Source organism: Macaca fascicularis, chromosome 1 (genome assembly GCF_037993035.2).
Source record: "Macaca fascicularis isolate 582-1 chromosome 1, T2T-MFA8v1.1".
Taxonomy (NCBI): Eukaryota; Metazoa; Chordata; class Mammalia; order Primates; family Cercopithecidae; genus Macaca; species Macaca fascicularis.
Window position 1 is genome coordinate 149,908,930 of NC_088375.1, and position 121,896 is coordinate 150,030,825.

Below are 121,896 nucleotides of genomic sequence, written 5' to 3' on the forward strand. Positions count from 1 at the left end.
GAATACTTTTAAGAGATGTCTTTGAACATGAGCCACAAAACTATAGAAATGAAAAGAACTACTAATTCATCAAAGCCCTTTTTACCGCTGAAATCACTTTGTGTATTGTAATGATGCACGAGTAATTATAGTGCTCCTGTTTAATTAATAATACCCTGACCATTGAAAGGTGTGCTTAGAGAACCACCAGGCCCTAAACATTCATTTCGAGCCCTCACAGAGCTTGTCAGTTTGTGGTTCTCCCAGTTTCCTGGAAGTGAGGTCAGGAGGAAGTTAATATATTGGGCTGTATGTGTTTCTTCTGGGATCATTGGCAGAAGCCTGAGTCCAGGTCTCTGCTTCCTGCTCTATCATTTCATTCATTTTCTTGCTTTGTTAACCCAAGACTGGACCCTCCCTCGAAAGCATTCCCTGCATCTTGTAGTGTGTCCTCTTTGGGATCTGCTAATATGATTCTCCTTCATGCTAGAGCTCTAAAGTGTCAAGTTCCTTCCATCTATAGATCACTGGACTTGAGAAGGGGTCAGTGTAGTGTTTCTCATCAGTACCTGCTGGCCTCAGGATGAAGCACTGGTGCTCTTGGGTCCATTGGCTCTCCCAGGCATGTTGATTCATGGGACTTGTCCTTCCTATGTAGGCCCTTCCTTTCCTGCTCAAAGATTCCATAGTCCAGGAATTAATACCTGATCATCTAACAGATGGCCTGATTTATTCCCCCTTCCAGTCCCCCTGGCCCTCCACCAGAAGAGTCCAGGACTGGGAGTCAGGATTCCTAGGGAGTAAGTCCCTGTCCTCTCACCTTATAGCTGGGTGAGCTGGAACAAGACACTGAACTTCTCTGTGCACCGAGTTGTGCTCATTTGTTGTTTTCATTTTATCTTAAATACAAAATACCTTATTCAAATGAAACCTGAAGTGGAAGCCCAGAACACGAAACAGGTAACAAGGCCGGGGTCCTGGGGAAGTGAGGATGAGAGTCCCAGGGCCTGTTTACTTGCCCTGACTCAGCCACATCTGCGGGGTCCATGGGAGAATGTGTTTCCTTGCTTTTTCCAGAGCTGGAGTTGGCCCCCTTTCTCCGTCTTCAAAGCCAGAATGTTGCATCTCTCTGTGCCTTTCTTCTGTGGTCACATCTCCCTCAAATGCTTTTTTTGACCCCCTCTTTCACTTTTAAGGACCCTTATGATGACATCAGTCCCACTCAGGTAACCCAAGCTAATCTCCTCACTTCAACATCCTTAATTCAATCATGTCTGCAAAGTCATCTAACACAATCACAGATTTCAGGGCTTAGGACAACTTTGGGGGCCATTACTCTGTCTCCCCAGGCAGCCATAGGCATCCTTACAGAGAGCGCCCCTGGTCTTCCTTTCTGAAATTCTGTTTCTTATGTGACTCCACCCTTGAACCTTTCAGTGGCTTTCCATGGCTCAAAGATAGCGATTCAACTCATTCATCTCTCATGTAAGGCTCCCCACAGTCTGACTCAAACTGATCTTCCCGACTTTAAATTCCATTATGCCCGCCGCAGCAACCCTCTGGCCTAATGACTGTCCCTAAATCATACTTAGATTTTCCTGTCTTTGGACTCAGCTCTTCTCTCCCTGATTTACACCCTGTATTAGTTTTCCACTGCTGCTGTAACAAATTACCATAAACGTAGTGGCTTTTAAACACAGATTTATTAGTTACAGTTCTGGAGGTCAAAAGTCCAACGGGAGCCTCTCAGGGCTAAAATTTAGGTGTCACAGGGCTGGTTTCCCTTCTGCGGGGTCCATGGGAGAATCTGTTTCCTTGCCTTTTCTAGGGCTGAAGTTGGCCCCCCTTCCTCCATCCCCAAAGCCAGCAATGTTGCATCTCTCTGTGCCTTTCTTCTGAAGTCACATCTCCCTCAAATGCTTTTTTTCGGCTTCCCCTTCCACTTTCAGGGACCCTTATGATGACATGGGGCCCACCCAGGTAATCCAGGGTAATCTCTCCACTTCAAGAGCCTTAATTTAATCACACCTGTAAAGCCATCTAACATAATCACCGGTTCCAGGGCTTAGGACAAATTTGGGAGCTATCATTCTGTCTACCACACACTCCAATACCCATTCACCCAAGTCATGGGTATGAGTAGCAGACTTTACTGCAGGGCGGGGAAGATTTCGGGAAGAAGGGGTGCTTCTTTGCACCACACAGCTACTTCAAGCAGACTCTCAGACAGCAACCTTTTGGCCATTCCACCACTGAGGGTGGTTTCCTGGCCATTTCACCCTGTGTAGCATCCGAGCCTCTTTTTACTTCTCTTCTCTATCCTCCAACTCCTTCCGCCTTGGCCTCTCTACTTGCCTCTTCGTCTCATCCCCCACAATTTTGCACAGAGAATTCCTAATTCTTCTCAGTCTGTTATGCAGATTAATTAAGCTTACTGCAGTTCCTGTGTCTAAACTCAGCTCCCAGGAAAGAGCTCTGCTGCAAAGACTTTTCACGTAACAAGTACCATCCTCCTTAGAAAGTGATTATGGCTGTAAATCACAATGCTTTCCTTCATTGTCAAATGGCCACATGCAGACTTGCCCACGAACGTGGGGCCACTACCGAGTGGGTGCCACGTTTCTGCATTTGCTCTTTTTCAGACAAACATACCTCAGGAAAATGTTTCATGGATATAGCTGGCTGGAGCAAGAGGATGGAAATTTAAGTTCATGCTTTCACTTCTCATAATCTTAAAGAAGAGACTGATGCTCACATGAGTGATGGGTCTAGATACAAATGTGGAATTTGAAAAGATCAGTAAAAAGTTCTATATTGCATCACTTCACAGTGGTCAAGTACTCACCCTCACCAGAAAATGTAGAACTTTGAAGTTGGGGACCACATTTTGTTCATGTCTCCAACACCCTAGCATGGTATCTATACTAAACAGATTCTTAATTCATTTTGATTGATAAAATTAATACAGTGTAGGCCAGGCATGATGGCTCACACCTATAATCCCAGCACTTTGGGAGCCTGAGGGGGGAGAATCACTTGAGACCAGGAGTTCAAGAGTTCAAGACCAGCCTGGGCAACAAAGTAAGATCCCGTTTCCACAAAAAATCAAAAGATTAGCAGGTTGCGCTATTGCACACCTGTGGTCCCAGCTATGTGGGAGGCTGAGGCAGGAGGATCACTTAAGCCCAGGAGGTTGAGACTGCAGTGAGTCACTATGACACCACTGCATTCCAGCCTGAGTGACAGAGTGAGACTTCGTCTCAAAAAAAAAATACAGTGTAAAAATCAATTATTTATAAATATAGATACATATACGTTTTCCCCTTCACAAGTGTAGCCTTCTTTTTCTAACTCAGAAGAGAGACTGCTTTCTTCTTGCATTCTAGCACATTCAAAGGTGGACTGTGTTTCTTGCTGTCAGGTAAGGCTTTGTATTAAGGGGGTGAGTAATATAATGGACAATGCCCTCCCTGGGGGATATTGGACTGGAACATTGGTGTAGTGGAGGAAGTGTTTTAAAGCCACAAATTAGTATTAACATCTGCACAAAACAAGCTTTCAAACTGTGAGCCAACAGGATTTACAGCAGACTATTCATTCTGTTTCTGAGTTAGAGAGATGCTTATTCCCAATAGTGAATCACACATAGACATGAGCTACAAAAAGCAGCAATCTGCAACCCTCAGAGAAACACAGAGGAGACAACTGAAAGTTAATTCTCACTTTTGTAATTAAATATAACATTTTGCATTTTATTTCATATAGTTGCCAAATAGAATCTTCTTCCCACATACAGTTTTTAAGCAAAATTTGAAGCTTTTCCTTCTATAGTGGGTCCCAGCAGGAGAGGCTTTCGGTGGGAATGTGAGTTCTATGCCTCTTACAGTAAGATATGTAGTGATTCTGAGAGCAGGAAAGCAGTAACTGTGTGAATGACAAAAGCTTTCATTTCTGAGCTAGCTTAGCTAACTCTTCATTATTTGTGCTGATAGAGAAGGGTGAAACACGGGTAAATTTCCCAACTTTACAAATTAGTCTCATACTGCTATAGACTGAGTATTTATGTTGCCCAGATTCACATGCTGCACCCTAATCCCCAGTGCACTGGCATTAGGACATGGCACCTTTGGGAAGTGATGTTGGGCACATGATCTGCTTCTGCCAATCCTATTGTCCCAGGGCCTTAGGTTCCTGCAGCTCCACTCTGCGTAGCCCCTTGAGAATTCTAACAGCAGGAAGACTTTTTGTCTCATCCACTCCCAGTCCTATCAGTGTCAGTGCAAGAACTCCAGCAGAGGGGTCTGGTGGTTTTAGTTCTGGTCTTAACCTCTGATTTTCATGCCATACAATCTAAGTCAGAATCTGAAATATCCCCCCGGCCCCGGACTTCATCGGTGACTTCACCATGCACCTCCTCTTCATAACACCTCAGCTCCAAGATGAAGCTGAGTCTCTGAACAGGAACATTCCAGCAGCAAGATATATCTGAATTTATAAACCAGTCTGTGCACTGAAACATCCTGCTGCTTCTCTGGTAGAACCATGATGAATTCCTATGACAACTGAGTATGCGTGGGAGGTTCATCTGTGTTGTCATGCAAAGCTGTTCGTTTTCACTCTTGTTTAGTGTTCCATGTTGTGAACATACTACAGTTCATTCATTCTTCAGGTGATAGTACATTTGAATTGTTTCAATCTGGAGCTCTTAAAAATAATGCTGCTCTGAGAATTTGTGCACCTGCCATTTGGCTTACCATGTCAAATACCTGTGGCATGTCCTGGAGTGGAGTAGATGGCTCATAAGGCATCGGTATATTAAGCTTTCGTAGATGCATATGTCAGAGGGTTTTCTAAAGTGATTTTTTTCACTGATTTAAAAACTATTAGGAGCAATGTATGAGAGCTTCTGTGCCCTCAACCAACATTCGGAATTGGTAGGCTTAAATTTTTGCTAATCTGATGAGTGAGGTTTTTCACTGGGGTTTTAATTTTTACTCCCTTGAATTAAACTCTTTCAAGTGCTCATTGACCATTGGGACTTCTCTTATGTGCAGTGACCATTCGAGGTATTTTTTGCCATTTTTAAATTAATTTGATTGAATTCTTCATGTATTTTATGTACCAGTCCTTTGTGTTGCAAATATTTTCTCCCATTTTGTGGCTTCCTTTTTCATTCTTTAAGGTGACTTTTAATGAATACAATCTTTTAATTTTAATGTAGTCTAGTTCAGTGCTTCTCAAACTATCTTCAATAAACACTTGTTTTTTATTTTTTTGTTTTAAGAATTTCAGTCACTGACTGATATGTATGTAAAATACAATAAAAATTAAAATAAAAATTAAATTTAAAATGTCTTTCCTCCTTTAAACATGAATATATCTTAAACATATTTTAACATATTATCTTAAACATATATCTTAAACATATTTTAACATATTAAAAATAAATATATTTTAAAAATATATTAAATACATTTTAATATATTAAGAGTAGATTTTAATATATTAAAAATAAAAAATTAAAATAAAATATAATTTAAAATATATTTTAATGTATTAAAATATTATGGTTAAGAAAGCCATAAAATATTATAATAAATAATAAAGAGACTAAAATTTTATATATGAGAGGAATGAGTATGTATTTAAAAGAAGAAGAAAGAGAAATAAGGGATATAAATGTTCCAAAACCAAGTGAGTGGTTTCAAGCTCCCTCATAATTCCCTTTGTAATTTCTTTTGTCCATATTCTAACCTACAACCTAGGGGCACAGTGGACTATCATCAGCCAAGGCCAAGCCAGTCTACTGTGGCTCTCCAGCCTCCTGTGCTGCCCTGGCCCTTCTGCTGAGCTTCCCGCATCCACAATGGCTCTGCCATCAGTGGGCCTGGACCTTGCCATGTAGCATCACTCAAGCCTCCTCGCCACAGCACTCCTTTATTTGGGTTGAAAGTATTGTCCAACCTTGAATCCCATGAGAGTTCTCAGCAGATTTTGGTTGTGTGACGATTTCAGCCTTAAGCAGGATAGTGTGATTAGTGATTGTAAACATACATCCTCCTGGGAGAAAGGAAGAGGTGGAGCAAGGATGTTTTACGGCCTCAGAGAAGCCTGCCTTTATACCTTCCACCTCTTTCTTGATGGGCTTCTGGTGAGAGAGTGTGTTTCTTAGACAGTTGTAAAGATAAAAGGAAAGCATAGAGGCAATTATTGTCAAAATTAAGCCTGTCCTCTCTATTGCCTCCACTCCCTAAACACGATTTAAGCACTGGCCTGGAGAACTGAAATGCACGCAGTCATTTCCCATAACCAGGACAAATCACTACTAGATGAACAACATTATTTGAATTGTAAAGTAAAGTTCCAGAGTGAACATGAGAAGCTATTTCTTCACGGCCCACGCAAAGAAACGAAGGCCCAGAAGGTTTCAATCATGTGATTCCATCAACAGTAACTTTTAATAACTTTTTATTGTGAAATAAAACAAAAACACAGAAGACCACATAAAATAACTATATAGGTTAGTGAAGTATTATCAGCCAAACACCCTTGTAATCACCACCCAGATGTAGGGAAAAGAACTTTGTCAACCACTCTAGAAATCCCTCCACGTGCTGTGACTTAAAAATAGTAAGAACTTCCTTCTTCTCCCATTGCAGTTATCATCATCACTAAAGGTCGCACTATCTTTGTTTTTGACTAGTGGGAACCTTTGCAAGTTGGCTCCGAGTCTTTCTGACATGGTCCTACAGGCTTTGACAGCTTTCTTGCCATCTGCAATCATGACATGTTTCAGGCTCATTTTGGACATTTCCTGCTCCATACCTGAAAATCCAGTTCTACAAAAACAAGAAGCCCTAGGTTTTTTTTAAATAGGTAATAATATTTCAAGATCACAATCTGGGCATTAGGGGTGTTCGTGGGTACTTCGGTAGTTCATTGTGCCTGAAACTTTTCAGTGTTTAGATACACACACACATTTGTTTCTTAAAAATAAAATACTTTAGTATTCATACTGATATTTTACATTCAAATATCAAGACTACAGATTTCAAACCTCCTTTCTTCCCTGGCAAGATATGTGGTTCTCAAACATGATAGAATTAGAAAATGCCATGCTTATTCATTTGCTTTATCCCACATTACATACACAGCAGCCTCAGAATGACAGTACTAACACTATCACTACTCATTATGATTACTGAAAACAGTTAAACTTTTTTTATATCTGTTATCCCTATTCTTCTTTCTTTCTTTATATTATATAAAGTTGTTCTGTATCTACACTATCAGAGAATACAGCCATGATATACGATGCTCTCTCCCTCTTAGCTCTCCTTTAGTCTTAATTCTACACCTTCAGTGCTCACCACAAGTCATGTGTTGATACTTCTCAGATCATTTAGACTGTCTAACACACATCGAGTTAATTCCTCAGTAAGAGTTCAGGGGAACAGTATTCTGTGGGATTTTTGTATGTTCGTAACAGCTTGTGCCTTTTATACTGAAATTTGTTTTGCTGAATATTAAATTCTTGACTTACATGTCTTTCTTTTTTTACCTTAAATATGTTACTCAATTTTCTTATGGCATGAAATGTTGATATTGAAAGGTCTGAAAATAATCAAATTTCCTTTACTTTATAAGGCACTTCCTCTTTTTTGCTTGGATGTCCAAAGGATTTTTTCTTTTACTTTAAAACCCAGTAATTTTACTGGGGCATGCCATGCTGGTCATCTTGGATTGATATTCTCAGGTAAATGGTGTGTTTTTTCATTATATACTTTTAAATCATTTCTTATTTCAAGATTTTTTTTTCTTGAATTACAGTTTTTGTTAATTGTTCTCTTCTCTTGCATTGGTTCTCTTCTTCAGTGGCCCCCATTATATGTACAGACCTGTTTCTGCTTCTCATCAGTAGTATTTGTACTTTCCTTTATAGCTTTTGATTTTTAACATTTTTCTCTTTCTCACCTTCTGCTTCTTTTAAGACATTATTTATTGTGTTTATTTGCTGATGTCCTTCCTATAAACTTCATATCTAAAATATTTTTTTCTTGCATTCCTTGTATTGATTTCTTGAGTTCTGTCATCTCATTTCTGTGTTTTGCTAATTCTGATTTATCCTGTTCTCTCATGTCTTATATTATTTTCTTAATGTATTTTAGCTTGTTTTGAAATAACGGCTTTGATTTATTTTAAAGGCACTGTCTTTCTTGTCTGCTTTATTTACTGCAGGTGTAATTCTGTTACTTACTGTCTTTGTATTTATAATAACTTTGTATGGTATTTGATCTTGATTCTTTTCTATTGCTCATTTTTATTTGAAATAAGTTAAAGAGAGCTTTTCTAACATCACAGAGATGCTTCTTCTGTTTGTGCGTTCATTTTTTCATGTAGAGTTTAGAAAACATGATGGATTGCTTCTTGAGACTTCTTAGCTCTGTTTCCTGCCACTGCTTTTATTTGTAGCTAACTTTCCTTTATCTGTGTTGTTCCTGTCTTGCTCCACTTTGATTCCACTCCCCACAATTTCTCCTCAGTATGAGTCCCTGTCCATTTACTCTGAGTAATCTGAGAAACCACTGAAGAGTTTTAAGCAAAGAAGTGATACAATCTAACTTATGCCTTAAAAGTATCACTCTGGCCTCCCTGTTGAGCAAAGAATGCAGGAGAGAAGACAGAAGGAAACAGGGAGATGGGTTAGGAAACAATTGTAGTATTGGTACTGATAGATCCTATACATGAGAGAACTGAGGCAGATGGTTAAATCACCTTCTCTAGCCACCCAACTGGTAAGTGATGGAGACAGCATTCAAATCTAGGCATTCAACTTCAGAATCTGGAGTAAATATCCACCATTTGAGGATGTTCAACACATTTTATTTATTTATTTATTTATTTATTTATTTATTTATTTATTTTCAGAGACAAGGTCTTATTCTGTGGCACAGGTTGGAGTGCAGTGACACCACCATAGCTCACTGCAGCTTCCAACTCCTGGGCACAAGTGAGTCTCCTGCTTCGTGCTCCCTGGTAATTAGGTCTACAGACACATACCACCACACCCAGCTAATTTTTGTTTGTTTTTTGTAGAGATGGGGTCTCACTTTGTTGCCCAGACTGGTCTTGAACTCTTGGCTTCAAGTGATCCACCTCAGCCTCCCAAAGTGCTGGGATTACAGGCTGAACGCATTTTATACAGTCTCTCCACATTTCAAAATTTTACCACACTGGGATTCCAGCAGCAACATTTCCCAGAGTCCCTTGCAGCTAGAATGTGGAGATATGTAATGACTTTCACCAATCAGATGCATCCAGGTTTCAATAATAACACAGGAAGAAAAATGTTTTATTCATACATATTTTTAATTAATATATAATTCACATACTATAAAATTCACCAATTTAAAGTGTACCATGCAGTGGTTTTCAGTATACTTACAAAGTTGTGCAGCCATCACCATTATCTAATTCCAGAATACTTTATCACCCCAAAAAGAAACCCTATACCCCTACACTCTATACCTCATTCTCTCCTTCCTCCAGCCCCTGACCACACTAAGATGTTTTCTGTCTTCATGAATTTGCCTATTCTGGACATTTCATATAAATGAAATCATTCTATATGTGACCTTTTAGGTCTGGCTTATTTCACTTAGTATAACCTTTTTAAGTTTCACTCATGTTACCGTATGAATCAGTACTTCATTATTTCCTATGGCTGATAATATTCCATTTTATCATAAGACAATTTTTATATGTCAATGTGACTAGATTAGAGAGTGGCCAGATATTTCTGGGTATGTCTGTGGGGATTTTCCAAATGAGTTTAGCATTTGGGTCAGTGGACTCAGTAAAGGAGATGGCCCTCCCCAGTGTGAGTGGTCATCATCTAATCCCTTGAGGCCTGAATAGAACAAAAAGGTGGAGGAAGGAGGAATTTCCTCCTTTTTTCTGCCTTATTGCTTGAGCTGGGACATCTCATCTCAACTTCTCCTGCCCTTGGACTAAAAGATACATGACTGGCTCCCCTAGTTTTCAGGCCTTTGGACTTGGACTGAATTGTATGCCCAGCTTTCCTGGGCTCCAGCTTGCAGATGGCAGATCATGGGATCTTGCAACCTCCTTAATTGCATGAGTCAACTATTCTTCATAATAAGTCTGCATATGCATATACATTTTATGTCTATTGGTTCTGTTGTTCTGGAAAACCCTGATTAATATATATGAGTAGAACACATTTTGCTTATCCATTCATCAGTTGACAGACATTTGGATTGTTTCCACCTTTTGGCTATTATGCTTAACACTACTATGAACACTCATGTACAAGTTTTTGTGTGAACACGTGCTTTTTATTCTCGTGGGTAAGTTAAATTTTAATTTCAGATAAACAATGAATAATATTTCATTCATAATATTAATAACAAGATGTACTTATTAGTATGTCTAAACTACTGCATAGGACAATTATATTTTAAACTATTTGTTGCTTATCTAAAATTCAATTTTAACTGGAAATTCTTTATTTTATCTGGCAACACTATCCAGGTGAGACTTGGATGTAAAAGGGAGAAATATGAGGCATTCTATCAAATATTTAAGGAAGAAATAATATTCACTTCACACAATCTTGTCCAGAAAATGCAGGAGGAAGGAACATTTCCCAACTCATTGTATAAAGTCAGCATCATCCAGGCAAAGACATTCCATAGACACCATGGACCAATATCCCTGATAAGGCCAGGTGTGGTGGCTCATACCTGTAATCCTAGCACTTTGGGAGGCCGAGGTGGGCTGATCACTTGAGTCCACCAGTTTGAGACTAGCCTGGCCAACATGGCAAAACCCTATCTGTACTAAAAATACAAAAATCATCCAGGTGTAGTGGTCCATGCCTGTACTCCCAGCTCCTTGGGAGGCTGAGGTGGGAGAATCTCTTGAACCCAGGAGGTGGAGGTTGCAGTGAGCTAAGATTGTGCCACTGCACTCCAGCCTGGGCAACAGAGTGAGACTCCATCAAAAAAAAAAAAAAAATCCCTGATAAGTATAGATGAAAAAAATCCTCAACAAAAAATATTAGCAAATTGAATCTAGAAATGTATTAATGAGATAACAGATGATAACAACAGCCTAGATTCTTCAGGCTGAGCCTTGCTCCCAAAACCAGGGCAGCCCTAGAAGCATCCTCTGAAATTCAAGAGTCTCTAAGATGTACAATTTTAAAAGAAAAACAATTCTAGAGTCAAATTTTGCCCCTAGATTAAACTTTAGAGAGTAATATACATTTTGCTGCCTTGAAGAATATTTTTCTGCAGAATTGACCCACTTTAAGATACCCTATCATAAGCAGTGGTGTGAAAATCATGAATGTGCATATTTCAGTAGGAATATTATGATGTATATTATCCATAACATTTCATATCTTTAGGAAACTCAAAATCAAGTAAAACTGTTCTTCTATAGAACACTTCTTTTCCCTTTTACTTAATCTTATGGAAAATTCTGAATCCTGTAACTGATTGGGTTTCTCACTTTCCTTTGACCACTAGAAATATTGGAACCAAAGCCAAAACAAAAAACAAGCAGAAATACTGGAGCCAAAATTGTGGTCACCTCTAGCAAATGTATAAAAATATGTGGGTTTCATTTTGTTTGCTAATCTTACCTCTGATTTTATTTTCCCCCTACCCTTAAGAGTGTCCTTTTTTTTTGTAGGGAACCCCTGTGAAATACTATACAAAAAGACCATCCCCAAGACACATAGTTATCAGATTCTCTAAGGTTGAAATGAAAGAAAAATGTTAAAGGCAGCTAGAGAGGAGGAGTAAGTTACCTACAAAGGGAACCCCATTAGGCTAACAGCAGATATTTCAGCAGAAACCTAATAATCCAGAAGAGATTGGGGAAAAATATTCGGCATTCTTAAAAAAAAAAAGAATTTCCAGCTGGGTGCGGTGGCTCATGCCTGTAATCCCAGCACTTTGGGAGGCTGAGGCGGGAGGATCCTGAGGTCAGAAGATCAAGACAATCCTGGCTAACATGGTAAAACCCCGTCTCTACTAAAAATACAAGAAAATTAGCCAGGCGTGATGGTGGGCACCTGTAGTCCCACCTACTCGGGAGGCTGAGGCAGGAGAATGGTGTGAACCCAGCAAGTGGAGCTTGCAGTGAGCTGAGATCATGCCACTGCACTCCAGCCTGGGCGACAGAGCAAGACTCTGTCTCAAAAAAGGAAAAAAAAAAAAAGAATTTCAGCAAAGATTTCATATCCAGCTAAACTAAGCTTCATTATAAAAGAGAAATAAGATCCTTTTCAGACAAGCAAATGCTAGAAGATTGTGTTACCACTAGACTTGCCTTACAGGAGGTCCTAAAGGGAATGCTAAATACCAGCCACTACAAAAACACATATAAGTACATAGACCAGTGGACTATAAAGCAACCACACAAACATGTCTTCATAATAATCAGCTAGCAACATATGACAAGAACAAATCCACACATATCAATACCAACCTCACAAGTAAATGGGCTAAATATCCCCAAATAAGAGGCACAGAGAAGCAGGTTGGATAAAGAAGCAAGACCAAATGTTATGCTGTCTTTAAGAGACCCATCTCACTTGCAGTGAGATAGGCTTGAAGTAAAGGGATGGAGAAACACTTACCAAGCAAATGAAAAACAGGAAAAAGTAGGAGTTGTTATTCTAATTTTAGACAGAACATACTTTAAACCAACAAAGATAAAAAAAAGACAAAGAAGAGCATTACATAATGGTAAAGGACTCACTTCAACAAGAAGAACTAACTACCCTAAATATACATGCACCCAACACAGGAGCACCCAGATTCATAAAGCAAGTTCTTAGAGACCTACAAAGAGACTTAGATAACCACACAATAATAGTGGGAGACTCTAATACCCCACTGACAGATCATCAAGACAGAAAACTAACAAAGATATTCAGGATCTGAACTTGACACATGACCAAATGGACCTAATGCATATCTACAGAACACTCCACCTAAAGACAACAGAATATACATTCTTCTTATCTGCACATGGCACATGCTCTAAAATTGACCACACAATCAGACATAAAACAATCCTCAGCAAATTAAAACAAAACAAAACAAAATCACACCAACCACAATCTCAGACCATCATTCAATAAAAATGGAAATCAATACTAAGAAAACCACTCAAAACCATATTCCATGGAAATTAAACAACCTGCTCCTGAATGGCTTTTGGGTAAATAATGAAGTTAAGGCAGGAATCAAGAAATTCTTTGAAACTAATGAGTACAAAGATACAACATACCAGAATCTCTGGGACACAGCTAAGGCAGTGTTAAGAGGGAAGTCTGTAGCACAAATGCCCACATCAAAAAGATAGAAATATATCAAATTAACAGCCTAATATCACTAGATGAACTAGAGAGGACTAGAGGAACTAGAGAAACAAGAACAAACCAACCCAAAGCTAGAAGAAGAAAAGAAATAACCAAAATCAAAGCTGAACTAAAAGAAATTGAGATGTGAAAAAACATTCAAAACATCAACAAATCCGGGAGGTCTTTTTTTAAATTTAATAAAATATATAGACTACCAGCTAGACTAATAAAGAAAAAAAGGAGAGACAATCCAAATAAAAACAATCAGCAATGACAAAGACGATGTTACCACTGACCCAACGGAAATACAAAAAACCTTCAGAGACTACTATGGACACTTCTGTGCACACAAGCTAGAAAACCTAGAAGAAATGAATAAATTCCTGGACACATAAAACCTCCCAAGACTGAACCAGGAAGAAATTGAATCCCTCAACAGATCAATAATGGGTTCCAAAATTGAATCAGTAATACAAAGCCTGCCAACCAAAGAAAGCACAGGACCAGACAGATTCACAACCAAACACTACCAGATGTATAAAGAAGAGCTGGTACCAATCCTACTGAAACTATTTTAAAAAATTGAAAAAGAAAGACTCCTCCCTAACTAATTTCATGAGGCCAGCATCATCCTGATACCAAAACCTGGCAGAGACACAATAAAACAAAATACTAGAAAACCAAATCCAGGCAGGGAGTGGGTGGCTCATGCCTGTAATCCTAGCACTTTGGGAGGCTGAGGCAGGTGGATCAGCTGAGGTCAGGAGGTTGAGACCAGCCTGGCCAACACAGCAAACCGTGTCTCTACTAAAAATACAAAAATTAGCTGGGTGTGGTGGCAGGTGTCTATAATCCCAGCTACTCGGGAGGCTGAGGCAGGAGAATTGCTTGAACCCAGGGGACAGAGGTTGCAAACACTGACTCCAGAAGCACACTAAAAAGCTAATCCACTGCAATCAAGTAGGCTTTATCCCTGCAATGCAAGGTTGGTTCAACATATACAAATAAATAAATGTGAAGCATCACATAAATAGAACTAAAAACAAAAATTACATGATTATCTCAATACATGCAGAAAAGACTTTTGAGAAAATTCATCATCCCTTCATGTTAAAAATGCTCAACAAGCTAGGCATTGAAGGAGCATACCTCATAATAATAACCATGTGTGACAAACCTATAGTCAACATCATATTGAATGGGCAAAAGCTGGAAGCATTCCCCTTGAAAGCCAAAACAAGACAAGGATGCCCTCTCTCACCAGTCCTATTCAGTATAGTACTGGAAGTCCTGGCCAGAGAATTCAGGTAAGAGAAAGAATAAAAGCCATTTGAATAGGAAGAGAGTAAATCAAACTATTCCTGTTTGCAGATGATACGATTCTATACCTAGAAAACCCCATAGTCTCTGCCCCAAAGCTCCTTGATCTGATAAACAACTTCAGCAAAATTTCAAGATATAAAATCAATGTACAAAAATCATAGCACTCCTATACAACAACATCCAAGCTGAGAACCAAATAAAGAAAGCAATCTCATTCACAATAGCCACAAAAAGAATAAAATACCTAGGAATACAGCTAACCAGGTAGGTAAAAGACCTCTACAGTGAGAATTACAAAATACTGCTCAAAGAAACAAGAGATACAAAACAAATGAAAAAACATTCCATGCTCCTGAATAATATTGTTAAAATCAATACTGCCAAAAGCAACTTATAGATTCAATGCTATTCCTATCAAACTACCAATGGCATTCTTCACAGCATTAGAAAAAACTATTTTAAACTCTGTATGGAACCAAAAAAAGAGCCGGAATAGATGGGGCAATGCTAAGCAAAAAGAACAGAGCTGGAGGCATCACATTACCTGACCTAAAACTATACTACAAGGCTAGTAACCCAAACAGTGTGGTACTGGTACAAAAACAGATGCATAGGCCAATTGAACATGAAAGCACAGAAATAATGCTGCACACCTCCAACCATCTAATCTTCAGCAAAGCTTATAAAAACAAACAATAAGGAAAGGACTTCCTATTCAATAAACGGTTCTGGGAAAACTGGCTAGCCATATGCAGAAGATTGAAACTGGACCTGTTCCTTACACCATATACAAAAATTAAGTCAAGATGGATTAAAGACTTAAATATGAAACCCCAAACTGTAAAGACCCTGGAAAGCAGCCCAGGCAATATCATTCTGGTCATAGAAACGGGCAAAGATTTCACAATGAAGATGCCAAAAGCAACTGCAACAAAAGCAAAAATTGACAAATGGGGCCCAATTAAAAGTAAGAGTTTCTGGACAGTAAAAGAAATTATCAGCAAAGTAAACAGACAACCTACAGAATGAGAGATAATGTTTACAAACTATGTTGCAAACTTAAATTTACAAGAAAAACAAGACCCCATTAAAAGTGGACAAAGGACACAAACAGACACTTTTCAAAAGAAAACATACATGCAGCCAGCAAGCATATGAAAAAAATGCTCACCATCACTAACCATTAGAGAAATGCAAATCAAAACCACAAGGAGATGCCATCTCACACCAATAAGAATGGCTGCTATTAAAAAGTCAAAAAATAATGGATGCTGGCAAGGTTGTGGAGAAAAGTGGGTGCTTATACACTGCTGGTGGGAATGTAAATTCGTTCAGCCATTGTGGAAAACAGTTTGGTGATTTCTGTCAGAACAGAACTTAAAACAGAGTTACTATTTGACCCAGCAATCCCATTATTGAATATATACATAAAAGAATATAAATAATTCTACCATAAAGACACATGTAAACCAATGTTCATTGTAGCACTATTCACAATAGCAAAGACATGGAATCAGCCTAAATGCCCATCAACAGTAGACTGGATAAAGAAAATGTGGTCCAAATACATTATGGAATACTTCATCGCCACAAAAAAGAATGAGATCATCTTTGTAGCAACATGGATGAAGCTGGAGGCTATTATCCTAAGCAAACTAACACAGAAACAGAAAACCAAATACCACATGTTCTTACTTATAAGTGGGAGCTAAACATCAAGTATCTATGTACACAAAGAAGGGAATAATAGACACTGGGGCCTACTTGAGAGTGAAGAGTGGAAGGAGGATGAGGATTGGAAAATTACCTATTATGTATCATGCTTATTACCTGGTTGACGAAATAGTCTACACACCAAACCCCTGCGACGCACAATTTACCTATATAATAAATCTGCATGTGTACCCCGAACCAAAACAGAAGTTTAAAAAAAAGAGTGTCCTATTTAAATTTTTTTTCATATCATAAATATTTTTGTAAGATGTCCCAAATCCTTTGTAGAATAGGTGGGATTTGAAAGATGTTTGAATACATGATTATGCTTCTTTGGGTAAACTAGCCAGATCATATACTAATGACAAAAACTCCCAGGATACTTGAGAGCTCAGATGCAGAAAACTGTATGATAATTTAAGGTATTATTTTGACAGGGAAAATGGAGGTGTGGTACTGAATTTCTCAATTAGAATGTCAGGCCTCTGGCACAGAATTAAATCTTGGAGCACCCTGCTGTATTGCATAGTGAATATTCTTACTCTTAGTTTGTAACAATTTAAAACTCTGGTCTTTCTGGAATTTTAGGGAAATTTTGGCAAGGTTTGAGGTGAGCAGGGAATTTCAATAAATGCAGTTTTTACTGGCACTTTCAGGAATCTCTGTTAACTTTCCTTAAAGTGAGGAGTGACATAATTATTATTAAGAGGTAGCTATGAGTTTTAGATATTGTTTTCATTCTTAAGGAGAGAAAATGAATAATTCCAGGGATTTGGCAAGGCTGCAAATGTACATTCCATTTGTCCCTGAGTCAGTCTGCCCTAAAAAATAAACAAAGATAGTTCATTTTATGTGTCAGCTCAGAAGGTGTTTTTGGAGAAGATTAACATTTAAATCAGTGAACTCTGAATAAGCAGAGCACCCTCCATATGTGGGTGGGCCTCATCTGGTCAGATGAGGGCCTGAGTAGAATAAAAAGACCAGCCACCCCAACCAAGAGGAAATTCTCAAGGTTCCTGGAACTGCAACATTGGCTCTTCTGGGTCTCCACCTTGCTGGCCCACAGTGTAGATTTTAGACTTGCCAGACTCCATGATTGCATGAGCCAATTCTTTATAATAAATCTCCTATATACATCCATGTTCTATTTGTTCTGTTTCTCTGGAGAATCCTGACTAATCCAAACCCATAAACAAAAACAAAGCAGTATGATCCACTTTAGATATATTAGACTATCAATTCTACTTAATGTCAACAAAACTGTGAGATACAGGAAATATGGATCTGTTTTTCATTTTGATAGAGAAGAAAAATAACAAATTTGCCCCAAATACTTGTAAGTCTCAAAGGAGGGAAAACTCAACATGCTTCAGAATCATCTCACAGAAATATTACTTGAAATACCACTGTGAGGATAACATGCAAGTTTTGTTGAAATAGCTTATTCCAACTGGGGCCAGAACAAAGGATCCATATAGCCATCAGGGACTCGGGCTCAGTGCCCTACCAGCCTCAGCATGTGGCTTTCAGGCTCACAGCCACACCCTGGTAAGTGACAGCAGTTCCACTTCTACCATAGTGTTATTAGGCAGTTTTCGCATTGCTATAAAGAACTACCTGAGACTGGGCCATTTATAAAGAAAATAAGTTTAATTGACTTACAGTTATGCAGATTGTACAGGAAGCGCGACTGAGGAGGCCTCAGGAAACTTACAATCATGGCAGAAGGTGAAGGGGAAGCAGGCACGGCCTACATGGCTGGAGAAGGAGGAAGAGAGACAGAAGGGAAAGGTGAACGTGCTACACACTTTTACACAACCAGATCTCATGAGAACTCACTCACTATCACAAGAACAGCAAGGGGGAAGTCCACCCCCATGATCCAATCACCTGCCACCAGGCCCCGCCTCCAACATTGGGAATTACAATTCAATGTGAGATTTGGGCAGGGACATAAATCCAAACCATATCATATGGCCTCCACATGCCAAAGAAGGTGTAGGGCGAAGGGCAAAAACTTCCTAAACCTAAGCCCTTTAAAGAGCTTTCCAGAAGCCCTGATCATAATAAAGCTTGTAATAAATGATGATTACAAGCAGCACTGCTTGTAACCCTAGACTAAGGCTAAAACCCTGTACTATAGTCAGCGTTAGCTACAAGGGAAATATAGTTGAGTACATTGTTATCTTGAACAAAATGGAGAATCTCTTAGTAATGAAGAATAGATACTACTAGGTAGGCTGCTAGCAGTGTCTGCCACTCATAAGCTGGAGAACGATGAGATAGTTTCTTGGACTTGATTTGTCTGGTGTCTTTGTGCCCTCTGAGGATAGGGGAAGGGAATTAGCAAAAAGAAAAGCTCCACTTTTGCCAATTCTCTGGTTACCTACCTTTGCACACATCAGTCCTGAGAGGACTCCTTTGGGGTATGAAAGTTCACTCTAAACCAGAGGTGTCCAGTTTTTTGGCTTCCCTGTTCTACATTTGTAGAATACATAAAATAACACTAACAATAGCTGATTAGCTTTTTTAAAGTCACAAAAAAAGTTTCATAATGTTTTTTGGCTTCCCTGTTCTACATTTGTAGAACACATAAAATAACACTAACAATAGCTGATTAGCTTTTTTAAAGTCACAAAAAAAGTTTCATAATGTTTTTAGAAAGTTTATGATTTGTGTTGGGCCACATTCAAAGCCGTCCTGGGCCTCCTGCGGCTCACGGGCAGTGAGTTGGACAAGCTTGCTCTAAACCATGGTTGTATGAGTTCTCCACCTCTTGCTTCAGGAGTGCCCAGCAGGAGATGGCTGGGAGTCAAATGCTGTGGGGTGGAGTGAGGTTCACCTCCTCGAATACAGGGTCAATCTTGGGGCCATGGGTATATTCTGGGTGACCCCTGAATTCTCCACATTTTTTTCCATCTTCATTTTAATAGTAATGTAAAAGGAAATTATTTTATGTACTGTATGTAAATAAAACTTCTCTTTTCCCATAATAGCTACTTGATGCATACTTTAACTGATTTAGGGGTTAAATATTTCTCTCTTGGAGTTTGCAGGCACGCTCCTGGGGATTGTAGGGGATGCACCGTACTGAAGTTGAGCAACCTGCTCCAGTGTCTTTGAGCAAGGACCTTTGGAAAGGGTCTGATCTGCGTTGCTGTTGCCTTTTGGCAGCACATACTGTGAGCAGTGTCCTAGGAGGTGATGCTGAAACTCCCAGCCCTGACCCTAAAGAGTAATCGATTTGTCAAAGTGCAGAGTCAACAGGTGCCTTAAGAGAACTGCTGACAAGAACAGGCCCTGGGACCAGGGGTTTGGGAAGCTGCTACCATTAACAGAGCGCTGCTGGGAGCGTCGTCTGCTCCCAGTGTCCGCTGTTGCAAAAGGGAACAGCCAGAGGGCGCAATTCTGCCAGTCTGAGCTAAACACCCCAAGCGCAGTAGGTGCAGCCAGGCTGGGTGGAAGGGAACCCACAGGGAGGTTAATGAGGGTGTGGACTGTGCTCTTAATTTATTCCTGAATTCCCAATACCTAGGCCACTGCCTTGCAACACGACAGCATCTTAATTTTTTTTTTTAAGAAAGCAAAAAGAATGAACAAATGAATGAATTGGGACCAGACAAAATTGCTTACTATTTGAATTTTCGCACTATCTACTAGCCCATACCCCAGGTTTTTGCATGCTTAACTTCTCTTCTTCCTGCTATAGTGAATTTGATTTCTGCCTTTTCTTTCTCCGCTCTCTCCACCCACTGAGGGAATTTCTGTTGTTGATGAACTTGTTCTTTGGACTTTTGTGGTGGAAAATAGGAAGAGAGGGATGGAATTGAAAGATTAGCTAGTGGGTGAGAAGGGGAGGGAATTTGATTTATTGGTACTTCACTGGTACTTGTCTTAAGTGCAATTCCCTTCCTCTTCATGGACCTTCCCCGCCTCCCCATCAGCATCCTCTGGGAGCTCAATGTTGATTCCTTGGCCAAGCCTAGATCTCTTTGGGAGTTGCCCCACCTCTTGTCATATATTTGCATAGTAATAAATAATGAGTGCTGCAGTAAGAGCTTAAAAGCATAGAGATAATATTGTGCTACAGGATAGAGGCATTTTAAGGGTTAGTTTGAGGAAAGAGCCACTGGAGCCATAGTGGGGTGGGGGTAGTGAGAAGTGGCTTGAAGAGGTGTTAATGTCTGTTAGGGTTCATTTAAGGTTCTCAGAGAAATTCCAAAAACAGTGGAATTCCCCCTGGCTGTGCTTCTTGAACACGCGGCTGTTAGGATACTGAGCCATATTAACCTCTGGGTTTACAAGCCTTACACTTCTTACATTTCTTCTTTACGTTTCTTACACAGTAAGAAATGAAGGAACAAAAAGAATAAATGAATGATAATGTATCTGGTCCTCTCTTACATTCTAGTGAGTCACCCTCGACATAAGGAGAAAAGTGGAGACTGTTAGATCTATTTCCTGAGAGAGAGAATAATTTTCTACTAGGTCACTAAACCCAGAGGAAGCCTAGAGCCCAAGAAACTTTGGGAGAGATTCAAGCCAGTGGTTACAATCTTGAATTACAACCCAGCCCTTCTCTCCAACAAAGGGTATGCATGGGGAAAGAGATATATCAAACTTTTTAGCCAAACTTTTAAAGAAAACCTGGGACAATGGAATGGCTAAGGTGAAAACATACAAAAGGACACTTAAAATATGTATTTTTAAATTATACTTCCATGCCAGGAACTTATTAATATCTCCGTCAACCTCCCTTCTCCCTTATATTAGGGTTCTCCAGAGAAACAGAACCAATGGGCTGAAAAGAGAGAGACATTTATTTTAAGGAATTGCCTCACACAATCGTGGGAGTTGGCTAGTCTGAAATCTATAGGATGTAGGCCATACAGATTTCATCCTGTATGTCAGTAGGATGAAGACCCAGGGAAGAGTTGATGCTGCAAGCTTGAGTCCGAAGGCAATCTGGAAGCAGAATTCCTTCTTCCTCGGACTTCTGTCATTTCTCTTCAAAGCCTTCAAGTGATTGGATGAGGCTCACCACATTATGGAGTAAGCTGCTTTACTCAAAGTCTACTGGTTTAAATGTTAACCACATCTAAAAAAAAATACTTTCATAACAACATCTAGATTGGTATTTGACCAGAAAATTGGCCACCATATCTTATCCAAGTTGATAAAATTAACCATCACACCCCATCCCTCCCAAAGCTTAATATAGTAACAATCAAAACGATAAATAACCACTATTTCAATGAGGAATTATCAACCCCACAAAAACAGAGAGCCATGTGGTTATTTAATGGTGGCAAAAGAAGAGGGGATAATTGAGTATGAATTGGGGGAAGTAGTTGTGATCAAATCCTGACTCTTGTTAGGAAAAGGGTATGACATGAAGAAGAGGAGCATGTTCTTGGCTCTTAAAATGAAGAGTTTGGAAATGCTGGTACAGAAGGAGAGCTGAATATTACCTTTGAACAGTCAAGGGGTAGACTAAAGTCAGCATTATTTGGGTTTGTGATCACCTAGCATCCTTTCACCCACTGTTCGTAGAATTTCCATACTGATTTCCTCTTCCTCAAATTATTCTTCCTTGCAGCTAAGGTATAGGCATGTGACCCTGATTCAGCCCTATCTGCTATGAAAGGAAAATAAATCTTGGTACCCCAAAACCACTAAGCCAAAGGGAACAGTGAAGCTGGAGCTACTTAGGGCAAACCTGCCTTCCATTCTATCCCTAATAAAGATAGCTACTAAGATAAAAAAAGCTACAGACCTCCCTCACAATTCGTCCACAAGGAACTTCCTTGTTGACAAAAGACAGACAGAACTCAAAGTCATCCCTTCTGCTCACTGAGATAAATACATATCTGATTGCTTCCTTTGGAGAAGCTAATCAGAAACTCAGAAGAATGCAACCATTTGTCTCTCATCTACCTATGACCTGGAAGCCCCCTCCCCACTTCGAGTTTTCCCACCTTTCTGGTCTGAACCAATGTACATCCTACATATGTTGATTGATGTCTCATGTCTCCCCGAAATGTATAAAACCAAGCTGTGCCCTGACCTTGGGCACATGTTGTCAGGATCTCCTGGGGCTGTGTCATGGGTGCATTCTGAACCTTGGTAAATAAACTTCCTAACATTGACTGAGACTTATCTCAGATATTTGGGGTTCACATTGTGCACACCTCTTATTTAGAAGTGAATAAAATGAAATCTAGGTACAGCGAAGAAAGGATCTATTGGTGAAGGTAGGGTTGGAAACATCCCATGTTTAAAGAGCAGTCATGGCAGAGCTCTTGGCATCCAGTCCTATCCCTGTTAGTATGAGCTATGGGGTCTTCTCCAGAGTAGCCCCTATCGTGTGGTTTGAGCTTTGCTTCTGACTCTACAAGGATAGCCTCCACTACTGACCCTCTGCACTACCTACTATCCTTCAATATCCTTTGTCAAATAACGTGCATTGGATTTGAGGCTATAATTAGCTCACCTTTTATTATTAACCCTTTGTACAGTGTTACCTAAGAATTACTGAGTTTGATCTGTAGATGAGGCCCTGGGACTTTGAGGCAGAGGGCCTGATTTGAGGGAGACAAGAAGACTCTGAGTCAGCAAACCTCTCTTCTATCAGAAAGTCTGGTTTCTATTGGTGCAGACTGAATCATGGTTCCTGATGACTTACAAATACCACAGTGAGGTATTTTGTGGCTCGTAGTTGAAGAAATTGTTTCTTTCTTCATTTTTACCACTTCTCATGTAGATTTGCACAGACATAGCTTTTATCACAAAAATGTGGTTTAAATAGAAGTGTAGTGTGTAAAATAGGGTTCATCCTTATACTGTAACTGCTGGTTAAGTATTTGAGAAAGGGTATTTCTTCTTATTTCTCTTTTATATATACCTTTTTTAAAGTCACCAATCTCCACATGGGAGCTCATCTGAATACCCACTTTATTTAGATTTCATATGGAAATAGCTTTGACCCCTTAACTGTTCTGTAAATAATAAAATTATGCCATAGGAAAAGAACAGAAAACAACCCAGCAACTTCTGTAAGTGAACCTTTCTTTTTAGCCAATGATCTGATTCAGCTGGCAGTGGGCCCTGTACTTATTACTAATCAATAAAAATTTAACAAAGAGAGTTTCAGCTTTTGATTTTGGATGAAAAAATACAGGATATGTGAGGGAAAAAATGTAACATCGAATAGTTACTTTCAGTGAACTAGAAATTGTGGATGTGCATGACACTGTGAACTAAGGAGAACACCTGGCCTTTTGGTCCCGAACTGTTAGATTACAATTAGTGCTTTTTTTTTAGTCTTTAACTTGGGTTAAGAACTGCAAGTTCAAAGAGATGTTTGTTTTGAGGAGGGAGTTTCCAATGGGTGTAAAGTGTAATCCATTCTGAGCATATGCTAGTTTAGAAAGTGCCTTGGTGGTGGCAATGTTTTCAGCTGTGGCAGCAGAATTTCCTTATCTTTGTTGCTCACTAGATTTGCGTTAGAATGATACTTTTAAAATTCATTAGACCAGTAATAATGCAGTGGCATTTAACCTGATACTCAGATGGCACAAAGCACTCTCACCACCGTGCTTCATTTGCACAGTTACACATTAATAAAAGGCCTTTTCATTCCACTCTCTGCCTGTTCAGCTGAAAGCCACTATTAATGCTTTTTTTTCTTAATCACATGTTTTCTGATGACACATTTCTTAGCCCATAATAACTAATGTTTCTGGCCAGAATATTTAATAGTTTAATGGTTTTTCAAATTCGTTTCCATAGACTGGTCAAGTTGGATTGGGAAACAAGCCCAAAATATATTTAAGAAGAACCAAACTGCTGCATGCTCAGTTGTGACTATGAGTTCTCAGCACAGTCCTAACACATACTCACTAAATATTTACTGAATGCATGAATGGAAAAATGAATGCAACTGCTAGCATGGCATGAGATCCAAATGTGCAGCAGGATGGGACAATCCAGAACTAAACGCATTAAAATTTACTTTCACTAGCTTCTATTTCGTGTTTTAAAAAGGCACGAATGGAGGGATGGGGGACTTTCCTGAAAACTCGAACACTTAAACTAAAACTCAAAGTGCAGCAACTGGTGAATGTTATCTGGCTACATTTTTCTTGATCTGAGCTTGCTACCTTTTATTAGTTCTACTGGAATCGAATTTGTGTGTTTTTGGAAAAATTTGAAGTAGAAATCTTTGTAGCTGTAAACCTACAATGGAGATTTTATCTGTTCTTTCAGGGGCTGAGTGAGGGGAGATATTCAATATGCTCTTCATTCCGGACGTTCTGAAACATAGCCAGGCTGTCTAAACTAATTATGGGAGTTTGAATAAGGTTAAGTAACTCAGCTGTGTACTTTTTTCCACTCATGCATTGTTGGAATGGAAGGAGGAATAACTGAAATATTTTAAGGACATACTCCCCCATCATTTCCTTTCCCCTTGTAGTCAGCTGCTCTTTTTCTAATCATTGCCTTGAAGAAGGGATGTGATAAGAGAAAGTAGAGAAAAAGGCACCTTTTTCCTGGTGTTTGGGTTTTTAAAGGGCTGAGAAAAATAGGTGAGGGAAAACAGCTGAATAAGAACAAGGGCTTCCCAGGTTGGAAGAGAAGGTAGTGTTGAGGGGAAATGGAAGGCTCGTGAGAAATCATTGTTGGTGGGTCTGAAAGAAAGGAGGCCCTGCTCCAGTTCTCTGAGCTCAGCCTGGACTGGAAGCAGGGGAGGGAAATGAAAGTGCAAAATCTAGCCTATGTTTATGAGGTTCAAAAGAAGAAGAAATCAGTGTGTTGTCTCCCAGATGGAGCCTCAGAGAGTGGGGAAAACGCAGAGAAGAAATGACCTTGGAGTGTCTCATGGAAACATCACTGACAGGAGCAGAAGACTCCCCAGGACCAGAGATTGGCCTAGAAGTAGATTAGAGACCCATCCAACCCAAAGATAGGGAAAAGGGAGAACACGCAGGTGAGTGAGTCATATGGGACAACGGATGTCTCAGCAGATGGCAAATGCGAACAGAAAACTTTGAGGATCAGATAGACCTCCCCGCATACCTCCAAGTCCAAGTGGAGCTTTAGAAGCTAGAAGCCTTTTGCAATTTAGATACAATTACAGGTAAAAGTTCAGGAAAATCCTGGAATTTGACTGAGGTTTTTTTCTATCACCCTAGGACAAAGTGGGATTGAAAAAGGGATTATGTCCAACTGTAGAAAAATAAAGCTCCGTTTCTTATATATTTGTGTTTGTAGATCAAGGTTTAGACGCATTACATTGAAGAAAATAATAACAATGGTTAACCTTCCTGAGCACTCAGCATGTAGTGTACCCAGCATCTTAAGTGCTCTATGTGTATTAACTCATTTAGAAAAGAGCTTCTCTGTTCATAAACTTTGATTTGACCTTCGTAGTATCCTTATACAAAAATACTTAAAAATACTGTAAAGTATTTCTAATTTCTGTTTTATTATTCAAAGACTGCTCATTTAAAAAAATTTATTATGTATAATTGTAACCATATACAAATGTAAGGAGGGTAATATAAAGAATCCCCACGTATCCATCTCCCAGCCTTAATAATGATCAACTATGGACAATAATGTTTCATATTTTAAACCAAATCCTGAACATTATATCACTGTATCTATAAATATTCAATATATGTCTCTAAGAAATATGGCTTAATTTTATCAAATATCCAGTGTTCAAACCTTCCCAAAGGTCTCATGAATTTATTTCCCCAGATTTATTAGAGTATAATTTACAAACATTGGATATATTTAAGGTGTATAATGTGATGATTTGATATATGTATGTATCATGAGGTGATTACTACAGTTGATTTAATTAACACATCCATCATCTCACATAGTTACCATTTTGTGGGGAATAGGAGGAATAGTAAAAACATTGCAAACCTATTTTCTTTCTTTTTCTTTTTTTTTTTGAGACGGAGTCTCCCTCTGTCGCCCAGGCTGGAGTGCAGTGGCACTATCTCGGCTCAGTGCAAGCTCCGCCTCCCGGGTTCACGCCATTCTCCCCTGCCTCAGCCTCCTGAGTAGCTGGGACTACAGGCGCCTGCAACCACACTTGGCTAATTTTTCGTATTTTTATTAGAAACGGGGTTTCACTGTGGTCTCCATCTCCTGACCTCGTGATCTTCCCTGCTCTGCCTCCCAAAGTGCTGGGATTACAGGCATGAGCCACTGCGGCCCGCCATCTTTTGCCCATTTTTTAATTGGTCTATTTGTTTTTTTGCCATTGAGTTGTACACATTCCTTATGTTTTCAATATTAACCACTTGTCAGGTATAGAGTTTACAAATATTTTATCCCATTCTGTAGGTTGCTTTTTCATTTTGTTTATTGTTTCTTTTGCTGTGCAGAAGCTTTTTAGTTTGATGTAGTTACTCTTGTTTATTTTTGTTTTTGTTGCCTGTACTTTTGGTATCATATCCAAAAAATCATTGCTCAGACTAATATCAAGCAGTTTTTCCCTATTTTTTTTCTAGGAGTTTTATAATTCAGGCCTTACATTTCTAAATCTTTAATTCATTTGAGTTGTCTCATGGATTTTTTAACACTTGTTTTTTCAAGTCAGGATCCAGACTTGGTCCACATACTGCATTTGATTGATATGTCTCTTATTCTATAGGTTTCCTTTCCTCTTTTAATTTTTCTTGCATTTTATTTATTGAAAAATGTAGGTCATCTGTTCTGCAAAATTGTCTACATTTTGAGTTTTGTTGATCATGTATCATTTAGCATCCTCCCCTGGCCACTGTTGATTCCTGTAGTTACTGCTAATCTTTAGTCTCTCTTTTTTTTTTGTCTGTTTTCTTCATCCTTTCAGCTGTACATATGCCTGCAATATAATGGAGCCCTGCCTAAAAACAAGGCCAGTTGTACAGCACAGGTTTGGTGGTAGGAGGAAGTCTGCTTTATTTTAATGATTCTAGAGCTTTCACCTATGAAATCTAAATTTCACAGGTTCTGTTGAGCAAGCATTCTCCTCTTCCATCCCACACTGTAGTCTAACCAGACGTTTATTCACAGGTACTCACCATTTGTCTCAAAAACTTTCATTTAAACAAAGATAAACATTAACATACATAAAGCATTAATTTGTCTTGGCTTTTGTGTCCTACCCCTCTGTTTCTAATTTCTTTTTGTTTACCAGACAATGCCTGGTGCCCTGGGATCCATGATATGCTGATCCGTTCTTCATTCACTGCGGGATTGAGGTCATCCCTCAGGGAATAGACTTTCATCTGATTAGATGTATTGAATGGCTGACTTAGTTCCATTCAGGCCTCCATAGAGAAGACAGACCAGTGGACCCTCCCCTGGGAGAAACAAGGTGGGCCTAATCCTAGACAGCATTTGATATACTCACAACTGTGAACTCTTGAAAACAAACAGGTGGAGGAGGGAGAGTGCCATGTTGTATTCAGAGCAGGTAGTTGCAGTTTACTAATCAGATCAGCCATCCACAAGCTGGCATTATTGTAGCTCATGTGTGTGAACAGTGAAAGGCAATATTACTATTTTAGCTTTGGCCTTTCGGGTGACAGCAGCACTGGCTTATATCCATTTATTTGGCCTGAAAACTCTGTCATCTCTAATGCTCTCCAAACTGTATTGTGTAAGACATAGATATGCTAGTTAGCTAAATACATCCTTAAACTGACTTTGCTATAAATAATTCCCAGTTGCATATAGCTTCAAATCTATTCTATCTTTTGGAAGAGTACAGTTATTTTTATTGCCTCTGAGTTCCATTATAATAAATGAATTTGCAAGCAAAAAAAAAAAAAAAACCTTGGAGAAATGAAAACCCAGAACCATATTACTGGAGAAAGCGTATTTTGCATTTGGATGTCAACTTTTGAGGGGAAATAGTGATGTACTCAGAAGTAGAAACTGGTGAGCGCAGCTGGAACCATTATCTAGACAGGAGCATCAGAAGGCTGTTACTCAGGAAAAAATCCTGTGAAAAAAGGAGATTTGCTACACAACTGAAAAAAGAAGCATGTCCCCATGCCTTTAAAGGTTTGAGGGAATGGAAAGTAGGCTACTGGGAGGAGAGGCATAATAAACTTCATAGCCTTGGCAGTTTACGAAATGCTCTATCTTACATTTTCTCATTTTAACTTCATGACAACCTGGGGAGTGTGCTGTCGTGCCCATTTTTAAGAGAAATTAATGAGGTAAAGGGCGATTAAATGACTTGTTCCAAATCACATATCCAATAAGTAATAGGATTTAAAACTAGGTCTTTGGGTGCCATCTGTACATCTCTCCCTACCACAAGCCTTTTGCTTAATGGCCACATGGTATCAGCCTCCCCAAGTCCCTACCTGCTGAGCTCTGAATTTCTTTTCCTGGTTACTGTAAGGACAGTAACTTACTTGTCTTCTGTGATGCTCTGTTTGATAGCTGTCTGCTAACTACGAGGTATCCTTAGGCAAGTTGCTTTTCCTCGCTGGGTTACATTTTCTTAATTCTGAAGATTTCTTCTACTTCTGAAATGCTCAAATTCTTTATTAGAACTTAACTTTTAAAGCATAATAAAAATAATAGCTATCATTTCTTAAGCACTATTTGGAATTACGTACTACTCTGAATCTTTTACATGGATTGTTGCTAACTCAATACTGCCCTGCAATATTAACTTATTTTATGATAAGACTTCTGAGCCACAGAGAAGCCAAGCAGATCTCCCAAAGGGTAGGCCCCCATCATCTCTCCCTTGAACCACAGCAAGAGTCTCCTAATTGGTCTCCTTGCTCCCTCATTGGCATCACTACTTCCATTATCCACACGACATTCAGAATGATCGTGTTAAAAATGTATAGCATATCCTAATGGCTTCCCCTCTCACTTAGCCGACTAAAGCTCAAACTGCCCACCACTTTTTCTCCTTCATACTCTGTGGTAGTTAGAATAATAGCCTCCCCAAAATGTCCACATTCTAATCCCCAGAACCTGTTACTTTACATGGCAAAAGGAACAGATTTGTTTAAATTAAGGAACTTGAGGTGGGAAGATTATCCTGGATTATCTGGATGGGCCCAATGTAGCCACAGGGGTCCTTCTGAGGAAAAGAAGAAGGCAGAGAGGGGGCAGTAACAGAAATTTGAAGCTGCAACACTGCAAAAAATCCCCAATTTTGTTTTTGAGATGGAGTGTCACTCTGTCGCCCAGGCTGGAGTGCAGTGTCACGATCTCAGCTCACTGCAACCTCTGCCTCCTGGGTTCAAGCAATTCTCTGCCTCAGCCTCCTGAATAGCTGGGATTACAGGCACCCTCCACCACGCCCAGCTAATTTTTGTATTTTTAGTAGAGACGGGGTTTCACCATGTTGACCAGGCTGGTCTTGAACTCCTGACCTCATGACCCACCCACCTCGGCTTCCCAAAGTGCTGGGATTACAGGTGTGAGCCACCATGCCCTGCCCAAATGTGTGTTATCTTAAGCTACTAAGTTTCTAATGATTTGAGTAGCAATGGGAAACCACTACATCCTCCCTCACTGATCTTCTCCCATGCCCTGAACACACCAAGTTTGTTCCGGCTTCTGGGCCTTTGCACTTGCTGTTCCCTCTGCCTGGAGTGCTCTGCCCTGAAATTGTATAACGACCACCCTACCTGAAGTATCACACATGGTCATCATTCTTTATCACACGCCTTATTTTACTTTCTTCATACTACGATCACCACCTGAAGTTGCCTTGTTGGTTGATTTATTTGTTTTCTCCCTGTAGCATTCAACAGAAAGTATAAGTTCCACCAGAGAAGAATTTTATCTGTCTTTTTTATTGCTATATCCATGATGCCTAGGAAACTGTCACACAGTATCCTCTATCTCAATGGAGGTGTACAGTAAGTGATTTGGAGGAAGGTAGGAACGGAAGTAGCAAAACATATGTACAAACTCATGTCATTCTACTCCTGAACATTTATAAGATGGGCCCACTGTTAAGCCACCTCCCCTCACACTGTAGATGATTTCTTCTAGAACCTTGCCAGATTTGGAAATGAGGGAGAAGAGACACATATTCAGAGAAATAATCTTACCATGCCTTTCTTCCCACTGTTGGCTTTGTCAGTCACCACGGAAGATTTCCAAGAGTGGAACAAAATGGATTTGTTTCAAAGGTCCTTGTTGACTACAATACTCTGAGACCTTTACAATATACAGAACTTCTTTACTGTATATACAGTAAATTCAATATTTATATTCTACTTTCATAATGGGAAAATATGAATGTCCATTTAGCTTCTTTCCAAGACGACTGATACAAATAAGGAAATTCCAGTGATTCCTTACAAATGGATATCTCTTTTTCCCTCTTGTGTGAGGATTAGCAGCAATATTAATACCACACATTTACATAGGGTAACATGGTTCTCCTGAAACATGTATTTTAGGATTTCTTTGGAAAACATGGAAGTTAGTACTTTATAGACGTCAATGAATCATCCTAAGTTATCTAAGAGGGCTAGAAAAATGTCACTGGGGAGCCATGATGGTTGACTCTAAGGCCTAGGCAGAAGCCTACAGAGGCATTCCCTAATCCCATCACCACAGTGGTTCATCTAAGTGAGTGGCTGGGGAGAAGGGAGAGCAGCCCGGGCAAACCAAGCTTATATCACTCTTGCTGCTAGCTTTCCCAGGGAAGGAGTACTATCTCTTTCTCAGTCCCTCCGTCGATAATCCCACAGCAGGAGCTCATCAGGTTATGTGACTGTCCATTAACCATTTGCTGAGGCCAGAAAGATGCAGTTCTCTGATTGGTCAAGACTACCTCTCATGATGCCCACCTCCAAATTTAGCATCAGAATTAACTACACTTAATTGTTTCAAGAAAAGCTGGAAGGGCCAAATGCAGTGACTTAGGCCTGTAATCCCAGCAGTTTGGGAGACCAAGGTGAGAGAATGCTTTGAGGCCAGGAGTTTAAGACCAGCCTAGGCAACATAGTTTCTTAAAAAAGAGAGAGAGAGAGAGAGAGAGAGAGAGAGAGAGAGAGAGAGAGAAGAGCTGGAGAAAGGAGTTTTCCTAAGGAAAAACAAAACTGGGTTTGTTACCAGTAGGAGGAATAGATGCTGGGCAGGCAAAAAGCAACATATGTCCTTTGCCTTCCCATTTGCTAAAGGTGGAGTTTCAGGCACCAAGACTCTTGAATAAGAGAGATATTTTTGAAGTGTGCGTTTTTTTCCCCCAATCCTTAGATAACACTTCATTACCACCAGCCTACTTCACTTGCATTAAAGAGCCATCTGGTCTGGGTTTGACTATTCTATCCATGTTGCTTGCAATTCTAGCTTAAATCCCTTGGCTTGTAAAGTCAGTTAGCAGCATTTAAATATGCTGAATTCTGGAAATGTTGGGATTATAAATAGTTCATCATATTTTAGAAATGCAAACAGCAGTTCTGAAAACTTAGCTTCTCAAAACCTTCAGCAGGGTTTATAGAGTTTCCTGTTTTATTTATTTTGTTTGTTTTGCTTTTTTGCATAGTTTTAAAAAAAGACATTTATTATCAACAATTAGTCTTACACTAAATAAATGATATAGCAAAACTTTCTGTATAAATCAAAACTTCAAATACTTACTTTTGCTTCTAAAGGCCATGCTTGTTTGAATAACTTTGAACTCATTTGTGTGTTTGATTTTCTAAACTAGGTTTTCAGGAAAGTGAAGGTGAATTTAAAGGTATATTTCTTATAAAAACGAAAAGCGAAGAGTATTAATCATATTGTTCTGATTTGGGTAGGTGTCTCATGTGTTGCCGATTTGGAACATAAAACTTAAGACTCCTTTGATCATTTCCTAAGTTTTACTTTATAGAGCCTTTGCTTAATACTATTTTATGAACTTTATAGGTGATTGGACAGGGCATTTTAATTTATTTCACCAACTCCACTTTGGTTATGAAATACATTGTAATCTAAATGTACTACAATCATGTCTTCTGGGATTCGTTTGCCACTCACTTTTCCAGGTTCCTATTCCACGTTAGGAACTTTAGTAGGTGCATCTGCTGTTTTCCTTTGTCCTGCATCCCTTTTACTTCAGACACAGCACTAGTCCTTCAACTGCTCCTCCTTTACTCCATGTGGTTCTGGTGGGACTGTCAAGTATGTTAATGCTGCCTCTGGCAGAGGATTTTAGTCGGTGATCCAAGCTAGGTTAGTTTTGACCACATTCCTCTGGACACAATACTTGATTCAAGGAGTGAGCACATCCCCCGCACTGAAACAGTGTCTTCCAGAATTTTCTGGAATAGATATCATTCTTATCTCTCGTTAAGATATAACCCAAGAGCCACACTTGCATCCACACTCCCTGCCTTATGCAGAAATCTTGTCTGCAGGATAGAATGAGGCCAAATGTACCAAACGAGGCACATGTAAGAGATGGAGACAGAGAATTCAGGCAAAGAATTTTTGCAGGACCCCTGTTTATATAAATAACTGAATCTCAACATGTTTTACAAAATTCTTGGGCCCATGTAAGGTATAGAAGTTTATTGCTGAAGATCTAGAATACTGGGTAGAGAAGAGGTACTTTTGTATTTGTTTATGGTCCAATCTGTTTACATGAAGAGTCTTTGTAGCGTCCAGATACCATCTTTTCTGCTCAGGTTCAGGAATCCTGGCTTCATTTTTGTTATTGCTGAATGCACTGTTTCTCACTAATAGTACATCTTCTACCATGAGAAAAAGGTGACAGTGCTCTCATTACTCACGCTGTCATGGCTCTTTAGAACCTCATTCGTACTGGAAGAATATAGATATTCTGGCCCCTGCAAGTTTCCCAATACAATTTACTTAAAGCTAATTGCATTATTGCTCATTAAGCTGCATCATCCATGGTGCCACAAATAAAGAGTGACTTCCAATGATTCTCTCAGAGGTGATTACTCTGCTTCATGCATCATGGCCACAAACACAAGTCTTATCCAGTGGATGCAGGAAAATATGAATGATCACTTGTTTTTCTTCTCATGTTAAACTTACCATTTGTAACTTTAAAGCATAAACATAACAGCACATATTTCAACTACATTTTCTCTTGAGTTCTTTTGGCCATAATCACTCCATTTGTAGAATGTGACCTCTTTCTATCTTGACCACACCCATGTCCTCCATATACTTCTGACAACAGGGGATAGGCAATGAACTCATGAGGTAGGAGATAAGTGTGGCCTCATTTTCACAAGGAATGCATGTCCTTAGTCTAGCACAGCTTAGGACTGAGTTAGAAGAGCACAGCCCTTATCAACTTGGGGCAAGTGTGGACATTGATCCGAATGATCCAATGGCTTTGCATGGTAATGATCTCAAAAGTACTCAGAGAAGAGGCATGGCCACCCCAGAGGATACCCAAAGTATGGAGTCAACAGAGAGGGTGGGATGACTGCCCTGGGTGCCAGTGGTGGGGGCACAAGGTAAAGGATGTCTGCCATCACCAAGCCACCCTCAAGTACTATAACCTGAAAGCAGCACTGTGGCTGAAACTTGGATGGACAATAGGTAAGGGCCCACATGTGCAGTTCAAGCTAAGGGTTAACTTGAGTTGTTAGTACCCCCAAAGACCTGAATTCATCTTGTCTGAAGTGGCTGAGTGTCATCCAAAATCAGTGTGTCAGCATCATTCTGGCAGCCCAATCTCACACAATCCCACAAAAGAATTAACACTCTGGCCAGTGGGAATGGTTCTTATCAGGCTGCCTTCCTGGAACTGGGGCCCAGCCTCAGAACCTGAGGATGACCCTAGGAGTATGAGTCCTGGAGCTTCTTGGGGCATCTGTTTGACTCCACACACAGGATAGCAGGTTTGAGACCACCCCAAAAGCACAAAGCAGGGAAAGGGGCCCTCTTGGGTTCTGATCCAGGTTCAGGTAACTCTACTGGCCCTGGTCAATCCCAGTCACAGAGAGGACTTAAAATATTTTGATGAAGATGCTCCCAGCAGCTGGGATGCATGTGGTATCTGGTCCTAGCCCGGGGTACTCTGCCCAATTGGCACTGCTAGTTCAAAGGAAGACTTGAAAATGTCAAAGGAGGTCCAAATGACAGGACTCCCTGAGGCTCAGGGCCCAGCAGAGGGGCCTTACTTGCCAGAGTGTAAGGGCAGTCCTACTGCAGGGAGTCCCAGTGACACTGTTTGAAATCCTAGATAAAATCATGCCTAAGGCCAGATCCATCTCTAGTACTCCCAGTTTCGAAATCCATTTTCAATTTTTGCTTAAGTTGGTTTAAGTTGAATTCCTGACACCTGCAACAGAAGGAATTCTGACTAATGCAAGCAGAGCTGTCGCTACTAGCCTTTATTCATTATCCTCTCACTGTTCCGAGTTCCTTTTTCCTCTGCCTTCAGTATCCAAGCCTTGTTTGCCTTCAAGCCCAAGCTTGAAGGATAGGTAGTTTGGATGCCATCAGGGCTAGAAGGATCACAGTGAAAAATAAACTGCAATAGAAAGGTTTATGTTATAAAAATAAATTGTATATAAGGGTTTAGTTTATTTGCCAAGTTAAAGGACATAACCTACAACCTTTAAAATGGTTCAAGATGAGGAATTTGATATCATGTATTTAATTAAGCCACCGTTTATTACTTTCTTTACTGTATATCCTTTATTCAGTAAAAGACTAGGAATTTTAACTATTTAGAGGATGCCAGATATTCCACGTAGACCACTGCTATAAGAACTTGGCATTCTTGTGAAACTCATTCTTTACAACAGCTATTCTAAACCCTTATCACTTCTTCAAACTCTTTATCCCAGCTTACCCTCACCCATCTCCCATCCCACCATAAAAATAACCCCTGAGCTTATGCCTAAAAAGAATTTAGGCTACCATTCTTAGAAAAGAATTACGGTCAGGCCCCACTCAGGATAATCTCCTTCTAGTCAACTCAAATTCAACTGATTTGGGACCTTAATTATATCTGCAAAGCCCTTCCCCTGTTGCCATATTTTATTGGCTAGAAGCAAGACACAAGTTCTACTTACACTCAAGGGGTGTGTATTATACAAGACATGATTCATTGAGACTCACCTTAGAGTGTGTCTACTGTATACTCCAAACTTTAGTAGTCAAAGAAGAAGAATGAGCAAGAGAAATAGAAGAATGGCCACTGAGAAAAGAGGAAAACAGGAGATTGATGGCATATGTAAATCAAGTGAAAAAATTGTTTCAATGGTGTCACTTACTGAGTAAGATGAGAAGATGAGGACCTATGACTGACCATTGGATTTGGTAACATGAACTTGACAAAAGAGGTTTCCATGGTGGAATGTAAGCCTAATTAGTAAAGAACTGGAGTCACTGAGCATTGACAACTCTTTTAAGGAGTTTTCCTATAAAGAGAAGTAGAAAAATGATGTGGTAGTTGGAGGAGTTATGGAGTTAAGGTAGGAGTTTTTTTTAAATGATGTTCATTTGCTAGTGGAAATGATTCAACTGAGAGAGAAAAATTTGCACATATAATATAGGAAAGCAATGGGTGACAATGGGAGTGAGATAAAGAGGTGGCATCCTGTGCACAAGTGAAGTTGATGGTTTTAGGCAGAAAGGTGAGCAGATCATCCATTGCAACAGAAGGAAAAGCAGAGTGTGCACACAGGAAGAGAGGAAAGAAAGGATAGATGTGTTGCTAAGAGCCTCTTCTGTTGCTTATATATTTCTGAGAGAAATAAGATTCATGATTGATGAGGAGGAGGGTGATGGAATTTGGAGGAGGAATGAAATAGTCTGGGAGAGTCAAAGAATAAATTGACTAGGAAAATGCTGAAGGATCACCAAGCAGCATTGAGGGCCAACTTAATGTTTGAGGTCAGTGTAACCATGTTTCTCCTGAGACACATTTAGATTCTCAGGAGAAGGAGCACAGAAGGTAGAGATGGGACTATTACCAGAGTTGGGACTCTTTTCAGAATAATATAATGGGATATTACAGGGCCAAGAAAGGTAAGAGCATATTTAAAGGAGTGATTGCATAAAGGACCATGGAATCTAAGCCAGCCATGGAGGGAATGGGTTTTGAGGGATGAAGATAAACAATGAAAATCATTTTTGAATCAGTTGGATTCCAATGAATTTAATTTCTGTTCTCTCCTTACCTAAAAATTGCCTAAGAAACAAGTGCCAAGAATAATCAGAATTAATTGTTCCCTTCCCTTTAAGCAGCCACCAGGGCACCCAGTCTTGTCTTAAATGTTTATCTCAGTGACTTTAAGATATCTAAGCCTCCAGGTCAAATTTCATCACTTAAACCCCTATCTCCATCAGGGTCAGGAGTCACATGAACAAGGTATCTAGTGGAGTAAAAGAATTTTTTGAGCTGGGGTACAAGCATGAGCTGAAAATACACAAATGAGATGTTTGAAACTAATATAAGTGAGGGAATGCAATTGTTGTAAATGACAAGGTCTGCAGCTAACCATGGAGGATGGTGGCTGAAGGGGAATGGTAGAAGGCCAGATACACTGGAATAAAGAGATAGAGGAATGGAGAAGCCGTGGGATTGGATCATCTGTGTAGATACTGAAATCACCAGGAATAACAACAAAAGAACGCAAGAAAGACAATAAACCTGGTGTTGACATCTCCAAGAAATGTGTGGTAGTGACCAGGAGGACAGGGGAGGGCTACAGCCAAGGAGGCCTGTAGGGAGCAGCAGGCTGATGGCATGAGTGTCAAAGGACCCAATGGGGGAGGGCAAGGAAGGGACAGCAGTTTAGAAGTGACAGTGAAGAGTAGTGAGGACTTCTGCATCACCTCTGGCCCAGTGGGAAGTGACAGGTGAGAGAAAACTGGCCACCACTGTAGGGAATTCCGAGTGCTCAGGGGAAAGTTTCCTTTCAAGCTGCAAGGTGAAGGGACTGTTCAGAGAGGAGTGTGGTTGGAAGAGTTTTTCTGATGACAGAGGGGAATAGAGATTTGAGTGATGAAATTTGACCTGGGAGGCTTAGACATCTTAAGGTCACTGAGATAAATATTTAAGACAAGACTGGGTGCCTTGGTGGCTGCTTAAAGGGAGAGGGCAATTAATTCTGATTATTCTTGGCACGTGACTCTCAGGCAATTCTTAGATAAGGAGAGAACAGGAATTAAATTCATTGGAAGCCAATTGATCCAAAAATGCTGTTCATCCTTCTTCCTTAACAACTGGAGTTGGCCCTCCTTCCAGTCCACACTGATTCTGTCTTGATTTAGGTCCTCATTAGTTCTTCCTTGGACTGTTACAATCGCCTCCTAACTGGTCTCTCTCACTGATCATGCCTGTCTCCAATCCATTCTCCACATTTCTGCCAGAGTGTTCTTTGTAAATCATTAATTTCATCAGGCAGCTCCTCTGCCCTAAATCCACTAATGGCTTTCCTAATGCTTCAGGATCAGACCCAAATTCCTTAGCATGGTAAGGCCCCTCCTGGAAAGGGCTCTTTCACTGCCTTCGGCCTCATGGGTCCCACTTCCCAACAGTCTCATGCTGTTCTCTTTGTCTGCAATGCTTAACTTCCTCTTTTTTGAGTACCTTGTATACATTCTTTTAAGAAATAATTCAAGTCTCTGAAAGAATATACAAGAAACAGACACTCCTGGTTGTTCCTGAGAAGAGAAACTGGGCGGCTTGGTGAGAGGTAGAAGAGAAGCTTCTCACAGCATGTCCTTTTGTACATTTTGAATTTTGTATTCTATGAATGTATTACTTCATTTTTTAAGCAATGGAATTGAAAAAAAATTTTAAGCATTAAATAGACCCCCAGAAAGATAGAGTCAAGTGTTTCCTCCTCTGAAAGTCTCTACCTTGATGCTCATCTCCACTGAACTACCACCGTGCCCTCCACACAGCTCCGTGGCAGTGTTTACCACATTAGATTGTTAAGTATCTGCAAACAAGCAAGCAGTCCTACCATCCTCACAGCCCAGAGGCTCCCTGAGGTAAGAGACTTTGTCTAACTCAATTTGGTATCTCCAGCCCCTTGCACGGTGCCAATACAGAGGAAGGGCTCATAGAGATTTGTTGAATTTGTGAACAAATAGAGTTTCTGTGCAGAAGAAAAGCAAAAGAAATGTAAGCATTCACATTTATTTCACAGAAAAAGAAAATGAAGCCCAGAAAAGTTATTTACTAATGATTTCACAACTAGTCAGCAGCATTAAATGAGAACCCAAACTTTCCAGAGTCCAATTTTGGTACTAGGGTAAGTTATAAGATGGTCACTCTAAGATAGTAGACATGATGCTTATTATATCTACTTATTTTGTCCCAGGGCTCTGGATTGTCAGGAAATTTCCAATTCCAGTCAACTGCCAGTTTAACCTCCAAGGAACAATTTCATGTATCAGGTCTTGGGTCCTAAATTGGAGTTAGGAAAACATGTATCTCAAATAGCTTATAGGCCAGGCTTATACTGACAGGGAATTCACATGGAAATCTTGTGGCACTTTTCTTTATCTTAAAGGCTGTGTTTGTGTTATCGTGTTCTTGAAACACACAATGTGGCAGACATAGCTATACACGGTGACTCTAGAGATAAAAGGATAGCACAGGAAAAAGTGATTGCCACGACTCAAAGCCCAGTCCTCATTTGTAAGCATTTGGCTGAATTCCTCGGGCATTCAAAGCAGAAACCAATGGCATTTTATTTCACGTGGGATCTATGTTTTTCTGTGTAAAATGTTTGTGTTAACAATTACTTGGACTAGATTTTAAGCATCCTGTGGAGATATTCTGTGGTCTTCAAGATCAGTGTTCTTCAAACATTTTTGCCCACATGCTGCTCTGAGAAACCTTGGAAAACCTTGCATCCCTTCCACATTTTTTGTTGCCACCTACACTATAACTTTTCATCACAAGTTTGCAAAGGGTGTTATTTCCAGCATATTGCAATTCAGGATATTTTAAAATAAAGCTGTTAGCTCACTCTTTTAAATTTATCCTGAAGAATCTAAATCCCACGGTGATTTGTTACCCAACATTATTCATTTTAAATATACATGAACCAGCTCTTCTTTCACAGTCAGAAAATTTGCATTGTTCCCTTTTCTTCTTGAACTCATATTTTCACTGCATTTTCCCCACAGAATGTTATCATGTTGCATATTTTCATGCTTGAAAAACTTCTATTGATCAGTATGTCATTCTTTACAACGGGCATTATAACTACATATTTATATAATTTTACTTTCTTGTGACTCTAAAGACTAAGGTGTTAAAAAATCTCTGGGTGGAGTTATCCTAATAATTATTAGTAATATACAATTGATCTAACAGCAACTATATTATAAATAATAAGTATATTTAAACAAAAAATAAAAGTGTATGCATAGATTATATGGAAGGAACTTTTTCTTTTCTAAGGTAGTGATGGATGAATATTATTTATAGCTAGAAGGAAACAGAACTCCTCCCGAATTGTATTCATGTGTTTGACTCTGTCTTTGTAGATATAAATGCTAAGGTACCTTGTTCACAGAAATTGAGTAGATGGGAATGGGAGAAATGTGTTGTAGCAGTGTTGCTCAATTCTGTGAATTCCTTTCAATTATATGCCAAATATCATGTAATGATAGATTATTTACATTCTTTCTAATGCTCTATCAGGTGACAATTTTGCTCCCCAGTTATCATAGGCATTCTCTTTCTCAATGCCTGCACAGGCTTCTACTTTGCCATATTGTGTGCACCTGGGACAATACACCATAGTAAGATATGGGATGTGTGAGAAGAATGACTTTTTGCCAAGTGAGATATGGACATTGTGAAAGGGGAATGGAATGGAGGCCACACACACGTTCTCAGGCGGATGGGTTTTAGGAAAACGTAGAAAAGGATCAAGGACATAGAATTGATTCTCTTGAAACTATCCTGCTCTGCACCACTGGAGGAGAGTCTTCATGTATCCTGGGGGAGGTACTTGGGGTTGGGAGCTGCAGGGAAGTGCAGGTTTATCCCAGTTTAAAGATGTCCATTTCTTTTTTTTTTTTTTTTTTTTTGAGACAGAGTCTCACTCTGTCATCCAGGCTGGAGTGCACTGGCGCCATCTTGGCTCACTGCAAGCTCCACCTCCCGTGTTCTGGCCATTCTCCTGCCTCAGCCTCCTGAGTAGCTGGGACTACGGGCGCCCGCCACCATGCTCAGCCAATTTTTTTTGTATTTTTAGTAGAGACAGGTTTCACCCTGTTAGCCAGGATGGTCTCAATCTCCTGCCCTCGTGATCTGCCTGCCTTGGCCTCCCAAAGTGCTGGGATTACAGGCGTAAGCCACCATGCCCAACCGAAGATGTCCATTTATTAATCATCATCTTTTGAATAAAAATGACAGAGAGCAAAAGAGATTAAGCAGTCCTAAACAGATTGGTAATGACATGGTGGGTAAGAGGAGAGCTCTGTAAATCCTAGCTCTGAAATTAACTAACTATATATATGTAATCTTGTGCAAATTATTTAACCTTTTAAATTCCTCATCCAGAAATCAAGGCAATAATGATACCTACCTCATAAGGTTGTTGCGAGGATTAAATGAGCTAATATGTAAAGCACTTAGAGCAGTGCTTGACAAGTAGTAGTCATGCAATAAATCATCACATTCGTACAAGGAAATGACTATATATGACATAAAAATTAGGACAATAACCCCCACATAAGTTTGATATGTACTTTGCTGTTACCTAAGCTAACTGCTTTAATTTGTAAACTAAACAAAAAGGTATAAGGTTCCACCGTAAGCATGTGGCAGAGCCAATATTCTTACCCAGAGTTTCCACTGTTAAGGACTGTGTTATCCTGCCTCTTGAAAAATAAATGAAACAAAAAGATATAAGAGGCATATACGTTGTAAATTTATTACAACGTAAAATTATTCTTTCTAGATCAAAGTAGCATATGTTAAGCAAAATTTATAGTATGCTTATTTCCAGAGTAGCAAAAGTGTTCTTTCCTTACCTTTTATAACCACAGAAATTTCCATTATTTCATTCCAGATACTTCTCTCCAACCCGCCCCCCACCACGCACACACTTATTACTAAATATATCATCCAACTTTTGGTGCTTAGAAGTTCAGGGGTTTTGCCTTGCAGCTTTTACTGGGGCTTCAAGCAGATCATGATCAACAGTTTTATTAAATAAAAATGAGAGGTCCTTTTCCCAGTATTATTTTATTTTTCCAGTATTTCTAGCTGTCCCCCTCCTCACCTCATTTAAATCTGGGTTTTATGTTTGATAGCGTATACAGTAAGTTGAAAAACACAACAAAGAGCTTAAAAACCCACATCTGAATAACATCGACTTCGGGAACAGCTGCTAAGATAAAATAAATCCAAGAGAGCCCAGCAAGCAGGATGTGATTTCGTTTCTTAAAGGGACAGGCAGATTCATATATGATTTAAGTCTTAAGCTGTTATTCAAAACACAATTGACATCAAAATTTTTCAAATCTAAAATTTTATGGGGGTGTTTTACTCAGTACATAGAGAATTCTATTCCACTATACCTCAATTTGAGCAATTATTTGATAACATTATTGATAAAGGTTTACAAAGCAGAAAGTGTAATCCATCAGGAATCAAGCCTCCAGATTTCTTCTTCACTGAGAATGCAGAAAAAGAAACTTTGCCTAGTGAATAATGAAAGCAAATGGGAATTTGTAAATAAGATAAAAATTAAATTGAGAATTACAGAATAAAAACATATGAACTGTTTGCAACATCTTAGCCTTCTGTAGTGTGATTCACATTACGGAAAACTCTGTATTAAAATAATTGCACAAAAGTCTGATTTGAAGTAATAGGTAAGGAAAGAAAGGAAATTCAGCATATTAAAATATGATCTTATAGAATAGATAAATGATAAAGAGACTATGTGTTCTACAAAGGTGTTATTCATCATGCAAAAAGACTTACCATAGTTTTCTTTTAAACATCTAGCTTCGCTAGTACATTTAGAATATGATTTGATTTATAAGTACATTATTTACACATGACTTTTCCTGGAAAATATCTATTACATAAAGAAAGTACTAGCAAGAAAACATAGTGCTGTGGCCTGAAAAGTTCAGAAAGAAAAAAATCATTTTGTGAAAAGTTGTTTTTATCAATATATTTTAATTTGTCTGGCCTAATTAAATTAGTAAAGAAAGAAAATATTATTCAGAAAAATGTTCATATCTTAGATATATGCTGATAATATAAAGCATAAAGAGCCCCACATATTTCCTGTTTCTTATTTAATTTTTCCATTCATGCAGCGCTCTGTAATAACTTGTATACTTCATTTCTCACTTTTTTTGCTCACTTGACTGTTTCCATCTGTGACACTTAAGCATATTTTTACCAATGAAATGAAATATCATAGCCTCAGGTCACTTCATGAATGTCCTTTTTTCAGTGTACTATCAGGGATGTTTTTGGCTGCAAGTAACAAAAACCCAGTAGTGTTTGAGAACTCAAAGCGTTTATTGTTCACTAAACCGAATGCCCAGAGGAAGGTGGTCCCAGGTTGGTTTGGGAGCTCAGTGCTATCAACATGGACCCAGGTGGCTGAGCTGATTTCAGTCTAGGCAGTCTGACTTACGTGCACATGGCACACTCTACTTCTCTGCAATACTTACATTTTCAATACTCTGTCCTAGGAGACTGAGTTCCTGTTTTGGGCAGAGATCTTTTCTTTCCTTATATTCCTCAGTGCTTGACACACAGTAATCAATAAATATTCATTAAACCAGTGAGATCAATTTTAAACAGGAAGAGGGAAACTAGAACTATGTGAAATAAAAAGGTGCTTAGGTACAGAACTAAATCAATTAAGATTATTCAAATTAATGCTGGATCTTTGTGTTCTGCAGTTTTTAAAGAGATTTCAGTATAAACGGAAGACATTTTGGGTCACTTATAGTCCCCCACTTTTTTCTTGAAGCTTTGTTGACTGAATGACCCTGGGTTTAAATTTGCAACTTTAGAAGAGTACACTGTGCTAAATTGCTCTGCGTGAGAAAGGTTTAGAGGCTGACTCTGGAGTCAGCAAGGTTAGCTCTGTGTGTGTGTGTGTGTGTGTGTGTGTGTGTGTGTGTGTGTGTGTGTGTGTACTGGAAAGGAAGAGGGAATTGAGCAAAAACAAAATAGTTGGAGGAGAGACCCGAGAAGTGATATGTTTGCTGGTGATTTTTTAAAAAGTGAAATGTTATAGGTTGTGTGATGAGACCCCACAAGTTTCCAGTAAGTCTATGAAAGTTATATGATACTTGGTATTGTTGGATACTGATGAAGATGAGTTTGTGTCAAGGACTTGCGTTAACATGGCTGAAATGTTATATCAGAATTTAGGACAGTCCATCTAAATCCTTAAAACGATTACCTATTATGTGTGCGTGCATGTGTATGTGTGTGTGTGTGTGTGTGTGTGTGTGTGCGCGCACCCACGTTTTTCATATGTGCACACTGCATTTACTAAAGGTGATATATTTCTCTCTTGGAAATATAGTTTGAAAACTACTCTCTTTGGTACCTGACCACCTTTCTATGATAATACCTTATCAACTCTTTAATTTATGCATAATCAAGTTTCACATGTCATATTTAAAACTAGTAAATCACTTTTGGGACACTTGGAGAGTTGGGAACCAATGTGTTAGCGCTTGATAAAATTCATTAGGTGTTCTTACTCAGAAAGAGTCCTTTCAGAAGAAATCATAAGGCAAAACACTCAGCAGATCAGACAAAAATCTAAAGTACTAAGAACGGAACAGCCAGCAGAATGGAACACCTAGGCATTTGTCTGCTGATCTGTGTGTGTGTGTATGACAGGGTTGGTTGGCAGTGGGGTGGGGAAATGGCAGGACGGAGGAGGGACAGTTTCCTTTTCTGGAGATTTTCACCTGGCTGGAGGTGGGAGGAAGAGTGAATAGCAGTGGTCTGTTTTTCCTGCAAACTCAGTCAGCACTTTGTAAGTAGCACATACTGTCATTGCAACTACTACTACTACTGGCCAAAATCCAAAGGGATTAGCTAGAAATGAATCATCTTTGGAAATGCAGCATGATGCAGAAATTCACTAAGATAGTCAGAGGAGTCAATCCCAGCTAAGTGTAAGGCCATGTTTTAGAAGTCAGAAAGCAGAGCTGGCAGTCTGGTCTCGAAGTTTTTTTAACTCACAGAACTATTGTGAAGCTTGCAGAGTCAAGATTGCCCCAAGGCCCTGGCCTAGATTTTTCTCTTCCATGGAGTACTCCCTGATAATTCTAGCACACTGAGAAGACTCTGAAGTCTCTTGGCCCTTGGACTCTGCCCCGTACTGTTTTGCAGTAAATTACAAACAGCCTTAAGTTGGTCTTGCTAATAAAATGAAGCCATGGATATGAAAGTGCCTAGCACAGTATTCAGCAAGACTTTATTTATCCATTCTGTTATTTCTGGAAAAGTAGTCCTGGCCAGAACACGGAATTAATGAAAACGCGGCCGTTAAGCAGAGGTGACTCAGCCCATATTCTCATCTGCTACAGCACAAGGCCCTAACAGGAAATGTTCTCTACCAGATCCAGAAATTGTTGCTCCTATTGAAATAACCCAGATGGTATGCATTACAGAAGAAAGCCTTTATAAGTTGGCCCATTATTATCCAAATCTGAATATGCATGTTAGTAGAAGCACTGTGGCCTGAATACTGGCTGGGGTATTTGAAACACTTGTTCCTGAGGAAAACATATGAGTAGAATAAAGGGTGGGTCATTAGCTTAATGCATATTAAAATTAGAGCCTATTTTTTACAGCGAAATTAAAATATTTTAAGATCACAATACTACATACTTATAAAAATTCATATAACAAGTTAATAAAATGTAAGGCAAATGTTCCTTTGCTCCTTTCTGCCTTCCTCCCAATCTCACTATTATTATTGTTGTTGTTATTTTGATACAGGGCCTTGCTCTGTTGCCCACGCTGGAATGCAGTGCAAAATCATAGCTCACTGTAGCCTCAAACTCCTGGGCTCAAGCAAGCCTCCTGCCTCAGCCTCTCAAAGTGCTTGGATTACAGGCATGAGCTGTCATGCCCAGACTTTTTTATATTTACCTGTGTAGTTATCTTTACCTGTGAGCTTTATTTCTTTGTATGGGTTTAAGTTACTGCTTACTGTCCTTTCATTTCAGCCTGATTGACTCCCATTAGAACATCTTGTAGGGCAGGTCTGTTACCAACAAATTCTGTTTTCATTTATCTGGGGATGTGTTAATATCTACTTTGTTCTTGAGGTATGGTTTTGCTAGAAGGTCTTGGTTAACTTTTTTTTTTTCAGCATCTTGAATATGTCATTCCACAGGCTCTGGCCTCCATGGTTTCTGATGAGGTGTCAGCTCTTCATCTTTTTGGCCCTCAATCTCATCACTATCTCGGGCACTGAGGAGCTGGGGCTTCAGAGGTGAACATGACCAACAAGGACCCTCCCTTCAGAGGGCTTATGTTTTAGGTGAAGGAGAAAGATCACAGCAAGAAAATAAATAAAACAAATAAAACCCAGCCTCAGAAGGTTTCTTTACATATGGAGGTGGGATCTGAATGATTAACAAAAGAATCAGTCTTGAATCTTTATGGGAAGAGCCTTCTAGGCAGACTGAATGGCAAGTACAAAGAGCCAAGGGAACTGAAAAGGTAGCCTCTATGGTTGGCACTTTGTGGCCAAAGTGAGAGTTCTGAAAGGAGAATGGGGAACAGGGACCAGGTCATACCAGGGAGGGCTAGGTGGGAAGTTACTAAATACAACGAGAGGCCATTGAAGGTTCTTAAATGGGAAGGGGAATCAGAATTTGATTTTCACTTTTGAAAGATGCCTCTAATGTAATGGGGGCAAAAATGAAGTCTTCAGACAGGTTGCAAGAAATTCATTCACACATACACGCAGACATGCAGAAATAAATATTTCTATTTTTAAAAACAAAAATGGTGATATATAGTACTTATTTTGCAACTAGTTATTGGTGTACATTTTTAGAACTCTTTGAAATTATGCTCAAAATCAGTTTGCTGCATCTTAGAAAAATCACACACATTTTGTTTTTTGACCTTTCCTTACCCACTCAAATGCAGTAACTTAGTAGGAAAACAGGTTTGGGATTTTAACATTTTGCTCCAGAATGTGTTCATCAGATTTGGCTCTTGAATGACTTTTGGATTGTCCCAGATATCAGATTTATTCTTAAAAAATAATTATTTTCTTTCTTTTTTTTTTTTTACCTTGCAACTCCAGCTCAAAGGGAATAATTATTTTCAACAAATTACAGTAAATACTGATGTGATACTTTTAGAATATGTATACACTGGAATGTGTATACAGCCTGCTAAAGAGCTTACTTTGAAATGAAAAACATTTATTTGAATTTATAAAAATTCAATTTTTATAAATTGAAAAAAAACAACAACAAAAAATTTACCAAATAATTATTGAGTGCCAGCCACAAAGCATCAGGCACTGTTTCAGGCACTGGGGATACGTTAATGAAACAAGTAGAGAAAATTTCTTTTCCTGCTGAGTTTATATTCTAGTGGAGGGAGACAGACCAAATGAGCAATCAAAATAAGTAAATGATCTATTATGGTTTAAGATTGTTTAGGAACAAAGTCAGATAAATTTGGAAAGCTGGAAGGGAGTTCCAATTTTAAACAATGTTGTCAGGTTGGGCCTTACCAAGATGGCGACATTTGAGCAGACTCTAAAGGGAAGACGTAAGTAATACAGATGCTAAGGGGATGAATATTCAAACAGAGACCCTGAGGCAGGAATGTGCTTGGCAAAGCTGAGGAACAGTGAGGTGGCTAGTGGTTGGTTGAGTGCTTAGTTGAATGGTTGACAGATTGTAGGACATGGAGTCAGAGAGGTAAGGTTGTGAAGATGAGGTTGTAAGGGCTTTGCAGCCATGGTTAGCACTTCAGCTTTAACACTGAGTTAGGGGAGCCAAAGAAGAGACGTGACAGGATCTCACGTTTTAAGGGAATTACTCTGCCCACCGTGATATAAACAGACTATAGAGGAGCAAGGGTAGAAGTTTTGATATGTTTTGGAAAACAACAACAGCAGCATTTCATAGTCACATCCTCTTAATTTTGCTAAAAAAAAGTGGAAAGCAGCCAAAGTAAGCATTTTTAAAATAAAATTTTTAGATCTTATCTTTCCTTCTGATATAGTTCGGATGTGTGTCCCTGCCCAAGTATTATGTTGAATTGTAATTCCCAGTATTGGAGGTAGGGCCTGGTGGGAGGTGACTGGATCATGGGGGTGGTTTCTTATGAATGGTTTAACATCATCCCTTTAGTGCTGTCCTCCACGAGAATAGTGACTCTTCATGAGATCTGGCTGCTTAAAAGTGTGTGGCATCTTGCTGTCTCTCTTTCTTGCTTCTACTTTTGCCATATGATGTGCTTGCTCCCACTTCATCTTCCGCCATGACTAAAGATTCCTGAGGCCTCCCAAGAAGCAAATGCCAGTGTCATGCTCCCTGCACAGCCTGCAGAACTGTGAGCCAATTCAAATTCTTTCTTTCATAAACTACCCAGTCTCAGGTATTTCTTTACAGCAATGCAAGAATGGCCTAATACACTTACCACAGTAAAGTTCTATCAAGCCCAATTTCTTTTAGCCCTGGGCTAAAAATGTTCTTAGGCTTAAGCCTACAGTGGCTTAAGCAATAGGCCATTTACTGTCTTACATGATATTCAGTATAGAGATACACAGAGCCAAGGTAGACTAATGTAGTCACTCAGTAACATCTGGGCTTGGGGTTGCCTTTTCTGTACAGGCACACCTTAGAGGTAGTGCAGGTTCGGTTCAAGACCACAGCAATGAAGCAAATACCACAATAAAGTGTGTCACACAATATTTGGCTTCCTAGTCCATATAAAAGTTATGTTTATACTATATTATTATATATTAGTATGTAATAGCATTATGTCTTTAAAAACGATGTACATATTTTAATTGAAAAATACTTCATTGCTAAAAAATGCTAACAATCTAAAAAAATCTGAAGCCTTCAGCAAGTTATTATCTTTTTGCTGGTGGAGGGTTTTGCCTTGATGCTGACGGCTGCTGACTGATCAGGATGGTAGTTGCTGAGGGTTGGGGTGGCTGTGGCAAGTTCTTAAAATAATGCAATGATGTTTGCCACATGGATTGACTCTTTCACAAAATATTTTTGTATCATGCAATGTTGTCTGATAGCATTTTACCCACAGTAGAGCTTCTTTCAAAATTGGAGTCAATCCTTTTAAACGCTTCTGCTTCTTGATCAGTTTAAGTTTATAGAATATTCTAAATCCTTTGTTGTCATTTGAACAACGTTCACAGCGTCTTCACCAGGAGTCGATTCCCTCTCAAGATACCACTTTCTTTGTTCATCCATAAGAAATAACTCCTCATCTGTTCAAGTTTTATCATGAGATTGAAGCAATTCAGTCACATCTTCAGGCTCCACTTCTAGTTCTAGTTTTCCTGCTATTTCTACCACATCTCTGGTTATTTCTTCCACTGAAGTCTTGAACTCCTCAAAGTCATATATGATGGTTTTAATCAGCTTCTTCCAAACTCCTCTTAATGTTGATCTATTTTGACCTCCTTCAATGCCCATGAATGTTCTTAATGGCATCTAGAATGGTGAATCCTTTCCAGGTTTTCAATTTACTTTGCCCAGTTCCATCAGAGGAATCAGTATCTATGGAAGCTACAGTCTTATGAAATGTATTTCTCAAATTAAGACTTGAAAGCCCAAATTACTCATTGATCCATGGGCTGCAGAATGGATCTTGTGTTAGCAGGCAAAGCTCTTGGGTAACCAGGTGCATTATCAACGAGCAGTGAGATTTTGAAAGTAATCTTTTTTTCTGAGCCATAGGTCTCAACAGTGGACTTAAAATATTCACTAACCATGCTGTGAACAGATGTGCTGTCAGTCAGAGTTTGTTGTTCCATTCACAGAACACAGGCAAAGTCAATTTAGATAGTTCTTAAGGGCCCTAAGATTTTTGGAATGGCAAATGAGCATTACCTCCAACTTAAAGTCAGCAGCCGGGGCCGGGCACAGTGGCTTAGAGCACTTTGGGAGGCTGAGGCAGGTGGAGCATTTGAGCTCAGGAATTTGAGACCAGCTTGGGCAACATGGTAAAACCCTGTCTCTACAAAAAATACAGAAATTAGCTGGGCACGGTGGTGTGTGCCTGTAGTTCCAGCTACTCGGGAGGCTAAGGTGGGAGGATTGCTTGAGGATCACTCAAGGCTGCAGCGAGCCATGATCGCACCACTGCACTCCAGCCTGGGTGACACAGTGAGACCCTTTGTCAAAAAATTAAAAATAAAAATAAAAAGTCAGCAGTTGCATTAGCCCCTAACAAGAGAGTCAGTCAGCCTGTCCTTTGAAGCCAGGCATGGACTTCTCCTCCTTAGCTAGAAAAGTTCTATGTGGCATACTCTTCTAATAGAAGGCTTTCTTTTGGTCTACACTGAAAATCTGTTTAGTGTAGCCACCTTCATCAATTATCTGAGATCTTCTAGATAACTTGCTGCAGCTTCTACATCGGCACTTGCTGCTTCACTTTGCACTTTCATGTGACGGAGATGGCTTCTTTCCTTAAACCTCATGAACCAAACTCTGCTAGCCTCAAACTTTTTAAATGAAGCTTCCTCATTTCTCTCGGCCTTCACGAATTGAAGAATTAGGGCCTTGCTCTGGATAGGCTTTTGCTTAAAGGAATGCTGTGGCTGGTTTGATCTTTTATCCAGACCACTTAAACTTTCTACCTATCAGCAATAAGGCAGTTTCACTTTCTTTTCATGCCTGTGTTCAAGGGAGGAGGACTTTTAAATTCCTTCAAGAACTTTTCCTGTGCATTTACAACTTGGCTAACTGGAACGATAGGTCTAGCTTTCTGCTTATCTCAGCTTTCAAGATGTCTTCCTCACTAAGCTCAATCATTTCTAGCCTTTGGTTTAAAGTAAGAGATATGTGACTCTTCCCTTCACTTGAATACTTAGAGACCATTGTAGGGTTATTTATTGGCCTAATTTTAATATTGCTGTGTCTTAGGGAATAGGGAGGCCCAAGGAGAGAGAGAGAGAGATGATCAGCCAGTCAGTGGAGCAGTCAACACACACATTGAATTGGCTGTCTTATAAGGGTACAGTTTGTGGCACCCCAAAATGATACAATAGTGACATCATAGATCACCATAGCATATGTAACGGAAAAGTCTGAAATATTTCAAAAATTACCAAAATGTGACAGAGACACCAAGTGAGCACACGCTCTTAGACAAAATGGTGCCACTAAACTTGCTCAATGCAGGGTTGAGAAACAAACCTTTAATTTATTTAAAAAAACACAGTACCTGTGAAGTGCAATAAATTGAAGTATAAAACAAGGTACGCACGTATTTTTCTTGCTTTTCTCTTGTGGTTGCAGAATACGTTGCCATAGCTCCAAACATGTCTGGCTCACTGGAGGATGTCCAAGGCAAGAAGTAAGGAAAAAACTTGTCCTTAGGTTGTCAGGATAAAATCCTTCCCCTGAAGCTCCTCATCCCCCACTCCCCTTTATGGACTGAACAGAATTAGGTCATATTTTTAGCCCCTCAACCAGTTATTGGTTGACAAAGAGGGACAGAGTACCAAGAGGTTTAGACAAGTGGTTCTTAAAGGTCTGCTGAACCTTGGGGAGGCAAGTTTCCAAGAACCTTCCATGGAGTCTGCAAAGTCAAAACTATTTTTATTATAATACTAAGCCATTATTTGCCTTTTTCACTCTCATTATGAGTGCACAGTCGAGTTTTCCAGAGGCTACCTGAAATAGCACAACAGATTGAATGCACAAACAGATATGAAAATCCAAATGCCTTCTATTAAGCAAGACATTAAAGATATGGGCAAAATTTTAAAGTGACACCATTCTTTTTACTAATTTTTTGAAAATATCGTTTTTTTAATGAAAATGTGCTATTTGACATTTTTATTTTTAAAAATAACTTTTTAAAAATTTGTTTTAATATCAATAGCTGTAGCCCACATAAACAAAAGTTCTTGGGGCCTCAATAATTTTACAAGTGGAAAGCGGTCTTGGGACCAAAAGATTGAGACCACTGGTTTACTCAGGCATATCTTATTCCTCCCTGGGGTTGCTGAAGTCGGAGCTAAACTTTCCGGAGCTCAACTAAGCTTGGCTCAAACCTTTTAAAAATATAACTGTTAATGGTAAGGCCACCTGGGCTCAACAGCAGGTAGTCGGGCCTCTGATTGCTTAGGCCAAAGGAAAAGAGGAGGATTTCGTTGGGCCCTGAAGTTGTCACCGTGGCGTGCTTCTTCTGCTTTTTCTGGCCTTGATCTTTCATCCAGGATTGGGGATACGTGCATGCAAACTGGCAGGCGGACATTCCTCCCGCTCTTGTTTTTCAGTGTTAGTATCTTCTTCACTCATACTGTTTTGGTTTCAAAGTGCTCTCAGGAGCCTCCTTAAAATATCAAACCTGTTTTTCGCCTTTTGAATAAATCCCTTGGCTTCACCAAAACTAAACAAAACAAAAATCAAAGTACATCTTTGTGGGTAACCCATATGCCTGTGATTTCTCCATCTGATCTCCTTCCTTTCTCTGGCCTCTTTTCTTCCCCAGTGAATTTTAGGCTGCCATGAAACCAGGGAGGAGACGGCCTGACCCTGACCACGGGTGCAGCAGGCATACATTTTCATTGCACATATTTTGTCGAGTGGGTGTAAGACATTTTTGCATAAACTGAGAGTTCACGAATGCCATTTCTTAGTCTTTCCTTTGCCCGCGGTCTTCTGCCCAGATCCATTTCTTTGCCCTAATTTTACAAGTAACTTTCTCCCGGCTGGATTGTTTGCATCCACGACTCCCAACGCTTGAACCTCCCGTCCCTTGGGCCTGACCTAATTCTAGGTGCCGGCTGTTTATTTCTCCACTTTGGCAAACGCACATGGCTCTTCTGGAAGCTTCACTTTTGCTGCTAGGCTGGGTGTTGGGGTTCAGTGGGGCTCGGAAAACGTGCTCTAAAGTAGCCACGACCCCTGTCCCCGCAGAGCCCCCGCCCCGGACGCTGCAGGCGTCAGGAGGGGGCGGGGAGTAGGGAACGGCCGGGTGAATCACAGGGCGTAACAGGTGCCGCAGCCGCAGCTGCGCCAGCAGCGCGCGCGGACTCCAGGGATAAGGTCTTCTTTTTCTCCGGGTTTTTTTGGAGGTGAGGAGGAGACTCCCGAGGCCCCCACCCGACCAATGCAGGCCGCGGTTGTTCATCGCCTAGCAACTGGCGGAGCCAATGGTAGGCGGCGGGGCCTGGGGCGCCGGCGCGCGGGGGCGGGGTGGGAACCTCGGGAACCTGGGGAGGCCGGGAGGCTGCTGCAAGGGGCGGGGAAGGCGGGAGCCCGCGGCAGAGGAGGGGCCGCCGGCTGGAGGCGCTGCTGGCCCTCGGGGCTGCGGGAGCCGGGCTAGGACGCCGAGCGGTGACTCCCCGCCGCTCCCGGGGGCCGTGACGGTGAGCGGCCGTGCCTCGCGGCGGGGATTGTGACGCGCCCCGCCAGGGAGGGGCGGGCGGGGGTGGGCGCCGGCCAGGGGCGGGCGCCCGAGGTGAGAGCCTGCACCTGGCTCAGAGCCCTGCTGCTGGGCGCGAGGCTCCGCGCGGCTGTTGGGGCCGTTGCAGGGTGCGGGCGAGCGTCGACCCGGGCCGCGTCTGGAGGAGGTAGTGAGAGGTAGGTGCTGGACCCGGGACCGCTCTCGCTGGCGTTCGCGGAGCTGCGCCCGCGGAGTGCTCTGACCCGGGGAGCCCCAAACCCTGCCTGGGATGGAGCGAGGGTGGCGCCCGGCGTCGGGCGACGAGCAGCGCGGAGACGTCGGGGAGGAGGGGATGGCCGATTTGGGGCTGCAGAGTCTCAGCAGCGGCCGTGGAGCATGCGGGGTTTGGCGATTTGCTAGTGCAGCTGCAAGAGGCAGTCTTCAAAACCAGTTGTTGGGTGGCCGGTGGCCGCTGCAGTGGAGGAGAGCCCCGATAGTGGTCCAGTAAAAAGTCGAGGGGAAGAATTTACATCATCCAAGAGGCAGGCATGTGTGAAAATACTTTGGTTTAGAATTTTATCATGAAAACACTTTGGTTCAGAATTTTGTAGTTAACGACAGTAAACTGAATTGTGAGCTCCCTGCACATTTTTTGAGCCTATGTTATATGTTAATTGCCCAGTTAGGCAAATCGCTTGGGCCCAGGACATAGAATGTATTAAATAATTTGATGTCTGCACGTATAATAAGGGAATCTTTAGATTATTTCCCAGTTTCAGGACCTATCGTTGTAAATGCCAAACTGCCATTTCTAGCAACACTGATAAAGTTCTTGAATCTGAGAGAATTGAGATTTCTCTTTTCTGGACGCTGTAATAGGTTGATGATTAGAAAAGAGGGTGATTTAGAAGTGTAAGGGTGGAGGCTTCTTGAACTTCCTGGGCTCCCTAACAATTCAGATTATAGTCAAGGTGTAGAGTTGGCTGTGGGTGATGGATGTCATGGAGCCTTTCATGGTTCATGGGGGTTTGGCTTACTGTGGGGTAGAAGAAAATTCTGGTACTCCTACAGTTTGATCCTGAACTAGAAAGGTTGGTATGAGTTCACTCATTTAGGAGACTGAATAAAATTTGTAAAGAATTAGAAATTTGGAGAGAAAAATGCCTTTAAAGTTTGCGTCAAGCTATCTTGAAATTTAGAGGTTAGAGGTAGATTTATGAATTTGGATCCAGTCGGCAAAACGTGATCCATCATATCTCTTTTCCTAAAACTATCAACCTACAGGCCTAGGAAGCTTAGGTTATTCATTCACACTAAACAAGTAAGGAAAGCTAATAGCTAATTTAACACTGTTTTGCCTGCTGTCAATGAAAGTTTCTCAAACAAAACGGTTCTTTGAGAAGAGGGTTAGGAACTGATAGTTAAAACGAAAGCTCTTTTAGTGACTGGCTGAGCCTCTTAGACCAAGTCATTTTGTACCTTTCCTTCCCTTCTCGTTCCCCAGCTGTACAGGGAAGATAATAAAGCTCATGGATTACGTAACGTGGGTGAGACAGCTTGAAGATAACTGTGAAGACTTAGTTATTCTAGGATGAAATGTGGAGATCTCCTCATAACACATTGTGCCTTGTGACAAGACTTGTTAAAGCACATTATGTTCTAAACATAATGAGGCAGATATATGAGAAAACTAAATGTTATGCTGAAATTGTTTGCTAAAGACCTCAAGTCTGGCACAATGTCCGATTATATACTTGGGATCTCCTAGTACTTGACAGTCTGCTCTTTGGCCAAAGCAGGCCGTGACACCGGTTTCATAAAGTAGGCGTTTGAGTGCCTTCTGTGTAATATGCACCTAGAGAAATTAGGTGCATGAAAAGACACCGCCCCAAAATTGTGTGATTTTAATTCATTTCACATGCTTAAGTTGGATCGATTTCAAAGATTTTAAAGTTTTTTTTCCATGTCTTTTACAATAGCTGTGAACATGCCTTATTGGTTTCCCCATTTGCTCATGACACAAAGAAGTTTTGATACGATGTGGGTTTGTTTTGTGGCTTTGGTAATGGCGATATGGTTAGCTAGTAGTGAAGGTACAAGTTATCTTGAATTCATGAGTTTATGGGATGAGATAGAATAGAGAAACGCACCATTCATTATTAGTAATGAAAAACATCCTAGAATCGTGCCTTTTGATTGTGGGCCAATGTTATATGTAGAACCAACAGATTTACTAAATTACGCTTTAATAATTCTTTCAATAAACATTCATTAAATGCTTAGTAAGTGGCTACTTGCCTGACCTGAGGTTAAAAAGATGAGTGTTGCCTTGAGGAATTTGTATTTTGGAAATTATCAGCATAGTGAAGGAGAGAGCAAAAAAACCTCACAAAAAGCAAATATAGGAAGGCTTTCGAAAAGAAAGAATTTCAGCTGTGTCTGGCAGAGGAAGTGGAGTTCATCAAGCAGCTGGTGCATTCTGCGGCAGTGTACAGTTAAGGAGTTACAGGTGGCTTGGTAGAGTTGGACCAGGGTGGGGTTGCCATATTAATAAGGCTGTAGAACAGTGCTGTGAACATTGACCAGTAGGTTACAGGGAACCTTCAGAGGGTTTTATGAAGGGGAATTATATTTGATTTTTACTTTAGAAGGATATTTCCACCAAAACCAGCATTTTGAGTGATCCAAAATGTATTGAGCATAATCCAAATAATATCTGAAAGACAGGGGTCTCACACAGCAATTAGACTTGAGGTATATTTTGCTGAAACCCTCAGAAACTGTAGAAAAGCAGAAATAATTATACAACAGACCTTTCTTGAGTATCTTCTACTTTTAAGACTGGAAGAATAGGGATACAAATTAAATAAGATACTTCCCCATTTTCAAGCAACCTGCATTCAGTAGGAGAAATAACACAATTATGCAGTACAGAATCTGGGTGTCAGACATAAAAATGTCAGATTCTAGCAATGTAGGATTCTGAGATGAGAGAAGAAATAGTCTTTCAAATTAGCAAAAATAAGTTTTTAAATAGAAATTAAACTACAAGCAGTTAAACATCCAGAGCAATCGTAACTACGGTTCTCGTCTTTTAACTCTTGCTTCACACATACCCTTTTCTCATATTCTCTTGAGTCACATTTGATCTACCATACTACTAGCTATGTGATCTTGTGTTTGATCTACCATACTACTAGCTATGTGATCTTGTGTTTGATCTACCATACTACTAGCTATGTGATCTTGTGCCCTGGTTATCGCATTTGTGAAGGATGATAACAATACCTACTTCGGAGGGGTGTGATTAGAAAAATAGGTTAGTATCCAGAACAATGCCTAGACAAATAGCTCATACTTATTGAGCACTTAATATTTCTACTTGATATAAAAATGCTGTAATTGAATAAGAACTGACTTTAAAGGCAGGATTATTTTTTGTCATGTTAAATCTATCCATGAGCATCTAATAAAACCTGTACATTCAGAGAAACTAACATTCTTTTAAACTCAGATTCTTGAACAAGTGATTTTCCTTTTATTTGGTGATCATCTTTCTGAAGTCTGATTTTCATTTTTAGCCTTCAGCTTTGTCATTAAGTCACTAATCACCAAATCCAACACGTTTTTAAAATTCAAAACCTGCCCATTCTATGGCATTTGCTGCTGTGTATCACCCTTCCTCTTTAAATCTCTTCTCCCTTGGCTTTCCTGAAGTCCGTTCCCCCATCTCTTTGTATCTCTTGCGTCCAGGTCTCCTTCACTTACTCATGTTGATGTTCTTCGGAGTTCGTTCTTCTGCCCCTTTTTTCTTTATGAATTTCGTCTATCTAAACGTGCTCTGATGTCTTGTGAGTTCTAGGCCTAGAGTTTAGCCCCGTGTGAATGTCTCATGAGGGCATCTCCAAACCCAGTAAGCTGCACAAAGCTCATTCTCTCCACACATTTGCCCAAACCCAGTTTTACTAACCTTACTCCTCTGTTCCCTTTATCTAAATGACACTATTATCTGTCAGGAGCCAAAGACAGGTTTTTTACATGGGAGAGTAAATGCCTCCCTTTTGTATACTTGTCACCATGTCCTGTCAGTCCAACTTCTGAATCATTTCTTACCTGTTCTTCGCTATCCTCAGTCACTGACTGAGTCAGCCATCTGGTTCCTGACCATTAATTGCCCAGTTTACTATAATATCTGTCTCAAAGATTTTTTTTCAGATTATAAAAGTATTGTATGCTTTTTGTAAAAAAAAAAAATAAGATAAAAAGCAAAAAAATATTTAAATTATGTATAGTTCTTGGCATACAGTGAGCACTGAGAATATATTTTTGTGCCACGGTGCTAAAAAATATAACTTATTTTGCAGGCATTAAGTTTGGAGGAGATTTGTAGAGAAATATTGTTCTAAAAGAATTGTAGGACTAAATATGATTTTAAAATCGTATATAGAGCCTAAATAGTGTTCAGTAGATACTTAAAATTCAAGATGGGTTCCAGCCACTGCATATACTTTTCATTTGCCTGTTAATTGTAGTCTGGTTGTGGTTTCCTGTCTGAAAGATGTCTCCTTCGATTTGATTCTCTATTCTATAGCCAAATTTTAGGAATATCTCCCTGCATAGGATCTAGACTATAAAAGCAAGCCATCATCATAGAAATAATCTGTAAGTACAACCCATCATTAGCCATGTTGTTTTGTAATGAGGCGATAGGCTCAGAGAATTGATATCATTTGCTCAGCATATTTGTTGAGTGTCAGGAGGAAACCAGGCCTGTGAGGCTTTGGAATCATAAATAGCTAGTTTTTAGTCTTTCCAGGTTGAATAGCTGGATTTTATTTCTGTCTTCCAGGTTTGTAACTGTAAGTTACCTAATCTGTTGCCTCAGTTTCTTCCATCAATAAACCAGTGCTATCTTTACTTCTTCCTTGGGCTAGTGTGAGGGTTAAGTGGTGCAGCTGATGGAGCCCCATCTGGCATGCATTAGGTGCTCTTGAATTCATCATTAGCTTCTCTCCTACCAGTTTCACATAATTAGCTAGTACAGGAGTTATTAACCTGCCACCCGTGGATCCTTTGCAAATGGATGGCTTCATAGATCCTCTGAAACTCGAGCCCAAATTGCCTGTTCTTGTACTTTTAAAGGAAGAGGGTCATTGGCTTGGGGTTTTGGGGCCCAAAACATTTTAACCCCTGAGTTGACAGTAAGGCCAAGAACCCAGGGCTCTTGGTGCCTCCACAGTCAAACTGGGTAGAATTTAGAATTGTTTGAAATATTTGAGGAACATTATATATATATATTTAAAGCATTTTAAAGGACTTCAGGTGTAAAGAATTAGTTTCCTTGGCTCATGACACATTTGTTTAACTGGTGCATTTATAGTTTTAATAATACAATAAGCACCACTTAACCCTCTGCATAACCCTATGGGCCCCTCCATTTCTTTTTCCTCTTTCCCTCACCTGAGGCAACTATTTACTGAATCCTATAGCCATCATTCCCTTGGTGTCTTTTAAATTATAGTTTTATTGCATCACGTAATTTAAAACTGTATATGTTACATGCCCTGTCTTCTGAACATTTTTATTATGTGTCACTGAAGTTTTCTGATTACTGCATAATATTCCATTTTGTGAATATGGCATAATTTATCCATTCTCCTGTTGGTGGTATATGGGTTGTTTCCAGGGTGATACTCTTGTGCTGCTCGCTGTTGTGAAGAATGCTGCTGTTTATGTGCACACCTCCTGGCACACATAGGCAAGAGTTTCTCTTGGGTTTCACTAGGAGTGGACTTGCTGGGTTGTAGAGTATGTTAATAGGATAAATGAATGTTCAGCTGATGAACTATTGGTTTTTCAGAGTTTCCGCCATCTTCCAAGGTTTAATAAGCTGCTTAGCCAGGCATTCCCTAGGCCTGTTATTCTCAACCTCCATTTACTGCTTTAGAACACTTTTATATCATTCTTGGAACCCATTTTGTGGGACCCATAGATAAGAATTCCTTTTCGATTTTCTCTAATTGAAAGTGCATATAAATAGAATGCTAATTTATATTGAACAACATTCTATAGAACACAGCAGTGATTCTCAAACTTCGTGTCAGAATTACGTGGAGGTTCTGCTAAAACACTGATTTTTCGGTCCTTCCACTAAAGCTTCTGAACTGTAGGTCTGGAGCAGAACTTGATAATTTGCATTTTTAACAAGTTCCCAGGTGATATTGATGCTGCTGGTCCCAGGGTCATACATTGAGAACTATAACCAATGATTGAATTTGGGCTAAATCATTGAAAAAAATGATGAGTAGATTTATTAATTATGTTTGGTTTCTTTGTTATTTCCAATGCCTTTAGTAGATGTTATTACTATTTCATTATTTGAGGAGTGAAATACCAATAAATAGTAATTTAAGAATTTGATTTGGACTTCTTAGCTGACTTTAAACCTTAAAAGTTGATAGACTTCTAAAAAGTGACTCTTTTTTTCTTTTTTCTTAATAATCTTCTTCTAAGAATATGATTGCTGCTATTGCTGTGTGTACATTGGAAGAATTTGAAACTGATACACAGTTTCTAAATTGCCATGCTCTTGATTCATACCCTGAATCACCTTGCTCCTTCTCTGAGCTGTTACCAATCAAGATTAGATTGTAAGCCCTTCTAAATTGCATCATGGCCAAAGTGTTGACTTGTCTATCATATTAAGACAGCAGCAAACCTTACACTAATACGTCCTTGGACTTGGACATTTGTTCGGCAATCTCGACTGGGCTCCAACCTTGAATGAGTGATGATGCCTAATACCGAAATGGAGTACAAAGAATATGCTGACAAGCTTGCCAACCAAGAACTCAGTTGAGGTGGTGGGAGAGAAATTGTATTCCTGTTAGATCTGTGCTGTAGTAGAGTTCATATTAAGTGTTCTAGAAGCACAAAGAGAAGGGATGGCAGTGCAGGGAAAGCCTGGCAATATATTTGCTAGATTTTTCAAAAATTTTTTTGAATTGTTACGTACAGAATTTAATATTTTGTCTGCTTTTGTATAGTTCCCATTCTAGTTATTCAGTTGGCATAATTATTTGATTGTAATTTAGTTTCAGGTGAGGTGGTCAAGAAGAGAATACTTGTTCAGTTTGAAAAAGCAGCTTGAGGGGAGGAAGAGCATTAGGACAAATACCTAATGCATGCGGGGCTTAAAACCTAGATGACGGGTTGATAGATGCAGCAAACCACCATGGCACATGTATACCTATGTAACAAACCTGCACGTTCTGCACATGTATCCCAGAACTTAAGAAAAAGCAGCTTGAATATTGTATACTCCCCCCTCTCCTGTACAAAAGATAGTAGGGTGAAATGTGAAATGTGCTAGACTACCAGGGTTTGAATTTTGGCTTTGTCATGTTCTAGCTCTGTGTCCTAGGTCAAGAAAACTCCAGGCTTCAGTTTCCTTATCTGTAATGGGGGAAAGTATTTGGATCATTGTAAGATTGAATAAGTTCGTACACATAAAATGCTTAAAAGTGTTCCAAGTAAGTGCCGCGTGCTTAATAAATTATTGTTATTAAAATTAGGTAGAATCTCATTTGCTAAACATTGGGTTATAAAGACAATGTGTGCACATTGTTATAAAAATGTGAAGAAAAGGCAGGAAGTGATGGCTCACGCCTAATCCTAGCACTTTGGAGGCTGAGGTGGGCGGATCATGAGGTCAGGAATTTAAGACCAGTCTGGCCAACATGGTGAAATCCTGTCTCTACTAAAAATACAAAAATTAGCAGGTATGGTGGCATGTGCCTGTAGTCCCAGCTACTCGGGAGGTCGAGGCAGGAGAATAGCTCGAACCCAGGAGGCAGAGGTTGCAGTGAGCCAGATCACACCACTGCACTCCAGCCTGGGTGACAGAGCGAGACTCCGTCTCAAAAAAAAAAAAAAAGTGAAGAAAAAATAATTTTAATATACATAGCTGTAGTCAATTCCATATTGGGTCCCATGAGAAATGTAAAAATCAAAAGATAATAGAACTGGAAATTCTTTAAAGGTCATCTAGCTTGACTTCATAATTTTACAGATGTGGAAACTGAAACTCAAAGAAATGATGACCGGTTCAAGGTTGCTCAGTACATAATAGAAATGTTGCTGAGAACCGTGGCCTCTGATGCTGCTCAGTCCAGTGCTCTCTCAGTACCCTGTGCAGCTTCCCTGAAGTGACAGCACCCTGGAAAACGAACAGTTTAATTGGCAGCCAACTCCAAAACAGATGAAAACATTAGCAATAAAAAGTCAGTGTGTAATGGAATATCAAATGGTATACATAGATTAAGTCCCTACTGTCTTTAACTTTGTGAGCTGCTCTCTTGAAGCGGAAATGCACCTTCTTAGTTATATTCATCGAAGGTTGAAAGATTAAGAGCATTTGTTTTTGAAGAGAGTGTTAATAGTTAAAATTTCCCTCTTTCCTCCTACCAAGGTTGGATTGTTCATTAAGCCAGGGGGAGAGTCCACGTTTGCCAGGTCTGCCAGTACTCCAAGGGCTTTGCCCTTGACGATACCTGGGGGAAAGTCTGGCCTCTGCATTTCTGTTTCCTGTCTTCCCGATGGGCCGGGTTCCCACAGACATTCCCACTGAAGTAAAGACTGCATTACCCTTGCTCATGGGTATGTGTGCATATGTAGAATAGGTGCTAGAAGTGTACTTGATTGGTGGTGGGATTGGTCTTAGTTGAGATTTCCACTCAAGGGCAGGGATTGAGCTAAGAGTGCTTTCACACATTATCTCATTTAATTGTGCTTGAATACTCTGCCGCTAAAAATTTTACAGAATAATACATGCTCCTAAAATATTCAAGCTGTATAAAGATATGCTGTGGAAGAGGTGAAAGCCCTGGCCTTCCACCCCTCCCTATACCCAATCATTCCATCCCCAGGAATGTAATTTGTAACAGTTTGTAACTTTTCCAGAACTTTCCCGTAAATATATAAAGGTAGTTTGATTTAACAAAAAATGGCGATCATACTGTTCTAATTAACCTGTAACTTCTTTTTTTGTGCTATACATGCAGATTTGCTTTAATCTTTAATAATCCCAGAATAGACTGGCTGTACCATATGCGTTGGTTTTTAATGGTTTGTCCATGATGGATATTAAGATTGTCTCTAGTTTTTGCCATTTCAAATAAAACTGCAATTCAACAATGTCCTCAATATATATTATGCTTGCTCTCTTATATGCTTAGAAGTATAATTGATTAGTGGGAAGATTTACACATTTCAAATATTTGTTAATTGTTGGAATTGCCCTCTAAAACAACAAACTACTGATCTCTGGTAAAGAGCTATTTCCCTTACATAATTGATTATCTTAAAAAACTCTAGGACATTTGTATAATTTTCTAACCAGTTTTTGCCTAACAGGGCTGCTTGCCGTTTTATTTTATGAATTTTTTATCACTCATGCCATTCTACCATTAGTTTTGGCGTTTGAGAATGGTGCCATTTATCCCCGTTTTCCTCTGCTTATCACAATTGCCTTTTAAAAACATAGATTTTTTCTTTGTATGAAAAAAACATTCATTTATAGAAAATTTGGAAGACAGTAAAAATTACATTTTTGTGCATGAAAATTCATAAAGGAATGAAAGTCCTGCCCTTGCCTTTTCCCTATTTTTTAAGTTGGTTTTTCCTTGCAATTTTTTCTGTCCTTATAAAAACTTTAGTGTTTATAGAGCAGAATTTGTACCTGTACATATCTACTGACACTTGTTTTGTTTTGTTTTTTTCTAAGGACTAAATAAGCTCATGTTAGATATGGTTTTGTAACTTTTTTACATTACTTAACAAAATATCATGGAAGCCTTTCCAAGAGTAAAATAGCTAATAATAGCTAGCATTTATTGAGCACTTACTGTGTACCTATGACCCTTTTTTAAGCCCTCTACATGCATAACCTTATTTAATAAAATTATTAAAGAAATTTGATAAATTTACTATGTAACCACATAATTTTTTGAGGTAAACTGCTTTTACTCTCCTTTTGCAGATGAGGAAAGTGAGGCCCAGAGAAGATTTATGTTTAGGATCACTTAGTCTGTAAGTGTAGAAGCCGGGGTTTGGAACCAGATGGTCTGACTTCGGATTTTAACTCTTTTACTGTACTGTTTCTCATACTACAGCAATGATCAGTTCAAAGACATATAAGGAATTTAAAGAACAGCATGTAGCTCCCGGCTTTCTAAGCTGAGGATAGCTGTGTGATGGCAGATTTTGGCCAGGAGCTTCATTGAGATTATATCCCTCAACCCAGAGATACACATGAATTATTGTACCATAATTTGTGTGTTCACACTATTTTATGCAGTCTGAGCCCAACTAGGAGATAGATTGAGTTCTGTCTTTATTGGTTCTTAAAGGAGTGGTGGTAGGAGATGCTGCTGCTTGAGCCCCTCACCCACTGAAGCAACAATGTGTGACGGTTAAGAGAATGGGCTCTGCAGTCCAGTGTGGGGTTGGGGGTTGGAATCCTGCCTCTGCCACTTGCTAGCTCTGTGATCTTGGGCAAATTAACCTCTCTGCCACAATTTCCTTATCTGTAAAAGGGAAAAAATAACAAAGTTGTTGTGAAGATTGACTTAATTATATACGTAAAGCATTTAGAATAGCTCCTGGCACATGTGTTATTAAACCAGTATCCTATGTCCTAGTTATAGTGTACTTAGTTTTCCACCTCTTACTCCATTAAATACCCACAACCTTAACAAGCAGATTATCATCACCCTGTTTTACAGGTGAGGAAACCATCTTGGAGAGAGAGTCTTGGAAATAAATGTTTTCGTCAAGATATGACCCAGTCTGTTGACCCGGGCCTCTGAGGCTTGCATTGTTTGCACTGTACTTTGCAACTATAAATCCTCTATTGGCCACAGAACATCAGGAAGGCACATTATTAATATCAATTTTTGAGTTCGTACCATTCATGTATATTTAGATTTTTGAGGAAGAGTGTTTTTCTATGGAAAATATCTATGAAATTATACCACTCAGAAGAAATAATTTAGGTTTTAAATTCGTAAAGAGTAGATTTTCTGAGAGGTTGGACTTAATGTTTCTGTACTGATGTGCGCATCTGAACAATTTTCAGGTGCAGAGATATTTCTAATGGAATTCAAAGCTACAGTCTCCTTTATAACAAAATCATAGTTGAAAGTGATATTACAGTTTTAAATAATTGTAATATGTCTAGTTTTTAAGAGTCAATACTGATAACTAAATTCTTAAATTTTAGGACTGAATTTGTAAGATAGGACTAATGTTGCAAGACTTAGTTTTATCTTCTTAACCTAACAGTCTGGTAACTCTAACATTGTGAAATTTTAGCAAAGACTTTAGTTAGCTCTATTTGTGAAAAATTCTGTGCAATACTTAGAAGCCCAGATGGTGTTAAGTTACCATGTCCCTGTGTAATGGAAAGCTATTATTTTCTGTCAACTGCAATTGTTTTAGAATTCTGAGTAGGTAGGCATTTGCACCTTCTCAAGTTTGAATTTCAAGTGAGTTTGAAAAGAACACTTAAAAGTAGTGTACTTTGTGAGGGAAATCTTGTAATCAGGATACCGTGTTTCTGCGGAGCTCTCTTTCAGTTTGTGGCTGCAGAGATTTGGCGGTGAAGACGAAAAGACAAATGGGAATTGAGAGTAATTCTTTTCTCTAAAGGATTGACTCTTCTTTTGCTACTTTTCCATTGCTCTGTTCCTTTATCCACTTCTGCCTGCCAGAATGAACATGTTAATTGGTTACCAGTTTTTGAATGTTCATTGATTATGCCATCCTTTAAGTTTAGTGGAGGGGATACAGAAATGTAAAATGTGTGGTACTGGAGAGTGTGGCTGGGAAAGATGAGACAAACCAAGTATGTGGAGGGCTTAGAGATTGAACTTGGTGGGCTGGAGTAGTTGGAGGAGGTTATGTGATGGGGACGGTGGTTGTGCACTGTTTTGTAAAAGCATTAGTTTTGAGATAGGTGCGAGAAGAAAGCACAGGTGGAGGCACAGAGGCTGAGTGAGTGTGCTGTACGTGGGACTCAGTTCATATTGTGAACATTTACCGAGCACCTGCTGTGTTTCAGGTACTGTTGGCTACAAAGACGCATACGTTCCCTGCCCTCTAGAAGTTCATAAACTAGTGGGGAAAGCATCTAACCGTAATAGTATGGAATGATTAATTGTAATACTGGTTGATATCATTGTTAAAAACCTGATCAGCGGCATTGGCATCATTTTTAGTTATGTTTCAGTAAATTATGGTGTAAGTTTTAGAAGGGACTCAGGAATTGCTCAATAAATTTATATATATTTAACATATATACTTAAAAACTTGTATGAGTTATCTATTGCTTCATAACAAATTACTCTGAAATTTAGCAGCTTAAACAGCCAGCTTACAACAGATGAATCAGGAATCTGAGCACAGCTTAGCTGGGTGCTGTGGCTCAGGGTGTCTCACTAGGCTGTCAAGGTGTTGGACAGGGCTGCAATGATCGCAAGGTTTGACTGAGGTAAAATCTAGTTCTAAACTCACCTGTATGGCTCTTGGCAGGCCTCAGGTCCTGTCAACCTCAGACATCAGTTCCTTGCCACACGGACCTCTCATAGAGTTGCTTACAACGTGATGGCTTGTTTTCCCCAGGAAGAGGTATCTAAGAGGGCAAGGAATAAAAAACAACCTCAGATGGAAGCCACAGCCTTTTTATAACCTAATTTTGGAAGCGAAATCCCTTCACTTCTGCTATATTCTATTTGTTGGAAGCTAGTTAGTAAATCTAGCCCATACTCAAGGAACAGAATAACCCAAGGGCGTGTCCATCAGGAGGCAGAAATAACCGAGAGCCATCTTTGAGACTGCTTACTCAAAGTTCTACAAGGTATTGTTGTGTATTGAGAACCTCTTCATCTTTGGGTTAGAAGGAAAAAGATAGCTAGCCAAGGAACTTTTCTGATGGAAAAAAAACAGGTGTGATTAACCAGAACTACAAGATGTTTTTGCTAAAGGTCTGTAAAGTTAGTTTCAATGTTATGTTAATATTTACTCTACGATAGAGAAGTATAAACAAGAACAAAGCTATTGTTTTGTGGCCAAGCAGAGACCAATTTTATAGTTGTGCCTCAATTTAAGTAGTATATAAGTTCCAGTGAGAACTGTGTGCTCTGAATGGACTCATTTAAAGTGGATTATAAGAACACGGTCTTCTAAAGAAACAGTGGAAATCATTTTGATTATATTCTATTTTCAGTTCGATGTGCATGCATGATAGAGATTTACGTGTACAAAGTTGAAAGGTTGAATAGTGATAGAATGAAAAGAGCACAGAGTTGACCGGGCATGGTGGCTCACGCCTATGATCCCAGCACATTGGAAGGCCGAGGCGGGCAGATGACTTGAAGTCAGTAGTTCTAGACCAGCCTGGCCAACATGGTGAAACCTCCATCTCTACTAAAAATACAAAAATTAGCTAGTCACCCGCCTGTAATCCCAGCTACTCAGAAGGCTGAGGCAGGAGAATCGCTTGACTCTGGGAGGCAGAAGTAGCAGTGAGCTGAGATTGTGCCTCTGTACTCCAGCGTGGGTGACAGAGTGAGACTGTTTCAATAAAGGAAAAGAGCACAGAGTTTTGAAATCAGATTTGTTTCGTGGCTTCACAACCAATTAGAAATGCGACCTTGGGCCAACCTGTTGATCTCTCTGAGCCCTAGTTCCTATCTGTATAACAGAAAGCAAAAGAGAAAACATTTGGATATGAAGAATGACAGATTTAAGCTCTGCATGATTTTACCCAGAAAAGACCAGAGTTCCCTTTCTTATTTCATACCTAAAGTATATGGCATTGGTACTTTGCAACCCATAGCAACATATAGGGAAGACAGAGTACTTAAAAAGTACTTACTACTTCAAAAGTAGTAAGGTAACACTTTTACCAAAATTATTGTAAGATTTTCTATTACAGTATAAAGACATTGATTGGAATCTATGTTGAGAAGTACTTTGAACAAGGAAGTTTATTAGATGGCTATATACTTGTTTTGTACCACTAATGAACAAAACTGTATCTCCTATTTATGGATTACTTTATACATTTTTCTTAGTTTGATGTATTTCAAGATTGTTCTGTGACAATCTTAAATGAATGAAATGCCTTTTACAAGATATTTAAATTCTTTAATCTTCAAGTTTTGCTCATAAAATTCACTCATGAATTTGATCCATCTTGGAATTTGGGTAGCTGTATCTGAGACAGGTCTCAATTTAGAAGGTTTATTTTGCCAAGGTTAAGGACACATCTGTGACACAGCCTCAGAAGGACCTGATGACGTATGTCCAAGGTGGTTGGGGCACAGCTTGGTTTTATACATTTTAGGGAGACATGAGACATCCGTCAGTATGTGTAAGATGTACATTCATTGGTTCAGTCTGGAAAGGCCGGACAACTTGAAGTGGAACGGAAAAGGGGGCGGGGGCTTCTAGGACAGGTAGATGAGATGAAAGATTGCTTTCTTTTGGGTCTTTGATCAGCCTTTCACTGAATACACAATTTGCATGTGAGAGGGAAGTAGAGGAATAGCCACTTATGCCTTAGTCTGATTCATTGAATCTACATTTTTATGTAAATAATAGGGCATAGGAATCTATCAGATGTGCATTTGTCTCAGATAAGCAGAGGGAAAACTTTGAGTTCTGTCCTTTGTCCCGCACCTTGGAAAATAAGCTATCAATTTACACTGCAAGATTGAAATCCAACAGAACTGTTTTAGGGTGAAAATCTTGAGGCCCACAAGGAACTTTGGACAAATGTAGCTTTTTAATCTTTGTAGCTATTTTATTGAGGAGTAAAATGGGAGGCAGGTTTGCCTGATGCCGTTCCCAGCTTGACTTTTCCCTTTGGCTTAGTGATTTTGGGGTCCCAAGACGTATTTTCGTTTCATATATTCTAACAAATCATATTAGTAGAGAGAATTTCAGGTTACAGGTTACTTGAACTAAAACATGAATCACTACTTTTTTCTCCTAAAGTAACTATGGTAACAGTGCTAGAATAACTAAGTTTGCTCTTACTCCAATTCTGAGGAATAATCATGTCCACTATATAATGGCTTACTATTATTTGATTAATCTATATTATGAACGTGCTTTCCTGCACTGACTTTGTAATGGAGTCCTTCTTGGTTGCATTTGACGCTTTCAAATTGAAATGGGCTTGTGATGGTATATTTATGCAAAACAGATATGGTTCTGTTACCTTTTTTTTCTTTTGAAATTAACATTGACTTAGTTTAACATCTTCATAAAAAATGCTTTGCAACCTTCAGCAATGCAATTTTAGCTGTATTTGAGCTGAAATACAATAATATGCTTAAATTTACTGCTTAGTTTTAGGCTATGTATTGATAAAGAGTCGTAAGTCCCCTTTCTTGGAAAAACTGGTCGGGTAACTTTTCTTTTATCACAAGTCTCCTAGCATGTAATTGTTACATCATTGAAAAGAAGAGGATTCATGGAAACTTTTAGATTGTGTGAAATCATTACTGTTAGTTAAGTTTTTTGTTTCATAGGACTTCAAAATGGGGTTTTGGTTTTCGTTGCAAACATTTTGCAAAGTTTGTATCAGTAGGGCAAGGAACAATTCACTGTCTAGCCTGTAGGCACAGGAGAGCTAAATTCACAGAGAAAGGGTAACTGACTTAATTTACAATTTTAAAGAATGGGTATATAATAGACACATTTTGGTGTTCTTTCTGTATGAGGAGAAAAGACTCTTAAAGCACTATTGTCTTACAGATACCTTAACAAGAACACAGAGAAATTGGAAAGGTGCCTATTACTGTTTTCTTCTGACCTTGTTTCTTCCCCCAACCAGTTGATTATGAAATTAGCTCACTGCATACTGCGTCTTTATAAAGATATCTGTCTCTACATCGTTCAATAATTTGTGTTCAACCTTTATTAAGAGCAGTGGTGCATTTTGTTACAGGTTTTAGAAGCCTATCGTTTATACCAAATAGCCCTGTGTCTAGATGATGATGATGATGATGATGATGATGAATATTAGCTTATGTGTGTCTTCTGTGCCAAGCAGTGTGCTAAATACTTTATGACTTTTCTCTTGGGAAACTTAGGAGGTATTCTTCATTGTTATGGTAATTTACCTGTGAAGAAACTATGGCTCAGAGAGGTTAAGGAATTTACCCAAAGCTGAGTTATATTAGAGTAGAAGGGTTTATTGTCCCTTGGATTCTGTTTTACTTATAGTGATTATCTGAGAAAGCCAAAAGTAAAATCAGTGTCTTTCTTAGTTGGTACAGACTCAGTCTTTATCCTTCTCATCCTGTTGCTAACACCCATTTAAGGACAGTAGGAAGAACAAAATAGTTCAAGGTGCCCTTCCTTACCAAGCACACGAGTAGAAAAGTGGCAAAAGACCATTGCCAGACTGAATTACTTCCTGTGTTATATGTGTGTGTGTAACATCATAACATGTAGTAGACACATAACATCATCTGTCTCAGTATACATTGTATGCTGCTCTACAATTTAGAAATCATCCTTGATTTCTTTTTTGCCCACATTTCAATCCATCTTTGAGTCCTGAAGGTTCTGTCTCCAAAACACCTCCCTAATTCATCTGCCTGTTTCTGCTTCCACTGTTAAAACTGTAGTTTAACACTGGTTGTCTTGCCTGAACTATTGTAGTAGCCTCCTGATTTCTTCCAGCTTTTACAATTGCCTACCTATAGTCTACTCACAGAGTAGCCACAGTAATCTTTCTTAAAGCATAAAAGAGAACATGTTACTTTCCTATCTACAAGAAACACATCAATAGATTTTCATTGCAGTTCAGAGGAAATCCGACGTCCTACGCTGTATAGCCTTGCTTACTGTGCTTCAAATATACTGGCCTTCTCTCTGTTTTTCATCCATAACACGTTAATATCCATCTTAAGTGTTTGTATCTGCTGTTTCCTTTACCTGGACTGCTCTGGTCATTGATTTTCTTGTGGCTGACTCTGTATCATTTAGGTTTCACTTCAGATGTCACCGTTTCAGTGGAGGTTCTCTCACTGATCCAGATGCTCCCTACCTTAATACTCTCTTGTATTACCATGTTTTATTTTCTTTTAGTTATCACTCTGTTAAGTTGTTGTTCACTTGTTTGGTGTTTATTTCTACCTCTTTCAGAATATGAACTTCACCTCTTGAGAGCATATGGCCTCCCCTGTGCCTAGAAAAATGTAGTAGCACATAGTAGGAGCTCAATTAGTATTTATTGGAAAAATGTAAATTTCTTTTTTCTTTTTGAGATAGAGTCTCACTCTGTCGCCCAGGCTGGAGTGCAGTGGCACGATCTCAGCTCAATGCAACCTCTGCCTCCCAGGTTCAAGGGGTTCTTCTGCCTCAGCCTCTTGAGTAGCTGGGATTACAGATGCCCGCCACTACACTGGCTAATTTTTGTATTTTTAGTAGAGACGGGGGTTTCACCACGTGGGTCAGAGTGGTCTCAAACTCCTAACCTCAAGTGATCTACTCGCCTCAGCCGCCCAAAGTGCTGTGATTACAGGTGTGAGCCACTGCAGCCGGCCTAAATTTTCATTTAACACTATATTTTGAATATTTTACCACAGTCTTAAATATTCAGAACAATGGTTGTGAACTCTTGATCCACAGTCCAGATTTGGCCTAAAGACACATTTTACTTGGCTTATTGCATAGTGCTGTTGTTTGAGGTATAACTAACTTACAGTCAAGTGCACAGATCTTAAAAAGTGTACAACTCGATGAACTGAACGTGTGTATACCGGTGTAACCACATCTCAGATCAAGATGTAGAAAGTCTTGGCACCCCAGAAGCCTCACTCATTTCCCTCTCTAGGCACTCTTCTTTCCCACAGGATAACTTAATACATAGAGGTTTTTTTAAAATTAGCTACTAACATTTTAAAATTGGGAGACTTCACATAAAAATCCGGAGTTCCAGTATCTCATAAAAACATCTAAGATCAACACAACTGCTTTCCCCTTGACCACAATTTATTGTAGCCAAGAAGCAGCTGTCCACAGTATTGACATGTGTTCCCCAGGTTGCATACAGTCTTCACCCTTCCTCCTCTTCCCTCTGACCTTGAAATCAATTGCCAGTTGCCACTTACAGTTTCGTTTGAATTGCTTTTCTTATGATGGAGAAATATTTATCTCTTCCATTGTCTCTATAAAAAAGTGAAAACATAAATGGAAACAGAAAGGGTGTCTTATACTTAGTCCATACCATTTGTAGTTTTGGCTGTTTGTTTGTTAGCCATCTAATTCTACACAACAGTTACGTTTAAATGCTGTATAAATATATTGGTTTTTTTAGCCATTCTATGGAAACATAAGCACGTGTGATTTTTGTTTTTTTGATATTGTGAATAACAAATTTTAGATTAATCTTTGTACACATCATTTTATTAGGATAATATTTTAGAAGTAGATTTTCTGGATCAAAATATATTTTCATTTTTAAGACTTGATACATATTGTCAGCTTTCTTGGTAGTAGTATAAATCGCTATAATCTGGAGAGAGTATATGGAAGTGTTCATTTCTCTACATCTTTGCCAACACTGGGAATTGTAATTTACAAGTTTTGCCAATATAGTTGGTAAAAACAACAAAAAAATGGAAATGCTGGCCAAGAAGTTTTTCGTCTTCTCATCTACATAAGTAATTGTATTTTATTTTAAAGGATATAATATGGAAATATTACTTAGTACAATACTATACCTTAGATGTATGTTGAGTCAAATCATGTACCATGTGTCTTGTGTATAAAGTAATATGAATACCTCAGTAGAACTTGGGAAGCCTTTAACCTTGATCCTTACATATTATTTATATTTCTGTGTATATACACACACACCATGTTCTGTCTCTGTGCATGGGAATAAATATTGCAAAATCCTTCGTTTTGAAGCACATACAACTAATTCTTAAGCATTGGGTTTATATTGGCTTTCATATTTTAAATTAGATGCTATTATTCTATAATCTGCTTTTTAAGGAGATGCCTACATAGAAGAGTGACAGCAGCTGGACTGAATGTTTAACTGCTGAACTAGTTCCTCAGGTTCCTGGCTCTAGAGATTGCTATGGGAGATTGGATGACTGTTACAGATCGAGGTCTGTCTTCAGGTAACTAAGTCTAAATAATTATAAACTAAAGCAGAAACTGTAAAGGTGAATTTTTCAATGAAAATATAAAATAATTACTGCAGATGTTGAAGATGTGACTAAAGAGAGATAAATGGTTATAAAATACTTATTTTCATGCCTGCTGAGAACACCACTTTATTTGTATCTTTTTGGAAAAAAAAATATATAGTTTTCATAAAAAAGAGGCTTTGCCCTAATTTGAAAATACCTTAAAATATATATGTATATAGTATAATTATATCTATGTTTATGTGTATATATGTAATTCAAGTCTTTAGTAATGGAGATTATGCTAGCTTTACATACGTTTTTCTAAATTATTTATATAAGTGCCTTTTATTCTTTCAGAAAGCAAAACTATCTCTCAGTATACCTCAGAAATAAAGATGTCTCCATCAAGTTTATACTCACAGCAAGTGCTATGTTCTTCAATACCTTTATCAAAAAATGTGCACAGTTTTTTCAGTGCCTTCTGCACAGAGGATAATATTGAACAGAGTATTTCATATCTTGATCAGGTAACATGTTTTTGTAAAAAACAGTAGCATAAATCATGTTATATAATAGAATGTATCAAAGTTACGAGAAAAACATTTGTCAAACACAAGTTTTTTGTTTATATAGTGCCCCTGAGACTTAGATTTTCAGAGAACCTTGGTGATTATCTCATCTAGAGATAGCAAGCAAGTCTAACTTTTTTATCTGGAGCAGGCTGGCCTCCTCATTGTCCCAGGGGCTCCTCCACTGAGAGTCTAGCCATCACTTTATGGATGCAGAAACCCAAGTGCCTTGCTCCATGTCACAGATTTATAGCAGAGGCTAAAAGAGCCCCGTCCTTTTATCTCTTTGTCCTTTGGGATATTGACCATTTTCTTAACTATTTCAAGATAGTTTTCTATTTTTCTCAGAAAAGATTTCTATCTTTTGTTTTTTTTTAAACTAAGTTGTCCAGTAACCAACCCTTTAAAATAATTCACATATATTTTTAATTTTTAATTGACAAAACTTATATATTTGTCATGTACAACATGATGTTTCAGAATACACATTGTGAAATGGCGCAGTGCGCATACCTCAGATACTTATATCATTTTTTTTGTGGTAGAATTTACTCTCTCAGCAATTTCGGGAATATAGTACGTAGTTATTAGCTGAGGTCACCGTGTCATGCAATAGATCTATTGAACTTACTCTTCCTATCTAACTGAAAGTTAGATATCCTCTGACCTGTATCTCCTCAACTGTAACCAACTTTAAGAAAACATTTTCTCCTACCAGGAATTGACTACTTTTGGTTTTCCTTCATTATATGAAGAATCCAAAGGTAAAGAGACAAAGAGAGAGTTAAATATAGTGGCTGTTTTAAATTGTATGAATGAGCTGCTTGTGCTTCAGCGGAAGAACCTTCTAGCTCAGGAAAATGTGGAGACACAGAATTTGAAGCTGGGAAGTGATATGGACCATCTACAGAGCTGCTACTCAAAACTTAAGGTAGAAATTGCGTATCTGTATTTTGATGCCATAATTATATAATTGAATACTATAAATTTTTACTGACTTTATTAAATATTTCAGGGTTTTCTTAAGCTTTAGGGTTTTCTTTTTAAACAGGTAAATAAAGGTCAACTTATAATTTGCACACATCTGCTTCCTAATACCTACAGTATATTGATGGCATTAATTTTTTGAGCTGTTTAATGACTTGCTGAATCTGTAAAAAGTTAGGAAATATTCTGTGCTCTGGGAAAATAAAATAACGATTCTGTCATCCAATCTTGGTTAAGAAAGTATATGCTTCATTTAAAAGTCTTATTGTAAGAGGCTGCACAAGTTAATTCCAAGAAAAATATTATTGAGGCATCTATGATGCCACATGAGCTAAGGCTCAATAGTTAAAGCAGACTAGATAACTTCTCTTAGAAGCCTTGGGTCTCTGGAAAAGACTATAGAAAAATCCTTAGTAAACTTGCTTTTCTCTTAAAAAAGAAAGGAAGTATTTTTCACAGGACCATTGAACCTACTAACTTTAAAATGTAGAATATTTGATACTGGTTTCTGTTTTGATTTCTTTCTTTTTCTTCCTTTTATGTTTTCATTTGTATTTTTAAAATGTTTATCCAGGGAGAAGGGAACAACAAGGTGTTCAAAATCATGGTGTGGTCGGGACTTATAGTTGTATATTATTAAGGATGTAATATAAATCAAGTCAAATTTTTTCATAAATATACTATTCTATATTGGGTTTTGTTATTTGTGAAAATCAAAGCCTTTGCATTTGTATACTGTCAGATGATCAGCTTCCTTTTAGTTTTTCATCTGTTGGTCCATGCCCCTTTACTTTTCCTTGTTTTTCTTTGTGTACATCCTCCCCCACTGCACGCTGTCTAAGAAAACAATCAAAAAACCCACTCAGGATCTTGAATCTTTGAGCTCTGTGAGGGAATAATAGGACCTCTCTATAGAATATTTAAAAATCCCGTAGCAGGAAATGTGCCGTGATGATGTGGCATAGAGTTGGCCTACATGGGAACACTAGAAACACTTGGGGATTGGTTTAGAGACATCTTCGCTCTTTACGAGCACCTGTGCCTACCAGCCTGTCATTGATAATGCTGTCTTATGTTGTCTTCTTGGTTCATACACAATGATAAAAGTGTGTTTTCTCGCAGTAATGTTTTTAGGCTTTCGTACATCCTATATTCCTAAGGGGTAGAGATGATCCAGCTATGTCTCTTGGGGAAACTGTGGTAGATTGCAAAGGGTAGTTGGTGACCCCCAGGCTTGTGAAAAGGTTGTGAGTTATGGATGCTACTTTAATCCAGATCAGAGAGACCTATGGAAGGTCTTATTAAGGATTGGGCTGATCCAGAGGTTGTAACCCTTGGCCATGTGTCTTATAAGTAGCTAGTAAATAATTATGGTATGTTGGTGATCTGAGGCTATTGAGCCTTTCCTTCAAGGAGTGGTCCCATTTGTTAGGACTACCCAGAGCAGAGACTGTTTCTTCAGGATGTCTTCTAATATGGGATTTGATCTAGGCCAGAATCTTGTTATTTTGAGTCAACTGTGGACAGAAATGTGTATTCAGTGGGGAAAGTTGCTAATCTATCTGGAAAAGTTTCTAGATCTAGCATATGATTAATTCAACTTGTTGAACAAAAATGTATTGCGTACGTGCTAGGCACTGAGTTTCAAAGCTGAGTGAAACCCCAGTCTTAGTTCACGAGGAGATTGCAGTCCAGGGAAAGGAGACATATTGAAACATAACTGTTTGCTTCATTAATTGTTCTTGGGGTAGGAAGCAAGGGAAGGCTTCACGGAGAGGTAACACCTGATCTGAGATTGGAAGAATGAGTAGAAATTTGCTAGTGTTTGGAAATGTCATTCTAGGCAGAGTATATGACTTGTATAAATGTGTAGCAGCATGAGATCACTGCACTTTAGAGGAACCACAAATATCTCTGTTGGGGCTGCGATGGGTATGTGATGGGTATGAAGAGTGATATGAGGTAAGACTGGAGCCTTGTCTCCAGATGGTATAAAAGGAATTGTACGAAAACAGTGAAGCACTGAGGAGTTGTAAACAGGAGGAAGATAATGTGTAAATATTCAGGCAGTGGGGTGGAGAAATTATAGGGGAATTGCAGACTTGTATTTGGGTTGGAGTTAGGGGGCTCAGAAAGCCCTAGTGATAAGGATGCCTGTTAGTGACCCTTTGCTGAGGTCTTGGACTTGAACTAAGGTAGTGCTAATGGGGATAGTAAGATTGAGATCTGATGAACACTTAGGAAGTAGAATGGGTAGGATTTTATGAAAAATTGAATTTGGAGAATAGGAGTCATGAATTCAAGACCCCATTCAGGTCTCTGCCTTGAGTTACTGAGGATGGTGATGTGGTTCACTAAGAAAGGAAGGAGGGGTGCATGCGGATGTTCAGGGGTGATGCTGAGTTCAGGTAAAGTGTTGATCATCACGCGGAGCGAATTTCTGATTTGATGTATATGCTACATATCACCTGGCCTAGTGCCTGTAAGTTATATCATGCCAGCTAATCTGTCCTAGCAGTAATAGTAAGTTTTACACATTCAAAAAAAGGGTGCCAAAAATTGACAACCTTAGTTATCCAGGTTATACTCCTACATTTTCTGTATCTTCTTGAGATCTGTTCTTACAGAAATTGTGCAAGTTATTATTTATGGTCAGTTATGACATAACTTGATTGGCTTTTGAATTTTATAAAAATACTAGTACAATTTAAAAAATATTCCGTATGGGTGGCCTCATGCAGAAGTTGGCACAGTTCCTCAGGAAATGCAGTAAGTTGAAAAGGAGCATCTTGTCTCATACTAATTCTGGATTTGCTGCCATTCCTCTCTGGGAAGTACCTTCAGAGACTTTACCACCTGCAGGGAGAAGTGGTGTCACACAGAAGTCCCATTTCTGTGACTCGACGTGTTGCCACTTTGCTTGGTCACCCATCTTTTTCTTCAGACGTAGCTCCAAATCACTTCTGCTTCTTTTTCAAAGCCAAGTACACTCTCGAAGGATGATGACATTGCTGTACTTGAGGAGATCTTAAAAAATGTGGTATAGAAGTGTTAAAAAGTATTAAAAATAAACTTTAAAAATATTCAGGGGCAGCATCATGGGAGTGATGCTCTTTCCAGGGATCCATTTTGAAGCACTTTTTTATATGTGTACAAAATTTGATATGTAAATTAAAATTTGATGTGTAAATTTAAATGTTATAATTTTATAGTGTGCTTTGTAATAATTCCTTTAAATAAACATTTCACGTGCCACTAACATATGATTTTGACTAATAAACAGTAGGATGTGTAACTTCTTGTTACTGATCTTTTAAGGATTCAGTTATTCTAAATCCTTTGTTAATTTTAATCAGAATTGCATGTAAATGTTTTAGGAACAACTGGAAACTTCCAGGAGGGAAATGATTGGGCTTCAGGAAAGAGATAGACAGTTACAATGTAAGAACAGGAATTTGCATCAGCTACTAAAGAATGAGAAAGATGAGGTGAGTTGTCAGTTACTGCTGATGAAGTTTAAGTGAATTTTTGTTTTCTTTGTAGTATGAGATGACCATAAGAGCCACTTTACTTGAAAAAAGAAAGAACCATTTATTCATCTTTCCCCAAATTGGTATGGTAGACCTTTGTGTATAGTATTTAACTGGAAGGTCAGGAACCCTCTCCACCACAGCCCCCGCCACCAGTGGATCCATTTGGCTTAGATATTAGTTCATAGCTGGTAACAGCCAGTGTCCTGGACTGCCCTTCCTGGACTCATGTTCACTGTCACTTTTTCTGAGGCACAAGAGTGCTTTAAATGCAGACCTTTTATTCTCTGCTGTACCTGTACGTGATAGCCGAGGTGCCCCTTCTTGCATGCACTGTCTTAAATACTGACATTGTTCATCTAGTCAAGCAGTTTCTTCATTAAATGGGCGCAGAAGCAGTTCACATTAAAAATCTAATTTCTAACACAAAAGATACAATTCTAATTTCTGCTTTAGTGGTTACTTAGCAGAATTCTAATTTCTACTTTAGTGGTTACTTGGACCTATAGCACGAATGCATTTCAAAATATTCTTTTTTCATTTTTGTAGGAAGAAACCATTATGTTTTTATTGCTCTAAAGTATGACCTCTGACCATTTAATAACTATAAAAATATAATAGTTTCAGTGTTTTATGTTGTTTGAACTATAATTAAAGACTTCTGAGGAGTGTATTTCTTTAAAGAACCCTGGAGTGGTTTAGATAGATTTGTTTTACCATATTTGTTTATTTAGTAGTATATTTAATAAGTAGGTAATTAGTATTTAAACTGTAAGCTTGCTTATACATGTTTCCTTGAGTTCACAGACAATTCTGACTAGATCTGTTGATTACATTTAAACGGTTTGAATACAGTTCATCTTCAGTAGGGATTAAGTTAATCATGTTAATCCCTAGCAGGGATTGGGAATGGCTTTATAAAAGAATAGGACATACTCTATCAGGGGCTGCCTGAGAAACTGTAATTGATCTGAACTTTGAACAGCAGTGTCTGGCACGTAATACATACTCAGCAAATATTTGGACTGGATTATTCTGCTGTTTGGACTTACTCTTATTTGAGAATTGTTTTTAATTAGAAAAATGAGCCTGCTTACCTGCTGCCATGTGCCACAGGCTTAATTCACTTTGTCACAGATTAACAAAAAGTATAAGTGATTTTTAAGTCAGTAATACAAGGAGTTCACTTAAAATGATCAGATGAATTCAGTTTATCTCAGATGAAGCTTTAATCATTTTAATACTTCCATAAGAATATCTGGTTTTTAAATGTTCAGAGTCTATATGTAAGGTAAAAGGTACAGGAGATAATTCAGAAAATTAGCACTTCTAGAAATTTCAGAATTAAGCTTTATATGATTCATATAATATTTTAAAAAGTGGTTTCTACTGGTTACAAATAAGGAAGAATCATCCTAGGATTTTAAAACCTATATGGGGAGATGAATTTTAGGATTTTTCTCTTTTGAATTTGTGAATTGTAACTGGGCTTATAATAGCAAATGCCTTTTTCAGGTACAAAAATTACAAAATATCATTGCAAGTCGAGCTACTCAGTATAATCATGATATGAAGAGAAAAGAGCGTGAATATAATAAACTGAAGGAACGTCTACATCAACTTGTTATGAACAAGAAAGATAAGAAAATAGGTAAACAGCTGGCAGCTGGCAAAGATCAGCTAAGGGAATAAATCAGCTAATACTATGCTTAGAAATAATTGTAAAAGGATTGAACACAGTAACTCGTGAAATGTTATTTTCATGCTTTATACAATTGCTTTTCGGTGGTGGTGGTTTATATAAAAAATTTAGACAGCTGGTTAGTGGAAAATAAGTCATTTTGCCTTGCTTTATTTAATTACATGTGTTTTTTAACATGACCAGTGTAGAATTAATCCATAGAGAAAAACTAAGCCAGAGGACATTCTAATTTTCCATATCAAAGAACTGATAATATTAAAAATCAGGGTCAGTTTCTGAGTGTCAAAATAGAGTAAACCTCATAAAATTTATCATCAGACCAAATCGTTCATGTCAGTTTGAGTTCCTTTAAATAAGTTTAGCTGTGCATTTTTGGAGAAACTAGTCAAAAGGATGGACTTTGAAAGTTAGGCATGTGTGTGTGTCTAAAGTATACTTTTTTGCTAATAGTAGGCTTTTTCAAAACGTTAAACCATTTCATCCAAATATGTGGATAATTTCAAGTAGATAGTGTAAATTAAAAAGCAAAGAAATATGAAAGTAGATCTTTAAAATACAGTTTTGCTGGCCTGGTATAAATACGAGACACAAGAAGTGTGTATTTATTTATTGAAGAGTGGTTTCCAAGTGACCATACGTAGTCCTCTAACATACATTATACCATGACACCCCTAAACTGTCTTACCTTAGATTTGAAAAACAGACGATGAGCATACGTTTCAGGCTGTCATGTGGTACACTCTGCCTGCTGTCAGCAAGCAGTTTAGTGTTGACTACATCGCTGTCATTCTACAGCAGAGCTGTTGGAGGTAGCCGAATACTTTATTTTTTAAATTATTGAAAAATAGAAATGAAGATTCAGTAATATGCAATTAAGATTGGAAAGCTTTAGGTATCCTGAGTTAATCTTACTCATTTGGAGAATCATTGGTTTTTAAGGTTAGTTAGCCTCATGTTCATTCATGAAGGAAAAACAATTAAAAAGCAGGATGAAATGCTGAAAGTATTGTTTTAAATTTATTTTATTTTATTATTATTATTATTATTTTTTGAGACGGAGTCTTGCTCTGTCGCCCAGGCTGGAGTGCAGTGGCATGATCTCAGCTCACTACAAGAAGTAGTTCACGCCATTCCGCACCCCGGGTTCACGCCATTCTCCTGCCTCAGCCTCCAGTAGCTGGGACTACAGGCGCCCGCCACCGCGCCTGGCTAATTTTTTCTGTTTTTAGTAGAGATTTGTTTCACCTTGGTCTCGATCTCTTGACCTCGTGATCCACCTGCCTCGGCCTCCCAAAGTGCTGGAATTACAGGCGTGAGCCACCGCGCCCAGCCGAAATGCTGAAAGTATAAAATGTAACACAGAGAAGTTTATTAAGGATTTAGTTCTGGAAATAGAGCTCTTCCATTATAGGGGCCTAACTGTTTCCTGGTCCAATCAGAAGTGACAGTTTCATAATGATTTTATTAACTCTAAGATTACAATAATTTACTCTTATTTCCTTCTTATGCCAAATGTTTCCATGTCCACCTGCGGCAGAAGATATTACTACTACCAGGGGCTTTGACTCCTTTGATGAAGTTGAAGATGTTAATGTTAACGGGGCATGGCAAAGTTTTTCTGTATAGATGCATATAGTAAACATTTTCAGTTTTATGGGATCTACAACTTAATTGTTGCACCTACTTATCTCTGCCATTATAACAGGAAAAGTAGCCATAGGCAGTATGTAAACAAGTAGATGTGGCTGTGTTCCCATAAAGCTTTATTTACAAAATCAGGCAGCCAGCCTGCGGGCGATTATCAGCCGACCCTGATAATGAAATTAATAATGATAAAGTAACATTTATTATGTACTTACCGTGCGCCAGATACTGCGTTCACTCTACAGTGTTGGGTGCTTTAACAGTTATTTCTTTGTCTTCACAACTCTTTGGTAGATACTTTTGTTATTCCCAGTGTCCAAGAAGAAACAGGCTTAGCAGTTAAATAATGTGCCGAGATCTCATTGCTTCCAAGTGTAGAACTAGAAACTCGAAAATTAGGCTGTTTAAGCCTAAATCCTAACCTATATACCAGGTTCACTTTCACCATTTATGTGTATAGAGTGCATTAGAGTTTTAGACGCTTAAGCATGTATGGTAAGAATTAATTTTCTGTGTTCATGTTTGTAGCTATGGACATTTTGAATTATGTTGGGAGAGCTGATGGAAAAAGAGGCTCCTGGAGGACTGGTAAAACTGAAGCCAGGTAAAGTCCAGTTTAAATTGATAAATGTAATCAGACTTCCTTCTATCCTGCATTTTCATACTGACAGTTTCTTTCTCAGGAATGAAGATGAAATGTATAAAATTCTCTTGAATGATTATGAATATCGTCAGAAACAAATCCTAATGGAAAATGCCGAACTTAAGAAGGTTCTTCAACAGATGAAAAAGGAAATGATTTCCCTTCTTTCTCCCCAAAAGAAGAAACCTAGAGAAAGAGTAGATGATAGTACAGGAACTGTAAGTGGCTCTTTCCTCTCTAATATAGTCTTTTGATTGCTAATAAGAATAATTAAAACATGTGATAGGCATTCCCAATGGGGACACTATTGGTATTTTGAATAGGACACTCACTGCTCTGCTACTTTCAGTTACCGTGACAACCAAAAAGCCTGTTCCTATATGTTTTCAGACATTCCCTGAAAAATGCTGCAGATGATTTTCCAGGAAATTAATACATGTCAGGCACTGTAAGAAGTGCTTTATGAACATTGTCTCATTTTATAATATTCCTTGTAACATATGAGAATATTTCGTATAATTTGATGATTTAGATACTATAAATATCCCCATTTTATAGATAAGGAAACTAAGGCATAATACTTAGTAGCCCAGTATCACACATGAGAGTGCTAGGGTTTGAATCCAAGTTTGCCTTGCTCCAAAGCTCACGATCATAACCACTATGTCAAATATCCTTTCAGTTGTTTTAGTATTAAGTACTCTACTTTTCACAGAGTGAAACTTTCGTTAACTTTGGGAACCAAATAATCAGTTCATAAATTTATTGAGTGTTCTTTATGTTCTAGTCTCTGGAAAGGAAAGGCTAAAAAGATTTTGACTTTTTCCCTCAAGAAGCTCTTTTTGGGAGAGACAGATGTGGAGACGTGATTATTATATTATTAGGTGCTGTAATAAGGTGGTGCAGTGTGCAGAACAGTTATGGCAATCAAGGCATCACAGAGAAAGTGACATTTTCACTGCTTCTTAGAAAATAAGTATTTTTGAGGTTAAAAACAAACAAACATGGAGAAAGCATTCCAGAGAACGGGAGTAATACATGCAGAGGTCTGAAAAAAAAAAACATAATGGTGAAAAGTTCATTTTACTTAATTGCTTTACATATAAGTTAAAATCTTAGGTTTCAGCAAGTTCACATTAGTAATTAAAATCTGAAAATAATGTTGATGGAAAATGCTAGTTAACAAACAGCAAGGTACCAGAACTTACTTTTTAAACCTGTATTTGAGGATTATTTATTTTGTGGTATCACGCATCAGTCCAGCTGATAAACCCATCCCAGCACTTACCTTTTCTTTTTTATTCCTTAACGTTTTTTAAAAAAAATATTACTTGAATATATATATATATATATATATATATATATATATATATATTTTTTTTTTTTTTTTTTTTTTTTTTTTTTTTTTAAGAGACAAAGTCTTGCTCTGTCACCAGGCTGGAGTGCGGTGGCACAATCTTGGCTCACTGCAAGCTCTGCCTCCCGGGTTCAAGTGATTCCCCTGCATCAGCCTCCCGAGTAGCTGGGACTACAGGCACCCGCCACCACGCCTGGCTAATTTGTGTGTGCGTGTGTGTGCGTGTGTGTGTGTGTGTGTGTATGTGTTAGTAGAGACAGGGTTTCACCATGTTGGCCAGGATGGTCTCAATCTCCTGACCTCGTGATCCGCCCTCCTCGGCCTCCTAAAGTCCTAGGATTACAGGCGTGAGCCACCACGCCAGGCCTTTTTGAGACGGAGTTTTGCTCTTGTTGCCCAGGCTGGAGTGCAGTGGCACCATCTGAGCTCGCTGCAATCTCCACCTCCCGGGTTCAAGTGATTCTCCTGCCGCAGCCTCCGGAGTAGCTGGGATTACAGGCATACACCACCACACCCAGCCAATTTTGTATTTTTAGTAGAGATGGGATTTCTCCATGTTGGTCAGGTTGGTCTTGAATTCCCGAATATCTTTTACATTCTCCATTTTGAGGCCTGCTTGACCTCTTATATGTAGGTAACCTTTTTATCTCAAACTCTGTCACTTCTAGTCAGTTCTTAACATTCACTAATACTTCTTAAAGGTTAGCATAGTGTCCGTTACTCCTGCAGCGTCTTCAGTTTTTGGTCCAACCTTAACGTCTCATCACCAGATTTCAGTCAGCAAAAGTATGTGGCAAATCAGGGAGATCTTTCTCCAGTGATTAAACCTTCCTCACCCCCATTACTCAGCCAGTGGGTAGTATCCTGTATAATTCTTCATAATTCAGATGTTTAAGTGGACTAACAACGATCTCTTGAATATATTTTCTAGTTTTAAAAGATCCATTTTTCTAGCTCCCTTTTCTCTTTCATTTTTGTAGGGAAAGATTTTTGAAGCATTATAGCGAGAGAAATAAGATGTAATGTTTGGAATGCCTAGGTAGCATCCAGGTTTCATTTATTATTTGACCTACTTACTTGTAGCTAAAACATATACCAAAAATTCAGGTAAAATGAGTTTGTTGTTTTGTTTTTTGGTTTTTTAGAGGCAGGGTCTTGTTGCCCAGGCTGGTCTTGAACTCCTGGGCTTAAACAGTCATCCCACTTTGGCCTTAACAAAGTATTGGGATTACAGGTGTGAGCCACTGTGCCCAGCCAAATTTTTAATTTTCATTTTGTGGTTACAGAGTTCTGTTCAATCTGAGAAATGTGCAATAATTACTCATTTTTCTTTTTTTGAGACAGAGTCTCGCTCTGTTTACAGGCTGGAGTGCAGTGGTGCCATCTTGGCTCACTGCAACCTCCACCTCCCGGGTTCAAGCGATTCTCCTGCCTCAGCCTCCTGAGTAGCTGGGACTACAGGCATGTAACACCACGCCCAGCTAATTTTTGTATTTTTAGTAGAGACAGGGTTTCACCATGTTGGCCAGGATGGTCTCGATCTCTTGATCTTGTGATCTGCCCACCTCGGCCTCCCAAAGTGCTGGGATTACATACAGGTATGAGCCACTGCGCCTGGCCAATAATTTTTCTAACAGATTCGTAGTATTCTAATAGGCTTTAAAATGTTCAGAAGACAAGTTGTGCTTCCTTGAAACAGTTACTGGCAAGTAGCTTTTGAGGATTGGAAGGGGCTAGAATCACCATGAGCCAGATCCTGGGCCATTCCCCTGTCTGCTCTGCCTCTGAATCCCTGACCTCTACTAGCCGTTGCTGACCTCAACTACTGATAGAGTTCTTCAGACTCAGTTGCTCCCTCATCCTGCTGATCTCTATGTGAGAGCAGTCGAATCAGCCCTTCTTTCTTTTCAGCTTTTGTCTTCCTTTTTACCCCAGCAAGATTTTTATTGTTCAAATTAGTGAAGCGTATCTTTCTACCTTCCTGAATATTAATGACAAATTAGAACTACTTTATGTAGATGTGGGTTATTATGACATATATCCATTTTAGTATTGTTTCCCCATGTTCTTTATCCTGCTTTGATTCTGTATGATCATATATCAGTAAAGTTTGCTACTTCTTTATGATTTCATGTTTTGGCAGAATACAAAGAAAAATATCTCCAGTTGTATACAAAAGTACATGAGGAAAATAGAATTAACAGTTGCTTCTATTAAGTACTTCAGAGATTATTTCACAAATGTGTTTCTTTAAGCAGCCTAGGGTTAGAAACAAGTTGATCTAATGTCAAATATCAGTTCTGCCTCTTAGTTGTAATGCTGCTTCTCTAAGCCTCAGTTTTCCTACATTGTAATGAGCTGAGGGTTAAATAACGTGTGAAAACATCCAACACATTAGACAGCTATTGATATCTCCTCAGACAGCTTCATGACTCTTGTCATTAACTGTATTTGGATTCAAATTCAGGTTTAGAGCGAGCTGAATTTAGGAGTCTCTGTCTTTTTCTTTTTTTTTTTTCCAAGACATTTATGTTAAATACTGGGTCATATGTGCATAAGACACAGCACAGAAATGCTTCGGATGCGGCTCCCTCTGGAAATCAAACTGAAGACTACTTGCCTGAGCATCTAAAGCCATTGTAAGGTGGTAGCCTTTCCTCTTCATCTCTCTCCACTTGTAGGTTATTTCTGATGTTGAAGAAGATGCCGGGGAACTGAGCAGAGAGAGCATGTGGGACCTTTCCTGTGAAACTGTGAGAGAGCAGCTTACAAACAGCATCAGAAAACAGTGGAGAATTTTGAAAAGTCATGTAGAAAAACTTGATAACCAAGGTAACCACTGCTTCTCTGCATGTAAAGTGAGTTGTGACATTTGGTAAGGTGTTGATTTTCAGTCACTTAGAAAGCTATATCTGTAGGCTCAGAGCTAAAGTACTATATACTTCAGTTTGGTGGTTTGAAAGCAAGATTTTGCATACATTTATTTTTTCATTTTATTTTATTTTACTTCCTGACACAGAACCTTGCTCTGTCACCCAGGCTGGAGTGTAGTGGTGCGATCTCGGCTCACTGTAACCTCCGCCTCCCAGGTTCAAGTGATTTCTCCTGCCTCAGCCTCCTGAGCAGCTAGGACTATAGGCGCGCATCACAGCCAGCTAATTTTTTGGTGTGTTTTTAGTGGAGATGGGGTTTCGCTGTGTTGGCCAGGCTCATCTTGAACTCCTGGCCTCAAGTGATTCACCTGCCTTGGCCTCTCCAAAGTGTCCAGATTACAGGTGTGAGCCACAGTGCACAGCCAAGATTTTACATACATTTAGATGTGAGGTTTGAACCTCACTGAGAAAAATACACTTTGGTCTCAGGGTGAATGTTTGAAAAGAGGACATCATGGATCCATCTGCTCTGGATGCAGTATACAATCGAATAAAGATAACTGAGCCGGGATAAAAGACTACACATTGGATATAGTGTATACTGCTTGGGTGATGGGTGCACCAAAATCTCAGAAATCACCACCAAAGATCTTATTCGTGTAACCACACACCACCTGTTCCCCCCCAAAAAAGAGAGAAAACTGAGTCTTTTTTACTGACTCTCAAAAAATCAAGAAATATTTATCATAGTATAGATAGGAACTTTTTGCTTATTTCTAGATGCTTGCAGATTACTGTGTTCCTAGTAATTCACTTAAAATTATTTTTAAAATAATAGATGTTTAATGCAAAATATTAATTTGGAAGTACATAAAGTAGAATATCCAGGTCTCCATTCCATACATATAACACTTAACAGTTGGGTGTATATTTTTCTAGACTTTCCTCTATGGATTTGCAAGATACTTATTTTTAAAATTTTTTTAAAAATTGAATGTCACCTATATTTTTGTTTAGTGTGCTTTTTTCACTTTATTATTTCAGACATTCTTTTTCCTTATACATAGCTCTACATTGATGAATATATTCTTAATATTTTCTACTTGGTAAAGTTTGCTTTTAAATTAGGAAAATGAAGATTTCTGCTCTGTAAATGAAGCCTATGTAAAGAAAAAATTTAAATTGTCAAAATATGAACTCAATGCCATTATGTTAAGTAGTAAAGAGCAATCGGCAAAATTATTATTACAACACCAAAATGAATATACTCGAGATTTTGTTCATTTGAGTCAGTGCTGTCTACTAGCAAATAGCAAGTGTGTTTGGACTTCGTGTTTGTTGAATTTAATATTTGAGAGCAAGATTTGTGACACGTCATTGATCTTTGAAGCAGTGTCAACAAAAACATAATGATTTTATTTTTCTCTTCTCTGAATATGGCCATTTTGTCTGTTTTTAATTAGGACATAATCTTGAATAAATATGGTTTACAAATTAAATCTTGGCAATAGAGCTCCATTTGTAAGCATATCATTTAGTCTTAAAATTGTACAAATATATAATTGTCATGAACTCCTGTAGTTGCTGTGCTGCTTAAAAATTTTTTATAATGTTAAAATAATATAAATGTAATTTTGTTATAGCTTATGAAATTTTAAAAAGCCAAAGGACATAACTACTTTTTAGAAAACCTATAAAATTCTAGAAAGATAAAAGTTCTGAGAGCCCTTATTTTAACGATATGTGTAGAAACACTGTAAACTAAATGGTGGCTATAAAACCTATGTCAACTTACTGATTTTGTCTTAGTTTCAAAGGTACACCTGGAAGGTTTTAATGATGAAGATGTTATCTCACGACAAGACCACGAACAAGAAACTGAAAAACTTGAGTTAGAAATTCAGCAGTGTAAAGAAATGATTAAAACTCAGCAACAGCTTTTGCAGGTGAATATGAATTACCTTGTAAAACTTGTTCTCCATGAGAAGCCAGAATTGTGCTGAACCTTAGCAGATTTGTATTCCTTTATTTCATAAGGCCCTGGTATTTGACAGTTTTCTAGTCTACGTTTCCTGCTAACAGATACGTTGTGTACCATTCCTTAAATAGTCCATACTTTGCTAGTTGGGGTCGTAGCTTTTGGGAAATGGGAATTCTCGTTTGACTTTTGGATTCTTAATAATTTATATTCCTGCCCTGAAGTTTGACCCGCCTTCCTTTGCTTTCATTTCAAGTTGTTGGAGTGTTGCAGGGCCCCTCAGGAACTTACTATGTTTTAAATTTTAATAGCAGCAGCTTGCTACTGCATGTGATGATGATACCACTTCACTATTACGAGACTGTTATTTGTTGGAAGAAAAGGAACGCCTCAAAGAAGAATGGTCGCTTTTTAAAGAGCAGAAAAAGAATTTTGAGAGAGAAAGACGAAGCTTTACAGAAGCCGCTATTCGCCTGGGATTGGAGGTATTTTAAATAATGGTAGTGCTTTTGAAAATACTGGGGGTGGGTGGGCCTTAGTAGAATGCTTCTAAGGTCTACTTTGGTTTCTTGCTATTTACTTATTTTCTAAAATATTTACTGGTGATCTCATAAATAATTTGAAATGAAAGAGAGGCTGAGCATATAGAATGGGATTATTTCCCCTTACCAGATTTGAGAACTGAACTTAAAAAAAAAAAAAAAAAGGCTATAAGCATTTATTACTCCTTTCAGATTGGCTTTCTCCTGCTGAGAGATTTCCACAAGAAATCTCTTTTGGTATCCATCATTCATCCACTGTCAGTAGGTGTGGTGTCAGAAGACAGTGCAACCAAGACTGCGTTGCTGTTTAAAAAGGAAGTATAATAAAAAAATTAAGTTCTCTTCTCCCCAGTCCACTATTGTTATATATATGCTCTACAGCTTGCTTTTTTTTTTTTTTTTTTGTGACGGAGTTTTGCTCTTGTTGCCCAGGCCGGAGTGCAATAGCGCGATCTCGGCTCACCGCAACCTCTGCCTCCCGGGTTCAAGCGATTCTCCTGCCTCAGCCTTCCTGAGTAGCTGGGATTACAGGCGTGCGCCACCACACCCGGCCTATTTTGTATGTTTAGTAGAGACAGGGTTTCTCCATGTAGCTTGCTTTTTTTACTTAGCAATGTGTCTTCTAACATATTCCCCCCTCAAAAATTGTAGCAGTAATGTCTGACTATAGTTAAAAGAAATCAACAAAACTCATAAAAAAAGCTACAAAGTGAGAAAGTCTCCTCCTTTCCCATCCCCAGTTTCAGTCCTTAGAGGTAACTTTTGTTAAAAGTATCTGTTGGAAATTCTTGTAGGAAGTACTATTTTAACTTTTAATGTATTTCAAGTTTTCTTCTTTATCAGTTTATTGATTCTCTGCTATGAAAGATAAGGAATTCTGTGTCCTTATTGTATCTCCTGCCTACACCCTTCCTCATTCACATCTCATGTCTTCATAATGTTGTTCCTTTTGTTCTTCTGATTGCCTTTTTTTTTTTGCTTTAAGGAAATAATGTGAAGCTTCCATTTCATTTTATGTTTGTTCAACTTCAGTCAGTGTCAGTTCATCCCTGCAGTGAAAGCTGAGGACATTCTTGTAGTTACTCTTGTTCTACCTCTCTTGCTCCCCTACTTTGCAGTTTTTGTTTGTGATACTATTTTTCATTGTTATCACATTTATAGTTTGTCCTTCAATACAATCCAGGTATAAGTACTTTGTCTAAACTTGAGACTTCAAAGTTGGAAAACCAGGAAAGAAAATTGATAACATTACAATTATGTAAATATAATTCTATAACCAAATATGTTTTGACACAGAAAATACTCTGTATTGTTAAGACTTTGCCACCCAGATATATCACTATCTAGTGAATTCTTTGACTTTCTCTGTAGCTTCCTTTGTGATTTCCTGAATCAGATTCGGCTGCCATGTTTCTTATATCTCATGTTACTGTCTTTCTTGGGTTTCTATTCAATTTGCTGTATTACCTTCTTGAGTAATTTTTTTTTATAAATAGTGCATGAGCTATAAACATTCTGAATTCTGGAATATTCAAAAATATATTCATACATGATTGGTTTGGGTATAGAATTTAGATTACATTTTTTTCCCTCAAAACTTTGAATTATTCCCTTTCTCCTAGTGTTTAGTTTTACTGATGAGAAGCCTGATTGTAATATACCTGTGTTACTTTGTAGATATCTGTGTTTTGTTTTCTGTTTCCCTCTGTGGAAGCTTGGGTATTTTTTTAAAGTTTAGACATTTTACCGGGATATGTCTGGAGAGTTCCTTTCAGCCTAAAGGTTCTGTATTTCTTTAATTTAGGGAAATTTTCATCTTTATTTTTTCCTTCTTTGACTTCTCTGTGTTCTGAAACTTTTGTTAGACACGCATTTGGCCTTCTGAATATATATCTACAGGTTGACTTTTGTTCTCAATTCTGGAATATTCTCTTACCTTTGTCTTAGAGATCACGAAACTGGCCTTTCAGGGTCAGTTTTATTATTTGCTTTAGCCACTGAGTTTTTGTTTCAGAATTTATCTTTAAAATTTTCTAATGTCCCTAATTTTTGCTTTTCTTTATATAGCGTGATGATATTTTACAGATGTTTATTAATCTGTCTGATAATATGTGTTACCTTTTTTTTAAAGATTTCTTTCATCTCTTGAATTATCTGTTATCCATGGTCAGTTTTCTATTTATCTTGACCTTTTTTCTATTACTAGTTTTCTCAAATGTTTGGTGATGCATAATTCTGTATCAATATTTATGAATGAAAGATTGTGTGTTGCTTGTTTTAAGTAGCTGACATGGATTTCCTCAGTTCCAGTCTAAATGTCTGTTTCATCAGTAGCTATCTTCAGGGAACATTTGCACCAGCATTGTGTCCTACCTGTTTCCGAGCCCATATCCCCCACAGTACTCCAACAGATACTCTTGATGCTTTGCATATTGCTCCCAGTTGCCAGGTGCCTTTCCCTGCATGAGAATCTTTCTCCGTCTGGTCACTGGGATGGTGTGCATAGTGAGGGATAGGAGGGAGGCATGCAAGACCTGAGGGCTGATGGAGAATTTAGTTTAGGATTCATCAGCTGTTCAGAAGGGGGAGGTTTGACATAATTTGCATATGCCCTCTTGTGGTTTAGTGGTGGTGGCTTACCAGTACCGGTAGATGGCTGGAGGATGAGAGAAATGCTTGATGAAGTCATAGGTCCTTTTTTTCAAGTGACTAATTTACAATATAGAATGTTTTTCTTTTGTTTGTAACTTCGTAATGTTTTGTATGTTCAAAAGTTAGGCTAATATTCTATTCCATTTTTTGCATTGTTCGTGTGAACTTAAAATTGATATGAAGACAGTGATGGTTGGTTTAGTAGGTGAAACATGAATTTCTATTTTTTAAATGTAATTTTTTCTTAAGTGAATTTTTTCTTCGTTTTTTTTTGTTTTGTTTTGCTTTTTTTTTTTTGTGATGGAGTCTTGCTTTGTGATGGATCGTGCAGTGGCGTGATCTCGGCTCACTGTGAGCTCCGTCTCCTGGGTTCACGCCATTCTCCTGCCTCAGCCTCCGGAGTAGCTGGGACTACAGGCGCCCGCCATCACGTCCAGCTAATTTTTTTTTTTAACGTATTTTTAGTAGAGATGGGGTTTTACCGTGTTAGCCAGGATGGTCTCCATCTCCTGACCTTGGGATCCGCCCACCTCAGCCTCCCAAAGTGCTGGGATTACAGGTGTGAGCCACCATGCCCAGCTTTGTTTTGCTTTTTGAGACAGAGCCCCGCTGTGTCGCCCAGGCTGGAGTTCAGGGGCGCGATCTCAGCTCACTGCAACCTCTGCCTCCTGGATTCAAGTGATTCTCCTGCCTCAGCCTCCTGAGTAGCTAGGATTACAGGTGCGCGCCACCATGCCTGGCTAAATTTTGTGTTTTTAGTAGAGATGGGGTTTCACCACGTTGGTCAGGCTGGTCTCGAACTCCTGACCTTGTGATTCGCCCATCTTGTCCCCCCAAAGTGCTGGGATTACAGGCATGAGCCACTGCGCCTGGCTTTTTTTTTTTTTTTTTTGAGATAGGGTCTTGCTGTGTCACCCAGGCTGGAGTGCAGTGGCGCTATCTTGGCTCACTGCAGCTTCAACTTCCCTGGCTCTAGCCATCCTCCCTCCTCAGCCTCCCAAGTAGCTGAGACTGTAGTCCTGTGCCCCATGCCCAGCTAATGTTTGTATTTTGTGTAGAGACAGGGTTTTGCCGTGTTGCCCAGGCTGGTCTGGAACTCCTCAGCTCAAGTGCTCCACCAACCCTCAGCCTCCCAAAATACTAGGATTACAGACGAGAGCCAAAATTATTCTTAGTTTTTTTAGGTTAACTCATTTGACATAAGAAGTATGTATAGATAGCCAGAGAGCAAACACAGATAGCTAGAGCAATCGTGTGAAATGGCAACTGTGTGGACGTTGAAATATTGATCATTATTCCTTTGGTTTGTTATGGTAGAGAAAGGCATTTGAAGAAGAAAGAGCCAGTTGGTTAAAGCAGCAGTTTTTAAATATGACTACCTTTGACCACCAGAACTCAGAAAATGTGAAACTTTTCAGTGCCTTCTCAGGAAGTGAGTACTTTATAAACTCTTTAATTTGAACTTGCATATAAATAAAATTATTTACATATCACAAAATATTATGTACTATTAATACAGAACTTTGGAAATCACCAATTAGAGCTCTCTAATTATAACTAAAAGTCAACTTTATTTTATTTATTTATTTATTTTTTGAGATGGAGTCTTGCTCTGTTGGAGTGCAGTGGCGTGACCTCAGCTCACTGCAACCTCTGCCTTCCAGGTTCATGCAATTATCCTGTCTCAGCCTCCTGAGTAGCTGGGATTACAGGTGTGTGCCCACCACGCTCGGCTAATATTTGTATTTTTAGTAGAAATGGGTTTTCACCGTATTGGCCAAGCTGGTTTTGACCTCCTGACCTCAGGTGATCCACCCATCTCAGCCTTCCAAAGTGCTGGGATTATAGGCATGAGCCACTGCACCTGGCCTAAAAATCAAGTTTAATATTTTATTTACTGTAGTCAAAGTGAGGATGAAAGGGGGACTGTGCATACCCAAAGTGACTTTTGTTGTGAGTTTGTAATAATGTGAAGTTTTTGAAAATTTACATCTAGAATTTTTTTTTCAAAATGGAGTCTTGCTCTGTCACCCAGGCTAGAGTGCATCTCGGCTCACTGCAGCCTCAACGTCCTGGGCTTAGGCAATCCTCCTTGCCTCAGCCTCCTGAGTAGCTGAGACTATAAGCACACACCACCGTACTCAGGTAATTTTAAAAAAGTTTTTGTAGAGACAAACTTTCACTATACTTCCCAGGCTGATCTCGAACTCCTGGCTTAAGCAGTCATTCCACCTCAGCTTCCCAAAGTGCTAGGATTACAAGTGTGAGCCACCCCACCCAGCCTAGAAATATTTTTAAAACTAGATCCTTTTGGCTGGGTGTGGTGGCTCACGCCTGTAATCCCAGCACTTTGGGAAGCCGAGGCGGGCAGATCACGAAGTCAGGAGATCGAGACCATCCTGGCTAACACAGTGAAACCCCGTCTCTACTAAAAATACAGAAAAATTAGCCTGGTATGGTGGCGGGCACCTGTAGTCCCAGCTACAGACTGAGGCAGGAGAATGGCGTGAACCCGGGAGGTGGAGCTTGTGGTGAGGCAAGATCGCACCACTGCACTCCAGCCTGGGTGACAGAGCAAGACTCCATCTCAAAAAAAAAAGAAAAAAAAAAAATCCTTTGAAACATGAGGACTATGCAACAAAGATAGCAAGATTAATGATATTAATTTGAATTTGTTCCATCTCTTACCTCACTCAGAACTGCAGATGAATCATCCTGATGATTTACCTTCACTATATTTAATGCCTCACTGTATGTACTGCCTTTTTCCCTTCCTTGTTTTACAACAGGTTCTGATCGGGACAATCTTACAGTGCACTCGAGGCAGCCGCAAAAGAAGCCTCACAATGTATCTAATGGGTCTCCAGTTTGCATGTCTAAACTTACTAAATCTCTTCCTGCTTCACCTTCCACTTCAGACTTTTGCCAGACACGTTCCTGCGTATCTGAACATAGGTATTTGTCTATAGGTGATCTTTTCACATATTTCTAAAAATTGGTAAAGTTGCACTGCTGAGGAGAAGGTGGCGTGTCTGTAGTATTAGGAACAATAGAGATTTTGGAGAGGAATTTAGTAGATGATTTATTCATTCTACAAATATTGAGTGTCCAGTATATAAAGACACTGTGCTAGATGCTGGGAATACAACGGTGAACAGGTAGATCTGTTCCTTGTCCTCTTGGAGGTAAATCATGTGATGTGTGTCTTTTTATTTCACATTTAAGATATAATTTAGAACATAATCTTAATTATAGGAATTAATATTTTAAGTACTTTAATTGTATTAAATAGATGGATATTGTTTTGACAGTTTTTGTAGAGTACATATCTTAACATTTTTTTCTGGCATGCCCATTTTATTGTTGTTGAAGGGCAAAGAACTGAGAAATGCCTGTTCATATTGAGTGATAAAATCTGTGCCCAAGGATGACAGTGTAAAAAAACGTGGCTCTCCACCCTGGGAAACCCATATTTTGCTCTTAATTACTACATTTTGGTATTTTCCTCTATCTCAAGTTACTATATCATTTTCTAAAATAATACCAATACTCTGCTTCAGCGCCAATTCCCAGATTAATTTTAAACGAAGCAGAGAAAGCATGTAGACCATTCCTAGTAAGATAGAGAGGAATAGAAAAGGTCAGAGGGGTAAGTTAGAAAGTATGGTGGCAGTCTCTTTGCTCTTAATTAAAAGGAGGAGACAATGGCCTTGGAAAATAGTCAGAGCTTGAAGCAAACTCGGCCTGTGTTAAGAGACTGGAGTGGAACTAAGGGTTGAAGAAGCCAGCTGGCCCTTGGGCCAAGAATTATGAAATAGATGGAGTTTAAAACAAGAAAGGAAGCTTTTAAAAGGAGGAGGAGGACACACTATAAGTTGTAGTTGACTTTTAAGAGGTGTGGGGATTAGGACTCCAAGTAAATGTTAGAGGGGATGAAAAAGAGCTAGGTAAGAGCACTCTAGGCAAGTGTAGAGACCCTGAGGTGGGACACACCTCATTTGCAGTGCTGACCAAGACCTAGAGGTGTGAGATGAGGATGGAGAGATGTAAAAGTTCAAATACGCACAAATACAGAGAGGATAAAATAATGAACCCATGTGTACCTATGACGCAGGTTCAACAATTATTAACTCATGATCAATATTGTTCATACATAATCCCACTCTGCTCGCTCTCTCCACCCCACCCCCAACACATCTGGGATTTGATTTACAAAATATTTTAGTGTGCATTTGTAGGTCAAATATTGTTCTAAGGGGAGTAGAAAAAACATTAGTTTTAAGAGAGTGAAAAAGAGTACTGTTTTATAATGCCGAAAACAGATTGTAGGAGTCTAATAGAAACCAGGAAATCCAGTTAGGAGGCACTATTGGAGTGGGAACGAAAAGACAATGGTAATTTGGACTAGGGTCATAATGTGAAGGTAGAAATGCTTGAATTTGGGACCTATTTTGAAGTTAGACCAGTAGATGAATTGAATATGGGAAGTGAAAGTTTGTTTATTTTACAATCAAAAGATAATGTGTAAGCTCATAGTATTTTCTTACATAGAATGTTAATCAAACTTCCAAATTTGACCAATCAGAACTATCTGTATAGACACAGATGCAAATTCTAGCCACTATTGACAAGTAATGCATTTTATATCTAAGAGATAGCATAACATAGTTGTCTCAGTTGTTTTTATATATTTTACATATTTAGCTTTTTATATCATTGTTTTTAGTTGTGAAATATTTGACAAATATCTCTTGAAGACCTTGTTTTATGTTTAATAAAGTTCAGCATTTAGTACCTAAATCATAGGGTGTTGCAAGTTAAGTGTTAGTATATGTAAAGTACTTAAAAGCAGTACCTAGTTCATTGTAAACATTTAGTGAGCATAAAAATAAAAATACATGTACACAAATATAAACATGCTTTTTTTTGTTTCTGAGTGCTCCACTGAACAACATCAGTGGCATAGAAATAATTTTGGAGCTTAAAGGAATTAAACTATTCATTGTTAACTAGCCCCTAAGAGTAAAACAAACAGAAAAAAGTTTTATGACTAATAGAGAAGCTGTGCAGCCTGACATGGTTCTTCACATTTTAAATTATTTTATAAACTTGGTTCTCTTGCTCCCGAAGCATTTTGGATCTCGGTTTATATTAATATTACAACAAAATAATTAGGAGTATTTGTAGCTAATTTCTACAACATCCTCATTGTTCTTTCACTGTAGAATGGAATTTTGCATAAAGGCTGTGCCTTAGATTCCAGGCAAGGAGACTTGTGCATAAGTTACTTACAAAACTTAGTTTGATCATTTGTGCAAGGGATTCTGATGACCGAATTACTGTAATTGTTGGTAAATAAATTTATAGTAATTTGGTCATCAGAATCCCTTGTACAAATGATTAAACTAGGCATGCACCACCACTACTAGCTAAGTTTTTGTAGAGACAGGGTTTCACCATGTTACTCAGGCTAGTCCTGAATTCCTGGGCTCAAGCAATTTGGCTGCCTCAGCCTCCTAAAGTGCTAGGATTATAGGTGTGAGCCACTGCTCCCAGCCTTTTTTTTTTTTTTTTTTCCAAGTAAAATTTTAAATTAGATTTTTGGCTTAGATTTTTAGAATTGAACTTAATTTTTTTTAAAGATTGCCACATTATGAGGTTGAATTATTAAACAAAAGTCACAAGAAATGTACATTTAGAAAAGTTTTTGTGAAAAAAATTACATGTTCAGTTGATTAAAAAGTATTCATTAGCTCAACTGCATAGATCTTAAAGTTACTGTTTAAGCAGATTTATTGTTTTGAGGCTGACTGAACCAAAACCATCTTGCTATAGAGTCTGGTCTTTTAGCCACTTCTGTAGGCACTCATTAACTATCTGTCTGAATGGATAGATGAAAGCATACTTTAACAAGTGGACATGTAAAGAAAGAAGATATAAAGAGATAAGTAATAGTGGCAGAAAAACGGGGGCATTTGGAATATTAGCTTTCAAAACCCTTAAGCTCTACTTTAAGCTTCTCTACCTTAAACTTCACTTGGCAGCATGCATCAAAGTAGACTAAAGGGATAAATAAAATAAATAGATAAAAGTGATAAATTACGCCATTTTGAAACACTTCTTTTTACTGTTTTTGATCATGTGTCCTCCAAATGTACGTAAATTAGCACAAGACATGGAAGCAATGAGACCTTAGACATCCAGGCATGTGTACAGTATAAAAGAAGGAGAGGGTAGTCATTAAGATCTGCCTTTCTTTTCCCAACAGTTCAATCAATGTACTGAATATGACTCCTGAAGAAATTAAACCAAATCAGGTTGGAGGAGAATGTACAAATCAAAAATGGAGTGTGGCGTCAAGACCTGGATCACAGGAAGGTTGCTATAGTGGATGCTCCTTGACCTACACAAATTCTCATGTAGAAAAAGATGACTTACCTTAGACATGTGGACTGGAATTGTTTTCATTAACATGTTCATCAAATTTCACATCTAACTTGAACAGGGTGTGTCATAAAGTCAATTATCTCTAATAACTTAAGATGGTCTAAGTTGTTTGTTTGGACTTCCCCGTCTTCCCCCAAAGAATTGAAATCTTAAATCTATTTAAAAGGATATAAAAGCTTTGGATATGTATTTTTAGTAACAGAAGCATCTGGTTCTGTGAATAAAGGAATGTATAGATGTTTGGATGGAAACAAAAGCACTAGAATGAGTTTCCTCTTATAGGTATTAAAAATAGCACTTTTAGGAAACTGATTATTGTAAATGTTTAATTTTGTCTCAAATATAGTTGGCATTGGAAGTTTAGCCTTTACTTGAATGTATACTGTAGATTTTTAACAAAGCAAGTTCTATATTTATTATGTTTAGTGTGATTTGAAATTACCTCTTTCATATGTTTTAAAGTGAAATTTATGTATGTTTTGTACATAGATATACATGATTATGTTAAGAGGCTTTAAGATTTAAAAGTTTCACACAACCATAAGTATAGTATTTCATGCCAGTAAAATTTTTTTAGTGGTATTCTGTTTACAGATGTATTAGGACCATTGATGCATTACATTTAAGAATTCTTTTTAATACATCTGGGCAATAAATATTGAAAGCTATTCCACGAAGCTGAGTTCTTTAGATAATCAACACTACTAACAGTACATTTTTGAGATTTTTATGACATTAGATTTTTATTTTGTATATGTAAGATATTATAATTTTTAAAAGGACTATTGATAGAGGAATGGGGCAAGACAACAAAAGTACCTTTGAATAAAACAATTTAAGAAATTGGTTTAAGATATTGGATGATAGAAGATATTTAAGATATCTAGATGGTGATATTTTCCGTACGAGATGGGTACCAGTATAGTAATATCTGTATACTAACTAGGGCTTTGTATTGTCAATCGTTTTTTAATAATTTTTTAATGAGGTATTTGCCACTAAAGAAATATAATGTAAAACCATCAAATTTTATAATTGAGATATTATGATACTCTGGAAAAATGTGTCATTTCATTTTCAGAAAACTCTTAGGCTCTCTTCAGTCTCTGTAATGTTTCTGATTGCATGTTTCATGAAAAATATGTTGTTGTTTTGATAGTAATAAATGTAGGCTCAGCTCTTTCCCAGGATTTTCATCAAAAAGCTTTAAGTGCCTAACCCTGCTTGTCTCTGTACATAGAAGCCTGCACAGATCCAGTCCTTGCTAGGTATCGTAGTTTAGGCCCATTTACCTTCCCCTGTACTGGCAGTTCAGCCACTTACATGCACTCACCCTCTTTGTGGCTATTTTAAATTCATATTATTAAAAAAACAAAAAAAGCCACTTATTTGTGTTATCCATTCACTATACATAACTATGTAACTCTTTGGAGTTGCATAGCAGCAGCCATTTTTTTCAGGGCTGATAGGATATCATTAAGAGTATCTTATGAGACATTAGTGGATATACTCATAATACAGTAACCATATTTATAGTTTTAAAGAGCTAGCTCTTGAGCATTAGTCACTCAGTACCTTCAGCTTGATGCATGGTCACTTCTTTACTATTTAAACTATTACACATGGTACAAAATATCAAAGACACTACCATATTCTAAAGGAAGAAATCTAGCTGGGATGTAGGCTTTTTTTGTTTTTGCTTTTGTTTTTGTTTTTGTTTTTTTGTTTGTTTTGCTGTTTAGCAATAACATGGTCAAAAAAGGCAATCAGAAGTTTTAAATGCAGTTAATGGATACATTTGTCAAGAATTTCCCCCCCAGGGTTTTCCATGGTGTACTTTGCAAGAAATAAGCATTCTAATTTTTAAATCTCTTTAGCAAATATTGTATTTTATGACAGTGGAGTTCTGGAAAGCAGCATCTGTTTTTCGTTGCGTGTTTCCATTTTAAAGTGAGTTCTCAAATTGGAAAGAAAAATTCCTTGAGACTTACTTTAAAATCTAAAGTGTGAAAGAAACAGCAGAGTGAAAGCCAGACTCATTGCACCTTTGATGTCTGCATAGATCCAGAAGTTGGACATTTTACCTAACAACATCACTTTTGTTAAACATTCCAACTCCAAAACGATCCCCAGTCACTTTAATCTCAGAATGTTGGAATGATGTCTGTTGGAAAACCCAGGACTCCACATACAAAACTGCTAAGATTTTGTTTCCCATCTCTTTCTAGGTGTTTGCAATGTACAAATAATACAGCTGTGCTAATCTCACATTTAGCCATGATAGATGATGGTTCTAGAGTATACTTCCATTTGTAAGTCCTCCTGATAATCTTAAGCGCTTTCTTGTTTATCACTATGTAAATCTGAAATATTTTGTACTTCATTTGTTTTTATCCATTCTGAATTTTCAAAGCATAAAAATGTGAAAGAAAAATTGAGATAAACATTTTGTTCACTATTATTTGCATCTGCAATCTATAATGAGAATGATATTAAATTACGACTAAAATTTAACAAATAGTATTTTCTTATAGAAGCAATGTATTAAATGATTAGAACACAGGACAGTTCACAGCAAATTGTTTACTTACGTGGCATAATTGAAATACTATTATTTGGAAAGAGTTCTATATTGCTTACCTTAGCAAACCAGAATTGTTCATAGACTTGTGATAATATGGTGTTATGGGAAAACATTTCGTGCGCATGATGAAGAGAGCACCGTTAATCTAGTCTTGACTGCCCCTGGTGGAACATTTGAAAGCCCCTGGGACCCCAGGAGAGAGGTTTTTGCAGCATGTATGCCTGGAACACACTTGTGAGTTAGCAAGACCCTGCTGTGATTACGCTGTTGTACAGGTCTTCAAAGTATATTGCCTAATATAAGTCATGTTATTTCTAGATTGGATTTTAAGTAAGTATGGATTATGGAAGTCTAGTAAATATACTTTTCTCTATGTTTGTCCTTTTTCAGTCTTTTGATAAGTATTTATGAAGTACCTACTGTATGTCAAGGGTTACAACTACTTTCCAGTCCTTGGAGATACGAAGACAGATAAGCATGCTGCCTGCTATTGAGAATCTGAGCTGAGTGGAAGACCAACTATTAAACCTACATTGTAATAAACAACGGTAGATGCTAATGACACATTCAATCTGTTCATAAAACATGGACTGATGGGTCTGCTCCAGGGCCACATTTGTTTCCTAACAGTAACGTGGCTAGGCTTCCATTTATAAGTCTTAGCAGTATTTCCTTTGTGAAGTACTATGTAATAGATGATTGTTTGCTAGATTTTGTTTTCTACCATCAAAATGTTGACCTGCAAAGCAGCGTAGGATTTTCTCTCCTCAAGAACATGTATTATCTAGTAGAAAAAGCATTCCCAAAGATTTGGCCCATGCAGATAAGGATAATGAAACTGGTCACTCTAATCCTTTCTCTAAATATACAGTGTTTTTCAAGCTGGATATAAATTAGAGTGGGTGAATATTGATTAAATTATTTGATTTATATAAAATCAAATGATTGAGGTTTTTTTGAACATTTACAAATAATGGATTGCTGAGAGCTCAGGAAGTACTGTAATGTCAGTAACATGAAGCTCCTGATAAAGATCCACCTCATTCATATCTTTGAGCTTCAGAAATACATGTACCTAGTATATAATGCTTAACAGCACAGAATATTTATTGATGAGAAATATGAAATACTGATGAAACAACACATTTCTTTACTGGAGTGAATGGACTATGAATTTGGGGTTAGAATCCTAAAACTCTTCTTTCTCAAGAGGGTAGGAACCTTGTCATGAATCCTTATGCATGTGTATTTCCAACCCTATCTCAATTCCTTGCATATAGAGTATCATGATAGAGTAGGTTATGCTACAATTAAACATTAAGTCAGTGTGGCTTAATAAATTTAATTTATGCTCATGAAATGTCCAGTGTGGACTGGGCAATCCTCCATTTTTAGCTATGCCATCTGGAACACATGGTCTCCAACATTGCCAAATCAGACAGCAAGCAGACTAGCAGATGGTGTAGGATATTTTTAAGGGCCAGACCTGAAAGAGACATGCCTTCCACCTACAGCCTCACTGCAAGCAAAACTGGAGGTATAGATAGAACATGTAGCTATTTGGTGAGCACTTACAGTCTGCTACCGAATGTAGTTGATGCTAGATATTTCATCCATGCACATTGCTCTGCAAGGGGTTTAGTGCTGATTATTAAAGCAAGTATTTTTAATTTTTGGAAGGAATGTATTTTAAAGCTTCTCACACATTCTAGCCTTTTTATAATACAAGTTTCTCAATGTTCAAATGGTAGTTTTCCTCATTTAGTTACTAAAATATCTTACAGTGCGCAGAACACTTTTATTTTTCAACTGTCAGGGAATCTTAACCTTCCTATTTTTAGAGTTGATAACAGACTCAAGTGTTAAATAATGAACCCAAGGTCACATAACTGCTATTAAGTGATAAGACCAGACTTTAACCCATATCTTAGGTTTGCTAAATTTCCACCTTTTCCCACACTGCTGCAGTGCCTGCTTGGAGGGCTTTCTAAGTGAAATTCTTCACCCATTAGCTGCCACCTATAATCTACATCACAAGCAGTGATCATTTGGTGCATGTGCAAGACTTGGCCTCATTTTTTTGTGGTTGGTTACCATGGCAAATCTATTCAGGGTTGGACCACTACCTTTTTGTAATTAAGGTATTAAGGATTTCATTGAAATAGCTATTTTAGTAGTTTATGTTACTCAAAAGGCCATTGAGTAATCTGAAGATACATCTAGATTGCCTGCAATTTGTGTGTGTGTGTGTGACAGTGTCACCCAGGCTGGAGTGCAGTGGTGCAATCTTGCCTCACTGCAGCCTTGCTCTGCCGGGCTCAAGCAGTCCTCCCACCACAGGCTCCCAAGTAACTGGGACTACAAAACTGGGACTACAAGTGTGTGCCACCAGTGGTGCCTGGCAAGTTTTTTATATTTTTTTATAGAGATGGGGTCTCACCATGTTGAACAGGCTGGCCTTGAACTCCCAGACTCAAGTGATCCACGCCCCCCTTGGCCTCCCAAAGGGTTGGGATTACAGACGTGAGCCACCGCCTCTGGCCAGCCTGTATTTTTCTGCCCTGCCATTTTGTTCACTCTTGGCAGTTTGTGTGCCGTGTCCCACTGTGGCTACAGTCACAGTGACCAGAAATATCTCATTTTGTCCAAAAGGTTCAGTCACCTTTTGCAGACATTTTTTCATGAAAAATATAGTAGTAGAATTAAAGAACGTGAATATTTTTACTCAGTTTTAGAAGGAATACAGCTGATGTAGGGCAGCTGGATATTTTCTAGTTTCCCTGTTGCATCTGCATTTAGATCGATTTTCTTGTTTCTGGTCTGTCATGACAGTTTAATTCCTGTTGACAGTGCTCTGTTAAAGCAAACCATACCCCTGCCCAGTGTACTCATTAGAAAAAAGTAAACGTTTGCATATTCCCTAGAACCCTAAAACTGATAACAAGAACCCTCCATTCTGGCTTTTTGGATCCAATTTTCTATTATATATGATGTCTAAACCGAGGTGGTGAGTTGTTTATCCCAGCCAGGCATAGGGTCAGACAACTGAGTTCCCTAGGTTTAGACTCTGCTAGTGCTTAGCCATGACTACTATGGCTGGTTTTGTTAACCTCTAAGTATAGTTTTTACTTGACTATAACATGCTGTAATTTATTTACCCTACCTTGAGATTTTTTTCTTCTGTAATTCTCAGCCCAGAATTATTTCAAACTAAACTTGTATTATGCATTTTTAATTAGTGAAGAGGCTCAATGAAATGCAATTTTCAAAAAGAGTGTAAAGCTTTTGTGGAATATCAATTTAATTTCTAACCACTTTTAGTTTCTTTTATCTTGAAAATCTTTTACCTTGATAACTAGTTGATTTGATTTTGTAATGTTATTCCTTTTAAGCAAAGAGGTATTAAATAATAAGGAAGACTGGGTGCGGTGGCTCACGGTGGTAATCCCAGCACTTTGGGAGGCTGAGGCAGGTGGATCACCTAAGGTCAGGAGTTCGAGACCAGCCTGGCCAACATGGTGAAACCCCATCTCTACTAAAAATACAAAAATTAGCCGGGCATGGTGGCAGGTGCCTGTAATCACAGCTACTCGGGAGACTGAGGCAGGAGAATTGCTTGAACCTGGGAGGGGGAGGTTGCAGTGAGCTGAGATCGTGCCATTGCACTCCAGCCTGGGGGACAAGAGCGAGACTTCATCTCAAAAATAAATAAATAAATAAATAAATAAATAAATAAGGAAAATCTCTGTAAATTAGATATCAGTGAAATTCAACTTTTCCAAACAAATAATTTTTGAGATTCTGTGTTAATGCCCCAAAGAAAACTAGAAATCCAACAACTAGCCACACATAAAGCCTTGGCACATATGTTCTAAAGAAACTGTTTTGATCTTAAACCATGAAAAATTTTAACTGGAGTTTTAAAAATCATATTGCCCTTTTATTTCCAAAGCACTCGTCTTCATTTTTATCAAGGGCAAAGATCTGAGGAAACAACTCATAAATGCTTTTCGTTGTTGTTGAGGCAGAGTCTCACTCTGTTGCCCAGGCTGGAGTGCAGTGGTGTGATCTCAGCTCACTGCAACTTCTGCCTCCCGTGTTCAAGCAATTCTCTGCCTCAGCCTCCCAAGTAACTGGGATTTCATGCATGCACCACCATGCCCAGCTAATTTTTGTATTTTTAGTAGAGACAGGGTTTCTCCATGTTGGTGAGGCTGGTCTCAGAGTGGTCCTGACCTCAAGTGATGTGCCTGCTTCAGCCTCCCAAAGTGCTGGGATTGCAGGCATGAGCCGCCGCACCTGGCCTCATAAATGCTTTTAATTGAAATTCTTTGACAAGGAACGAAAAGACTATGGTAAATCTCAGAGGCAAATTCTGGCCTTGGCAGTGAGGGCCAGAAGGGGGTGTACGTCGGAGATACAGTTGCTTGTGGTGTGGTTTCCCAAAATCTGGAGGTGCACATTCCTGTTGACTCAACAATCTTTCTCTGGACTTGGTGGCCTTCTGTTTTGCAGACCCCCAAGTACTGTACAACTGGGATTCACTAATTATAGCTTGAGTGACTATAAATTGTTATCTAAATGAGAAACTTTTGATATTGAAATGGGGAGCTATTCATGATTAGGCCTGTACCACAGTGGAAACTGGCACAAATGGTCACCCTGTGTATAGTGGAAGCCCTGTCTAAGTAAGCAGAACTCTAACTTGAGTTTTGATTGTTGAACCTGTAAACCAAAAATAAAATCCTAAGCCCCCCCAACTATTTGAATGGGCCCCTTCTCTCAGCCAAGGGCATTCCAAAGTTAACCTGAAAAACTAGTCAGGCCATGATGGGAAGGAAGGGTCAGACATGCCTGATTATACCCTCCTTCCTCTTGGAATTCAGGAAAAGCTAACCAGCATTAATATCAACACAGACTTTAAATCTTACAAGAGACATTTACAATCTATGCTCCCTGAAGGCTGTTACCTGGAGGCTGTATGATAAAACGTTGGTTTCCACAACCCCTTATCATCATAACCCATACATTCCTTTGTATTGATTCTAAGTCTTTAGATAATAACTCATTCAGGTGGCAGGGTTGCTCACACCTGTAATCCCAGCACTTTGGGAGGCTGAGGCGGGTGGATCATGATGTCAGGAGTTTGAGACCAGCCTGACCCATGGTGAAACCCCATCTCTACTTTAAAAAAATGCAAAAATTAGCTGGGCGTGGTGGTGCATGCCTATAATCTCAGCTACTCACGAGGCTGAGGCAGGAGAATCGCTTGAACCCAGGAGGCAGTGAGCCAAGATCGCTCCATTGCACTCTAGCCTGGGTAACAGAGGGAGACTCCATCTGAAAAATAACATAACATAACAACACAACACAACATAATGTAACTCATTCAACAAATTGCCAATCAGAAAAATTTTTAATCTACCTGTAACCTGGAAGCCACTGCTTCAAGTTTTCCCACCTTTCCAGATTTAACCAATGTACATCTCACAGGTATTGATTGATATATTACATCTTCTTAAAAAGTGTATAAGCAAGTCACACCCAGACCACTTTGGGCACATGTCACCAGGATCTCCTGAAGCTATGTCATGGGCCTCTCCTTAACTTTGGCAAAATAAACTTTCTAAATTGAGACCTATCTCAGATATTTTTGGGTTCACAAACCCTAATCCCTACAAAGGTACTTCCTTTAATTCATGCCTCAGGTATAGTTTCTAAAAGATGGAATCAAGTTGTGGTCTAACCTAATATATAGTCAGCTCTCCTATAACACTCATAAACACCATGTAAAAAAGCACAAGTTTGTCTCAATGCAGTTGACATATTAGGAAACAATTTGAGCATAATGCAAAATTTTGTTTTAGCTTATATGTGATTCTGTTAGTGAGAAACACTAAGTGAATGCAGAAAACTGCCCAGCTGATCCAAACTAAACAGTAACACATAAAACAAATATACATCTCAAATGTCTACTGTTACAGTAGATAGGTAGTCAGGCATGAGCAGGGCAGGAGAGGGCTCCCCCACCACCCACCAGGAGGTCAGGCGACCATCAGATGATGGTATGGCAGTTACCACACTGCCTCTGTCAAAAATGATCATTGGCAGCCAGGCCTAGGAGAGGCAGTTTCCTGATGGTTCATGGTTGTCACACTAACGTGATAATTGATTGCAGGCACCAGGGAGAGGCAATTTCCCAGATTAAAAACACTTGAAATTGGTAATCAGCTTCCAGTAAAATCTCAGGAATTAGGTGAGTGAACTTTAACATATGCATTAAGAGACAAAATGGCGGAGTATGGCCTCCCAGGGGCATTTCACTAGAAGAGGGAAGAAAGCCTCAGGTGAGCATGCATACAACTTCCTAAACACACTGTGCATGCTCACCTCCCGAGCACAAGGAGGGCACTGTGCGTGCAAGCGCCTACCCTAAGGGAAGAATTATGGGAAAAGGGACACAAGACCCTGGAAGTATGCCAGTATGTTCAACCCCAAGTCAAAAGGTCAGATGTCGCACTTATCCTTCAAGTCACCTGCTTGTGTCTCTTCCATGCGTACTTTCCTTTCTTTCCTGCTCTAAAGCTTTTTAATAAACTTCCACTCCTGCTCTGAAACTTGCCTCAGTCTCTTTTTCTGCGTTAAGCCCCTCTGTCGAGTTCTTTCTTCTGAGGAAGCAAGAATTTAGGTTACCGCAGGCCCATCAGTAATTTGGATATTCACCACCACTAACACCACCATCTATCTCAGTTTCCCATGTACATTAAAAACAATACTCATGCCTATCTGACATTACAATTTTCCCCTGGGATTTTAGACAACTCTCCTTCTACCACTTCATAACATACAAGCTGCAACCCTTCCAACCCCTACTTCCACAAGCTAACTTCCATTCTTTTTCAAGGTAGAGTATCATGTTTGTGGTATTGTTTTTGCATTTCTTAACCACTTAACATGTATAAAACTCTGCTACCATTTTTTATTAGGATCATATTTTTTAATGAGTCAGTGATGAATTATTATTATTATTATTTTTTGAGATGCAGTCTTGCTCTGTCCCTCAGGCTGGAGTGCAGTGGCACCATCTTGGCTCACTGCAAGCTCCGCCTCCTGGGTTCATGCCATTCTCCTGCCTCAGCCTCCCGAGTAGCTGGGACTACAGGTGCCCACCACCATACCCGACTATATTTTTGTATTTTTAGTAGAGACAGGGTTTCACCGTGTTAGCCAGGATGGTCTTGATCTCCTGACCTCATGATCCACCCGCCTCGGCCTCCTAGAGTGCTGGGATTACAGGCGTGAGCCACCAGCCCGGCCCTGATGAAATTTTTTACTGCTGTGCACCTAACTCCATTTTCCCCATAGGTCCTGTTATTTTTACTATAATTCTGCAAAACATGATTTTTTGGGACATATGTGTTGTATTAAAGCAGAGTTGATAAAAAAGAGCGCCTTTTGTCCCTCCACTTACCATATGCTGACTGCTGACAGTCTTTCAAAATTCCATGCCAGCTTTCCTGATTCTACACATCTGTAACAAAGTATTGTTTGAGGGACAGAAACTTTAAAAATTGAAAACAACCATCAAAAATACATCAAGCCCTTGCTGTGCCAGGCACAATACTAAGCCTTAGTAAGCCATTTATTTGACTTTTCCTAACAACTCTCTATGCAGAAGCTATTGTTACACTCACTTTATAGATGAGAAAACTAATGCAAAGAAAGGTAAAATTGCCCAGCGCCACACAGCTAATATGTGATGAAGAAGGCATGTGAACACCAGGAATCATTTTATAGCACATTTTCTACTGAATCTGATGAACTAGCAAGTGCCTGATTGCACGCTGCTCACTAGGGGTGTTGCCTGAGAGGTCTGGATGGGCTGAGCTTGAGAAAGGATCAACATGCCTTTGGCTAGAGACTTACTGCATCCATCCTTGGAAAAGGAAAAGAAATGGCCAGTGAAAAGTTCAAATTCTTACTTTGTGGATATAACATGTCCTAGTTGCCACAAGATTATGATGTTTTTCAGCCATGTCCATGAAATCATCTTTGCAAAAATAACAATGAAAAAACAATGACAGTGAAAGGGATCTATCTGATCTAACCAACTCCCATCTTGCCTTGAACCTCCAGTCTGCTTTAGTCATTCCTGGGTTTGGGCCAAGCTAACTCTGGGAGAAATTTATAGTTTAAATGATAACAGCCCTTCCCCAAAACTAAACCACCTTTGTAAAGCAAATGAAAGACCACCAGGTTAGGTGGATGACAGGAGCATGAACTCTGCTAAGGTGTAGACCTAAACAATTACTAGCCATTTTTCTGGAGGTCACAAGATTTGCAACTTCCCCCAATTACTCCTGCAGATAACATTACTACCGTAGAACTTAAGATTGGTCTTTTGAGATGTCTTTTCCGACTTTTATATTTCTGACTACCATGGCTCCACTTGGACCTGCCAACCAGTCCTGTGGCCCCACCAAGAAGCAAACTCTGCACACCTCTATGATTGCACCCCCAACCAATCAGCAGTACCCATTCCCTTGCCTGCCAAACCATCCTTGAAAAACCCTAGCCTCCAAATTTTCAGGGATGCCTATTTGAGTAAGACTCCAGTATCCTGTTCAGCTGGCTCTGTGTGAATTAAACTCTTTCTCTGTTGCAATGCTTCTGTCTTGATAAATTGGTTCTATATAGGCAGTGGGCAAAATGAACCAATTTGGCAGTTACACTCAAGACAGTGGATCTTTGTGTAGGTTATTCAACAGTGTTGTGCCGGCCTACAGGACAAAACACTAAGCTCACAGAAGAGTGTTCACTTAGAAGAAAGCAACACTAATGATCCACACAACATCCTGAATTTGTGTTATGTCCCAGAAAGCCTTATCATAAATTCAGTAATTCTGGTTAATCTACCAAGATAAGTGTGTTTGATTTTGTAAGGTATACGGCAGTGATCTCCTATTTTGGTGTTTTTCAATAAAGTTTTGGTTACGGACAAATAAAAAATTGATGAAATTTTATTTTCCTTTAATATCAGCTTAAATGGTTCTTACAACTGTAAAGCTTTTCCTGACTCTGTAGGGAGGCAGTCACAACTCTGCTCTCAGAACTGAACTTTCTTTTATTCATTTGGCAAATGTTTATTGAGTACTTATTAGGATTGCTATGCTAGGTGCTGGGATTCTAACATGGAAGGTGACTTGGCCATTGTCCTCAGAAACTAACAAACTACTGGAGGAAATAAGCCAATGGGCCACTTAGAGCAGTTGAATAAGTGCTCAATAAAAGTTTTGGAGGGCTCTGAGGCAGGGAAGAAGGGGAGAAGCATGTTTAGCCTGCGGAATAGGAGGTCAGAGAGGATGCTTGAGTTAAGTATTGAAGAGTGAACAGTACAGATAGAGGGAACAGAACATACAAGGTCAGAGGTGTGGAACCATGTGACCTTCAGGGAAATTACAAATGGCTCTGTATGAACAAAGTGAAGGGTGTGGGAGACCAGTGGGAGGGGTAGAGAGGAGCCGGGTTAAAAGGGTCTCAGATTCAAGGAGTTTTGAATTTACCCTGAAGGCTTAGTGATGTGCTTGGTCAAGCACAACTGTGACCCAGAGTGTTCCCTCTCTCTCTCGTCACAGCATTGTGCGTATCCCTCTATTAAAGCATTTATTACAAATGCCTTAACTGCATATCCTTCTGTCATAGCATTTATCACAATTCTAATTTCCAAATGGAGTATTGCTGAAGAGAAAGCAAAATGGAGATGAGACCAGGTTGCAGTAATCCAAGCAAGAAGTGACTGAGAGGAAGGCATGGTCCTACAGGTAGACTCTGATTGGATGTCGGGGTTAAGTAAAATAATCTAGGTTGATTTCCGGCTCAGAGAGCAGTGGATGAAAGGGCTTACAAAGAACAGCTTTAAGGGATTGAGCAGAAAATAGTCTAGTCAGCAGACCTGGGTTGCCTGTGTGTTAACCCCAGCAAAGGTCTGTCTTCAAGACTGGAAAATGACCTCTAAGTCTTATACATTCTGCCTGCTAAGAGTGCTTTTGCATTCCTGAGGCCTTGGCCAAGCTGTACCAGTGTGACTAGATAAGTTTATCCTAACAATGTGATTTATGGTGAATGCCTTTTTCGCCTGTGGGCTGGAGTCTGAGTAGCTGAGATCAGTCACTTGGGTAGGCACTGCATACCTATGTGATGACCCCCGATAAAAACAACAAAAAACCCTGAGCACCAAGTCTTGGGTGAACTTCTGTGGCAACACTTCACATGTATTGTCACATATTGCTGTGACTCCACTGGGAGAAGATACCTGAAAGTTTGTGCTTGCTTTCTCCAAGACTTTGCTCAGGTGCCTGCCCCTTTGCTGATTTTAATCTGTATCCTTTTGCAGTAATAAATCATGACCACAAGTATAACAGCTTTTCTGAGTCCTGTGAGTCCTTCTAGTTCATGTGAGTTCATCAAGCTTAAGGGTGATCTTAGGGACCCCTGACACAGGGATAATGAATTGTTCTGGACATGTTGAATTTAAGGGTCTCTGAGCCATTCACGTTCATGTGGATGAACTCGGGTTTTTATTAGGGGTCATCAGGTAGGTAAGCAGTGCCTACCCATGTGACTGCGACTGTTGGCATTTGGATATATAAGTTTGGAGCTCAACAGAGAGGTCTGGAATAGATATTGATATCTGAGAGCCAATACATAAGTGGCTATTGAAGCTAGGGGCATACATGAGGTCACAAAAAAGAGATAGATGGTAGAATGAGAAGCAGAAAGTGGAGACTTGGATATCACTGGCATTCAAAAATCAAATGTGCAGGCATGGTGGCATGTGCCTATAGTCCCAGCTACTTGGGAAACTGTGGCAGAAAGTTTGCTTGAGCCCAGGAGTTCAGCAGTGAACTATTATCACACCACTGCACTCCAGCCTGGCCAACAGAGTGACACCCTGTCTATACTTGAGAAAGAAAGAAGAGAAAGGAAAAGAAAAGAAAAAGAAAAAAGGCAAATATGGAAGCAAAGGCTCCTTTTATGGAGTGAAGAGACAGAAGGTTGAGAGTCAATATCAAGAATATATCTAGGCCAGGCATGGTGGTTCTTGTCTGTAATCCCAGCACTTTGGGAGGCTGAGGCAGGCGGATTGCTTGAGCCCAGGAGTTTGAGACAAGCCTGGGCAACATAGTGAAACCCTCCCTCTATAAAAAATACAAAAATTAGCTAGGCATGGTGGTGTGCTTGTAGTCCCAGTTACTCAGAAGGCTGAAGCGGGCATCACTTGAGCCCAGGAGGTCAGGTTGAGGCTGCAGTGAGTCATGATAGCACCACTGCACTCCAACGTGGGTGACAGAGCAAGACCCTGTCTCAAAAAAAAAAAAAAAAAAAAAAAAAAAAAAGGCACCCTTACGAAGGAGAGAATTCCAAGGAAGTTCAAATGTTATAAAGAAAACAATATATACAAAAACACTGGCAGTATTGTGGTCATTAGTAACTTTAAGGAGAGTTCCTCTGCATTTCCTAAGCTAATGTAACCAATATTTATTGAGCACCTGCTGTGTCCTGAGCCCTCATGAACTCAGTATAAAAGGAGACTCCCAGGTAATTTATCTTGAGTGGGTATCTCCCTGGAGAGAGTGCAGCGGTGGGGAACTCCTCAGTCCCTCGCGAGAGTGGGAGGATGGTTGTATGTCCTGAGCTGTATCTTAAAGGATAAGTAGGAGTGAACCAGGAGGGATATGTCCAGGGCACCACTCACAGTGGGGTTTTGGGTAGCATAAAGGGCAAAGCAGGGGACCAGACACCAGGCCAGCAAGAAAGTCTGGAATCTGATCCCTCAAGGGAAGCTTGGGCATTATCCTGAAGGCATTTCCTGGAAACACTGAAGGATGTAATACAGAGGAGTAAAAAGATGACTCACACTTTAAATAATAATTCACTTGGCAGTTCTGAGAATGACCTAAGGGAAACAGATCAGGGGGCAAGAAGGGCTCTTTGAAGACCAATGCACCAGTCCTGGTGTTTGGGTGTGTGGGTATGAAGTTCTTTCATTTGCAGTTCCTATATGAGTTTATTTTTCTGCCTTAACTAAGGTCCCTGAGAAAAACAGAACCATGTTTTATGCTTTTATAAATTTCCTCTTTCTCTCCAAGCTGAGCATGTGGTCCATCATGAGCCATCTGGGAAAATACACTTTTATACTGGGAACCTTTCTGACATATGCATGCTTTTCAGGAAAGTGGAAAGTATATCCTCATTGAAAATTAGTTTCAGATTTGAGATACATTGTAGGACTCAATATATTGCCCTTATTAGAAGGCAAATCTTTTACTGTCATACACATGACTAAGCTGGACCTCAGAAAGAATTCATTTCTGTTTTCTACATTTAATCGACATGAAGGTTTATTCATCCCTACCGTTATTAATATCAAGAAAATGGACAGAGGCACTAGCATTATTTTAATCAGATTAGTTCTAGATAATGGGTGAATTATCCTAGGAAGAAGAACTAAAACCCGACCCCTGGCAAACTCCTAATGATGAGTCTGTACTGCTATCATTGGTGGTGTCCCTCGGCAGCTCACAGCCATGTTAGGTGAATGTGGGCCTGTGGGGAAGTCCTGTAGTGCTCCCTGGAGAGCTTGGGGAGAGATCACCAGCAGTACCCAGTTGTTTAGTAACCACGCTCTGATTGGTGCATCTCATAATCAGTAGTGCTGGGCACCTGTCATATCTAGAACAAGTTTCTGCTGGCAGCCGAAGTCCACTGTTGGCTTTGACATTTTGGTTCTTAGAGGATGGTGATAATGGTCGTGTGTAACCCACCAAGAAGTTAACTGTTCATAGCAGCTTTGAGTGTAATAACTCCTGGTTATACTAGCCTAAAAAGGCTTTCTGCAAGAAATGCAGTATAAATTGGGCCTCCAAAATCTAGGTTTCTCTGTGCCTTTTTAAAATTAAAACTTTAAAAAAATGCCTGGAGCTAAAAAGAGAGAAAAAATAGAATTTACTCATCTATGGATTATTAAAAACCCAACATGCTCTATGACATAGAAAAGTAAGCATATATGTTCTTATTCAAAAATTTCATCAGACATGTGTATTTCATCAGACTGATAGGGCAAAACTGATATTTAAGATCAGAAGTACACCTGAAAGGTCAGGACTCTGGTATCCACCTAAACCATGGTAGAGCATATGTAACGCTGGGAGAGAAAAACTTAAGTTGGGATGTTGAATGGACGGCTGTTGCTGGATTTGTATTGAACTGATGCTTCTTTGCTTCAGAAACAGCTCTTCTGGCACGATGGTGACCTGCCATGGAAAATGCTGGGTCCCAACGCCCAAGTGACTGTAGCTGTGGTTCAGCCAGGACCTGAGCATTTAGGTCACCTGTTGTCAGACATGCAACACTGTCAACATAGGTAAGTTTCCATTTTTTATGAGCCATGTTAAAAAAGGTAAAATTAAACAGGTGGAAATCATTTTAGTAATAGGTTTTATCTAACCCAATATATCTAAACTATTATCATTTGAAACTATAATCAATGTAAAATTGCCAACTGATTTTACATTTTTTTCATACTCAATCTTTGAAATCCAGTGTATATTTTATACTTACAGCACATCTCAGTTCAGACCAGCCACCTTTCAAGGCCTCAATAACCGCAGGTACTTAGGCTTTCGTATTGGACTTCACAGCTCTACGAGTGGACCCAGAAAGAATATTTAAAGGGAAAACACTCTATTTCCATTAAGCAAAAACAACTTATTTTCTAGCAGTACTTATAGGAATACCTTTTTTGTTGTCATTAAATTCCATCCTCTTTTCCACGATAAGGTTGCTATTATTAAGAAACTTAATTTGGTGAAACAGAGACTACAATAGTTACCATGTGAGATGTAGCACGTTAAAAAACGCTATGTGAACACAGAGAAGAAAATCAAAGACCCCAAGATAAAATTAAAACTGCATTTCCCTATAGCATAGTGATGTTGACTTAATTAACCATCTGTTTATCTCAATGCACCTATACCTTTTCTGGAGCTTTCATTTCCCCACAGCTCACTATATTCCTTTTCTAGTGCAGCATTAACAAGTTACCACAAACTTGGAGGCTTAAAATAACACATTATTATTTCACAGTTCCTGTGGGTCAGCAGCCTGGACACAGCTTACCTGGGTCCACTGCTCGGGAGGATCTCACAAGGCTTCAATCAAGATGTCAGCCCAGGCTGTGGTCTCCACTGAGGCTCCAAGGGAAAGACCCTGCTTCCAAGCTCACCTAAGTTGTTTGCAAAATTTGGTTCTTCGCAGCTGTAGAAAGGAGGGCTTCAGTTTATTTCTAGCTATGCGGTGGGGCGGGGTGAGGGAGCTGCCCTCAGATCCTAGAGGTCACCCACAATTCCTTGCCACTTGTCTATGCTGCACAGAGGCGGCCCACGCATTTCAGCTTGCTTTGCCAAAGCTAGCAACGAAAGACTCCAGCAAGACACATTCTATCATCTTATGTATGCAATCCTGTGCAGGCAATCACGGACATGTCCATCACATACGTAACCACGTCCACTCCATCACCTTTGCTGTATTCTTTTGGCCCACTCAAAGGGTGTGGACTAGTTAGGGAGTGAGAATCAGCCCTCTTAAGTCAGCCTTCGCTATTTCATGTGCCAGCTTTCTAGAATATTGATCCTTTTGGTATTTTAAGTCATATCTGTTGTCATTGGAAATCCTCTTTGAAGTAGAAAGGACAGAGCTCACAAAATATAAACCGCACCACTATTCCTGCCTGTCATTTAGACGTTTGCCAGGGTAGCAGGTTGATTTCAGTCTTTTCACGGAGTTTACTCTTTGATATGATGATATCTTTACCCCCATAATTAATTTTATTTTTATTTTTGAGACATGGTCTCATTCTGTTACTCAGGCTGTAGTGCAGTGGTGCGATCTCGGCTCACTGCAAGCTCAACCAGCCCAGGTTCAAGAGATCCTCCCACCTCAGCTTCCTGGGACCACCCCAGTGGGACCACTGGCGCAAACCACCATGCCCAGCTAATTTTTAAAAATTCTTTGTAGAGAGGGGGTTTCACTATGTTGCTCAAGCTGGTCTCAAATTCCTGGGCTCAAGTGATCCGCTTGCTTCGTACTCCTTTGGGATTCCACAAAGTGCTGAGATTACAGGTGTGAGCCACCACGCCTGCCCCCTGCATAATTAATTTTAAATTAATCTCCACATTTCATTCTCTTGGGCTAGATTTCGGGGGAGGGGCCTAATTTAGATGGCGTGTGCCCCATTGGGTGAATCAAATAAAAGCATAGCTGCCCTGGGCCGGGCGTGGTGGCTCATGCCTGTAAATCCCAGCACTTTGGGAAGCCGAGGTGGGCAGATCACGAGGTCAGGAGATCGAGACCATCCTGACTAACACGGTGAAACTCCGTCTCTACTAAAAATACAAAAAATTAGCCGGACGTGGTGGCGGGCGCCTATAGTCCCAGCTACTCGGGAGGCTGAGGCAGGAGAATGGCGTGAACCCGGGAGGCGGAGCTTACAGTGAGCTGAGATCGTGCCATTGCACTCCAGCCTGGGCGACAGAGCCAGACTGTGTCTCACAAAAAAAAAAAAAAAAAAAAAAGGGCATAGCTGCCCTGGCATGGATCTGTGAACAAAAGTTCTCTGAAAAGAAATTTGGAAGAAAGACTTCATTCAGGAACAGTTCACAAGCTTTCTGTGTAAACCAGTTACTTTCCAGAGAACAAAGGGAGGGTCCTGGTTTTATAGTAAAAGTTCACGCTCAGGTTCCCAATCAGCTCCATTTTATGCAAATGAAGGCTTTAAATTTGCTTAGTTCTGATTGGTTGATGCAGCTGCATTCTGACTAGTAGATAGAACTGAGTCCTAATTGGTTCTTTCAGATGAGCTCTGATTGGCTGCTTTAGGTGAGCTCCGAAAGCCCCAGTTAAACTTAAGGTTGGGGTTTCCAGGGAAACTCTGAGTATGTGAGCTCTAGTCAGCAAATGGCCTGGCCACTTGGCTCTCTTTACAATTTTGGCCCAGTTAGGTACTTGGGATTCATCTTGAAGGACTGGCTTTTGAAGGATTTGTTCTGTGAGCACTTATGAACCTGAGAGGCCGGGAAGGCAGAGTGAAAACCAGAACCCTTGGCACCCATCAGTTAGCACAGGATCATTTCCTGGATCATCAGGATCCCTTATAAATGTGTCTAATGGCCAACTTGCAGAGAGAGCTGTTGTTGATACACTCTTCTGAGTTTCCCTCTGTGAACACCTTCATCTGGTTCATATAGGAAAATTAAGGAAGCCGAATTTTTGGGAGAGTGATTGAAATTGTGGAATAATCAAAGCAAACCAATGGCAGCTTGTGTTTAAAATTAAAGACCAACTGTAAAGCACGGCATTTACCTATAGTAATTTCTAAAAGTTATCAACAGAGTGAAACAACACCCAGTGGGCCATGACCATGTCAACTTTGGCTCATTCCTCAGAAACTAGATGGTGTCAGGGCTCCATGTTCATGGACACCATGAGGGGAGCCTCCTAGCAATGACCCTCTTCTCTCCTGCAGGAAGTCCAAGGTCCTTTCCATGACAGTCTTATTCCCAAATAGCATTTGCTTTCAACCCATGGTATTTCCATATTCCATGAAGAAAACTAAAAATATAGACGAATCACCCTGCAAGTATCCAGAGAGTTTCCAGGGGGTTTCACACACACACACACACACGTTTAGTGGGGATCTTTTAGGTCAATACATATAGATCTACATCATTATTAGTTGTTGCTTGGTGGTCTACTGCATGAATGGTTAGTAATTGTTTAATTTTTCCTAGTTAGACAATAAAGATTTTTAAAGAATATATCTTTGCGTATTTGCTAATTTATTTGATTAAGATAAATTCCTGAAATTGGAATTGTTAAACCAAGAAATATGCATATTTTTAAGGCTTTTGTTATGTTTTGTCAAATGATCCTCAGAAAGAATGTTATCAATTCACACTTCCACTAGCACTACAGGATAGAACTATTTGGTATTTTTTATGTTGTTACCTTTGCTGGTTTTATAAATAAAATATTCTCTTGTTCTTCTTGTCTTTTTTTCCTTTTACTACTGAACTTGAATTTTTTCCCCATTTTCATTAGCCATTTATATTTTTTATCCTTCAAGTCTTTACTACTTTTCAATGAGGCCTCCCTGACCACCCTACTTCAAATTGCAAACAAACCCCTTGACCCCTGACATTCCTGACATCCCTTTACCTTGCTCTGCTTTATCTTTTTTCCTATTGTAATAATCATTTCTAACATAATATATAATATACTTATTTACTAATAAGTACTTCCTCCCCAGCCAAGTTCTGGGAAGTGGAGGGGACTCTGATCACATCGAATATACAGCCTCTTCCTTGGCTTAGATAAGAGACAAGACAAGCTCTTATTCTTCTGGCACTGCAGCTCCTGTCCTTAGATGACTCCGGGATAGTTATTTGACCTGGACTTAAAGGTTATTCCCAAACTGCATGGAACATGTAGAATATGATGTGACTTCCTAATTTTTTGTTCATGTATATGCATACATACGTATAAACGCACACCCACACTAATATTTATCTGTATATATTTATAAGTGTGTGACTATTTTAACATTTTAAAGTTTATGAACTGGGGTATGTTTTATGCTCAGTGTATACATTAAATATACTTGGCTTCTTTTTCTGAAAAGCTGTTATTTATTATTTAGGTCCAGCTGATTACATCTTAAAATAATAAAATATATAGGCTGGGTGTGGTGGCTCACACCTGTAATCCCAGCACTTTGGGAGGCTGAGGTGGGTTGATCACAAGGTCAGGAATCGAGACCATCTTGGCTAACACGGTGAAACCCCATCTCTACTAAAAATACAAAAACTTAGCCGGGTGTGGTGGTGGGCGCCTGTGGTCCCAGCTACTCGGGAGGCTGAGGCAGAATGGCGCGAATCCGGGGGGCGGAGCTTGCAGTGAGCAGAGATCAAGCCACTGCACTCCAGCCTGGGTGACAGAGCGAGAAAATAGTAATAATAATAATAATAAAAGATATAAAATGAACACTAGTACCACTGACAACTCTAGACCTCTTGAAAAATTGTTACAATAAGAATATCATTTGCTGGCCGGGCGCGGTGGCTCAAGCCTGTAATCTCAGCACTTTGGGAGGCCGAGACGGGCGGATCATGAGGTCAGGAGATCGAGACCATCCTGGCTAACACGGTGAAACCCCATCTTTACTAAAAAAATACAAAAAAACTAGTTGGGCGAGGTGGCGGGCGCCTGTAGTCCCAGCTACTCGGGAGGCTGAGGCAGGAGAATGGCGTAAACCCGGGAGGCGGAGCTTGCAGTGAGCTGAGATCCAGCCACTGCACTCCAGCCTGGGCGACAGAGCGAGACTCCGTCTCAAAAAAAAAAAAAAAAAACAAAAAAAAAACATTTGCTTAAATTTGTTAAAGAAGCATTCTGGCATTCTTATTACTAATGTTTAGTCTCTTTTATTATTTATTTCAGAACAGAGTCATCCAATAAATCTTTACAGAGTGTCTACTATATGTTAGACACAGTTCTAGGTACATAGGATACGTTAGACTACAGTTGGGTTAGCAGGTTTTTTCTCTCAAGGGCCAGATAATAAATATTTTAAGCTTTGCTAACCGAGAGGTAAAATCGAGAATATTAATGTAGTTACTTACATAATAAGAGAGAAAACAAATTTCCACAATTTTCTTATTGATGAAATTCATAACCAAATAACAGTATTCAGTTTTAAAGTTAGTTTTCTCTACCTTCAAAATTAATTGCAAATCTTCATTGGTTAATGTCAACTTGCAATGAGATTTTACATATTTTGTCCTTAAAAATGTCCTTTCACACAGATAGGTTCTGCCTAATACCAACATCTTTCCATGAACATATCATTTTAATTGAACATATTTATTGTTTGGAAAGTGCTTATAGAATTCGGTTCTTGGCTTAATATTTGTCATTTAGTATGTTATTACATTCCAAATTAATCACTTCCAAGTGGAGATTAGGTGAAGCTCTTTAATTGTAATTTAAATGGACTTTGAAATATGAAATTTTCATTGCATTTGCTTTGAGGTCTGTCACAAATCACTGAAAGTGCAAACAAACCCCTTGACCCCTGACATTCCTGACATCCCAACCAATCTACAGTACAGGATGCCAACCCGCATTTGGAAATACAAGGCGAGGGGTTCATTCCACCAGAAGATGGAGTTGGCAATGGAAGTGGTCAGGACTTCAGGCGATGTGCAGGTTCTAGTCGTCACAGCATCTGAGCAGAAACCCAATCCCATGGGCCAGGCCAGTGGTTCTCACCCACAGCTATGTGGCAGGAAATTAACTATAATACAGTATTAATGTTTGTGAATGAATTATTTTTCTAATATGATTTAGGCCCAATTCAAGCATATCCTTACTGTTGTTCCTACACAATCACAGTTTATTCTTTTTTTTTTTTTTTTTTTTTTGAGAGAGGTATGGTCTAACTATTAGTATGCAGGATGTGTGCTGTGCACATAAACATCACCAGGTGAGGACTGGAGGAAAAAACCACTCACCTGAGATGCAAGACTGCTATCAAGAAATGACCCGCTAAATAAAAACAAAACAAAAACAGAAATGACCCACCGCAGTAGTCCTGTAGGAGCCCAGAGCTCACCACCTCAGAGACCATGGTAATGGCAATGAAGTAACTCTACATCCCACATGTCCCTGGATCACAGGCTACTGATGGATTGCTGGTGTTGGTTTTCTCCAGAACTGGATGACTCTCGTTTTAGTCCATTTTCTGTTGCTATAACAGAACACCACAGACTGGGTAATTTATGAAGAAAAAAAAGTGTATTTGGCTTACAGTTCTGGAAACTGGGGAGTCCAAGAATATGGTGCTGGCATCTGTAAGGACCTTCCTGCTGCATCATAACACAGCAGATGGCATGACATGGCAAGAGGGCAAGAAAGCCACAGAGAGCTTGCTTTCACAACGAAGCCACTCCCACAATAATGAACCACTCCCATGATGGTGACATCCATTCATTCATGAGAGCGGAGCCACCATTAATCGATTTATGAGAACAGAGGGATTAAGTTTCCAACACACAACTTTTAGGGGACACATTCAAACCATAGCAGCTTTTTACCTGCAGGTTGAAGTTGATCACTTCCACACTGAAGTCACAGGGTATTCTTCTCATTGAGGTTTGGAAGGAGTTGTCTAAAGCTTTCCTCCTGGAATTCCTGCAGAAAATAGTTAACTTAAACCCATTGCTGCCTGACCCTGGCTGGGGGAGGGTGGTCAGAAATGAGGTGCCCCAAATCAGGATACTAGAGTTGTATTGAGTATTTACTTTCTGGAAGCTGCCTGTGCATGTACGTCCACCTTCTGAGAAACCCCTTTTTTCCCTAATAAACTACAAAGGAAAGTGAGGGGAATGGGGGCAGTAGTGCTGACGGCAGGAGAGATAGTAGAAGCTCTGAAAATGCTGCCTCCAGGCCCTACCTTCCTTTTGCTCTGCTCATATGTACTGGAGAGAGGAAGGCTCTCTCCTTAAACAATAACCTTCGCAGAAATCCTATTCGCAGCTCCCCAAGGCTGAGAGTGAATTTTCAGAAGATGAATTATTGTATCATATACTTGGCTTAACTTAATATCTGGGTAAATGGAGCTAGCATTGGCTCAGTTTGGCGAGGCTTGTTCTGGGAGCCTCATTTTCTTTTCTCCCTGAGGACAGGATCACGCGCACGATGTCCTTGTGCCCCACAAAGTTCTATTCCCCCACTGTCACCAACTGCAGTGAGAAAGGGAGCTCGGAAAAGGGGTTCTCGAAGTAGTCTAGAGCAAAAGGGCTATCCCTCAGGGCCAGCATGGTGTGCACATGAATGTCATCTTAGATAGTTCATTTTGTCTGGACACATTGATTCAGCTACAGCAATTAACTGCATGGTGGCTTGAGCTCTATTCCTGGTGGCTGGGTGTCCAAACTGGTCCTTGATCTGTGCTCATAGTCACAGGAGCCACAGCCTGCAAGACTCACCTCTGAACACAATGAACACTTAGCACGGGCAGTGAGAAAGCTGTTTATCATCCTCTGCTCCTGGGGAAAGAGAAGAATAAATCCTAATGTGAAAGTTCTGACTTTAGGTGAGCTATTTCACCTTATCCTGTCCTCAAAAGTCATCTCTAAATGTTCCTGCTTCTTATTTTCAAGCTTAGACGGCCTATCTTTCTTCACTCATATGTATCCCAAGAGAAACTTGGGTGTAGCGGGGCCAGAGGATAGGTGTCCTTGCAATCCAGTTTGATCCTAGAAGGGGTGAGTCTGCCCTCGCCCTTTAGGATAATATGCCAAATTAGGGTAACAGGAGGGATGCAATTCTCCTATGGTTGAGTGTATACTTTTTAAACAGCCAAAAAATGCACAAATAAGAATAAGGCAAGATGTGGCCGGGCACGGTGGCTCACGGCTATAATCCCAGCTCTTTGGGAGGCCGAGGCAAGCAGATCACCTGAGGTTGGGAGTGTGAGACCAGCCTGACCAACATGGAGAAACCCTGTCTCTACTAAAAATAAAAAATTAGCCAGGTGTGGTGGTGAGTGCCTGTAATCCCAGCCACTCAAGAGGCTGAGGCAGGAGAATTGCTTGAACCTGGGAGGCGGAGGTTGTGGTGAGCCGAGATCGTGCCATTGCGCTCCAGCCTGGGCAACAAGAGGGAAACTGTCTCAAAAAACAAACAAACAAACAAACAAACAAACAGAATAAGGCAAGATGTAAACTATGTGACTTAACGGAAAAATTCATACTGGTTGCTCAGCCAGGTCAGAATTAGATGAGCATCTTCTATGGGGTCAAGTATAAGTACCCACGTCTTAAAAACTGCTTCTGTGTCCCCACTCAGCTCAAGATTTAGGCTTTGAAACTGGTAAATAAAGCGGCACCAGAAAGTGTTGAGCATCAAACTGGTCAATTAATAGTTACAGAGGTTCAGGTCAGAGTATCTCTGTCTAAACAGTCCCTGAGAGAGATAATCATCCCACCAGTTCTGAGAAATGTAGAGAGAACTTGTATCTTAAGTGACTCATTTAACATAAAAGCAGCCTATTAAGTAG

General features: G+C 39.2%; 1 protein-coding gene and 3 long non-coding RNA genes across 19 annotated transcripts; 2 read left to right on the forward strand and 2 right to left on the reverse strand.

The window, feature by feature from the left end:
• The first annotated feature begins 27,718 nt into the window (after positions 1–27,718).
• On the forward strand, positions 27,719–45,965 carry LOC135964780 (uncharacterized). The gene is made up of 2 exons (XR_010577407.1): positions 27,719–27,797; positions 45,745–45,965. It is a non-coding gene; the product is annotated as an uncharacterized lncRNA (long non-coding RNA).
• LOC141407746 (uncharacterized) lies at positions 41,885–50,994 on the reverse strand. The gene is made up of 2 exons (XR_012418242.1): positions 50,862–50,994; positions 41,885–42,073 (listed from the first exon to the last, which is right to left on the reverse strand). It is a non-coding gene; the product is annotated as an uncharacterized lncRNA (long non-coding RNA).
• Positions 50,995–52,589: 1,595 nt separating this feature from the next.
• Positions 52,590–100,095, forward strand: SSX2IP (SSX family member 2 interacting protein). Of its 16 annotated transcripts, none has more exons than XR_012418235.1 (15): positions 52,850–53,188; positions 72,072–72,202; positions 72,572–72,741; positions 73,502–73,714; positions 77,148–77,258; positions 78,816–78,951; positions 81,175–81,250; positions 81,330–81,507; positions 85,328–85,478; positions 87,329–87,465; positions 87,809–87,982; positions 88,232–88,598; positions 92,009–92,123; positions 93,481–93,646; positions 96,960–97,804. XR_012418235.1 is itself a non-coding variant. In XM_065519441.2 (14 exons), exons 2-14 carry the CDS (start codon positions 72,160–72,162, stop codon positions 97,132–97,134), a joined length of 1,845 nt encoding a protein of 614 aa, XP_065375513.1. In that variant the 5' UTR covers positions 52,590–52,761; positions 72,072–72,159; the 3' UTR covers positions 97,135–100,095. The 16 variants fall into 16 exon arrangements, 10 of the variants coding, with proteins under 10 accessions (XP_065375513.1, XP_073858996.1, XP_065375511.1 ...); XR_012418233.1 differs by having other exon boundaries at positions 52,850–52,974; XR_012418240.1 differs by having other exon boundaries at positions 52,850–52,974; positions 87,812–87,982.
• Positions 100,096–118,242: 18,147 nt separating this feature from the next.
• LOC135968710 (uncharacterized) lies at positions 118,243–120,885 on the reverse strand. The gene is made up of 3 exons (XR_010583653.2): positions 120,824–120,885; positions 119,930–120,026; positions 118,243–119,583 (listed from the first exon to the last, which is right to left on the reverse strand). It is a non-coding gene; the product is annotated as an uncharacterized lncRNA (long non-coding RNA).
• Between the last annotated feature and the right edge of the window lie 1,011 nt (positions 120,886–121,896).

Bases quoted from the DNA above. Each gene is read 5' to 3' on its own strand.
- SSX2IP (XM_065519441.2), top strand. From the start codon at position 72,160: ATGGGAGATTGGATGACTGTTACAGATCGAGGTCTGTCTTCAG. The intron at 73,715-77,147 runs GTAGAAATTGCG...TAAATGTTTTAG, and splicing joins GCTGCTACTCAAAACTTAAG to GAACAACTGGAAACTTCCAG. The intron at 85,479-87,328 runs GTAACCACTGCT...ATTTTGTCTTAG, and splicing joins AGAAAAACTTGATAACCAAG to TTTCAAAGGTACACCTGGAA.